At 45.1% G+C, this 144,179-nt stretch overlaps 2 long non-coding RNA genes across 2 annotated transcripts; both read left to right on the forward strand.

The window, feature by feature from the left end:
* The first annotated feature begins 25,784 nt into the window (after positions 1 to 25,784).
* On the forward strand, positions 25,785 to 77,740 carry LOC106005356. The gene is made up of 3 exons (XR_001178659.2): positions 25,785 to 25,964; positions 42,688 to 42,809; positions 77,232 to 77,740. It is a non-coding gene; the product is annotated as an uncharacterized LOC106005356 (long non-coding RNA).
* Positions 77,741 to 78,043: 303 nt separating this feature from the next.
* On the forward strand, positions 78,044 to 85,410 carry LOC123392480. The gene is made up of 2 exons (XR_006607205.1): positions 78,044 to 78,390; positions 85,147 to 85,410. It is a non-coding gene; the product is annotated as an uncharacterized LOC123392480 (long non-coding RNA).
* Positions 85,411 to 144,179: the final 58,769 nt, after the last annotated feature.

The raw sequence follows: 144,179 nt of genomic DNA on the forward strand, positions 1-144,179 counted from the left end.
GGCGGATCTGCACCAAAGTGTTGCTTTCCCCATTTTAATCTTTTGCTCAGAATCCCAGTTTGGAGCACCGACTAGGGGGTATGGCACGCAGCCACCATCTACTGTTTGTCACTCTCTGGTGGCAAATCCATCGTCTTGCTCACCCCTGCCCTGCTCCAGGCTGCCTCATGTTAGTCCTTGCTCTGCAGAGGCAGCAGTATGTTCAAGACGTCACAGCTGTGGGTGCTGATCGTGTGAAGTTGAGTTACCATTTTTACTGCCTGCTTCCGTGTTCTGGGTGTGTGGTTCATCTGGAAAACTGTTACTTGGGCTCAGGTAGTTTATTGGGGAGGAGATCTAAGACAGGGAGGGGAAGGAAATATCAAGCCAGGTAGCATTATGGGTGATGTGAGTCCAGTCTCACTGGGGAGCTCTGAGTGAGTACGGAACAGGATGGGAGACTGTCCCAGCCGAGGGGCTAGGAGTCTGGACCCTTTACGCACAGCACCCCACCATCATTGTCTGAGGACTGCTCCCAGGGGCATTGACTCTATGGCCCCATGTCTTGCCCTGCCCTTGGGCCAAGTATGTTCCAATGACCAGAAAAAAAGAAAGCTGCGTGTGTTCACATTACATTAAGCAGGTTTGGTGTGCAATTAGTACTGTGGATGTGGGCGTGGCTTCCGTAAAGACAATTCCAGGAGTAATATTCTCTAGTAATACTCAGACTTGTGAGAACAAATGGTGTAATACCTGGTGCATGGCATCATTGAGTAGTGTCCTCTTTATAAAAAACCAGTATTTTCCCCAAGGAAAGTTTTATGGGGGAATTTACAGAATGAGGCCTCAGAAGCCCAGACTACCTCTCAGAGGGTGGGGAGAAAGGAAGGGATGCAAAGGTTGCCCCTGCCCTCTAGGCCTTTATGTGCGGCCTCACTGCCACGTGCCCTGGGCTCCCTGGTCCTCTTCCAGGTCTGACTTTCCCCATAAAGTGAGGATAAGGCTATATCTCAGCGGCGTGGTCCGGCATCCACATTCTGTCCCTATGGGTGTAAGAGGCACACTGGCAGCTGGGAAGTAGGCAGCTGCACAGCCCCACGTGGTTGGAAGGATGCGGGCGTTGGAGGAAGATAGGTGTGATCCCAGCCTGTCCACCTGTGAGCCAGGTGACCTTAGTCCACTCTTCTCTGCCTCCATCTCCACATCTATAAGATGGGGATAAAAATATTGATCCCTGTGCTTATTTGAAGGGCTCCAGAAGATGACAAATATAGTTATCATTTTTCACGGTAGTTATCTTTCATTATGTCACTGAAAACACTTAATTAGCAAATACCAAGCTATTGCTCCTAGTGGGAAATACAGGGTTAGGCCCCCAGGAGCCTCTGGTCACATTTTCATGAGTTGATTGATACGTAACCTTGCGTGTGTATTGTTGTTTAGCTCTATCTGATTTAATACATATTGTTGATTCATCAACACTGAACTCATGGTAACAGCATTATAACTCATGCCCCAAAGAAACTCATCTGGTATGTCTATTTTCTCTGCAAGGCACATCCCAGCCTTCATGCTTAGGGATGTCAGATGAGACTTCAACACTATGCCTGGGGACCATTTCAAACAGCACAATTATCAACAAAATTCTCCCCAGTGTGAAAACCATGGCACTAAATAGACTGCAAAAAGTGTACTTGCATGAGATCTGAAGCAAAAAAGCAGAGCGTCCCCCTGTTCAACCTCAGCCAGGAACATGTGTGTGGGGGGTGACTCAGTGCATGTCTGTGAATAAGCATGAAAATGAGAAATGTGGCTCCAGTGTTGATTTGGGGGTGGGTGAATATGTAAACACAGAATCCAGGAGCCAGGAGGACTGACTGACTACTTCACCTTAGGCAGGGCACATAGTAGGTGCTCAGTTAAAAAAAAAATGACAGCTTATTATATTATAATCAGAAACAGCATAAGGTTGCAAAGATCTCTTAGGGGAAACAAGGAATCCAAACACCAGCTCATGCCAAGTGAGAGGGAGGAAATCTGTGAGTATGAAGCCTTTTCCATCAGTGCGGCAGGGAGGCCTCAGAGAAGGCCTCCCAGGGGAACCACAAGGTGAAAATTCCAGGGATGTGCCAGGGCTCCCTCATCTGAGACCGAGGTGGCCAGCCCTCTCTGCTGGATACCAGCCGTGCTCAGCCTGGCCCGAAGGCTAGCACACCATTGCTGGTAAGCACAGGCCTGTATCCTGCCATTGTTCTGGCCACTGTGGGCTGGACATAGGAGAACAGCACAGCAGATCGGGAGGATGTTTCCAAATTGCTGGGTCACAGAGGGGAAAGAGGCTGACCTGTTCCACACCACACCCCCCTTTCCTGCTCTCCACCCGAGTTCTCCCTCCGGTCAGGTGGCCAGAGGTGCCCCAGGGGGTCCTCACCCTCGCACTCGACACTTTCCCAGGGGGAGCAGGAAAAGAAAGGGAACTCCCATTCCTCGAGCCTTCCTCTGTGCCAAGCCCGCTGCTGGCCACTTCCCACCCACTCCCTCGTGGGATCCTCCCAGTCCCTCTGCAGTGTCCAGATGACACTGGGTTACAAATGAGGAAGGAGAGGCTCAGAGCAGTCCCTTGAGCCGAGCAGCTTCAACCCCAACCTGGATATTTGGCAGTATTAGCTTGATTTGGGCTGCAGTGTGGGGTTCTGTCAACAAGACTCTTCAAACAGCATGAAAAGAGTTGCATAAAAGTCAGAACCTCACAGGGGCCCGGTAACAATCCTTAAGACCAAATACTAATATTAAGGACAACCTCTGAGTGCTGAGTGAAGATACTTGATTCACACTCAAGACTTCACATAATTTCCTCATGCAGTGTAACCATCTCAGTGACACTTTGAGGCAAGGATTATCATCATACCCATTTTAGAGATGGGGGTCTGGGGCTCAGAGACTTGCTGGAGGTTATGGGGTCATACCTTAAGAAACAGGAGAGGAGCACCTGGGTGGCTCAGTTGGTTAAGTGTCTATCTTCAGCTCAGGTCATAATCTCAGGGTCCTGGGACTGAACCCTGTGTTGGGCTCCCTACTCAGGGGCAGGGGTGGGAGGGGGAACCTGCTTCTCTCTCTCCCTCTGCCTGTCTCCCCTACTCATGCATCCTCTCTCTCTCAAATAAGTAAATAATAATAAAAAAAAAAAAGCCCAGGAGAGGAGGGGCTGGAATGCAGGCTGACTCCTGAGCCTCCCTCTCACCTCTGTGGGCTGGGGCTGGAGTGAGGCCCCTTCTGTCACCTGGGTGACTCCTCCATCTCATTGAGCAGAGTGGGTAACAACCATCGCAGGTGCTAGAGGCACTTCTGGGGGAGGAGGCAGAAGTCTTCCCAGAGAGGTTGCTGGATCGGAGATGCAGAGCTCCTCCTTGATGTCGACGGTCATTTCCAGTGCTCCAGCCTCTTCCCCGTTCGTACCGTCCCCATGGCTACAGGGCTCACAGGCTCCAACGTGCCCATCCTTAGTGCTTCCTATAAGCTCACCACTTCTCTCCAGTTAGGCCCTGTGTCCACGGAGAAGAAGCTGCCATTTACAGAGCTCCTGCTGTCTGCTGAGTGCTGTGTTAAGCCTGCGGCACCCCATGGTACATATTATTAGCACGCTTTTACAGAAGATGTCGCCTGAGAAAGGTCAAGTCACTCCCCTAAGTTAACAGCAGGTGATTTCTGTGGTGCTGCAGCCGGAAACCTGGGGAAAAATTACTGAGGGATTTTTAGTTTTAAAAGAATATCCTCTGGTTTCTTTTTCCCTCTCTGTTCTCTTTCCGCCGGCTTGTTCGTCAGTTTGTTATTGCGATGGTTTTCTTCAAGGGGCTTTGAGTTGGGGGCTTTCCTCTTCTGGCCCCCACTGTTTTCAATGGCAGCAATGAACTCTTACACTCAGGACATGCCTGGATGGAATGCACTCAGGGTTCAAAAGTATCCCTCCCTCAGCTCTCCCTGCAGACCCAGCACAGAAGCGTGCACCAAGTTCTAGTATCTTCTCTCCTGCCCTCATCCTGGGGTTAATGAAGCTAAGAGTTGAATGATGGGAGGTGAGGCAAAGGGACAGGAGATGCTGGGCTCACAGCTTCCTTCTTATCCACTCCTTGGTGGGAGTAGGTTTCTTCCCACAGAAATTGCACCCATCACACAGCCTCACATCCATGGAGAGGCATGGAGCCCCATGGACAGGCTGAATCTCATAATCCTTCAGGGCCCTCCTGATGGAGCAAGACGCTGAGGAACGTCTCGCTTGGCATTGTGAATGGTAAGCTTGAGCTCTGGAGTTGGATGCATCAGGACGTAGTAAAGCACTCACAATCTGCCAGATTTCCTCTGCTCCAAGATGGAACCAGGAATGTGTTGACATCTACCTTTCCTTCCTCTGCTGAGTGTCTGGGAGCCCAGATGATGGAGCTGGGGACTAGGAGGACTGGGACATCAAGAGCTACCAGAATGCAAGGCCTGGCAAAGCTAGAAACTGTAGGGAGACAGTCAGGAAGGGGATGGCAAGTGTGAGGGGCGGCAGGGGACAGCAGTGAGTGGGCCAGGGGTTCAGAAAGAGAGGGAGCAGGTTGGGGTGCATGGAAGATGGGGGACACTTCATGAATGATAAATCTGCTCTGTTGGCAGCTCATTTTTGTAGACAGCATGAGTGTGCTGGGGGTGAGGTGCGGGGAGTCAGTCCAGCCAAGAATGGGACATGGGATGTAAAGGGAGACCCACGTTAAAATGTAGAACTACTTTTTCTGGAGGACATGTGCGATAAAACATTATACGACCCTCCCCAGGGCATTAAGATACACACTTCCATTACTTTCCTCATACTCTGCTTCCGTAGTCACTTTTCAGCAAGGATCGGTTTGAAGGAATTTCAGCTCCCTGCACTTTCAACTAAATGGAATCCATCTTAACCACTCACCCACCCAAGATGAAAAATGACAATTTTTTTTTCTAACTTCATAACAATCACTGTTAAAGGAAGTCTGTGATAAGAAATTAATCTTTCTTGGGGCTCCTGGGTGGCTCAGTTGGTTAAGCATCTGACTCTCGGTTTCAGCTCAGGTTATGATTTCAGGATCCTAGAACGGAGTCCCATGCCAGACTCTGTGCTCAGTGAGGAATCTGCTTGTCTCTCTCCACATCCTGCTCTGCTCCCCCTTCCCTCCCGCCCTTTCTCTCTTTCTCAAATAAATCTTTAAAAAAAAAAAAATTAGGGGACACCTGGGTGGCTCAGTGGGTTAAAGCCTCTGCCTTCAGCTCAGGTCATGATCCCAGGGTCCTGGGATTGAGTCCCACATCGGGCTCTCTGCTCAGCAGGGAACCTGCTTCCTCCTCCTCTCTCTCTCTCTGCCTGCCTCTCTGCCTACTTGTGATCTCTGTCAAATAAATAAATAAAATCTTTAAAAAATTTAATCTTTCCAGTTACTGTTTTTGGAGAGATAGGTGTGGTTTTCTCCTAAGGCTTTACAGTTTTCTTCTTCTAGGCTAGGGGTATATTCTTTTATACACATGGAGGAAATGTCACCTCACATTACCACAGAGGTGGTCAAGTCCAGCTTCTGCATGTTTGTTTCTCAAGGATAGGATTGCTGGTGGGGCTGGCAGGGATGTCCTTACCTCCTCCTCCTTAGATGGTGTAGTTAACAAAGCTAACAAAAGTAACAAAGGTAACAAAACCTAAACTACTTCTTTCTTACAAATAATTTTGTTTAACGTGGATGCAAAAGTCAGTCAGTGCCTCAGTAAATGGTCGTGGGTGGGGCGTCCATGTGAGGAAGTGGAGTCATGGTGGTGATTCTGGCAGAGTTGGTCCAGCCTCTTTGGCAGCCTGGAGCATCTTGACTGGAGGGAGGGCGCACTGGAGACACCAATCTAGCAGATGTGCGCAGGCTTCCAGCAACCTTGATGCTGCCCTGTCCGCTAGGGTGACAGTTGAGGGATCATGAAAGTGTTCCATCTAAAACCCATTTTACACTTAGGAAGACTAGGGCCCAGAGAGTTTCTGGAAACTTTTTCCATTTCCTGAATCCTGAATGTATAACATATTAAAAAAGGAAACAGTGAACTTGTCCATAAGGTTTCCACATATAAATCCAAATGGTCAGTGAACAAATCGAAAGGTGTTCAATTTCACTGATAATCAAAGAAATGCTAATTAAAACACTAGAGTGCCATTTCTTTCCTATTTTAAGGAATGTAATTTAAATACTCAGAATCAGGGGACATGTGAGAGAAGGGACATTCTCATTCATGCTGAGGTCACGTGAATTGATTGTTGCAATGTCTCTGATGGGCATTTTAGCAATACATGTCAGTATATGCCAAGAGCCTTAAAGATATATATATATATATATATATATATAGCTTTTGGCACAGCATTTAGAATTTTAGGTATTTATCTTCTTTTTTCATCATGGTATGTGTACCCTTTAATGCCCATGCTTGTTTCTCCCCATCTCACCCCTTTCCCGGTGACCATCAGTTTGTCCTGTATAGTTTGCCTCTCTCTTTCTCTCTCTCTCTCTTTTTTTTTTCCTGTGCTCATTTGTTTTGTTCCTTAAATTCCACATAGGAGTGAGATCACATGGTATTTGTCTTTCTCTCACTGACTTCTTTTGTTTAGTATTATATTCTTTAGTTCCATCCATGTTGTTGCAAATGGCACATTTCATTCTTTTTTTATGGTTGAATAATATTCCATTATATATACACACAAATACACACATACCACATCTTCTTTATCCATTCATCTATGGATGGACTCTTGGGCTGCTTTTATATCTTGGTTATTATAAATAATGCTGTAATAAACATAGGGGTGCATGTGTCCCTTTGGTTTAGTGGTTTTTTTTTTTTTTTGGTATTTTTTGGATAAATACCTAGTAGTGTGATTACTAGATAGTAGGATAGTTCTATTTTTAACTTCTTGTAGAACCTCCATACTGTTTCTACAGGGGCTGCACCAGTTTGCATTCCCATGAATAGTGCAAGAGGGTTCCTTCTCCATATCCTCACCAACACTACTTGTTTCTTGTGTTTTTTATTTTAGCCATTCTGACAGATGTGCGGTATCTTATTGTGGTTTTGATTTGCATTTCCCTGATGATGAGTGATGTTGAGCATCTTTTCTTGTGTCTGTTGGCCATCTGGATGACTTCTTTGGAGAAATGTCTGTTCATCCAATTTTTAATTGGATTGCTTTTTGGTTGAGTTGTAAAAATTCTTTATATATTTTGGATATTAATCCTTTATTGGATATGTCATTTGCAAACATCTTCTCCCATTCAGTACGGTGCCTTTTACTTTGTTGGTTATTTCCTTTGCTGTGTGGAAACTTTATTTTGATGTAGCCCCAATAGTTCATTTTTGCTTTTATTTCCCTTGCCTCGGGAGACAAATCTAGAAGAATATTGCCACAGCTGATGTCAGAGAGATTACTGCTTGTGTTCTCTTCGAGTATTTTTATTGTTTTGGGTCTCACATTTAGGTCTTTAATGCATTTTGAGTTTTTTTGTGTGTTTGTATAGTATAAGAAAGTGGGTCCTCTTTTGCATGTAGCTGTCCAGTGTTCCCAAAACCATTTGTTGAAAAGACTGTCTTTTTCTCATCCCTTTGTCGAAAATTAATTGACCATATAGCTGTGGGTTTATTTCTGGGTTTTCTGTTCTATTCCACTGATTCTGTGTCTATTTTTATGCCAGTACCATATTATTTTAATTACTATTGTTTTGTAATATAGCTTGAAATCTGGAATTGTGATACCTCCTGTTTTGTTTCTCTAGAAATCTATTGTATAAACATATTATAGATGTACACAAAAGCTAAGCCAGAAACGCTGTTCATCTGTTGGATATAAACTGTTCCAAAGTAGAAAGCTATTTATATAGTATATTCATAGAATGGGTTATTATAACCACAAAATATCTGTTCTTCTTCCTCGTTTCCTTATAAACCTTCTTTAGCATCATTTGTAGTTGAAAGAGCATGAACTTTGGTGGCAAAAGATCTGGATTTAAAGTCTTTATTCCAGGGGTGCCTAGGTGGTATAGTCGGCTGGGCGTCTGACTCTTGATTTCGGCTCACGTCATGGTCTTGAGGTCATGGAATCGAGCCCCCTGTATTGATCCCCACATCAAGCCCCGAGTTGGGCTCTGCACTCAGTGGGGAGTCTGCCTCTCTTCCTCTTCGTCTCCCCCTTCCTCCCCACCCTCTGCTCTCTCTCCCTGTCTAAACTAAATAAATCAATCTTAAAAAAAATAAAGTTCTCATTTCATCTCTTTCTAGAGGTGTGACTTTTCAGGTCATTTAGACTTCTGAGCCTGCTTCCTCACCTGTACAATGAAGTCAGGAAAAAATACCTAAATGAGAGGTGTGTGGTGAGAATTCCTGAAGTGCTGTGCATTCTGGTAAGTTGCAAGCTCTTGCACCATCCAGAACTCATGACTATGGCAGTTTCTTCTGAATACAGCTGCAACCACAGCCAGAGTCCTCCCCTGGCTCTAAGTAGGATTATTCACGGAAGAGGTGCCTGTTCTTCTGCCCGTGGCAGGACAAAATTCCCCAGCCATCTGGTCCTCCCTACCCCTGACCCAGAGTCAGCACCCAAGTAGCCAGAAGAATGGACCACAGTGAGAATATCCCATGACGGAGCCATTCACATGAGTGAGGGAAGTAACCTTAGATACCGGCTCCCAGAGCTCCCTAACTGGGGTGGCAGGGCTATGGTTGTTGCCATAGCTATGTGCTTCCTATAACATCTGCTACTCCCTTGAAATAATTTACTGTTTTTTAAAGATTTATTTATTTTAGAGAGAGAGAGGTTGGGGGGAGGGACAGAGAGAGAAGGAGACAGAATCGTAAGCAGACTCCCCACTGACCTGAGGCTCGATCTCACAACCCAGAGATCACCACCTGAGCCCAAACCAAGAGTCTGATGCCTAACCGGCTGCACCACCCAGGTGCCTCTAAGTAATTCCCTTTAAAAAAATATATATATATATATGTATATTTTAAAGATTTTATTTATTTGACAGACAAGATCACAAGCAGGCCGAGAGGCAGGCAGAGAGAGAGGAGGAAGCAGGCTCCCTGCTGAGCAGAGAGCCCGATGCTGGACTCGATCCCAGGACCCTGGTATCATGACCTGAGCAGAAGACAGAGGCTTTAACCCACTGAGCCACCCAGGCGCCCCAGTAATTCACTTTTTTTTTTTTTTTTTTTACTTTTTTGTGTGTGTTTTATTTTATTATTATTTTTTTTTCATTTATTTATTTTCAGCATAACAGTATCATTATTTTTTCACCACACCCAGTGCTCCATGCAATCCGTGCCCTCTATAATACCCACCACCTGGTACCCCGACCTCCCACCCCCCCGCCACGTCAAACCCCTCAGATTGTTTTTCAGAGTCCACAGTCTTCACTTTTTAAAAATAAAATGAATATATTTGTAAAGGAAATGTTCTATCACTGCAGTAAATAAAAATAAAGTTACTTGCTAAAGTAGAAGTTAACCAAGACACAGGCCCAAGGATGACAAAATAAGGAGATTAAATTATAGCTATTCCCGCCTGTTGAAGCCTAGTCCTGAGATCGGCGCTCAGTTGAGGAGTAAAGGAGCAAGTTCAGAGGCTCTTGTCATACAAGCACCAACAGGAGGCTTTCTCTTTGATGTGTAATCTTAAGGCGAAAAGGAGAATTGAAAAGCCATTACCTTTTTTATTCAGCTGTTTTCTTCCAGGCCTGTAACTCCTGAAGTCATTCCCCCAGGGATCATTGTTGTGCCTGCCCTTGGAAAACTATCCCTACAGCCATGGTCTCCATGGGTCTCCCACCCATTTCACGGGTGTGAAAACTGGGGCCCAAACAAGAGAAGAAACTTGTTAAGCTCACAGAGAATCAGTGTTCCTGCCGTGGTGGACTCAGTGCCTGGCTCCCGGCACCACAGGCCTTCTACCGAACACCCCAGGAGGCCTCAGAGGGAGGCTAGCTTTGGAAGATAAACAACTGAGCAAAGGCACACTCTGAATCACCAAGACTTTTGTCTTGAAGAAATCACAGCTGCTCTTTTGCATTTGCGTTTCCGCATTTAGAAAAAGGAGAGAAACACCATGTATCCCTCAAAGAATATATATTTTGATTTAAAGGCTTTCTTTGGAGTGGTCTCTGCTTAAGTGTGTAGTTCCGCATGCCACTGAGAGCTGCGTTCCTATTCTTCGTGTGTAAAGCTGAGGGTGTTTAGAGTCTGGAACAGGGAGGTCCTTCTCCCCACGTGGCCTACACACCAGGAAGCCGGGGAGAAGGATATTTGATTGTGGCTGCTGCAGTGACCAGCCCATTTCCAGGGTCTCTTGGGAAGTGCTGTTGGGGAGGGAACAGAACCTCAAGGACGGTGACTTGGCCAGCATGCCTGGGAAGGGCACTGGGCTCTGGCACCTGCCTCTGAGAAGGCAGCAGTGCTGGCCTGGGCCAGGGAGAAGCTTTGATTCCTGGAAATACGCATCAGCACATTCATTACTGTCTTATCAGCAAAGTGCAAAGGAGGCCAGAGAGCAAGGGACGGATCCTGTTACTCGTGACGAAATGCCCTTATGGTCAAGTATGAAAAATGTTTGAGGAATGAATTCCCAGTCATGGTGTGAAAACAGATGTTGGATTCTTTTTTGTTGTTGTTGTTTGGTTTCCTCCAGTGATAGAGTTCAGGAAGACAGGGCAGGAATCAAACATGGGAAGCCCAGCTGCTCATGTGTGGAAAGGACCCCGAAATGATGTCTGAAGGGATGCTTCCCTGTCAAGGCTGTGGGTACTGGGAGAGCCTCCATCCACTCCCCTGTTCTAATAGGGAGAAACTGAGGTCCACTTGAGAGGGCAAGGAGCCTCCCAAGATCATGTCGCTTGGCTAGGGTTCTTCGAACCTTTTTGCTCACGCCTAAAACAAGATTGGCAACAATCACAAAATTAGGGCTGATAACCTTGAATAGGAACATAAAAAAATGAACTTGAGAAAAATTAGTTTTTATGACACAAGTAAAAGCGTTACCTAATGATTTTACTTTTTTTAAGTGATTAAGCATAAAAATGGAAATGTTCTTTCCCTCAAAAATGATTGCTTCAGTTCCTTTATAAACATAAACACAGAGGCTTCTAACTACAATCTGCAGAGGTTGAAGGACGGACCAGGGAAAAGTGGTCAAGATTTGGCGTCTAGTACAACTAGGATCGAAAATCCTAGATCTGCCCATCCAACCACTGTGTAATCTCAGGCAAGTCTCTGAGCCTCAGTTTTTTCTTCACAAAAATGGGGATACTGATGCTTTTTTGAAAGAGTTGTGAAGAAAATAGAATTACTATGAACAGCTAACATTTTGAGTACTTCCTCTGTGCCAAGGACGGGGCTGTGTGCTTCCAAGGATGGTATGTCACTCAGTGACCTATGTCAGAAGTCTCCTTCTATAGATAAGAAATGAGGACTCTCAGAGGTCGAGTGCCCACTCACTTAGGACTCCGAGTCAGTCAGGAGCAGAGGTGGGATTTGAACCCATGTTACCTGACTGCGCAGCTCAAGTGAACCCACATAGTATGATACAGTAGGATAGTAGCTGCCTGGATAAGAGGAGCAGCATAAATGGCAGCCAGTGTTGGTATTATTGAAACAGTCCTATTTCATTTCACTTGGGTTACATAACATCACAAAAGCCCGTTTCCTTCTGATATCATTGTTAAAAAGAAGTTAGGAAAATAGCACCAAGAAATATCTGAAGACAAAACCCAGAGTCTCGTTGGTATGTGGGATAAGGAACTGATACAGTAGCCTTGACCTAGGGTGCCATCTTGAGAGGTTTGAAAAAAAGAAATAAGGGCTCCCAAATGCATTTCCGGATCATAAAATTAATAGCAGATATCCTACATTGAGCCCCTGCTGTGGATCTTCCTGGGCGGGGTGGGGGTGGGATGGACAACACGATCCTATTCCTCTGCTTTGAGTGGGAGTTTTCCAACCCACCGGAGGGAAACTGGTTACTGCATGCTGGTCACAAGGCCAGGTTGGCTACTGTATATAAATCTCTTGATTAAAACAAATGGATCTTGACAAATAATCTTTTTTTATTTAAAATGCATCTTTTTAAATGATTATTTATTTATTTATTTGACAGAGAGAGGGAGAGATCACAAGTAGGCACAGAGGCAGGCAGAGAAAGAGGGGGAAACAGACTCCCTGATGAGCAGAGGCCTCCGGTGCAGGGCTGTATCCCAGGACCCTGAGATCATGACCTGAGCCAAAGGCAGAGACTTAACCTACTGAGCCACCCAGGTACCCCTAAAAATTGCATCTTGTTCCATTATGTGGGGCTCATGGGAAAAAATGAGTGACAGTGTCCCTCCTTGATGAGAAGACTGGGTGCCACTCCTCTGAGAGTTGCAGCCGTTTCAGAGTTGTTTAATGACCAGATGTTTGGATTGACAAGGAAATTTGGAAAGCTGGATGACCCATTGACCTATAATTGTCTTAACCACTGGAAAAGAACTAGAAGCACATCTGCTCCACTGCCTCATTTTAAAGCAGTAGATGGGGCCAAGAGAGTGAGCAGGATATGTCCAGAATCTCTAGGAAAATGCAGGCAAGTGTTCAGTCCTGGGTTGCTCTGTCCTCAATGGGTCTTAGATATTGAGGTGGATTTTCAGAAGGGTTTTTTGAGCTCTTTGGACATGAAGCCCTTGTCGTTCAGTAGCCTGGGAAGTTTTCCTGGTGAAAGTGACTTAAAGTATGCCTTAAAGAGAAATGTATGTATCAAAAGTATACAGGTCAATGAATTTTTATGAGCCCATGCAACCAGTACCCACTTCATGAAACAGGATTTTTTTTTTTAATGATTTTATTTATCCATCTGGCAGAGAGAGAGATCACAAGTAGGCAGAGCAGTAGACAGGGTCGGGTGAGGGGGGAAGCAGGCCCCCTCCTGAGCAGAGAGCCCAATGTGGGGCTCAATCCCAGAACCCTGGGTTCATGACCTGAGCTGAATGCAGAGGCTTAACCCACTGAGCCACTTAGGTGCCCCATGAAACAGGATGTTACTACCAACACAGACAGACCCCATATCTTTGCTTCGTTGTAGTAACTACTACTCCCCTAAGTGGTAATTACTATCCTGAATTCTAACACCTAGATTGCTTTTGCTTACTTTTGAACTTTTTAATCAATGGAATCTCATGGAACATACTCTTTTGCATTAAGTTTCTTTCATTCAACATTGTATTTGTGATATAGTTACATATTTTTACATATAATTGTAGCTCACACATTCTCATTGCCCTATAGCATTCTGCTTTGTGGATATATTGTAATTCACTGACCGGTCTCTGTTGATGCACATGTGCTTACTGTGTGCTTACAGTGTTGTTGGGAGTGTTCTAGGGTGTGTCTTTTGGCGCATGTATGTTCACATTTCTGCTGGGTCTATTCAGGAGTGGAATTGCTTGGAGATGATGGGGCTGAGAGAACTCCCCAAAAAGGTTGAGGGAACCTCCTCTAGCAGGGGAAGGTTCTGTGCGCAAGCATGTGCAAAAAGACCAAGAGACATGGGGGAGTGCTGAGAGACCCAGGGGACCGAGCATATGATGCCCATGAAGGCTGAGTAGTGGGATGCGCCCTCTCCCGGGACAGCCCACCTCTCCCTCCTCACCTCTCTGGCTAACTTCTTTGTCATTTGTATCTCAGCTTTGAGATCACTCTCTCCTGGGAGGCTTTCTGACTGCCTCTGCCTGACTAGTTTTCTCCTCTGAGCCCCTGTAGCCTGCCAGGATGTGCATTAACACAGTACTGCCCCCACGCACTGCCACTGGCTGTTGATTTTGCCTTTCTCCTCACTAGACTGTCAGTTCCTTGAAGGCCAGCTGGGTTTGGCTCAGTGTTTCTATTTGTATCTCAGATCTACTCTGCATGTTCTCTGTCCGGGGAAGCTGATCTCTGTGGACTGCATCAGGAGGCCTCCTGGCCCTTTGCTTCTGGCTTTGGGCAGTGGAGGAGTCCCCCTGGAGGTTGGCGGTAGAGAGGAGAGAGAGGGCAGGTGATCTTCCCCCTTGCCCTGCAGGTTGTCATGGGCTGGCTGCATTCTCAGCAGAAGGTCATAGCATCTCTGAGCTGAGCAACATTCTCACTTCAAACCTAAATGTACTAGCCGTCCCGAAGCTTCTAGTCTCAAGGTAATGCACTATCCTTGTGGTTCTCCTAATATTCAAGCAATCCTGGTTTGTCCTGGTTTATGTATGCCATCTGCTGGGACCCTGTCTGATACATGCATTTCATTCATTTCTCAACCATCTAGCACACAGACTGGTTTATGCTAGCAAATCAGTGAAGGTCTGTGGACTATATAAATAGATGAAAAGCAGGGAAAGAATGAAGATGGAGGTATTGGCCAGAAGCCAATACCACAGGACCTTGAATGTCCTTTTCAGAAGTTTAGACTTTCATCCTCAAGGCCAAGTGTTGCAAATTCAAGTGTCTAGAGGGGCCAGTCAGGCTTGGGTGGGTCTGTGCAAAGCCAGAGGTGAATGCTGTCTACAGGATGCCTCTACTGTTCATCATCAGCCCGTTAATGCTCTGAAGGAATTTGGACCCAACATGGCCAGATCTTTAGATTTTTCAAGAGAGACCAGAATCCTGATTTCTGATTTTTTTTTTTTTCTGTGAAATGTCTGATGTTTTAATGTGAAATGCCAAGGTGTCAACATTTAAAATTTGAAAAGCACTTCGCACTAACAACTAAGACATAGCTGCTAGCTTGTAAGTTCTCTGTAAGCAGAGGGGAACCATTGGACAGTGTGAGGGCAGGAAGCGAGGTGCGCAGAAACTGCACAGCACTGTGAAAATGGTATCTCCCATCAGTGAGCTGCAGAGATAGTGGGCCCTTTGGTCTTGGTCCCTACAGCAGTGAAAATGTACTGAGTCTCTTAGACTAAGAACACTAATCTTTCTCCATGATGGTTGTTGTTGTTTTTTTTTTTTAAATCAGTTTTTAGTTCTAAAAATAGTGGTTGGTGGATTTATCCACTTAAGTCAGGTTCCCAGCCACTTTCTCTATTTCTGCTTCAAGCTGGGAGCTCAGAGTTCTTTTGGGTTTTATCAAATTATACACTGTGCAAAGGCATCCATTTCACCAACAGATGGACTTAATGTGCATGAAAATACATGCCTTTTAAAGAAACTAAATTAGTAGTTCCACTTCTTTCCCCTTTTATTAAAGACAGAGTCCTAGGAGAGCTCTCTGCTATAAAGTCAGACTTTACAGACATCAGCAAAATGAGATTTATTTGGATGGAAATCGGACGGAACATCAGACAAGCCCTTCGTAACACTGAACCTGCAGGTTTCACGTAGAAATTTAGAGGAATCTGGCCCCCATAAAAACCGAAAAGGGAGAGAAAAATTTTGAAAACTTGTTAGTTTGTAAGGGTCAGAGGTTCTCTTGAAAGAGTGGCTCAAGAGCTCCCTTTGATCCTGGGCAAGATGGCATGAAGATGTGGAAGCTGAATATCACAGGGCGTGTAATCCACTGAGCACTGGGACAGAGTTTAAAGACCTAGATTCTCATCCTGGCTTTGTCCCTAGCCCATCCTGCTACCTCAGACAATTTTCTTCTGCTCTCACACTGTCTGATTTCTCATTTAGAATGTTGGAGGAGTAATCCTACTCTCTGTACTCCATGAGGTTATTCTTAGAGAAAGCAAAAAGGAAATAGGGTGAATATTTGAATATTTGAATATTTATTTATTATAATTGCACAATAACGTGAATGCATTCTAACTGTGAAATCTCAATCAATAATTTATCAGAGCAAAAGTGCTAGCTTGCTTCCCTTTCCCTCGTGTATGTGGCCTTGATTTTATTAGTGAAGTTATATATGTATGTGGACAAAGAATGTAGTCATTCTGGTGCTTTTTGGGGGTGGGGGTCATAAACAGTTTGCTTGTTTTGCTGAACCAGCCACGTTCTTTTGGATGCTTCCAGAGATTCCGTAGCTTGGGTGCACCATGGTCTTTTCAACCATTCCCTAGTGATGGGGGATACGGTGCAACCAATATTTCATTGCAACCAGTAAATGCAGTGTTCACCTCTTTGTACTCCTGTGAAAGTATTTCCCTGGGGTCACAATCAAAAACGAAAACCACTTGATCAAAGAGAATACACATTTAACATTTTTATAGATACTGCCAAATTGCCTTCAAAAAGTCCACGGGTGTACATTCCCGCAAGCAGAATTTAAGAGTACACTTTTCCGTCTCCTTCACTGACACTAGGTATTATTCATCTTTTAATTTTTGCCAGTCTGTTGAGTGAAAAATGAAATCTTGCTGTCATTTTAATTAGTACTCCTAGATAACTAGGAAGGTGGAGTGACTTTCCATATATTTACTGGCTAAGTTTAAAGATGAGATTCTCGCTGTATATCAGAACAGCTAACATAAAAAGGGTCGTTGTAATAGAAAGAATGGCCCTTACTATTCCAGGCAGAGGAGGGCTCTGGGAACGCAGTGGGGGCTGATGGGGAAGGACCAGGGAGCTGATGCTTATCTTTGTGTCTGTCCTGCTGAAACAATCCAGTTGGGTGACAGGGGTAGCATTTGAGGTTCTCTGGGTGTCAGAGTAGGAGAGGATCGAGGTGAGGTGCAGAAAAATAAGGAACAATCCTTCCACATGACTTACCACTGTATCCTCTCTTCCCTTGGCCTAGTTCAGGTCCTCATGAGCCCCCTCTTGGGCCCTTGCCTCCTAAACCATCTCCAGCTTTATGCTTCAACCAAAGTATCACGTGTAACTACTACGGGATTTATTTTCCCTTGAACAGCTCAGATGATGAAACTGACAGCTCAAGAACTTTCCAGGCCTCCATGATCTGGCTCAGACATAGCTTTCCAAACTTAAAAATTTTGGTCCTTAAAGCAGTTTATGCTACAAATTAATCCATTCATCTATTCTTTCTACCATTTGTTGATGACCACCAATGAGGTGCCAACATTGTGTTGGTCACTTGGGATACAAAGTCAAACAAAACGTCCCTGTTCCTGTCGTGGACTGCATTGCGACCCTTTGGGCTTTTCCTGTTGATGCACCATTGGCACAGTGGAAAGTCCCTTTCAGAGACACAGCATACATGTATAACATCCTATCAGCTCCAGGTTCTGTCTCAGTTCTAGATACTCTTGACACTCTCTTGATGCTAGCTTGCTGACTTTCTCACTTGTCCTCTATCCTGAAATTTCCTCCAGGACTAGGAGGTTATCTTATTCAACTTGGCCATTCCTAAAGGGCCCAGTATCAGGCCTGTCAGTCAGGGCTCTGTGATGATTTGCCGAATCCTACTAATAGGGAGGCTGATGGTCTCATTGATTGGCTGTGTGGTTTTCTTCCTGTGAATTTAAACAGATAGGATCTTAGAGCTACTGCTCTAAGATCCTATCTGCAGAGCTGCACACAGACTCACCTCAGGGAAGCTTATGAGTCTTTCAATGCCCAGCACATACCCCAGACCAACTGAGTCAGAATGATGGGGAGTGAGACCTGGGCACCCCTCTTTTGCAAAGTGTCTCAGTCCCTTTTAACATGCTACCAGATTTGAAAGCTACTGCCATCCAGGTTACGTTTATTCTTCTCCAAACTGTGGGTTATCAGCCTGAGGGGATTTTTGCACACTGGCTATAATATATATAAAATGACTTTGCTATAATAACGTCTTTAAAAGAAAAACTTGGCAATTTTACAAAGAAGGATCAGCTCATAAGAGCAAGAGTAACTTTACTGCAGGTCAAAGTTCTAAAGTATCGGAAATGAGGGCCTAACCTAAAGGAGAGCAATATTTGGCAGAATGAGGCTGTAAAAATTTACCAGCAAGCATGTAAATAAAGAACCTAAGCACACTATGAAGCACATGGCAATAAATAAATATTAGCCTTGTTGCCTTTTCCCAACCACTAGCCCCCACGCCAACACTGCTATTAATCCCGCACTATTTGGAGAAGTTGGCCTCCTGATTAGATTGGTGAAAACGCCATCAGCCGGCTGTTGAGCCAGAAGGTAGTTGGAGAAAGGAGGGGAGGAGGAACACCTAGTAAAATCCTTCTCTGACTCTCTTGAAGTGACTGGATTCATTTAGAAGAAGGAGGCAAACTCCCAGGTGGAAACACAAGAATTATATTCTGTATTTGTGTCACACTGGAAATTTGTATTCTGTACTTTGTGCATGCATATACTTTTCATTTTCCTGGTTGTAAATGCTGCACAAAACAAACTCAACTTTTTAAAAATTCACTTCCTGATCTGTGTACATTCTACCAACATTCTCTACCCTTGGCTTACTGTTGGGTAAGGTGGACAAAGGGAACAGGAACTGAGTAGTTGACTAAAATACATGGTAGCAGCTGGTTGGTTGCAGGAAGCAAGCTGAGGTTCTAATAAGCACCTTATTACAGTCAGTGCACTGGTCCTCCCAGCTCACTTAGTAGAAGGAATACATTAAAAAAAAAAAAAAGATTTTATTTATTTATTTGACAGAGAGAGATCACGAGTAGGCAGAGAGGCAGGCAGTGGGGTGGGGGAAGCAGGCTCCCTGCTGAGCGGAGAGCCCAATGTGGGGCTCGATCACAGGACACTGGGATCATGACCTGAGCTGAAGGCAGAGGCTTTAACCCCCTGAGCCACCCAGGTGCCCCAGAAGGAACACATTTACCTTACATTTGCTTTGAGCATCACTGAACTCCAGACAGTGGGGATCCACGAGAATGCTATCCTTGTGAGGCATGGCCAACATTCTATGTGAACAGGAGACAAGGAATGGTGGACACACACATTATCCAGTTCTCTCTGCTCACCTGCCTGTTCCTGTGTTCCATCACACATACCTACAAATATATGTTAATAACTTCAAGATGATGCCGACAGAACATTCAACCAAACAGGGAGCCCTTCTGAGTGTGGGGTTCCAGGCATCTGCTCAGGTCGCTCCCAGGGAAGGTGGTTCTGGGCCCAGTGGAGGGAAATGCACTGTGATGAAGCAAGTGTGGCACCGCCTCTCAGAGACTGTGTTTGGCCGCTGATGTGCTGTTCACACCTAGATACAACCTAAATCTGTAGCAACAACAAAAAAGAATGATTAATTAATGGATAGTTCCTTGATGGAGTATTATGAACCCAGTAAAATCCACAGAGACTACTTCAGTGCATGTGAAAAATGTGTCTGCTTCAATGTTAAGTGGGAAAGCAAAATGCTATCATATTACATGGTACCTGCTGGGATTCCATATGCATCTCCAAGTAAATGTTACCCAAGTGCTTTGGCCTTTGGGTTGGTAAATTACGGGCACTTTATTCCACTTTCCATTTATTCCAAACTTTATTTGATGAACATTCATTCCTTATGTTTTGTAGCAGCCTGATTTTTCTAGAAGCCCACGTGACTTCAAGACCTCTAGTAATGATGCGACAATTACTGGGGAATTTTGCATGTTTTATATGGCTCATAGTGGATGGCATTCTCTGCCTTTTCCTCAAAAGAGCATGGTTTCTGTTAAATAACTTGGCAAGGGAGACTGCAAAAGAGCTTAACAGAGTTCTTTGAGAAGGGAAGGTGGTTGTTGTTGTTGCTGTCTTGGTCTGGATTTTCATTGGTCTCTGTTAGAGTAGAGTTAATTGAAAGTGATTAATGATGACGCCTCTGAAGTGAGAGAACTCTGAGTTTTACCCGAAATCCCTGGGATGGAGACTCAGAAAGACCTAGGTCTGAGTCCAGCTCTACTTCTTATGAGCTCTGTGACTCCTGATCCTCTGTTACTGCAGCTGCAGGGTGGGGATGTGCCCCCTCCTTCAGAGGCATATCTGATGCCATTAGGACATTGAACTAGAGGCTGTGTGCATAGGACCTGTCCTCGGGCAATTGCTCTGTGAAGCATTGGTTGTTGGTTGTACCACAAAGCCTCCTCTCCCATATTCCTCTATGGAATTAGAAGGCCAAGATTTGACTATTGGGATGGCTAATTCATTTCCAAATACATTGTTTCCAGGAAAATGATCTTTTCCAAAGTAGTTTATGGTGTTTCATGTCTTATAAACTGCAGAGCTCATAGCTTCCTGAGAAGTGTTCTTTTTTATGTTTGTAAAGTATTCCAAGAAAAATAAGTTTCTATCATGGTCCAAAAAAAAAGAAAGAAAGAAGAAAATAAAAGAAATGAAAAAGATCTTTGCCTTTGAATTCAAGAGGTGGTCAAATCTGACCAGAAAAGGACAAAAGCATATAGGAAACCTTTATTACATATTGTAGTCAGAGTTAAGTCATGATTCTGTTTTCTCTGTATTCATTCATTCATCCATTCATTCATTCACATGCTCAGTGAGTATCTGCTGAGTGCCTGGGACTGGGTACTTGGGTCCTCTGTTCGCCATCTCCTGCACCTTTATTTTCTGGGAGGGAGGCTTATAAACTAACGGTTATACCACTCTGTATACAAAGACTGTGGGAGCTGTGGTTGAGGCCACAAACTCTGGCTGAAGGAGTTGAGGGTGGCTTCCCTGAGGACAGAACTTCATTCTGTCAGAGCCCTTCAGAGCTCTGGAACATCCATGATGTGGTATAGATCTAGGCTGGCCCTACCCCTGGCTGCATGCGGTTGGCCAGAGAGGACAGGCCATCCAAAGATGATCCTCCTACCACTGTCAGCCAGCACTGGGGCTTCAGACTTGGTCAAGAGGCAAAATGAAATTGAGTCTTCCAGATTCCAACTCTGTACCTGCCCACTGTAACTGAGAATAGCCTGTGCAAATGTGTTCATGGGTTTGCCAGGCTGTAAAATCAGGCCTTGCTTGTAAGTGGGTATCTCTAAGAGACCCAGTGGGTGAGAGGAGTAGCCTTTTTTGGACCCCCAGATTCAGAATCTCCTGCACAATGGATCTCTGGTTATTCTTCCACACAGCCTACTATTATTCAGAATCACTGATGCCAGAGCAAGAACATAGAACTTGAAATCAAGTCGTGGTTCTATGGCACAGACAAGTCATTTCACCTCTTTCAGCTCTAGTTTCCACACCTGTAGCATGGAGCGTGAGAATAAACACTTCCCTTGCTCTGTGGTAGTGAGATTGAATAGAGTAATATGCACGGCCTCACCTTGTAATGATGAAATGCCTTATGGTGCTTAGTCTTCATCATTCCTTTTCAAGTTAGTGAATTCTCTTTTCAAAGAGTTCTTAACTGAATGAAAGCCTTCCATAAATTTGTTGGGGATGTATGGAGTAGTCTTTATACCTTCTAGTCCAAGTTCTAACTTTGGAGGTGCTGACCATGTAATCAGTTTGCATTGAATAAAATATGTTTTGGAAACAATGACAAAGGGTAGCTTAGATTTCTTTGTGAGTCCAGTCTCAGAAGAGACAGGTAAACAAATAATTTCAATGCAATTTGAAAATAATGTTGCTGGTCATAATAAAAGTATTAAAATTAATAATAATTATTATAATTAACATTTTTGGGGCATGACAGTGCACTGTGAACTTTGCTAAGTGTTTATTTTCTCACTTAAGCCTCATTATTTTCCCATAAGATGGGCATTATTAATTGCATTTTACGGATGATGAAACCATAGCCCAAAAAGATGAAATGACTTGTCCAAGACCATACGGTCAAGTGGGAGAGATTAAAATCCAAAGATTCAGTTCTTTAAGGTTCATACATCCAAACTTTCAAATCCAAAGCTGTCTGATTCTAAAGTTCTTCTTTTCTGTTGGTCTACAGAGTCTCCACGAAACTAGTGGTTTGCATTCACAAATTGTCAGACTTCACTCAGCCTGAAGTCCCTCATCTGAGAGATGCATTAAAGCACTAACTTGCAGACTGTTGATAACAACCCACAAGGGCGAATTGATATCACACCATGACCCAGTGCATTCACCCCCCCACACACCATATCCATATATGTTTGTGTGTGCGCCTGTGTATGCCTATGCCTCTTTATTGAAACAATTCATCTTTACTCTGATGTGTTTTTTTTTCTTTTCTTTCTTTTTCTTTCTTCTCCTCTCCTTGTAAATGTTTGTGGTGACCTGTTGATTTGATTACTTGCTCATGGGTCTGAGCTATGGTTTGAAAACCGCATCTTAAGGGACATGGAGAACAGCTTCTCTTCTATAATGGAAAGACTCGGTGGGAGAGAGAAAGCAATCTGAGAAAGATCTCATTGGTAAGCAACAAGAAAAGTGGCTGACACTCAGGCCATCCAACTGCTAGTGTGGATTTTTTTTTTCCCTTCTGTTATTAGGTCACTGTTCTAAATGCTTTATAAACACAGCAATCATTTTGGAATCCGACATCCCTAGATTCAAATCTGAACTCCACCTGGTCTAGCTATGTGACTTGAAATATGACTTCATCTCTAAGGGGCAGCCCCCTCTCTCGGAAAGGAGAGTAACAATACCTACCTTTCAGAGGGATTGAGAAGATGACTTGATACTAAGGGCTAGTACTGGGCATACATTATGTACTTAATTCAGGTGAGACACCCAGGTAACTGGGGGAGACCTCAGCTGGGGGCAGTGAAGGCTGAGAGGGTGGGCATTAATGTAACTTCATGCGTCCCCAGTATCCAGACCAACCTGAGGATCTTAGATGCAGACATAGTGTTAGTGGAGAACATGTTGGCCTTGGAGCCAAGCAGACATGGCTACAAACCCCAACTGTAGGGCCTTCTCATCTCAATGAGCCTCAATTTCCTTATCTGCAAACTGGGATATTAGAGGCTCATTCAGAGACATATTATGGGGATTCAGTGAGGAATTTTCCCCATAGTTTCTTCTTCCTCCCTGACCTTAGAAATGTTATATATCTTCAGATTTTATTTTACCTTCTTATGACAAAAAAATTCAAACACATATAAAAGTAAAAAGCTTAGTAAAATGAATCCTCATGTGTCCACCACCAAATTCCCAGCTTTCAGAGGATATCACACAGCCCCAGCCTGCTTCGCAGTGGCACCTTCCAAGGCCTTGGGTGGGTGTCAGTCCGCTAAGCCACGTCCACATTCCCGACCGGTGTAGAAGTCTAAAGGAGGGAGATCCTGATTCTGAACCCAGGGAAGAGTTTGCAGAAGAAATTGGGTTTTATGAAATAAGAATGTGAGACAGAGATTTGGGGTGCGAGTGTTCCTTGTAGGGGACACGGCACCAGCAAGGATCAGCGGGGTGAGCATGCTGTCTAAGGAATAGTAAGTATTGGCAATCTTGATGAAGTTTACTGGCAAAAGAGGAAATTGAAGCCAGATCACAAAGGACCTTGATTCACTAAAGTAGACCTTACATAAGTATCCCTCATTTTTCAAAAGTAAACGTTATTTGCTTTTCTGCAAGATCTGTCCATATTAGGACCCATTTTCATGAACCGAAATACATGTGAAGAGGATTTTTGCTTTTGCAAAAAAAAAAAAGGTGAAAAGCCAAAATAGTGTTCAGCATTTATATTGCAGTGGGCCTTATATAGTGCACACCCCCAGCAGCAGGACTGCTCCCGCCCCTGGGCCACGCTCCCCTCCCCAGGAAGGGCACTCAGTACACTACGCACCTCAGCATTAAGCCACTGGAGCTCTGAGCTGCATCTGTGAGGGTCTGTGCTTTATCTCCAATTATTCCGTGTGCTGGGAGCAAGATGTGTCCTAAGGTATCAGAAAAGCTGAAGAGGGGTTATTGTGGAGGTCTGGGACTGCTAAAAAAATTTCCGTATAAATTGATGGCAGTTGCTTCTTTGCTTTATTACTTCATTTTGGCTTAGGAAAGGTTTCAGAGGAATCTCCTTCTGGAGTGCGGGGAAATCTATATTGGACTCTCCTTTCATCTTAAGGATGCTAGAGGACACTGGAATCAAGTACTCGGAGCAGTAGAAAAGACTACGGAGATTAGGTCATTCTTTGCCCACTTCCACTCTTTTTCAGTCTTCAAGGAAAGGTTAATTTAGGTATTACGTAAGTCCATTTTCACTTACCTAATGGTTAAATAGACAAGGCAGGCAACTGAAGAGGTATCCTCAGGCCCAAGTCAAACAGCATGGAAGCATATACCTACCACATTTGCTAGCATTGCTTTTGTTATATAATAAAATCATGCTTCTTGAACAGCTGGCATTTCCTTTAATCTGACAGACACTATGAATCATACATCCTTGATAAGTGTTTCCCACTTTGCTTTTAGCCTTTGGAAAGCTCAGAACCTGGTTTGTATCCCTGCTATGCAGTGCTGGGAATCAGTCTTCTCCTGGTTTCTTTCAATGTTGCCAGCTAGTCTGCCATTCCCCTCATTTCTTTAACTGTTTCCTTTGTATTATCATGCAGATGTTTTTAAGGCACTTCAGGTTATTTGAGGGGAAGAGGAGTGGGTGGAGCTAATGTAAATGTATATAAAGGATCATATTAATTTCCAGGAAATAAAAACGAGGAAAATGAAGAATGAATCTCTACGTCCCCCCTTAATTCAGCAAATATTTAGTACTTGCTTAGAAAATACAAGAAGGAATAAGAAATTTTAGGAGAAGATGGCGGACTACTTTTGGGACAGGCGAATTCGGGGTCCTTCTGGAAATAAAGGTGTCCTACACTAAATTGGTTATGTAAGTGTGAAGCTGAAGAGCCAGGTGGATTCTGGAGAGAGAGACTTGGAAGTCCTCAATTTGTTGAAGCCTTGAGAGGGATGGTTCATCAAGAGTGGCGGTTGAGCCTCAAATAAAAGTAAAAGGAAAAGATATGTGGCCCTGGGACAATGCAGAAATTATCCCATGGTTGATGGCATACATATGCATGTTACCCATTCACCCTTGCAGCCCATGAGTGAATTATGTAACACGATATTGACTCCTAATATGGAATCATACTCGTGGATGTGGAATGTCAGTTCATACTTAGCACTAGAAAATATTTCCATGATACATACTTTTTAAGGATTTATTTTCTTTTCCTATTCAGTTTCTAAATTATTTATTTCCCCATGGTTTGAAAATAAAAGTATAATGTAGTTGGTCAAGGGATATTGTGCTATAAAAATTACATGCTCGATGTTGATGGGGAAATTTTGATTGCTTTGAGGTTGATTTTTTTCTGTGTTTGGCACATGCGAAATGAAGCAAATTCATATTATGAAATACTAAGTTTTCTTTTTTTATTTGAATGAAATGCTTTCAAATTTAAGATCAGAGCTGGCTTACCAGTATTTCCCAAGTAAAACGCCATCAAGTACAAATATTACAAAGGACCTGAGTTTTCTTGTGAAGTAGTCTACACATTTACATGAGAAAAGAATTTTTGAAAAGTTCCTACTCTCCTCATCCCTCTATGCAGTGCTGGTTAATTAATCAATCATAAATAAAAGATGAAAGTATGTGAACCTCAAATCCTTGTGTTCTGGAAAAAATAGAGTCACAGAATAATTAAAATAAATTTCAACTAATGAGAACCAGAAACAATGACCAATGGAAATAGTGAAAACAGCTGGGTCTAACAGGTCAGAACTTCACAGAGAATGAACAGTGGATTATTCCAGCTTGCTACTGTGGCTGCTTAGGGCCTTTGCACTGGTTGAATGACCATTGGTGAGAGCAATGAGGAGCTCTCTCTATTTTTTTTTTTTAAGAGTATACTATTTAAATGTTTTTTCAACTTCAACACCAACTTTTTTTTAGAGTATGCTATTTAAATGTTCTTTAAATTTCAGGCTTTTTAATGTGCTTTCTCATCTGGCTTCCGTCTCTCTGCAGATATATTGGAATTCCGGGCCCTTCTGCTGGATTCCATCATCTTGAAACTTGAGTCAGGTATAGACACTCCACCTGCCAACTGCTGTGGCAGAGCAGGTAACTGAGGTACAGAGTTTCTACATGACATGGTTCATCTGGAAGTAGGAGTGGTTCCATTTCATCTTACATGCTGCTTGGGGCTGTGTCTGTGGTGAGTAAAACCCACTTCCCCATCTAGGCATCAGGATAGAAACATTTTCCAAGCTTCCTCAGTTAGTTTGGGCCCGGGAATGAGTTCCTGATGAAGGAACTTGAGCACAAATGATGTCCGTGAGTGTTTTCATGTCATGTGCACACCCATCACCTGGCAAATCTTGTTAATGTGCAGGTTCAGTAGGTTTGGAGTCGGGGCTGTGATTCTGCATTTCAGTAAACCCTCAGGTGATGCCAGTGCTATAGGCTTCATAGACAATCCTTCAAGTATTAGAAATGGACACTAATTCCAGCCTGGCCATAAAGTGTCCTACAATGACTTCCACGATCTTAGAGCCCTGTCTGCACAGCTGGAAGCAAAACACTTGGGATGCAGAGATTATAAGGGATTAGAAATTATAAGGGAAGGAGATTAGATTCTTGCCTCAGTAGCTGGTGGAGTTCTGCCCTGGGGAGCTGCCTGACCTCAGAGGGACTGGGGGTAGAGTGAGAAGCCGTAGTAAGTCATGAGTGTCAGGGTTCACTTGTTACTGCAGCAGGGCTTAGTTGCATTCTCTCTATCAACTGTCTTCCCTGAGTCTTTCCTTGACTTAAAATTTTGGATTAACTTAGTAAACTTGCCAAATACCAACTTTGTATTAGTTATACCTCTAAGTGCTGGAAAATACGTTGATGAAGCAGGTGGAGTTCTTTCTCCACGGAGCTAGGAGGGGAGATTAAAAAATGGGGTCAAATAATGAGTCGATAAATACCAAAGGTGTCAGTCCCTAAGAAGTGTGCTGCCTGAGCTTAGAAGGCAGGAGTGGAGGTCCTAGTTGTGGGCGTCAGGACAGGATTTCTACAAGTGATTATATTGACATCAGCCTTGAAAGATGGGTATGGTTTGAACTTCTAACAATTAAGATAGGGAAGAGCATTTCAGGGACGTTGAAAGGATAGAGTAGCAGAAAGGCGCACAGGGAAATGTGAAACCTGCCATGGGGACCAAGTGTAGGATGAAGGAGTGGATGAAGGTATGTACGGTGGGAATGAAGGTCAGAGTGAGATCATGCAGCACTTGGAATGGCAGTCTGAAGAGCTTGGATTTTATCCTGAGGAGGCTGGAGAGCTCTAGGAGGGTTAAGTTGGAGAGCTCTCTCCCTGGGCACAGTGAGAGGGGAGCAGGAGCAGAAGGTCCTGAAACCACCCTCTTCCCTCTCCTGCTACACTTGAACTAGTGTACTGATGCTGAGCACGAAGATGAAAAAGACAGGGAAATATGCCAACATGAGAAGGAAGAGAGGATTGCAGCTTCCCCGCCCTCATCCCGTCTTCAGAAATGAGGAAGCCAGGACCTCCGGCTTCTTACTCCAATGTCCATATTTTCTGCATTTGAGTACCATGTTACTGTGGTGTCATGAGCACCCCCGGCGTTGTCCTTGGTGAGCCTGCATCAAACTCAGTACAGCATAGTTCATACCTTACAGTTTGGCCGCCTTTGCACATTTTAATTTAAATAGTTTTGAGTCACTTCAATTGGGAAATTTACCGAAATTCTATTTCACCATGATATGCCAACAGCAAGTTTAATTTTTTGAAAGATTTTATTTATTTATTTGACAGAGAGCACAAACAGGGAGAGCAACAGAGGGAGAGGAAGAAGCAGGCTCCTCACTGAGCAGGGCTCAGTCCCAGGACCCTTGATCATGACCTGAGCTGAAGGCAGACCCTTAACCCACTGAGCCACAACCAAGCACCCCTCAACAGCAAGTTTTAGACTCAGTTTAAACAACTACATTTCACTCCAAAGGGACTTCATCCAGACTTGCTGTTCCTCTTTTGGGGTCTGTGCCAGACCTAGGAGAGGGTTTAGGAAAGGTTTATCGGTCCCTCAAGGGCTGTCTTTGTCCCTTGGCTGGCCAGATTAGAGCAATGAGGAACCAGCTTCCACTCTTCTTCCCCGTCCGCATCTTCCCCAGGTCCTCATCTTCCCCAGATTCCAGGCAGGGACCTGTATGGGAGGAGCCCTATAAACCAATAAAGGAGCTCAGCTCATGCACTCTTGCCCAGGGCTGACTATAGAAAGATGTGCTTTCTTTAGGACCTCGGGATTGCACTGTCCAGAAGTGGCTAAAGAGAAGGCTTCTTACATGTGTGGTCAGACAGAAATTTGTTTGAACCCTAGCTGCCGCTTCTTGCCGTATGGTCTGGAACAAATGATTTACTATCCCAGAGCTGAGGTTTCTGTGGTGGCAGATGGGGCTGGCAATTAGCTGACAGAGTTGTATGAGGGTTCTGTGAGATCCCAGGGATGAAGTTCTGAGCGCCCTATGCTGCACACCATACCAAGGATCCAATCAGAATCTCGGTGGCTATCCCAGCCCTGGGGTGTACTCACAGTTCATGTTACTTGCTCTAGTAAACAAATCTGAAAGTTTCAGTGGCTTCAAAATAATAAAGCTTTATTCCTCACTCACCAAACTGTCTATGTGGGTGTTCCTGGTCGGCAGGAAGCCTTCCACGTGGTGAGTCAGCGACATAAGCTCCTTCCACCTGTGACTTCTTTCTCTCTGGGATGAAAAAAGGGAGGGCGGGGGAGGCATGCCTTGGCCCAGGAGGGAGACACACATCACTTCCGCTGGTTGGTCAGCAGCAGTCGCATGGCCCCCCCAAGAAGCCAGGGGTGCTTGGAAGTGGGATGGCTGACATGGCAGCCATGTCCCTGGGTAGTTCCATGCTATAGCGGGGGGGGGGGCGGGAACCTCTGGGGAACAGTTAAATTAGTTGTCACTGCCGCAGGAGGGGAGGACTGAGGCGGGATTGGGGTCTGGACAGGGAGGCCAGGTTTACAGAGGTGGAAACAACGTGTCAGATTCCCATTTCTTTCCTCTCCGTCTCTTGGAGAGCTCATTCTGGCAGATCCTGCCCCATTTGGAACCTGGCTGTGAGCAAGAAAACATCTGTGGTCGGAAAGCGGGGGCAGTGAATCAGGTCTGTTTGGGACTCGGAGAGAGGATGGCCTTGAGCCCTTTGCTTGGCAAACAGCTCCCTCCCACAGAGATGCGAGAGGCCATCTGTCTGTCCACTTTGACACTTTCACCCAGTGACCTTCAGGGCTTCATACACCTTCCCCATAAGTTGGAGCACGCTCAGCACAGACTGTCCTTGCATTTGACCAAAACTGACTCACTGAGGGTCTGAGTGAGAGGAGAAGGCAAAAGCAGACAAACAGGCGCTGAGGACTTTGCCATCCCAGACCTGTGTCGTGTAAACAGGCTGTCTGCTTCCCAGCCAAGGAATGAGTCCGGACTTGGGTCGAATTGGAGCCTTGACAGCTAATCCCCACAGCCTTTGACTGTGGAGCACTGTGTTCAGATGGGGCAGGCTGCCCACACTGGGGCACAGGGGAGAAGCAGGATGGTGGCGAAAGAATGCGGCTTTGGGGTCGGACACAACTGCTCCCTACCACTTACGCAGCTCTGTGACCTTGGATAAGAGTCACTGAATCTTTCTCAGGCTCATTTTCCCTATATGTGAAATTAGCACAACACAATGGACAACAAAGGCTTCGGGACCTCGCCAGCACATACATACAAGTAATAGTCTCCCCTGTTCCCTCTACGTACTGGAGAGAAATCTGTCACCTCCTCAGTGAATTAATTACGTAATAGTCAGTAGCCACCATTTCTTGAGCTCCTCTCCTGAGGTGTTTAGTCCTTGCAACAACTGTAGGATAAATTGTATTGTTCCCATTGTATGGGTTTGGCCAGGGAGACTCAGGGATTATGAGAGAGATAGTGATTTTGCTCTTTCTACTGCCCTGTCACTGAGGAGAGAAGGAAATAACAAAGGAAAAAGAGTCAAAGGAACATACCGGGGCTGGGGGTTAAATGTCAAGTCCAGAAGTCCAGAAGGTATGGACTTTAACCCCCGTCTGGCTGGAATAATAGACCTTCCATTATAATCTACTTCCCCCTGTGTTATTCACTTGTATGTTTAGTCATCAATGTATCTATTACTAATTAATTAGCAAACATTTACTATGAACTTCTTATGTCTTAGAGCCTTGCTATTCTCAAAACGTGGTGTCTGGGCAGGAAGCCTCAATGTTGCCTGGGATTTTGTTAAAAATACAGAATCTCAGGGGTCCCTCCAGGCCCCCTTTGTGGGGATCCGTAATTGTCAAGATCCCCAGGTGATTCATAGCGTACACTCAGGATTGAAAACCACTCTCCTGATGCTTCCACCTTGGCAGAAACATTTACAGAGGCAACCCCTCTTCTTAGGACCCCTGCCTTCCTTGCCCACACGAGAAATAGCAGGGATGTCCTAGAATAGGCTTTGCCCTGAGCTTAATGCTTCTGTGATTGTCCAGAGCCTGGGTGACCCCTCCACACCAGGGGTGGATACATGGGCTACGTCCTGGGTCTTGACAGATGGGAGGTGCCACAAAAAAAGGCTGCCACCTTAGTGTTTGGGACCTCTTATCTCCTCTTCCTCCCTAGCATCCACCCTTAGCCCCCCACTAACCTTAGCATCAAAGTCATTCACATAGATGCTTATTAGGCTGGAGCAGGAATGCCATGATCTTAGGATATAGCTCGGCCCCATCTATCCCATTGTGGCCAGGGATTGTTTGTGGGGATTCTCAAATATGGAAAATGGGAATCACTTCCTGCCCAATTTGAAAGAACCTGGCTATTTAATAGGCACCAACTGAAGACTAGGCCCAGCATGCGTTAAGTTTGTTCCCATGAACACTTTTGGGAAGCCCTGACAATATTTACCATCATGGAACGTCTGCCGCATGCCAAGCTCCAGGAGGAGTGAGAGCACATCCCTTGTTAAATTCTTGTGATGCCTTTGGGTAGGCAGCCTCATTCCCATTTTCAGAAGAGCATACTGAGGCTTGGAGAGCCTGGTTAGCTTGACCAGAGTCACAGAGGCAATGAATGGTAGTGCAGGACTCCATTCATGCATTTTCCAAAACTTGGAATGGGAATTTAAATAGGGGAAGCCATGCACTTTTCACAACTAGGAATGGGAATTGACATTCAAATAAAGGGAAGACTCATCAGTGGGCCTTTGGAATGTATTTCATAGGCTGCTATTGCCCTGCCCCATCTGAGGGGCGGGGGAGGTAGGAGAGGGAGGAGGAGGAGGATGGGCAGGTCAGTCAAACACGGGGGTTGTCTTGTTTCTAGTATATTAAGAGCCATCCCCACTCCTGAGCGTCTTCATTTCAGAGAAGGCTGGATGAGGTCACCGGGACCAAGAAAATGGCTGATCCTGGGTGAACTCCCCGTGTTAGTGTTTGCCCCACCCCCCACTCTCAGCCAGCAAGTGCTGATAGCAGAGCAAACCTCTCGAGTACCTGGCACGTGGCACAGGCAGCCCCACAGACCAGCACAGAGGCCTTACCACCTATTCCCGCCTGGACCGGTTCCCCCAGGAGCTCGTTTGGAAGCTTAGAGCCTTGTGTAGCACAAACAGGACTGTGCAGTGGGCCTTAGCTTCATGGCAAAGGACTGACAGCTTCTTAACTAAACAAGCACCAAAGATTTGCTGATTGTATGTAAGGAAGCTGTTGTATGTGCTCTTCCTTTGGGAGCATAGAGTGGAGTGAGTACCCTCTGATAAGTAGTTTAGGATCCCCCTCCTCCATCCATTAGCTCCATGATTTTTGTCCAAGTCAAGCAATCTCTCTTGGTCTTGGGTGGATTCGTTTGTTCATGGGACATTCCCATGAGATACACACTTCATTTCTTGGTACAGGTCCTGACTCCAAATGGGTGTTCAAGCAATAATTGCGATGATTATTCCATTTTGCCACATGGAAGTTACTTGAATATAAACATCTTATATTCACTTACATTGAGCACAGCACTTTCCGTTTTAGGTTGTAGAAATCCAACTTGACACTAGCCTAAGTATAAATGAACAAATGAAATTCTATGCATCTGGCAAGTCCATGGCTGATCTACCTCCAGGCTGGATTTAGGGGTTCCAGCTGTGACATCAGAGCTCAGCCTCTCCTCTCCCCTTAGCTCAGTGTCCTTCTGGGTATGGGTCTGATCCCGTGAACAGGCTTTGGTCACCAGGGCTCCAGAGTCACATGTTTTCGAGCTTATTGACTTCCAATGCCCATTTATCCATCCAGGCGAGACTTTGATGGGCCTTGCTCGGATGACAGGAGTGCACCTGGACCAATCACCATTGCTAAAGGCACAGAGCTCTGAGACAGGCTGATCTGGAGTCACATGACCGACCCTGTGATCAGGAAGGGGACGCTGGCAGATGTGGACACTATATAATGGGGAGACACTGAATGACGAGGAGAGCTCTGCCAAAGACAGGAATTATGGTGGGCAGATAAAAACAAAGGCTATCCACCGCACCGCAAGAGCACTAGCATAAGAAAGTACATGCACCTGCTTCTTCCTTAGGTCTCACTATGATCAGTGTTAGTCCAGAACCGTTGTTCCTGAAGTCATGGTCTAGAACTATATATAGCTTCCAAGTAAAAGAGAAGAACTGAGGGAGGCAAATCTGAACTGTAAGTGGGACCCCCAGACTGTGTCTGTCACTTTGGCTTAGAACAGATGGAACTCAGGGCAAAATTTCACTCAACCAGCTGGGCGTCACTCGGATGTCCTTTGCTCTCCTTGCGTTTAGATCACTGCTGGACACATCAGAATGGGTGGTATGTGGGAGGTTTTCTCTCTGTATGTTAAATGCCCTCTTTATTGTCTCTGCTAAAACTTTCCGAAACAGTGACAAGAGCCAAACACCCAAAGCTAAGCCAATGTCACATGAAGAGCTCTTTGGCCCTATGAGGCTGCTCTTTCCGGGCAAACACTTATGTGCTATGTTAGCATCGAGGTGAGCAGGTCAGGATTTGCTTTTGCAAACCAATAAGGAAAAGGCCTCTTAATTTCTCTTCCTAGCCTTGTCAGTCCTCTGTGGTGGTAGGAACCAAAGCCTTCCTTTGGAGCTTTTCCTCAGGACTTATTTCATTTGCTTGACAAATGCTTGTTGAACACCTGTTTTGTGTAACAGGCTTTGTTAGGAGATGAAGCCCCGCATGTGTAAGCCAGATGGGCGCCGTTTTTCATCTTACTCTGCTTCTCTATTCCTCTCACTGGTTTCTCCCTTGCCAATGTGAAGAAGGCTTCCAGCACCTCTTTACTCAGGATTACTAAGGGGAGACGCAGGAGGGAGATGGCTTTGCACATCTTGGAGCAAACAATTTACAACATTCTCCTGAAATATTTTCATTCCTCAAAATTGCTTCTGGGACATGGCCATATGCTAGGGTCCTGGGTTTTCTCTTTCCCTTTTCCCCAGCCTTGCTCATCCCAGTTTTCTCCATCTCAATACCCACTCCATTCCCCTACTTCCACATGTTCATCTCTCTCTCTTCCATGAAGCAGAACAGTCCTGCTCTGCCTCAGTTTTATCTCTAGTTTTTTTTTTTTTTTTAATGTAAATGGCATCATAATGCTTAGAAGACTGAAGGTCCCAGTTTCCAGGATGTCCATTCCTTAAAAAGCAATCTTAATCGGTGCTAATGGCAGCCCAGCTTGGAGCATAGATCCAGCCCTGAAATGGCATGGTCACCACCAGCACTCTCAGAAGGTGCTGGAGTGGAATGTGCGCCATGTCAGCTGAGGCCAATCCAGATAATGATTAGTTACGGTAGAGATGGGTCACTGATTGCCTTCTTCACCCTGATGCCTTTTTGCTTAACTAATAGCAGGAGAGTCTCTATTAAGGGCTGCTAACACTCCAAAATGTCATTTGTTGAGCCTACCAAAGTGATAAGTGATGCTCTTATTTACTCTCTTGTTCTCAAGACTGATGTTCAGAAGTTTAAAACAATTTTGAAGTGCTTAGTTTTTAGTGAAGAGACTAGTCAAGTCTACGAATAAGGCAATGGTTTGGGAATGTAATCACTAACACTAAAAGAAGTCCACAAATGTGTGTTCGCTTATAATGGATTTGCTTAATTATAACCACAAGGCACATACAAACACACACAATACCTACTCAGTTGAACACATTTCTTTGTATCAGCATACACTCTTAAGATCAGTGTTCTCTCATGCCCAGTTCCGGGTTTCAAGTGTTTCATTTCCCAGCCACGTGAGTGAATTACCCTGCCTATGTTCAATGAGGAGGGGAAACACCAGGATTGCAGGAGACATGAAATGCATGAGAGATTGCTTACTCCAAACACATACCCTCTTAACATGAGCAAATGCTGGCTTTCCTGGCTCTTTTCCACTCTGACTCCACTTGTGTATAGCCGTGGAATTTGCTAGTTATTGAGTCAAGGGAATCTCTCCCCTGGTGAAGTATAAAACCATTAAACAAATGTTTCTTCTATGTTTGTGAGCTTCTTGCCTGCCTCCCTAGTGGCTCCAACCGCATTCTCGTGCCTTGATAATGAAAAGTCATCTGTGACTCCTTGTGGGATTCGAAGACTCAACCAGTAGACTTCTGCATATTTTGAGAACCCCAGAGTCAAAACTGGAGGGATGACTTTAGGAGATGGTTTAAATACTCATATAATTTATTGTCCAAACCAGGACCTTTTAAGAGTGAAACAATATGTTATTGAAAATTATACCAAGACACTAGGTTTTTGGTGGGACACTTGGTCTTCTCAGTAAAAAAACAATTGCTTCTGTTTATTGAGCTCCTACTGTATGCTAGGGTTTTAACTCATTCTTTAATAATCCTTCTAATTAATCCTCAGGGTAACCTTATTTAATAGATATTGTTATTCCCATTTTACAGATGAAGAGATGAGGGCTCAAGGAGCAACTCCTGTAAAATGGCTCTTCATTCATGCTCTAGTGAAAGCAGACACGTGTAGGGATTTGGACTGAGGTGTGTCTCATTCCAAAGTGCACACACTTCGCACTGTACAGTATGGGTTCTCATCCTGTAGTTTGATATCTTCTTCTTCTTCTTCCTCTTTCTCCTTCTCTGCCTCCTCCTCCTCCTCCTCCTCCTCCTTCTCCTTCTAACAGGCTGGGCTCTAAGGATATCTGGGTTACTGGTTAGCTGCCATAGGCACTCCTGAAGGCAAAGAGGAGACCAGTGCAGAGAGCTCCAAAAACCCAGCTTCACCTTCATGGTTAATATGCTGGTCAATTGAATGAGTTTTCATTTGGGTGAGGGTTTCTACTCTTTGAAAGAAAGTAAAAATAAGAGAAAGAGAGAGAGAGAAGGAGAAGGAAAAGCAGAAGAGGAAGAGAAGGAAGGAAGGGAGGGAGGAAGAGAAGGAAGGAAGGAAGGAAGGAAAGTTTCTGAATTGAAACTCCTTGTTCTGAAATGGAAAAACTGAGCTCCAGAGAGAGAAAATTCCTTACCCAGTGTCCCATAGCAAATCATAGAGGAAACAATGATCTGGAAAATCTGGGTCTTTTGATTTTCACTTCATGTTCTTTTTGCTACGCTTGAGGAGACATGTTTTGAGAGGATATGTTGCTGGCTGATGCTGTTTCCATATTTTGCCTCATTTTGACATTGGCAGTGAAAGCTGCCCCCCCCCACCAAGATTTATTTATTTATTTTAAAGAGGAAGAGAGAGGGAGAGAGTGTGAATCCAAAGCAGACTCCGTGCTAAGCATGGATGCAGGGCTCCATCTCATGACCTTGAGATCATGACCTGCCCTGAAACCAAGAGTCAGACACTCAATTGACTGAGCCACCCAGGCGCCCCTGAAAGCTGATTTTAAATACTGCCCAAGCAAAGCTTTCACATATTTCAGATATGCTGTGGAAGAGGTTTTAAATAAAGACTGGTGTGTACATGTTTAATTTTGTTACATTTTTTAGTAAAAAGAAATGTAGATACTGATTTTCTTTTTTCACCATGGTTCTGGACTACTTAAGGAAAATTAAGTGATAATAGTTTCAGGTTGGAGAGTGGAGAAAGCTACATTCACTTTTTAGGAAAGTAGGATCAGGGGAATAGAGTTGAAAAGGAAGCCACCGGGCGCCTGGGTGGCTCAGTGGGTTAAGCCGCTGCCTTCTGCTCAGGTCATGATCTCAGGGTCCTGGGATCGAGTCCCGCATCGGGCTCTCTGCTCAGCAGGGATCCTGCTTCCTCCTCTCTCTCTGCCTGCCTCTCTGCCTACTTGTGTTCTCTCTCTGTCAAATAAATAAATAAAATCTTAAAAAAAAAAAAGGAAAGGAAGCCACTATCAACAGTAGGCCATCCCCACACCCTCTTACTGCTGCTGTGCGTGGTGGGCACTCAGTTACGTGCTCCTGAGCAATGAGAGGAGGCACTGAAGTAGCCATGGGCATGGCATTTCCGTCTCCTCCTTGAAATTATTTTTCTTGGTTCTTGCCCCTGAGCCTTGACCATGGTGTGTTGGGAAGTAGGATGAAAAGCAGCTGATAAGGGCTTTTGGAAGTCCATTCTGCAGCAGATTCCTCCAGATTCTTCCACTACTTTGGGGTTAGATGGTCAGATTCTGGTGTATCTGATCTCTGCTCTCCATTTGCTCTGAGCACTGAGAGGGATGCTTTGCTGGGGGCTGAATATGGGTAGAGGGTACAAACAGTGGCTTCCTACGTATATATCCAGGAATGTGATAACTTTAAAAATCCTCTGTTTTATTCTTTTATAACCATACATTCTAAGAAGTTCAGGAGCCAATAGGTAAAGAAAGGTATTTTAGAATGCGAACAGATGTTAATAGTGGGAAAGTGATGAATGAAGAAATGTGCAGTACAAAGGGAGAAAAAGACAATTACATACTCCTCCCAAAAGAGTATCTGTTACAGCTGTTTATTGAGTGAAGTGATAGACGTGTGCTTTCATGCGACTCTTCGGTACTCATCTATTGCTGAAAACCACGAAGTCAGAAGTGTGTGTGTATGTACTCTGAAGCCACAGCGGAACTTGGCTGGTTCTGTGGGCACTCCTCAAGAAAGTTTGCCCTTCGTGAGCGGTTCTGGCTGTGGGGATCTTTCTTGTAGTGGTTCCTTTACAAATGGAGAAAACAGAATCCATACTGATTCTTCAGATGGAGACTGAGCATTCTAAAGAAAGTTCAGTTCATTAAAACTACTTTAAATTTTCAGGAGTAGGGCAAAAGCGCTAGGCAGAAAAAGGGAGGGAATTCTGTTCTCTGCTTCCTCATGGCTAATCTGTGCTTCAGTTTCTCATTGTTGCCCGTGAAAGAATAGCAATCAGAGATCTCTTTACTATATATGTTCCTTGTGTGTGTGTGTGTGTGTGTGTGTGTGTGTTATATACATATGTAATTTCCAAGAGGGATCCAGGAAAATGTTGTAAGGCGGCTGTGGAGCAGATGAAAAATACTGGATTGGAAATTTAAGGATGAGGATTTGGGTCTTGATTTTACTACTTAGACAAAATTACTAAGTTTTGGTTTTTTCCCCTAGAAAAAGGATTATACCTGCCTCACAGGACTTTTGTAGACATTAAATGAGATTATGCATGTAATGATTTGTTATAAAATTATTTATTAGATATGAAACAATTTGATGTTTTTAAGACAGAAACTGATGCATGTGGTAAATGTTACATTCAGACAGTCCCGGTGCATACTTTGGGAACAGATCTAATATGTAAGTGTATAGGGACACAGTCTTACCAAGCAGTGGAGACTTGTGACAGCCTGGAAGGTCATTTTTCAAGGTCAAAACGTCTGAGCTCATGTCAAGGACCAGGGTGAACTCCGTTTCCTTCCCAAGGGTTGTATAGGCTGCATCTACTGGAAGGAAGGAGGTGTTCTTCCACCAAACTGTGCCTAGGGGCAAGCAATGAAAGTGCTCTGATACTTACACAGGGCTTTTTACAGAGAGAGGCTAGAAGTCAAGTTGATTGGCTTTCTACTCAAAGCTTTAAATCATCTTTTTACCTGTGAGGATTAATGCCTTTGTTTCCAATGAGGCTATTGGTCCACAGAATAAGGAAAAAGTGCCCTTTGGGAATGAAAACCTCAGTCTTGCAGAGAAAATTCACTGAAATGGTACATCCATATAAAAAAAATTATTTTTATTTATTTTTTTATCATGTTAGTAATAGGTGGATACTATTTCCAAGTGTGGACGATTCATCTGGCGTTTCTTTAATGCTGTCTGAGATTGGGGTCCTGTGTAAGGGCAGCCCAGCTTCTTGTACCATTGACCTTTGAGGCCCAGAATTGGATTCCATCTTTTTAAAGAACCTGGCACTCTCAGAAGCTAGAGAGATGGTTTGCTTTCATTCATGCGTGTAATCAAGAGGAGGGACCAAAGCTTCCTCCCTCCAGATATTAAAATTCCTAGATTTCTGGAACTGTGAGAGGACAGAAGAGGAAGAATTTGAGGGCTGCTTGCTCCTCCTAACCCCAGGTCTTATTGTCCCCCTTGGAATGTGGCTCAAGGGCAGAGTAGAGGGTGCTTCTGCCTGGGCAGCTGCAGACTATACACTGGCAAGGGTAAGGGTTGAATGATCACATTTGTCCCATAAACCCAATTTTCCTCAAAACCCAGCATCTGGCATAGGGGTAGGCACTCATTCAGTATTGAATGACTGAATAGTAAATGAGAGAAAGTATTTCTGTATAGTCCTTAAAGATGACACCCAGTGAAAGGGACAGGGAATAGAAGGCACCTATATTATTAGAAAAGACAAACTGTGTTTGCCTGCCTATTTCATTCCACTTTTACTCATCAAGAAGAGAGAGAAGGAGAGAAAGAGAGAGAGATGTGATTCCTATTAAATGGGTAAAGAAACTGAAGATTATAGTATTCAAGTTCCTTACTCAAGGTTATAGCTAGGTGGATCTCAGGTTCAAACCTACATCTATCTGTCTGAGAGGAAGGAAAGCCAGCACTCTCTCTACTCTGCTGTGCAGAGCAAGTCCCATGGTGTGGAAGTAAAGAGGTCCAGGGTGAGGTGGGAAGTGAGGTGGGGATGTAACTAGACCTCCAGTGGAAGGGCAGTCATGGCATTTTCTTGTTGCTCTGAAATCTGGGTTCACACATCTTGAGAAGTGGGGTTTATTTTGTTGTACCTGCAGATGGAATTTGAGTATCCGCAAGGTCTGGTGTTTTGGCAGATATGAAAACATTTCTTGGCCACTTAGTATATGTTTAGATGCTGCTAGAATATTCCATGTGTATTCTGTTGTATAATCTCATAAGAACTCAGTAGTATATTATGATCCCCTATATTATAGATGTGGAAACAGAGGTTTGAAAGAATGAGTTATTTCACTGAGGTCATAAACTGTAATTGGTAGAGCCCAGTGTATGTGAATCTAGAAATGCCTATCAGTTAAGGTTTTTTTGTTTTTTTGTTTTTTAATTTCTCAGTTTGATGACATTGCAATTGACTAGAAAAAAAAAGAAAAAAGAAAAGGAAAGAATAAGGATTCCCATGGAGTCTTTGAGAAGCAGACAACCTGTACCAGGAGTTATTCTATTTGACTTCTAGGAAAAACTGATAATCATCGACAGAATCAAAAACATCAACATTCTGTGGCTGATCAGTGTTTTTTTTTTTAGTTTTTAAGGTTGCTTCTCATATGTTCCTTCATTCAACAAATATTTACCAAATCCTCTGTGTTCGGTGCTTCTTTAGGCCCCAAGAACACACCTGAAAAGGGAACAAAGTCCAGCTTGCTTCCTAGAGGGGGAGAAAGAGACAGTAAATTATTTTCATACTGTTTGTTTACTGAGTAGCTGTATTGAGGCGTAGTTCACGTACTATAAAGTTCACTCTGGGTTTTTAGTACATCATGGTTTTGTGCAGCTATCGCAACTGTCTCATTTCCAGGCAGTTTCAAGTGGCTGTATAATTTGTCAGGAGTGTCAAGTGCTCCGAAGGCAAACAAGTGGAGTGAGGTCCGTGGGGGTGAATGTGCTGCTAGTCTACCCAGAGTGGTCAGGACAGGCCTGCCAGATAAAGGGCTATTTGAGCAGAAACCTGAACAAGGTGAGGGAATGAGTCATGGGTATCTGGGCAAAGAAGAGTCCAGGTAGAGGAAACAGGGCAAGACCCTGAGGTAGGAGTATAACCCGTGATCATGGGGGAGTAGACAAGGCAATGACTAAAGGCCAGAGGGCAGGAGAGAAGGTATTCTCATCCATGAGTTGTAAGGGACTGTGTATCAAAGTACTTCGTGCAGTGCTTGGTACACAGCAGGTGCTCAATAAATGAGAGCTGTGGTTATGGTGGTTATTATCCTTATTCTTATCATAAAGCTGCCAGTCACCTGCTTCTGAGCACAGGAGCGATGGCTCACCTTTGCATCTCGCTAGAAACATGACCACTACTTTGCACATAATACACAGTCATTAAGCATCCCCTTAGTGAAAAAATAGAATTTAATCTTTAAATTAATAATCTTTGTTTGTTACAAGAACAGGCAGGAATAAATGCCCGGATGGACTGATAAATCATAAAGACAAGTTAATATTAAACAAGACTGCTCAGTTTTTCTACTAAAAAGGCATGGTTTTCTCTAAGGCCTTCAAACTTCCTAAGAGGTTTCCTTAAGAAGTGGGATGAAGAGTTTTGTTTTGTTTTTTTCTTTCCCTAGCCCCTGGTTGAAGGCAGCTCTGTGGTGGGGTTTCTTTATAATTGGGTGAGGGGGTGCCTGGGTCAAAGTGACAGCCAACTTGCACTGCTATTACAACACATTACATAAATAACTCTATATAATTGCTACCATCCATCAATTTGGGGAGATCAGTGGTGAGAGACGCTGCCAGTTTCTTGGAATGAAAACTAAAGCTGCAAATAACCCATAAAGTCACACTCGCTAATCAATGCCAGTGTTTTTAAGGGAGGGCAAATTGGTCCAGTCACCAATTCAACCTTGAGAAGGATTCCCCTGTGTATCCTTCATACTGGTTTGTGAGACTTTGCCCAGTCCTTGCCTAGAGGTTTTTTTTTTTTCCCTCCTCTTTCACCAACTTTTTTTTTTTTTTTTTTTTTAATCATAGTATTATTCTTAGCCCTGCTTCCCCTATGTTGCAACCTGAAACCTTTTCTGAGCTGGCTAAGGACAGTTAGATTTCTGATGGGTTTAGGTTAATCTGAGCACTATATGCAGCTGAACAGAAAGAACATCCTGACTTCTGTGCAGATTTGGGGAGTTCTAAATGTCCATCTTCTCTGTCTACAGGGGTCACGTTAACCTGATTCATTCTCAGTTCTTCATGTCATTCTGGGTTGGCAGAAGACTAACCACGAGTTTCAAAAACAAACAAACAACAAACAAATAGGAGACTGCAGCGTTCAGGCAGTATGACATTTGCAAAGAGAAAGGATTCTTAATGATCACATCTTGCACTTGACCCACAATCAGTTTAATACCCTGGGTTGTAAGTAGCATGAGGCAGAGGCCACCTAACTCCAGGCCTAGGAAAATGAGTCTGGCACAAAGTGGCAGACTAATCTTATTGAACTGACATTGAAGTAATGAAGTCACACTTTTGTTGATTGAAAATGAAATTGAACAGGCAGTTCCCATAGCTAAAGTTCTTTCAAGCAGGGATAAGTAGTCAGTGGCTTGCTTTTCAGTAACCTGAGAAACTCTGGAAACTCCTAGAACGTAGGAACCTTATTTAGTGTGAATGGGCCACAGGGTCTTCTCAGGGGTGGGGATATGGTGGGTAGCGTATGTGCTCCACAGGTGTTTGTTACAGACACAGCCAAGAACTTTCCACCCCCAGCACAGGCTCTGGTTTTCTTTATCCATGAGAAATTTGCCTCTTTTGTAAAAAAAAAAAAAATCCCCTTTCCCTCAGAACGTCACTTTAGGTGGGAAGCCCTACATGAGGATGAGATGGGGGAGCCTGTGACTTCCCTTTTCCTTCACCTTCCCTGCTCTGTCTAGGTCCTAGAGTTTATCCAAATGAATGCTTGATGTACTTCAGAATGTTAGACTCTATTATATTAGTGAGAAGTACTTTTGTGGGTAAGTGGTAGGAAATTAAAGGATTCAAGGGTGATTTGGTGTTTCCAGAAATCTTTAGAAATTCTTTGAGGGGGAAAAAATAAGTAAGTCTTGCTAAAAACCCCTCAAGCCATGGGACATTGTTCTTTTTCATGGAAAATTGCTACTTAGAAACATACTGTAAAATGTGTCATGGTTTTGGGTCAAGACGCACTAAGCATTGAAATTTTCTTGGGCCAAATGAAAGGTGACCAGTGATGGTTTTACCTTCTCTAGGTGCTGGCGTAAAGGGCTGGTGCCAACACGAGGTCTCCCTTCCTGACCAGTGGCATTCACTAAGCAATAATGATGTCAGCAAGACTAGCTTCTCAGAGTAGCAGTCCATGCTTCTGGAACTTCATTCATTTGCATTATCCTTTGATCTTCATAACAAGCTTGCAAGGGTGGTGAAGGCATGTGCTACAGCAATGAAGGAAGCTGAGGACCACAGGCTAAGTGGGAAGTGATTTGAATTCCTCAGGGTCTCAGAGCTAAGGGTCTCTGAGGAGAGGAGGAACATGTCCTCTCAAATTTAATTTCTGTTCAGCAGTCAGTTACATCTTGAGAGAGAGTCCCTCTCAACAGTCTGTAGTAGCATTTGCCCAACCCAGACCAACTTTCAAGGATTATCACAAGTGCTGTCACCTTCAAGAAAGCTTCCAGTCACGACTTCTCTAGAAAGGGACTCTACCTCCACCATTTAGAGCTAAAACGAAGGCCTCTCTTATTTGCCATGTTTAATAATCTGTCTGCCCTCACCAGGCTGTGAAACTCAAGACTGCCCTGAAACTCAAGACTGGCCCTTAGTCACCTTTGTGTGCCCTCCATCTGATATAAAATAAACATGTAAAGAAAGGTTTTCCTTCCGTTGGATTTGGTACCAGGTGAGTTTGTATTTTGATGGCTCAATTATCTATACCCTCTTCTCCGTAACAGGGTTATCAGGAAATATTGAGATAGCCACAGTTGGCTGGTTGATATTTATTTGCCAGGGCTAGCAAGAAAATAAAGAAGAAAAATGGATCCTGGACTTGGGGCGCCTACCATTTGTGGACCCTTGACTTTTGAAGGCATCAAAACACTGGCTGGAGGAAAAGGGAGCTGATTTGAAGGAGCTTCAAGGATGGGGTGTGGCACGTGTGTTTGGGAGCATACCAAACACACGTACCATGGGTGGCATTCTTCTCAGAAGGCAAAGAGTTGGGGCCTTGGGATTAGAAACTATCTTCTAGTTCTGTGTTGTTCTTTGAGCAACACCTTGGACATGCTCCTTGGGGTTAATTATGGCTCTTTTATAGACTTGTTATGGGAGTGGTCCTTAAAAACTTGGACTGGGCCTTTAAGTCCAGGAAAAACACTGAAAATATTTAAAATGGGAAATTAGTTTGATAAGTTGGTAGTAGCAATATCAGACACCTTGAAAGAGTATTTACCTAAGAGAAGTAAGAACACACGTTCACAAAAGACATATAACAGAATGTTTTCAATAGCTTTATTCATAGAGGCACAGAACTGGAAACAACACAAATTTCCATCCATAAGAGAATGGACAAACTGTGGTACCTTCATATAGGGGAATACTACTCAGCAGTAACAAATGAACTACTGATGTATGAAACAACAAGGATTAATCTTGAAAACATGTTGAGTGAAAGACACTAGACAAAAAGAAAGAGAGATTGTTTTAAGATTCAGTTTATATGAAAATTGAGTCATAGGTTGAATCTTTGTTGAAAGATCTGGGACAATGATTATCTCTGGGGCTAGAGATGGGGATTGATTGGTAGAAATGAGGGAATATTCCACAATTCTTAATTGATGTGTTTATTTTGTGAGTGTCTGTATTTGTTAAAACTCATCTAATTATACACTTAAGATGTGTGCAGTTCAATTTATGTTTGTTAATTAAAAAAGAATCCTGAGAAGAATTGTAGAGATTCACTTTAGGACAGACTTGGAAGCCTATGGCATGGGGAATTCAGGTCCTGGACAGTCAGTGTGGCCCCAGAAGCAATTTCTCTGCAACCTAGTAATGTCAGGGAAGTTTCTAAGAAGAGGAGACATTTGGGATAAGTTATGAAAAATAGATAGAAATCTACTAGATGGACCAGGTATTAGAGTTTATTTCAGGGGAGAGGGAAAGGAAGAACCATGCTGTGGATCGAAAAGAGTTGGAAGTATCTGAACCTTGCAGGTGGAAGGATTTAGTAGGACAGCAGATCAGCGGCACAGGAGGTGGAAGATAAGGCCACAAAGGCAGCTTGGGTGACCCAAGAGATAGCAGTCTCAGCCACACAACAGGGAAGGGAAACACGCAGGACCATATCTCTGAAGAGAAGTCTATAGACAGAAACTGGGAAGAGTGCTCAGTGTAAAAGGATTCTTTAAAAGATTTGGGAATGAAAAAAAAAAAAAGGATTTGGGAATGGATGAGCTGATGCAGTTAGAAAAACACAGCATATGTGGTATGAAGACGCATTAGGCTTCTGCTCCGGTCAACAAGAATAAAGCAATGGCTTGACTGTCAGCTGGGCTAGTCTTTGGCCTTGACTCAGCCTCCGAGAAAGGACATGAAGTTGGCTTTGGGTGCAGACTGTTGGAAAGAGAGATCATTCTTTCTTCCATGAAATGTGTAGGGAAAACGAATGTAGTACCTTTCTTTCTGAGCTGTGTCATATGGCTTTGGTTCAGGGGCTCTCTTATGGTGGAACCTCGTATACTACATTATTCAGACCGCATGGACGGAGACCATGTCTCAGCTCATGAGAAAAGAAGTTCCAGGGAAAGAATAACATCCTAAGAGGACCAGACTTTATGCTGTCTGATCCCCTCCTGATGCCTGTTACCCAACCTCTCCACTCCTCAATTTTTTATCTGTAAGAAGAGACTACTACCACCACAGGGTTGTTACAAGGATCCGATGAGTTATATTTATAAAGAACCCAGAATGGTTCTTGGCACAGGATGAATGCTATATAAATGGCATTTTGCATATACATGTAAATTATTAAATAAAAAGCAGGATTTTCAATGAAAAGAGGTATAAAAAAGAACTTCCCCAGTGTTCTGGTGGTTAACTGGTAGAAGAAAATTTCCAAAGGAAGAACAAATTAAATTTTAAAATTAATTCATATTGTGGAATAATTTTAGATTTATATGAAAGTTGCAAAGTACAGAGAGTTCTTCATTAAAATAATGTTTTTAAATCCATGCCCAGGACTAACCAGGAAGAAAATGTGAGTCTGGGCGCTGGGGTGGGGGCGGAGTGGGGAAGGAAAGGAAACCATATAGTAACCACTCAGCTAATCCCTAATACCTATTAGAGAGAGAAGCTGAGTTTATGTTGCTGCATTCATTCATTCAGGAAGCGCTGAGAGCCTATTGGGTGGTCAGCACTGTGACAGGTGTTGAGGAGTTAGGGATAAAGTCCCTCATCCATCAAAAATTACGCAGCCCCTGCTAAGTTCCTGGAACTGTGCTAGGCACTAGGGATGCCAAGCTTAGACTCACTGTCTCTGTGGGTTGTTATTATAAGAAACAGAAAAGAAAGATGCAGGTCAGGCGCTTTGTGAGCTTCAAGGACAGAGAGTCAGGTCTAATTGGGAGGCGGCTTTATGGACAGGGTAGTCTTTGGAAGATTGAGATGGATAATTGAAAAGCCTCACCTCTCTCCAATAAGGGCTTCTGGAAATATATATGCAGCTTTTATTTATTTATTTTTTATAATAATTTTTTAATTTTATTTGACAGAAATCACAAGTAGGCAGGGAGGCAGAGAGAAAGGAGGAAGCAGGTTTCCGACAGAGCAGAGAGACCGATGCGGGGCTCGATCCCAGGACCCTGAGATTATGACCTGAGCCGAAGGCAGAGGCTTAAACCCACTGAGCCACCCAGGCGCCCCTTATGCAGCTTTTAAAAGGCTTGAGACCTTGTACCTGAACCTGGACTTTTGGTGATACTATGCTTTTGGAAGTAAAGGGATCAAATAAATCAGTCTATTTCTTAGCACCTGTGTTCCAGAAGGAAAGAGGTAGGGGTTGGGTGGGAGGGAGGTCGGGTGCAGGGGTGGTGAGAGAGAAGAGAAAGGGAGATGGGGGGAGAGAGAGAGAAAGAAAGGAAATGACGTTCTCTCTTTCCTTTAAGGAGAAGCAATGTCTGAAGGATTTCTGAAAGCCTGGTCCAGCCCTTAAACATATTGTAACTCAAATCACCTACGGCTGCTGATTTCCAAGTTCTCCCTGCAAGAACACAGGGACTTGTTCCTTAAAATGACCCAAAGAATGTCGCAATGTCCTCAAATCAGAAACCACTCTATTTTTAGTTACTTTCTCCCCTTCCTCCTGTGAGTGACTTCTTGTATCAGAGGAAGGCAGCTCATAAACCCTTTGGCCAGCTGACCTTGTGCCCCTGGAGAGTGGATGTCTACGGCCAGGAGAAGGGTGGGCTCCTCTCTGTGACGCTCCTGCCCCCTCTCTGCCCCTCCTCCCCGGCCACTGCTACCTGCTATGGCTCATTTCTCAGATGCTGTGAACTCTCACAGGGCAGAGACAATGTCTGAGCAGCCTCTGCCTCCCAGCACATGCCTGCCACAGGGCAGGTACTCAAATCCTCAGAAATAATTGACCGAAAAGACAGTGGAAGCTTCCCATTCTGCCAGAATTGTGACATGAGACTTGGGTTGTGTTGCTTCTATAAATACTTTCAAGGGCACACGTTATTCCAAGGCAGACTCCTAATGGAAAACAAAGACTCCATGGGCTTTCTGAGTCTCTCTAGTTTCACTGAGATTTCTCAACACCTTACCAGTGCCCACTATGGGACTAAATTTGTCATCTTCAATCCATTTTCCTAAAACTGCTTTTCTTTCTTTATTTTTTTTAATATGGCACTACCTTCCTCTCAGACACATTTAAAAACGGAGAGATTCTCAAATTTTCTTTTCTTTCACTTCTCAAGTGAATTGTTCCTGACTCTCTGAATTCTGTCACTTCAGTGTTTCTCTGAAGTGCCCAAGCCTTCATCATCTAGCTGGGAATGAGTCCCCATGCCCTTGTTGAGTGTCCTGACTCCAAAATCTTTCAGAGCAGTCCTGCCAACCTGCACAACAGACCATGCCTCACTCTGACTTAAGCCCCCGTGGGGGTAATCCCTCATCTTTCATTCAGGTCCAGGATTCAAAATCTGCACGCGCCTAAACACAACTCCCAACTTCTTCATACCACTTTGCCCCATTGTCCCCACGCCCCAAACTACTTGTCTCTCCTAAGGAGCTTCCTTTTGTTTCTTAAAAACACCAGACTCTTTCTTATTCTGTGCTGGTTGAATCGTCTCAAAACTCTGGGGAGTAGGATTTGACAAATCAGCTCGTTCTACTGGTCCCACCACTGTTGCTGCAGTTGACATGGAAGAACTCCAAACCAGGTAAACCCACTGCCGCTGAAATAAATATCATTGAGATCATTGTAGTGTAAACCATGGGAGCTCAGTACAGTCAGAGATTTTGCATCTCTTACCAAACAGGAAAAAAAAAAAAAAAAAAAAAGGAAAAGGAAGAGAGAAAGGAGAAAGGAAAGGGAAGGGGAAGTGGAAGAGCAAGGGAGGGGAGAGGAGGGACAGAAAGGAAAGGATAAAATAAAGTCAAAGTTAACTTCAGCCCCTAAAGAATTTAGAATAGCCCACTCAGTAGAAAGCCAATCAAAGCTGAAAGCCCAGAAGTGCATTGGAAGAACATCCGGTATGATCTAATGCCTGTTTCCAAGTCACAGTTAATTGGGGACACCATGGGCCTTACAACAGGATGTGCTTCCCTTTACTCAATATCATATGCCTAAATACTTCTTTCCTATAAACTGTCATTATATCCTTCAAGTAGAACCTGGTAAGGAGTGACATAAAGAACGAAGGTGATCCTGCTCCTGCCAGTCATCTTGGGCTTGACTGAAGGGGGGCCACACACCCCAAGGCAGTCAGGTGATTGGTGGGGTATGGAGCCCAGCTCGCTGAACCTAGAAAGAAAGGCAGCATGGTCAGGATCCTCGAAATGACCCAAAGGTGATTGTTCTTGGCCCTGTGAGACATTAACCAGGTTGGTATCCACTCTGGAGTCTTATTCTTAACATTTCTGAAATTCTCATTTGAACTGGTTTTAACAGCTTATTAATTAAGGAGTTGAATGAAATCTTTGACCTGTTTTATGTTTGCAGAAAAGTCATGCTTTTAGCTTTTCGAAAATTATATTTAACCGTGTTCTTGACACACATGCTCCTGGAAGGGGGAATGAGTTTACATGTCAGATTCATCTGGCCCACCCTTGCCCTGTGTCTTCCCTGTGGTAGAAACTCGTCCGCTTGTCATCACTGTCCCCTCTGCTCTCATCTCCCTCCAAATATAACCTCTATGAGAACATAGTTACTTTGCATTATGGGTATTTACCTGTGGGCCCTGCCCCCATACCCCCCCTTAACAAGAATACGAATCTTTCGAAGACAAGAACTGAGGTTTTTTTTTCATCAAATACCCCTTCAAGCTTCTATAGACCCAAACAGTCATTCAGATTTCAGGATGAATTAATGGATGAACTGAAAATGGGTGAATGAATGAGTAAGTGAAGTGGGGATGGAGCTTGGAATGAAGATAAATAAAATCACTTTCCTTGGTGGGAGAGAAGTTTGCATGTGGATTACCAATCCAAAACTCAGGTAGATACATTTATGTCTTAGTTTTAATTTCAGATCCACACATGCTTGCAGTTCCTTTAGCCTGGTGTCAGGAAAGCTGTTTGTCCCATTGTTGTATAGCTGTGTCTTTTCTCTTTTTGCGGGGATGGCTGTTTGATGATGATTGTTTGAATAATTCCAACTTATCAGTTCTGTACATGGGATTTGGAAATATTGGACTGTATTCTTTGGAAAGGGGTATATTATTATTTAAAATGCAGTGTAGGCCAAATAGCATTACTAACATATCTCATGAGAAACCAAATGTAGCCAAGGTTTGCTTCACTTCATTTAAGTAAGAGTCACCACAAAATTTTATTTTGTCTAATGTTTTTTGGGTAGAATGTTAGTATTTGTTGTAATGGGATTATCTTATTATATTCATTTTTATTCTCATGAAACTTTCTCCATGTTCCCACCTGGGACTAGGGACTCCTCACTTTGATACCATAGTTTCTCTTTGTGTTCTGCCTCTCCTTTTCACCTGACCTGGAGTCTCTGGGTGATGGGAACCATGTTTCACTCATCGCTGATCCCCAGCTCCCAACACAGGGCCTGGTACTAAGTAGGTATTCAGTTGACAGTTGGTTGTCTGAACAGGATGAGAGCAAAGAGCATGGGCTCTGGGTCAAAATCCATGTTGCCTAATGACCGTTTGAAACAAGGATGGTATCTTTCCCCTCATACAAGTAGAAACTAGACATGTGCTCCAAATTTCATTTCCCTCATCATCAGTGAGGGAACCAGGCAGGTGTTAAAACCGGGACAATCCAAAGAACTGGCACATGCCTCAGGGAGGAATATTGAAATGAATGTGCAAATAGAGGCAAAACCAGCTTCTTTCACTGAGGAGAAAAGTCAGTTGAACCTCTGTGGATAGGACAGGATTTACATGTCTATAAACAAGGGTTATTTTGCATTGCTATCAGCTAGCTACAATTTCCAGAGTTGTAAAATAGCTCCCATAGAATCAGAGTCAGATCACCAGGGAAAGGTGTCTTCGAGACAATCCGAGTTTCCCATTAAAGCACAAATTTTCCGCTGCAGTTCAGATCTTGCCCTCGCTGACAGGTTCCGAAGGAAGGGCATTCCAGTCAGAGATAAGAGCAGACGCAAACACCTGGAAACTGGAAGCCTTGTGCTTCCGTAATGGGAGGGAAGTCCCTAGAAGGAAGAGTGCAGAGGTAGGCAGTAGCCAGATAGAATTCATCTGGAAGGCCAAGGTAAAGAGTATACATTTAATCTAAAACTTTTAAAATTGTACAACCATGGCAAAAAAAATTTTTTTTCAAGCATTCTGCCCCAATTTGTACATCTTTATTTACTTATTTATAAATTAGGCATGTGTGTGATAGTATCTGAGTACTTCTACAAGCACAACATTGGTCACTTATTGGCTGTGTGACCACAGGCCAGTTATTGCATGTAGCTGGGCCTCCGTTTCCCTGCCTCTAAAATACGACGATCACCCAGGGCTGCTGTGATGAGGATATAGAGTAAATAGAGTGGGGCTCAGTGGAGTGAGAGCTCAGCAAGTGTTAGCTCAAAGTATAAAACACTAATAGAAATGAAAATGAATGATAGAGAACAGAAAGTGGCGACACTTATCTTCTGTCCTCAGTGGATTGGCTTGAGGACCCACCAGGGCATGTGCACCCCGTTCCAGAGCTGCTGCATAGGGGGTTGTTATGGTCTGGAGGTTTTGGATGTGGAGGGGGTGGCAGGGAGAAGGATCAGAGGAGGGAGGCCAAAGAAGGGGCAGTGCTACGGCACAGCAGGGAGATGATGTGGGCTTGCGCCTGGGTACCCGAGGGCGTGAAGAAGTGAGGATGGCTCACTGAGGACAATGGTGGAGGCCCTTGTCCCATAACCTTTGGACGTGAACTTGATAGGGATGCCAGAAGGAAGATAGGGAGAAGATTCTTGGTGGGGAAGGCAGATGGTGCCTTGAAGAAGCTTTGGGGTTGGGAAGGACAGCCAGGAGGTACAGGAAAAGGTCAGAGCAGGAGGTTTGAGGGGCCATGGGCTCATCTCCAGTCATCCCTACTGTTGGGAAGATACTAGCAGCTCCTGCCTCCCGCTTGCATTAGTACTTATGACTGAGGCCATAATGGAATAAAAAGGGAGCTGATTTTGCTACCCCAAAATATGCCTCTTTGACGTAAGTATTGTTTTGAGTTAAGGCAGTTAAAACCCAGCAGATTCAGGAGAAGTTGTTTTCCTCCAGTCACCTGCCTAAATTTGCATTGGAAAGCTGCCAGGAAGCAAGTTATTACCAGAGACACCTCTTTACCTGAGAAACTGATCTACACAACAGGGCTGCTTTGTTTTCCAAACATGTCTCCCTTCCCCTGAAGGGCCTCCCTCCCCTTGGACCCCAGACCCAGACTGGTACCCCTTTCCGTGGCTTAGGATGTTCTGTAAGCCTCCATTACCTGGCTGCTCTCTGGGCTCTCCTGTTTTTATGGGGCTATTGTACATGTGAAATTTGTTTCTCTCCTGTTAATCTCTCTTATGCCAATTTGATTATTGGACCAGCCAAAGAGTGCAGAAGGGCACACGGAAAAATGTTCTGCCCCTTCAGGGCCATGGTGTTAACTGTTATTTCTGGGCCTATTATTCTGCACGGATAGAAACCTTGCTGCTTTTTAGATAGTCGTTTCTTGGGTTAGTCTTCCCAGCACATCTTTTAGGGTTATTATTGTCATGCCCCTCTTACAGGTGAGGGGACAGAGGTTACACAGCTTGAGCTGAAAGGACAAACTTGTATAAGGACCTCAGTATAACCCCAAAGAGCCTGTGCTTTTTCTTCTGCACCCCCTCTTTCCTGCTAATGGTAAAGCTGGAGAAAATGGTGCACCCTCTTTATGTCCTGCTTTTCCCAGTTCTCAGTGTCCTTTCAGGGAAGAGCTTTTCCCCAAACCCTGTGGGACCTGTGTCTAAGGAATAGGACACCGCAGCATCTCCTTGCCCCACAGCCCCTCCTGTGCATTTCCACTTGCACCCAGGAAGCGGAGAGGAATGGGGAGAAGCACAGGTAACAAAAGGAAGTCTCTTATGGCCCAAGAGACCCTAAAAAGGCCCATGTATCGCCTAAAAAGGCCTGGCCTGCACACGTTGTGGTGGAATGAGTCAGGGTGGCAGGCTGGTAGCACCTGATCTTTTAAGAAAATTCAAGCCCAGAAAGACCAACTGAGACTGTCCATATGCCTCAGGCCATTGCAGAGGATGGGAGTCATAGGCCTCCAGGAACCCTCACTGGAAAAGGCCTGTGTCTTTGTTGGATGTCCTGCCCTCCACTCGATGTCCATTAATTGTAGAATCTTCCTGCTTCCAATGGACTGGAGAAAATCAACCTGGAAAGAGATATGTTACAGATGAAGGTAGGGCACACATTTAAAATATACTTGATCATTTAAAACTGCATCAGACGGTCCAACAAGGAATGAGGTGAATCTCTGGGGCCTACTTTAAGTTAGAAGTCCAAATGATTTCTAGAGAGAGAGGCTCACCTCTCTATGACCTTCGTAGGTTGCAGGGCAATTTCCTACCCATTTTTGGTAAATGAATATTTAACATGTGGGAAGCCTACATAAATTGTGCTTCTAAAATGCTTCTGTTCTAGGTGGCTCTGTGGCGCAATGGATAGCGCATTGGACTTCTAAAATGCTTCTGTTCTTCCTTATTGGCACCTACGTTCTTCCTTGTAAAAGGAACTCAGGGTTTGTTGAATGAATGAATGAGTGAATGAATGACAAAGTGAGTCTTTTTTTTCCGCCTTTTGTACCAAAGGTCAGTGTAAGCCAAGCCCTTGACTGAATCATCACAGACTCCTGCAATCACTCTGAAACATGCAGCCTTACCATAAAATCACACTCTTGCCGGAACCAGCGCCGAGGTCTTTGTGTGGAAACTGTTTCATGTAGGCGCGGCAGGTGTCTTTAAGTTCCTGCTTGTACGTTAAGTTATAGTCTAGATCATGACTGTGATGATGGCTTCAGGGATCACCCCATTCACTAGGTCAAGAGAAATTTAAAACCCTTTTACAAACTTCTTTCACTCACATGGGATAACTTAGCCCTTCAGCAGCCTTTCTGGGGCACATGGTGTGGATTCAGACATGGCGACACTGAGGTTCAGAGATGTTTCAAAGGCTCACCACCAGCCTTTGTCCTTGGACCTGAGAGCCAACGGTGGCCCCTACACCATAGCAGCAGCGGCTTCTCTTTAAAGGGGATATTGTTCTTTCTGTTCTCTAAAGAGACAGCACAAGCTCATTTGAGGTTACAGAGAAATCAGCTTCCTGATTTCGGGGAAAAGGGAGCGGAGAAGGTCTCCTATGAAATGCAAATTAATACTTGGATTTTTCATGGAGTTCTCCCCCTCCGCCTCTGAGCGAGGCACGTGGCATTCTAGCAAGTTCAAAATGTTTTATATTCAGACTAATTCATTTGAAACAGCACAAAAAAGAGAGAGAGAGAGAGAAAAGCACAACTAAATCCAAATGTTGCAAACTCCTTTAGCAAAAATTGTGAAATAGCATTGACTTTGCCAGTTCCTGTTTTCATTTTCCATAAATCTATTCTGGTATCATTTTATTCCCTTGAAGTAGATGTAGCAAGTTCTCAGTGATACCAAGTAAGACAACAAGGCGATCGTCAAAACCTCTGCCGTTTGTTAAATAATAACAGTGAAACTCTGACTCTGTGTTGAACTCAGGAAAATTACTTTTGGAGGGAAAATGCAAGGGGTTTTATGAAAAGCTACAAAGCTGCTTGAAAACGGCCCCCAGCCAGTGTCGGCTGGTCTGTAGGGAGTAGCGATGAGAAGCTGGAGCAGCTCAGGTGACACCGGATCCCAGGGACTTGGCGTTTGTGTGGCCCTTGCGGCGTCCAGGCAGCAGGTGCTGTGGATCCCTCTGCCACTGCCCCGAGGCGGGAACCCAGCTCAGTGACTTTGCTTCTCGGAGCCCCACAGCCTTGTCTGTGAGGGGAGATCATGACCCCGGTCTCAGGAGGGTGGCCAGGAAGTCCTCAGGGCAGGGAGGTAAGTAAGAGTCAGAAAATGGCTGCCGTCGGCCATTGTCCTCGAGGTGGAGGAGAGAAGGGATGAAGAAACAGAAATCAAAGCTTTGCTCTTGGGAGGCATGAAGTGGGGGAGTTTGAATGAACGGGAGGGAAATCCTATCAGAAGCAGATTGCTATGGAAGCAAAATACCAGGCTATCCAACTGAGGCTTTCGGGATAAAAATCTGACACCAAAATTCTTTCCGTGTGCTACTAATAGCACTGCTGAGTGGAACAAATGGAAGGCATTTACCTTTCACCAGCTCTCCCCTGTGCTGCCTTTTGATGGGGCAGTCAGTTCAGGCGTCAGGACGGGCTGCAGGCAGCCGGGCTGGGGGTGTCCAATTTGTAGTCCCGTCCTGGCCTGTGGCTTCCCTAGTGCAGGCTCACTTCACCAGGCCTTCCTGCTCCTCCTCGGGTCCCTTTCTAAGTGGAAAGGCACCTGGCGATGGCCCGTCTGAGTGGAGAGATGCTGCCGTCCACCTCTCAGCTCTTCCTTGTCGTGCTGGGTTTTTGTGCGCTATCAAAATTAAAAAGGAGATCAAAATGTCACTCTGGGGTCATGTGCCCTCATTCTTTTTTGCTGGCCTGGTAGGAGCTCCAAAAGTCCACTAAAGCCATGAGTGTAGGTCAGGCAAGAATCTGATGTCAAGAAAAGACAGCGTGGAACATCGTGTCTCAGAGCAGATTGCCTCTCCTGCAGAGCTCTGAGCAGTCCCAGAAAATTGTCTCAGCTGGCCAGGATCGCAAAATGAGAATCAGGCGGTTTTCTCTCTTCCTCTCAAAGCCGGGTCCCGTGGCTGTGCTGCTTGCTCCTGGCACCCCAGAGTCACACTCATCTCCCTGTTCCCTTGTAATTTCTGGTTCTGTGTTTGGGTCGGCTCACATCCCACCCACCCCTCACCCCCCGCCGACACACACCATGAGCTCCTCGAGGGACCTTGACTCGCTCGGATATCCACAGGTTCACATGGCATCTGGTACCAGTCGGTGCTCTGCATACATTCCTGGGATGAATGACTTGAAATGAATGCTGCATTCTGGTTTACAGCTTTTTATCCCAGCACTTCGGGTCCTCAGTAACCTTTGAAAAGACCCCATTAAGCTCTTTCTAGAGGACCATAAAAACTTGTCTCATAAAAGGTTGAGCTTTTGGCTTAGTCTGCTTGCGAAGACACAGCATACGGAGCAGGCCTGGAAAGCCCTCAGAAGTCTGATCTCTGTGTGTCACCTGACAAGCACATGGACACCCAGAGAGGGCAGGTGTGCATTTGTGCAGGGAGGTGGCAGGTTCAGCATGGAAACTTCAATAGCCTGTCCCGTTGACAAGGGCTGCCCGCACCCTGGGAAGCAGTGTGGCATAGTGCTCCAGAGGGCCAACTCTAGGAATCAGGCTGCTGAATTCAAATCTTGACTTTGCCGCTTGTCAGCTGAGCGATCTTGGGCAAGTCATTAAACCTGCCTGAGCCTCAGCTTTCTTGTCTGCCAAATGGGCAATGACCCTTGTCCCTACCTCCTAAAACACCCTGAAGAATTAAATGAGTTAATATCTCTAAAGCACTTAGCAGTTTTAGAAGCAGTACCTGACATATAAGAAGCCCTATTAGATGTTTATTAAAATTACTATTATGTTCTATAATAATCCCAATCCCATAGCCACTTCTGGGCCTTGTTCTGTGCCAGGAGCAGCATGTGGATGGGAGATTCCAGATGAACAAGTCATGGCTTTGGCTCCCAAGCTGCTTGCAAAATCCTTTAATGGGGACATCGTGAAGGAACAATGGACCTGACCCAGCCTGGGGCTTGCAGAGGAGAAGGCCAAGGGCAGACATCAAAGCTGTAGTTTTCCATAATATACAGATGGGAAGTGAAGGTACCACTGTTGCCGCCTGTGACAGAGCACATTTTTTAAGGATGGAAGTAGTATCACGTTCCATTCCTTTGCTTTTCTGGAACCTCACCACTTTCCCATCAAGATGTGGACTCTAATTCCCCTCTCCTTGAGTCTGGGCAGGCCCTCCAACTTGCTTAGAAAGAACAGAACGCTGCAGAAGTGACAGAGTAACTTCTGATGCCAGGTCATGAACTGTCAGGGCTGGAGAGTGAGATGGGCTTCCCTCTGGGAAGTTGGGACATCTGCCTTGGGAGTCCTTAGGTGACATTTGAGAGGCATGTGGCTGCCATGCTGTGGGGAAGCCCAGGCCACAAGGACCGGACACGTGCAGGCTCTCTGGCGGAAACCACCAACGGAGGACCTTGCCGACAGCCAGACACGTGAGTGACAATTCTTCCAGATGATTCCAGTTCCTCGCTGCTGAATCACCCCCGGTCTTTGAGTTTTCCCATTTGAGTCCTCAGGCACTTGGGAATAGCATAAAGCCTGTTTCCTTTTCAAATCCCCGACCCACAAAATGTGTGAGTGTGCTAACATGGCTGTTATAAGCCCCTGCGTGTTGGAGCGATTTGTTATGTGGCAACAATAAGCAGAGGTCTGCCCTCAGACCTTCTGCTAGACTCATCTTTTAAGACTCCCAGCAACAGACAGTTCTTTCTCCAGAGATCTTAGAGGAAGAAAGCATGCTTACAGCACAGTTAATAAGATTTGTTTCTTCCCGAGTCTAGAGAATTCCCCGTGATCAAAGATGCTACAGCTGGAAAAGTTTCTAGAGCTGTCATACTTGCCGGCATCTGGCTGTGACAGCTCCCGAGGGAGTCATCGCCAGCACCACCAGCACTGCCAGTGGAGAGGGCCTGGGATCGGACCTTCCTCCCCTTAGCTCTTCCGAGTGGGTGCGGATTGCCATGGTCTGGGCAGATGGAAATATGAGCTTAACATGGGGGCACTGGAAGGATGGACTTCCCCCTGAAGGAAGAGAGGAACTCTTCATTTCGCTAGCAAGGTGGTTCCCACATTTTCTCCATCAACTGGTATTCATCTTACTGTCTGCTGTTTGCCCCGAACTCTGTTTCATGGCTATGATTTTGATCAGTCCTCATGATCAGGGTGGGAAATAGTTCGTCAGCCTCATCACAGAACTCTAGAAACTGAGTCTGGGGACCAACCCAGGATGACATATACCTAGGCAACGGTGAGGACTCAAACACACCCATGTCTTCTGGTTCCACAGGGAGGTCTCTTGTTACTGTGTTCCAAAAACAATCCCGGCTCTGGAGGAAAAAAAAATAAAAAATGATGTCTGTTTGTTTCACAGTCATCAGGCAAGTGCTCACGAAAGGTGTGATGGTTTTTTCTGGGTTGCTTTTGGGGCCATTCCCACGTGCTGGAGTTCGGCACTGCATCTGCACCAGGAAGTCTGTTTTCTGCTCTGAGTGGTGGCTTTGTGTAGTTCTTCCCGAGAATGAGATGAGATCAGTGATTATTTGATGTATCGGCCACTATTTGTGGTGCAAATACTTCACAGCTGTCTCCGAGCCACCAAACTGACATCGCTGACCATGCGTTTGAGAAGGGAGGTGCGTATTCTGCTCTTGTGGGCTGGTAGCAGCCAACTCCAGCAATGGCGGAACCCAGTACAATTACAGGGTTTTTGTAATGCTTTGTTTTTCCCAAAACGATCAAATGCCCTCCATTTAGAATTTTCAAATTATCAAAGACAGCGAGTAAAAACAGTGCCGCCACTCCCCAGGTCAGAAGGGCAGGCCTGTTTCTAAGCATGACTTCTACAAAGCGGTACCAGTCTAGAGTGGTGGCCAGTCATCAGCCCCAGGGAAACCCTTGCATCTTTCAGCAGTAACCCAACCCCAGTGACACAGACACCAGATACCGAGGCCTCGGGGTGGCCTGATCATCCTGCTTGCATTGGGGTTAGGCTGGAGGACAGTAGTGCAAGGCTGGGTGGTTGCAGGAGATGAACCCTGGAAAAGATCCCCACAACCTTCAACCTTGCTGTGTAAGTCATTCATGGCAGGCCCGAAACTCCAGTGGTTCCCTCGATGCCCAGCCTTCTGGAACTACAAATAAAACCTTGAAGGGAACAAGGGGTCCTTGGAGTGTGACTCCCTTAAGAGGTGAGAATGGGCAGCCTTTCTTCTCTTATTGCCGGTCTCCCCAGCGCCTCCGTCTCTCTCTCCCCTAGAAGTGTGGTAGCAGCGTTCTCTTTCTACTCCTGTGGAAGGGAGATGGGGAGAGGGGGGTGGGAGGGACCTCAAGGGGGAGCTCTCGTTGGGGTGGAAATAGACATTGGAGGGGTATTGGTGCAGCCTGAGCAGGTGAGGCCCCCAGCGTAAGGGCGGACAGCCGGTGGACATTCACCCACACTCTAGGAGCCATCCGTTGGCATGGAGCAGGCAGGGGCAGCTAGGATGAATACAGGGTCTCTGATCAGGCTCCTACCTTTCTCCTTCCCAATCTCCACCTGCTTCCACAGACAAAGCAGACTTCCCGCAATCGCTTCAACACAGGGAAATTCCCACTTTACCTAAATTTACCATCCCTCCCTCTGCCCTGCCCTCGTAACTCCTGCTTCTGTTTGAGACCCAGCTGGGTTTCACCTCCCAGAAGACCCTTTCCAGCCACACGTCTCACCTCAGCATACATACCCCACCCCTGCACCACAGTGGGGTCCGTGAGGGAAATGCAGACCCTGATCCTGGCCATGGCCATGAAGGCCTTCACCAGCTCTACCCCCATTTCCTCATCTGCAAACGAGGGGCTGGTAAGCACTTCACTTATTCCAGAGGCCTGGGGAAGTCTTTGCCACCAGCGCGTCCTGCTGCAGTGCCCAGCAACCACCACTGCCTCGCCATTCTGTTCTAAACAGAAATGCCTCAGGTCAAAGCAATTTATTTGCGGGCACTTACAATGCAGTCTTGCCTACAGTGGCTCCAATTCAATGCTGACATTTTCCATAGAGCTGGCCTAATGGAGAAAAATGACTTTATTCCCTAAGCAAGACAGACATCGGTAGGGGTTGGTGTGGATAAGGGGGAAGCTTTTGTTTACATGTCACACTACTCTAATTCTGAGGAATTTAAGCATCCTTTTGGCTTTGCTTTCCATTTCTACCCATCCCGTTAATAAAGATTAATGAAAGGACTAAAATCTATTGAGAGAAACAAATCAAAATGACAATTTTCAGTCCTTTTGCTTAGAAACACAGCATGCCCAATTTGGGCATCTCATAAAATTCCATCCAGTTAAAACTGTGGTTATTAGGCAATTAATACTTAGTTTTGGTTCTGCTTACTCTCTGGAAAGGCTGTTTTCCAAAAACATAAATGTGACAGGAAATTTCTTCACTCCATTTATCCCTAAGTTTAAATATTATTTCATAACTGCATGGGCTTTTCCCTTCTTGTGCAGGCAGGCTATGGTTGGCCGCCTCAGCTGGGGTATGGGTATGACAATGTGTTTATTCCTAAAGTAATGGAGAGGAGCAAATGAGACCATGTTTCCAGCCTCCAAAACTCAAAAGTAAGGAGGCAACACGGCCACTGGCAGTCCTGGACAGGCTGTCAGCTCTAGAAGCCTGTGTCCTTTTGATCTCTGGAGAGAATGGGGTGATAGGGCTGTGGAGTGCAACTAGGTCCTGGGTACGGACCCCATTAGCACATTTGAAGAATCTGAGAAATGCTTACACAAGACCCAGGTTTCTCCACATTCTTATTTCCCCTTGCCTTTCACAACTCATTCTCACACATGCCCCTTTACCCTCAGCTAAAGGAGTGATATTTCTGTCAGGCCAGTTCCTCAACCTCAAAATTCGAGGAATTTGCAAATAGTCATCTCATGTGGCCCCTGTCTCAGTGTCTCCTTGTGAACTCTTCCATCCCACACAAAGGTCCCAGCAGATCTTTGGGTCCTTTTGTGCACTGGAAAATTCTAAGTGCCATTGTAGTCCTATTTATACTTATCATCAAATGTAAATGTTCCTCTGAAAAAAGGATTCCTCATATGTAAGAGATGGCTTCTTAAGAGATTTAAGACGTCAGAGGCCAGGTGGTGGATTTTCAGTAGAGGCTTCTAGATTTATTTCTTTTCAGTCTCAGCCTGATGCAGTCCTGGCTGATTGATCTGTTGAGGAGAAATTCATGCGTGTCTACATCTTTTCCCAGGGTATGGAGCTGTCTTGGTCTTATCCTACCACTTCTGTTGCCAAATGAAGTGTAGTTCCTCATGTGTTTCTTACCTGCACTAGAAAACCAGCACCATAGAAGGAACTCTGACCAAGTAAACCTTTCCTTTAGAAGATCGTGACGACAAAGTTATTGCAGAGAGGGCAGATCTCATTATTCAACTCATCAAAGAGGCAGAAGATTTGAAATGCCAATCTATTTGTGTATTTCAGCAACTACTTTAATCTGAATAGTATTGGGAATTCACTTTAATGAGAATAAGTATTTACTGATCAATTGCTTTCTACTAGGCATTAAAATAGGAGAGCATAGAGTTGCTTAGAGGTCCACACCGCCAGTAGAAATACAAAATCTTATGTCTGAATAGTGCTTTACAGATCATTCTGCTAATATGCCCATCATTTTTAAGTTCTCTTAGTCTTCCGGTGAGGTAGGCAAGTCTGTGCTTGTTTGTAGAAGCCAAAACACAAGGAGAAGCTGTGTCTTGCCTAAGGATACACAAATAGTTTGCTACCCAATCCAAGCTAACTCACCTTGGTTCTTGCTTCTCAGGATTTCCCTAAGGCCATGGGTTGTGTTCCTAGGAAGGAAGGTCCCAGATGACAAATGTTGAATTGAAATGGAGGAGGATGAGATCCAAGGGATCTCAGCACGAAACAGTTCAAAAAGTGCAAGGGCAGACAATGGTCAGGGAAGGGAATGTAATGCATCAAGTACAACAACACCATTGGGCATGGCTTGGGCAAGTCCACTCTTTCCTTTTTTTAAAAGATTTTATTTATTTATTTGACACAGAGAGAGATCACAAGCAGGCAGAGAGGCAGGCAGAGAGAGGGGGGGAAGCAGGCTCCCCCACTGAGCAGAGAGCCCGATGTGGGGCTCCATCCCAGGACCCTGGGATCATGACCACTGCCAAAGGCAGAGGCTTAACCCACTGAGCCACCCAGGTGCCCCAGGCAAGTTCACTCTTTTTTTTTTTTTTTTAAGATTTTATTTATTTATTTGACAGAGAGATAGAGAGCACAAGCAAGCAGAGAAGCAGGCAGAGGGAAAGAGAGAAGCAGGCTCTCCGCTAAGCAGGGAGCCCGATGTAGGGCTTGATTCCAGGACCCTGGAATCATGACCTGAGCCAAAAACAGCCACCTAACCAACTGAGCTACCCAGGTGCCCCAGCAAGTTCACTCTTGACAGACTTGTCCAAGGGTGGTCTTCTATATGGACCCCAGCCTTTGTATTATGTATGCACTAGATATTCTTAGGGCATCCAATGTCTTTCCAGAAATCAAGAGCCTTGGACTTCTCAGAAAGTCACCTGGGATACTGGAGGGTCAAGGGGTTTTATAACCACGGAGGCTTCCAGTCAGGGAACGTGGTTGCCAAGGAAATCCAAAGATTTACCATGGCTTTTTGTTTCCCTGACCAACCTTCACAGACACTGTGGTCATAATCTGACTGCTGAACACTTTAGAATCCGGTGTCAAGAGTCACGGCAGACCTGTGAGAATCTCTCCCTATACCTGAAACTCATGGAACATTGTATGTCACCTATCCTTGAATAAATAAAAATAAATAAAATTAGTGAATTAAAAAAAAAAAGAATTCATCCCTAAGATCTCAAGAAGAGTACCAGTAACAGATTGCAAGAGAATGGATTGTGGAGTAGAGCAAAAATAGAGCTAATGGGGCACCCGGGTGGCTTAGTCGATTAATCAGCTGCCTTGGGCTCGGGTCATGATCTGGGAGCCCGGGGATCAGGCCCCACATTGAGCTCCCTGCTCAGCAGGGATTCCGCATCTTCCTCTGCCCCTCCCTCTGCTCATACTGTCTCACACACTCTCTCTCAAATAAGTAAATAAAATCTTTAAAAAATATATAGCACTAACAGATAGTCCACCCAGCTTTCTATGCATTCTTCTTTCATTGACATGAGAGCACACAGCTGTTCGAACCAGTGCTGGTCTAGGGCCCTACAGCGTCCGATGTGTTTACACACCTGCTAGTGTGTGCAACGACATCTTGCTAATAACAATTGTTATTTTCTCTGTTTGAGACTCTGAGAAGTTGGGCACTGGGCCCAAGGGTGTGAGTTTTCTGAATCCAAAGCTGGTACATGCTGCTCACACTGGTGGTCATCCCATGGCATGGGATGCAGCTTGAGAGAATCCCCCAGTGCAAATTTGGGATGCTTTGGTAGAGAAGGCAGAGCCGGAGGGACACCATCCTAATCTTGGTTTAATTGTGGCAGTTTTAGTTTTGATTTATTTTATACACTGGATTTCATATACAATTTCATTTGACTCAGGTTCTGGACATTTAAGAAGTGCTAAAATTCGCGATTCCTTACCTTTTGACCCAACATTTCCAAGTGAATAGGCCCAAGGATTTCTCATGTATAGCTTCTCTGGGTGAATACAAATGGGGTGATTCTGTTCTCCCCAAGTTGCAGAATTTGCTATTTCCAGGCAAATTTTGGATGTTTAGATGCAGTTAGTGAATTCATGAATGGATACATTGATGAATCACGAAAAAGCAGGATATAGATTATTATTTGTATCCACTTGATCCATGAGTGCTTGGCGTTTTGGATCAACTCTTGTGGATATCCCGATGGTAATATGAGCCTCTGTCGTTTGTGGCAAACCATCCTGGGGCAGGGAGACTGGGTGTAGGTCCTGGTTGTACCACAGAATCTTTGTGTGACCTTGGGCAAGTCACTTCTTCTCTCTGACCTGTTTCCTTATCTATAAAATGAGGATGTTGGGCCAGATCAGCTTCTAGGCCTGACACTGTGGGAAAGGTTGAGGGAGGCATGGAGACTGTTGTAATCTTCTAAAATATAGTACCCATACTTCCCAGCTGGAGGCCTGGTGGTAGGGTTGCCAGATTTACTGTGTAAAAATATAGACCATCCAGTTAAATTTGAATTTCAGATATACAACAAATATTTTCTTAGTATATGTGTATTCCATATTCTGGACATGGTTATATTAAAAATTTAGATTTATCTGAATTTCCTACATTTTTGGCAACCCTACCTTGAAAGTCTATTGTACTTTCTATCCCTTTAGTAAAGGATTGAAAACAAAAACAAAAACAAAAACAAATGAACAAACAAAAAACTTGTTAATTTTGGGTCTTTTTATCTTGGTAAAATCTTCCTTTGTGACCTTTCAATTTGTGACATCATAGCACCCAAAATGGTAAATGCAAAAGTTAAAAAAAAGTATTTCCAGTTTTTCTTTTAATTTAACATTTATTTACTTATTTGGACTTAAGAAATAATTCTATGTCTGTATATCACATTTTGTGATTGCCTTGAGAATTTTTTTTTCTGTTATCTAGTGATCTAACAAATGATTCTTGACTTGAACAAGCCTATCTTCTCCTTGTCTCAAACATGTTCTTTTGGCCAAAATCCACACTGCCATTACAAGGAATTCTGCTGGCTGGTTGAGTTTCCTTCAGACCTTATTATTTGTGTTTTAATTCCCCTGCTGACACACACACACACACACACACACACACACACACACATACACACAATTGAAACGTGTACTTTTTGCCTTTTGGCCAGTGATTGCATGTGCCTGGTGGTTTGGCGATTGTGAAATAGCCCTGAAATATCAGTGAGGACAGTGCTCCCCCTGCACTGTGGTCCAACTCCCCACAGGAACCTCAGGTTTCTCTCTGCCTCCTTGGGCAGGAGGAAGCGCCAACTCGGGGTGGCCCTGGGCTAGGGAAGCAGAAGCCGGCAAGACAGAGCTCCTTGCTCTGTGCATGTGCTCCTGCCATTTTTCTAGGTGTCCTTAGCAAACATTATTAGTCCCACTGGGAAATTGCATGCATTCTTGATAGAACTGAGGGTACAGCTAGGCCCTCCCAAGCTCATAGATGGGAAGTCAGGGAGGAGCTAGCTGAGTCCTGGCTGGAGGTTGACGCCTCCACCTCGATCGTCTATGTGCTGGACATCTTTGCACAGCGGAGATGATGTGTGAAAGGAGGCACTGTGTCTGAGAATCTGGAGACTTGTATTTTGTTCTTGGGTTTCCTTGGGACTTACATTTTCTTCTTGACTCACTGGCAGACTCAGGTCTGGGTGTCAGGGTCTGTATGGTCCCGAGTGTTGGTTGAGCTGATCTCTGAACGGCATTCCAGTCCTGCCTTTTTGTGATTCATTCATGTATCCATTCATTAAGTCATTAACTGTGCATATAGACACAGGCCTGGAAATAGCAAATTCTGCAGCTTGGGGAGAACAGAGGCAGACTTTTCCCATTTGTATTCACCCAGAGAAACTATACATGAGAAATAAGGCAAGTATCAAAACACATGAGCATAACCAACTTTCTTTTTATTCTTTCCATGCAGAAAATACTTAAATGTACTAAGCACTGGGCTCTACTTAGGGGATAGAGATGAAGCTGGCAGGATCCCAGGATGGGCCAGATCGCCTGCGATACCAACAGTCCCCAGAAGCTGTAACTTTTGTAGTGGTGGAGGGAAGGGCAGAGCCCTGAGGAAGAACCAAGGAAGAAGTGGTTCATTTACCTCTTCTTATTTCTCTTATGGAAGTGATATGTGGTGGCTCAGACCATTGGGGCAGCAAATAGAGGAAGTGTACGCTATCAAAAATAGAGGAACGAGGAGGAAATAAAAGTTCTAATCTAACAGAAGCACAAGAGGGCCTGACAAGGACCAGGGATGAGTCACTTTCCTTGGCGCTTCTGAAGCTGGGCTATTTTTCCGACGTAGAACTGGGCTCAGGAAATGGACCCTGCCTCCTCAGTCCAGAAAGGCCACTTGCTAGATGTCAAAGGCAAAGCCCTGGGTGCTTCTGTATCCCTCAGGGAGGGATATTCGGGGCTTCCCATGGGAGGAGGGGGAGACTGCTCTCAGAGGTTTTGTGTTCCTCTTCAGGCCACCTGGTTTGGCTCCTGCCACTGATGGGACAGGCTGGGCCCATGAATGCCTTCTGTTCCCAGACTCCCCACTGGGTGTGAGAATGCCCATCACAAAGGGTACCTCTCACATCCATGGAGAGGAAAGGCTGAGTTGGAAACTAAAGTGCCATAGAGCCATTGGACACGGGGCAATTGTGGGTGCAGTGTCTGTAATCACCCCTCATTTCCATTCCACAGAGCTCTCCAGTTCCATGACCTCCAACTCTACCCACAAGCCCAAACTCTTCTCTGGCCTGAGAGCTCAGAGCATAATCCAACCACCCACTCATCCATCCACCCATTCATCCATCCATCCATCCATCCATCCATCCATCCATCCATCCACCAATCTATTTACCAATCCACCCACCTACTCATCTACCCACCTACCCATCCACCCATCCATCCACCCACCTACCATCCACCCATCCTCCCATCCATCCATCCATCCATCCATCCATCCATCTGTCCCTCATATATTACACACAGTCCCTGGCACATTTTCAGTAAATATTCAGCAGTGTGTCAGTTATATCTCAGTTAAAAAAAAGAAAAAAGGCAAGATGAAGTCCTACCAAATGAGTGTGACCTCTAACACATGACTGGTCTATTTATAGGAGAAGGAAGAGAGAGACTGAACATAGGCACAGAGAAATGGAGACATACAGAAAGGGGAGAAGACAAAGGCCCTGATGTCACAGGCATAGACTGGAGTGCCACAGTTTCAGGCCAAAGAAGGCCAAGCATTGCCTGCAGCCACCAAGCTAGGAAGAGGCAGGAAGTGTTCTTCCCTAGAGCTTTCAGGGGGTCCTGGCCAAATAAAACAACAAACAAATACCTAAATAATCCATGCAGACTGGATGCTGAATGAACTTAATAAATAAATGACAAAATCATAAAACAGAAAATGATCCCAGTCAGATGCAGTCGGGGGCTCCTCGTTTGGCATTTGAGTTGGAGTCTTCGAATCTCTGGGCTCCAAGGCTCCCTTCCCCTGGCATAGAAGCCAGAAAGTCAGCCCACTAGGAAGGAGCTCGTGTTCGGAGCGATGGATATGCCAAGTCATAAGGGCTGTGTAGGAGATAAACTAGCATCTAGGTCTGAGTAATATGAGCCTGGAGAGGCTGATAGAGGACAAATCAGAAGGGCATGCACTTATGTTTGCACCTGATCTTATCAGTGAAGGGTAACTACACAGATTATGGTGCAAGAACTTTCTTTCCATCAGAGCTCAAGAATCTCCTAGAAGTTTTGTAAGTCTTATCTAGAACATTTTGAATGGCCTCTCATATTTATTCAAGTCATGCACAAACAGTTCTGGATTTCTGATGAACATCTCTATGCTTTCCAGACCTGGGTATGGCCCCCACTCTTTAGCCTCTGTTGAGGGTAGGCCATCGTGTGATTGCCCTGCATTGTGGCCTCCAAAGTCGCCAAAGCTAAGGGTTACAGAAACCAGCCACTGTAGCCATAAATCTTAGGTGAATCCCATACTCATTTTATGTAAATGTTGCTGAAGCCAGAGCGTTAGGAGGGATTAAAGAGCACAACAGAACTCAATCACTCTCTTCCTCCCATGGAGTCAGAGAGCGCCTTTGAAAACCTTCCTTGAGGCCATTACTTAAGTCAATCATCAGATCTCCCCTCCAAGGCAATTCCAGCAAGAAGTGACTATGATTGGGGGCAACATGGTGACCCTTAAATTGTTACCATGAAATTTAATTTTTATTGCCCTACTTCCTACCTATCTCATATGAATGGGAGAATCAGGAGAATTACAGGAATAAGGCTCACAGACATCTGGGTTTCTTGGAGATCGGCAGGTTAGATTTGAAATTTGATGGGCTTAGTCACTGGTGAACTATGTCCCCGAAAGGTGTGCTGAAGTCTGTACTCCTAGTACTTTACAGAATGTGACCTCATTTGGAAATAGGGTCATTGTGGAGGCAATTAGTCAAGTTAAGATAGAGTCATACTGGATTAGGGTGGACCCTTAATCCAATATGGCTGCTGTCCTTACAAGAAGATGATGTAAAGACACAGAGAATGTGAATGTGATGACAAAGGATCAGGGTGAGAAAAATGCTAGTCAAGGCACACCAAGGATTAGCAGGCCACCATTAGAAGCTGGGAAGAGGCAAGGAAAGGTTCTTCCTAGTGTCCGGAGGGTCCTGATTCTGTTGACACCCAGATTTTAGCTATTGAGTCTCCAGAACTGTCAGAGAAGAAGTTTCCATTGGTAAAGCCACCCAGTTTATGGCACTGCATCCAGGTACCCCTAGGTAACTAATGCAGACATAGACTGCTGACAGAGACTCAGACTCTTCCCGTCCTATCTGCCTGCCCCAGGAGCAATGCTCTTGCCTATGTGAGAGGGGGGACTGCATCTGGGCTGGGAAGGCCAGTGGCCTTCTCAAAAGGGGCATTCTGAAGTCCCAGCTAGCATGTCACTCGGTGTCCCCGTGGATGCTCAAGAATGCCTTGTTTGAACCTGATTAAGTTATGGTGAAAACTTCATTAGATCAGGATGGAGGGGAATTCAAAATACGGAAAATATTCATTGCGCTCCTCCTTCATAAAACTTTCATTTGAAATGGCCCCTGCCAGCAGTCATCCATTTGTAATCATGGGTATGTGCTTGGCACCTCAGGCCCTTGGTCCTGCCCCCAGAGCTGCTGTTACATCATGTGATGATGCTGGCCTGATAGTTCCTCCAGGCCTTATACCACAGTCATTTCACCAGTTCACTCCTGTTGGTCGTTACTTTGAATCATATTTTCTTCTTTCCTATTTATTTAGATAACATTGCAAAGAACTTCTTTGTGTTTATAATGTCCTAGTTTCATGGGGAAGTAATTCACTGACATCACTATATCAGCTGAAGGTGTACAGTACAGTGGTTTGTTGTACAGGTGTCTTGTGGCGATCGCAGTAGGTGCAGCTGACCATCCCCTTCTCCTACAGATACAATGAAAAGAACTGTGTTTCTGAAATCTGATTCTTTTGGATTATCTCCGGAAAATTTCTAAGATCCGTGTACTAGCTCAAAGGGTACAGATGGCGTTAAGGACTTTGTTACCTATTATTATACTGTTTTCTAAAAGAACAGCATCAAATGCAGTGCTGTCAGAAAATAGGTACCAAAGGGTGCTTTGTTACATTTTTACTTTGTCTTGTGCTAACTGGTATTTTCCGGATACTGTCCTGAGTCCTAATTGTACCGGCTACCCATGCATAATAGATACTATCCTTAACTGTCTCAGCCATAGTTGTAGAAATAGCTTTCTATTTATGTTTTCTAAAAGTTAATTAATTAATTATTATTCTTTATTTGAAGTGTACTTGACACTTCAAGTGTAGTTGACACTATTATTCTTTATTGGAAGTGTAGTTGACATAATAGTATATTATATATGCTATTATATTAATAGCATATATTAATAATATTATATTATATATGCTATTATATTAGCATAATATTATTTTAGTTGCAGGTGTACAACATAGTGATTCAGCACTTCACCCCATTATGAAATGCTCACCATGATCCATGCAGTTCAGTTAGTCCAATTGTATTGGCTATATTCCCGCTACTGTACTTTTCATCCTTGTCTTGTTTATAACCTGAAGTTTGTGGCTCTTCCTCCCTTTCCTCCCTTTCCCTCATTCCTCCCCCTCCCCCCTCCTTTCTGGCAACTGCTAATTCATTCTCCATATTTATTAGTCTGTTTCTCTCTTTTCTGTTGTTGCTGTTTGTTTTTAGATTCCACATGTAAGAGAGATCGTATATTTTTCTTTTTCTGACTTATTTCACTTAGTACTTAAGTACTAAGTACACTTAGTACTTAGTACAGTGCCCTTTCAATCTGTCCATGTTGCTACAAATGGCAAGATTTCATTCTTTTTTATGGCTGAGTAATAGTCCACTGTATGTACACACATCACACCTTCTTTATCCTATTGATGGGCACCAACGTTGCTTCCTTCCATATTGTAAATTAGCTGCAGTAAACATAGGGGTGTGTCTATCTTTTCAAATCATGTGTTTGTTTTGTTTGAGCAAATACCCAGATGTAGAATGAGTGGATTGTATGGTACTTCTATGTTCAGTTCTTCAAGGCGTCTCCGGGCTGTTTTCTGGAGCGGCTGCTCATATTTACCTTCCCCCCGGACAGCGCACAGGGTTCCCTTTTCCCCATATCTTCGGCAGCACTTATACTTTCTTCTCTTTTTGATACTAGCCATTATGACAGGTATGAAGTGATATTGTGGTTTGGATTTGCATTTCCCTGCTGATGAGTAATATGGGGCAGCTTTTTGTGGGTCTTTTGGCCATCTCGATTACTCAGTCAGACAATGGGCAAAGGACCTGAATAGACATTTCTCCAAAGAAGACATTCCAGTAGGGTTTGTTTTATTGCAGAGTTACATTTCATTGATGAGTTGTTGTAGAATTGAAATTTTCTCTTTTTTGGGGGGGGGCAGATGTTACACTATTATCTGCTATTTATCAAATAATCAAATCCCAAATTATGGTAAAATACTATTTTTGTTAGTTCTATGTCTCATTTTAATAGCTTGCTATTTTATACACTTGGTGTTTATGCTTTTGTATCATGTAAGGTATAATTTAAATCATCTATACATTGTGATCTGATTAAATAAGTTTTGATGATTAGGTTTAATGGTTACTTGATTATGTACCAAATAATCTTACGTACTTTTTCCTGTTATAAAAATTCATGTTCTTTACTTTTTGAGTATTTTAATTTTTTGTTATCTCTGCTTTGTGATTTGGTTTAACTCCTAATAGGCCTGCTTTTTCTGTTATTGCTTCTTTTTCCAGCATTTTCTTTTATGTGTTCTCATGCAGTTTTATTTTCTATGAGCTTTAGATTTATTGCTGAGTTCTAAAAGAAGACAATTTGATATTTGGGTTAGTGTGTGCACTGAAGATACATATCCATTATTGGGTAGGTCAGGATGGGCTGAACTTGACTCATTTCTGATTAAGTAGGGTAGCTGGGTGGAAAGAGCTGGTTTTCCAGTTGGATCGTCCCTGAGTATGAGTCTCGTCCTGCCACCGGCTAGTTTGTCCTGGTTACTAACTACCCTGAGCCTCATCCCCCTCTTGCCCACACAGAGATAGTAAGGCCTAGCTCAGAAGAGCGTCATCCTAATTCAGCGAGAGAAGGGATGTGAAACACTCAGCACAGTACCTGCCACAGTATGGGCTCTTTGCTTTCATTTCCTTTTTATTCTCCCCAAGTCACAATTTGTAGCTTCATTTGACCTTCTCCAATTCGATTGCTGCCCTTTTATCCTGTACCCCATGCCTTTGTGCAGCTCTTGTAGTGCTGTGGATGGTTCTTTTCAGGTTCTTTTGGATTTTCCAGGTAGGCATGGGGCTGCCCTTTGGCTTCTAGCTTCTGAAAGCCCTAGCCGCGTCCCTAAAGAGATGCCAGAATGCTTCAGTTCCATGAGCCATGTCAAGGTGGCCTCTGCCAACAGTCAGGAGCTCCTTTTGCTTTGCTCCCTCAAGGACTTCATTTCCGGGTCTCCACTCTGACACTCTCACCCAAAGGAACTAAGTTCTTCCATAGGAAGATTCCAGATCTGAATTCCCCCTCTGCATCTCTCACTCCATGCTCAGCCAGAACTCAAGCATTTCAGACTGGGAGTCTCCCTTTGCCCTCCTGTAGACTTTCCATCTTTGGGAATGCGCGGTTGGTTCCAGGCCAACAGACCCTGGGAGCAGAGAAACCATGAGGTGGCACCTGGGACCTGAGCACTCATTCTGGCTGTGCTGCAACCTGACTGTTGCTTTGTCACTCACGTACACCTCCCTCTCTCTTTCCCAGGTAGGACTGGAGGTCGCTTTCTACTCTAGGAAACATGCAGAAATAAGTTCCAAGCAGAGGAGAAAGGGAGGGGGGAAGTCAGGGCTGGAGGGAAACAAGGAGTTGGGAAACCACAAGGGCAAATCCCTGCGTACTTGTATTTGGCCAAATTTAACATCAAGTTTCCTAGTCATCAAAAGAAACAGAAGTCTCTGGACGAGTCATTTCATCTCTGCATCTCAGCTTCATTGCTGGCCAAATGGCAATAAAACACCTACACTGCAGGACTGTTTTGAGGACGAAAGAGAATTAGGATGGGAGACCCATAGGTAAAATGTGTAACATACAGTGCAGACTCTGCAAATGTTAGCTGTTGCTCTTCTGATTATTTTTTTCCTAGGGTTTCCCCTTGGAAGTCAGAGACCAACCAACTTCAGCGCCACAGCTGCTTGCTTCCGGTGACTCAGCTCCAGAGTTCTATTATCCCTTTTCTGACATGGCAGAGGCTGGGAAATGATCTCTAGCTGACCCCATAACTGATCTGGCAGGGACACGGAGGAAGCTCTCTTCTTGCGGCAGGTGTGATAGACGGCAGCTACAAGTCATCATGTTCCTTTGTGCAAGATCTTTACTCTAACCTATTCCCCAACGTGCGGCGGCCTCACGAGCACGGGCTGCTAGAGCTCCCGGGAGCCACCATCGCTCACCAGGCACCCTCTCTTCTTAGGGTAGTGGGTGGGGTTGAATTTCCCAGCATTACCCAGTTAGACTTCGATGCTCTCATTTCTAGTTCTTTCTCTTAAAGGACCCATTCATGAGAAGGGCCAACATGGAAGACAAGTAAAGAAAAAAATAAGGCCCCTTTATTTATAGTTTGGGGAAGTGAGAGTCTGCCTGAGTTCGGACCGTTCAGTTCATTGTCATTACTTCCAGCAGCTGGTACCATGGCCCATCCCTCTCTGCTCTGCGGGCCCTGGAAAGTCAGGCCCGTGCTGCCCAAGAGGCTCATTGTTAGCACTCCTATCCTCTGTCAACGATGGCCTTGTGCAATTTCTCACTGGTGTGGAGAATGTAGATGTTTCTAGGGCTGTGCTTTCTTTCCTACATGGTTTCCTGCTTTACAGAGAATATCACTCAGGCCCATCCCGGGACTATTGGAAGTGTCAGAGGAGCACCTCCTGAGTGCGCACAAGTGGCCAGGGATCTCGGTGGAGCACTGGTGTATTTTGAGGGGCAGTCTTTGACACTGAGTCACAGGCTGAGTTCATCGTGCAGGAGATAGAAGCCACAAGATGTGATGAAAGAGGCTGAACCTCTCTCCTGACTGATCCTAGCAAGCCCAAGCCCACATGCAGGGGAGTAAGGAGCAGTCAGAATGCTTATGAAAGGTTGCACAAAGGGCATCCAGCTCCCAGCAAGCAGTCCCCGGTGGACTGGTGACCCTTCCATAGGCACCCCCATCTTTCTTTCCCATCAGCCCGGGCCTCACCTTAGTCACAAGGTCCCACAGAGAGGGGGGCTGGCATGCTCAAGATCACGGTCATAACCAGCTCAGGTTCCAGACTCCAAGTCTAGTGCTCTTGCCTCGATCACACAGCCAGCTACTCTTCTTGAAAAGATAGGAGGACAGAGGAACCCAAGCCCCAAATGAAATGTGATTTCCAAACAGGCTTCACTTTCTCCAGTCCTTGGCGTGGCCATTGGACAATTAATTTGGTGTCAAACTGTATGTCAGGGAGATGAATGCAGATAGCCTTTGGCACAATGGCCATGCTGCTTAATCTTGAATCATTTATTTTTGAGGCCCGCACCAGCGGAATTTGTTTATCTGGTGAGTTGTACTTCCTCCCTCTCCCTCTCCTGTTTCCCTTTCTGAATGGGTCACTTGGGATGCCCATGTCCATGCGCATCTGTGTGCACTTGAGATCTGAAACCCGAGCTGGAGCCACCACCAGCTGCAGGAGCACGCCACTCACCACCGTTTTTGGAAACCAAAAATGACTGGTCACATAACTGTGATTAGATAAAGCTTGTAATTTGTGTTTGCTGTAGTCAGCGACGTGGTATTTTGGGACAAACAGCCGCTCTTTGCTACATATAGCTTGGAATTTGCGGCTTTTGTGTACCCCGCCATTGTATGATCAAGGAGGTAGAGGAGAAAGAGGGGAAAGAGAAAGGATGAGCGGGGAGGGGTCAGGACTCCGCAGACAGGCAGAGAGCTAGGGAGGCTTGGGAGCTGAAGGGCCCAGAGGAAATGTGGAGGTGCCTTGCCCTCCAGCAGGACCCAGGCAGGTGCTGTCAGGCTCTGGATGTCTTTCCTACCTCACCGTGGAGTCACCTGACTCCCAGGCAGGGCTTCAGCCTGACCCCAGGCTCAAGGAGGAATCCTAATGGGAGCCAGAGTATGATGGAAGAGGCCCAATGCTACTTACTCCTGTAGAAGACTCTGCCTTTTAATCTGACTGATACAGATTCTTTGATTGAATGCTTCAGTTCTAAAAGGCCGGCCTCCTTCCTGGTCCCCAATTCTGGGAACAACGTCCTTGCCTTTTCCTCTGGCTCTCGTCTGGGTAAAACCTCATTCGTTCACTAAATGATGACCCAGGCCAGGCCAGGAAGCATGCTGGGCTACAGGAAGAAGTCGGCCTGAATCCCAGTCTTCCACACAAAGGCCCCATCCCATGGCCTACAGCCTCCTCTGTGTTGAATCTGCACACCAAATGTGTCTTTCTCTGAACAAAGGAGGTATAGCCCCAAATAATCACTCATTTTTCATCCCAAATAGGAAAGAGAAATGTTGACATAATTGGGCACCCCCATTTAATTCTGTTTTACCAGCAGATTGGGAGATACTGTTCCTTTACTGACTGGAAGACTAAGGCCCAGGGGGGTGAGGCACCTTGTCTAAAGAAAGGGAACTGGAGGTAGTAGATCTGGCATGGGACTTGGGTCAGCCTGACTCCAAATCCAGAGCTCTTTCCACCATTCCCTTGGTTTTAAGACATCCAGATTATGGTCCCAAGTCATAAACGGAAGTTTTCACAATCAGGCAATATTTCTAGTTGACTCTCGTTTTCTTTGGGGGACACAAATATATAGGAGATACAGACCATGCCCTTAAAGCACTTACCTACTTGGGGGAGGCAGGGACATATGCAGAGAAAGTCGTGCTACAATGTAGAAAATGCCAAGTGGCCCCCCAAAAGGGAGTGGAGAGTGTTAGGAAGACTTGTATCCGGATAACTTGAGATCACTTTCTGAAGGAGCAGGCACGTGAGCTGACTCTTGAAGGATTTGGACTGAGGGGATTGAGAGAAGATAGCAAAAGAACACTCTGACTCGGGGCACTGGGCCTGGGGTGAAAAGTCTGGGCAGGGTAAGGGCTGGGAGAAGAGGCATTTCAGACAATGGAGTGAGCATAAGTGCAGGCTAGAGGTTCACAGTGCTTGGTTCGAGAAAAGGCTGTGGTTGTCCAGAATGGCCAGGAAGGATTGGAGCAGGGAGGTGGGATCCTTCACACAACTGTATCTGACCAACAGAAGTGCACCGACCAGGGAACTCTCTGGAATGGCTGGGTTTTGATGACCTTGCTCATCTCAGATATACCTTCTGGATTCATCTCTGGGCCACATCTCATAGGGACCCTCTAGAGACCAGTGAGTAGGCCAAATTTCCTGCCCTTGGCTCTGTCTTTACTGAATTTTCAACTTTATCCATGCTCTGTTTCCATGATACCAAATATCTTAATAAAATATGACAAAGACACGGAGCTATTTGGGTTATATCGGGGAGAACATCTGTGTATTTGGAAACAATTGGACAGTTTTAAAAAAAAAAAAAACCAACAACCCACAAAACAAAAAACTCTGTATCTGAGTGTTTGGTATTATAGTACAGAGACAAGGTCTGAATCCTCAGTACCTCTTTCAGAGTTTGACAAATACATTCCTTTAAGAAGAGAAGGAATTGTCACCCAGAATTCCCACTCCTACATCTGGTCCACTTTTATCTTCATTATTTGTGGCAGACCTGACAAGCAAGTACACTTGGAATGTTCGGGAACTGGTTGGTTCACCTCCTAGACTTACATCTCTGTGGAGAAGAAGAAAAAGACATCTTCCCTGTTCATTTACAATCCCAGTCATTTATTAAATATGAAAAAGTGTTATGAAGAACCTTCTTCGTTTGAGGTCCTGTGCCCAACTTGAGGGAAGAGGGATGCCCAGGATGTAGACATGGCAGGAGACCACAGTCCCATTAACACGTAATCTCAACATGGGGATTGGTTGGAATTAACAAAAGTGCACGCAGAAGGCTTGGAGTGGAGTGCACAGATAATAATGTTCTAGGCAGGCGAGAAGGGAAGACGTAAGAGAAAAGGGAAGAGGTAAGGGAAGAGGGAAAAGAAAGATTCAGGGGTGGAGTCATCTTTGCCTGCTGTCTTCAGGGGTGGTAGGAGCTCTCCAGCAGAGACAGGAAGAAGCTGTCACCAGGGTCAGAGACAGCAGGAGCCTTGGGGCAGGCACCAGACAATGAAGAACATCAGGGGGAATGTGTGGTGTTCAGATAGCTTCTGGCCAATCTGTCAGAGGGCCGTGGTGAATGAGAGGTAGACAAGGGCATAGAATGGAAGGTGCCATGTATTCTAAAGCTCTGGCCTTATCCTGTAGGTCATGGGAAGCCCTCAAACCTTAACACACCCCTACAGCTGAACATAGGCCAACCTAGGACTTCTCAGCTATACCACCAAGAGGAAAAAGTGCATGTGCCCACCAAAGACAAATTCTAGAATGTTCATAGCACTTATCTTCATCACCAAGAGGAAAAAGTGCACGTGCCCACCAAAGACAAATTCTAGAATGTTCATAGCACTTTTCTTCATAAGAGCCTCAAACTAGAAGCAGTCAAATGTCTATCAATAAAAGAATGGCTACATAAATTGTAATTTTTCATGTAACAGAATACTTCACAGCAGTTAAAAAAGGTGAATAAAACAGTGATACCTACCAGCACATGGATGAATCTCACAGACATTGCACTGATCAAAAGAAACCATTTTTATGTAATTTCATTTCTATGAAGCCCAAGAACAAGAGGCTTAACTTGCATGACTGAAGTCTGAACAGTGGTTACAGGGTGGGGTACTGACCAGCAGAAAACATTCGTGAGGCCCTGGGAGTGTTCTATATCTTGATCTCATGGCAGTTAGGGGGGTGTATACATATGTAAAGATTCAACAGTTCCTACAGTAAGATTAGTATACTTCTCACATGGTCAAACTTAATTAAAAAGTAAAATAAAACAAAACTAATGAAATTTTTAAAAAATCACTCCAAGTAGAACTTCAGAAACCTGGTTGTCATATTTGCCATTGTGACCCCATCTGCTTCCAAGAAATCCCTGTCCCTGCAACAGACCCTTCTTTCCCTCGGTCTTGTGTACCTTCTATGGGAGTTTGTTAGAGTCAAAGTACTCCTCGGCCGGTGAGAACAAAATAGGCAGGAACAGCACAGCAAGGCAGCAAAGCCAAGCAACCTTGGGTAAATTCCCCCCCGCACCTGCTCCTCCTTGCCCCTCGCAGGACACCCCCAGGTGTGAGGAGCTCCCTCTCCTCTAGGTTCATCTCTTAGTCTGCACCCACCCTCTTGCACCCTGGGGGTATGACTTCACATCTTCAAGGACAAACAAACAAACAAACAAAATCCTTCTTGGGCCCTGCTTTCTTTCCAGAGTTCTCTCTTTCATTTCTCTCTTCCTCTCCTAAGCCAGACTTTCAAAAATATTTTCCAAACTCACGGTTTCCACTCCATCACGTGACATACCCTCTTCAGATCAGTGATGCTCTCCTCTCCTTGCCTGTGATCCTCGCCTAACGGGGGCCTCTCGGTTGCCTCTGGGCATTGGCGACAGTGTCCCCCAGCCTGAGAATGTCTCTGTCTTGATTTTGGTAAGAGCCAACTCTGCTGGTGAGCAGAATGGTTATCGTACCTACCTCCATGAATGCTTGTAATGGAAAGAATAACTTGGAAGCCGAAGTGGATGGAAGGGGAGGCCAGCTGGACCACCTCCAGGGGTACCAAGGCTTCGCAGGCCAAATTTCCTGGGAATGAATTGGAATATGGTGCCAGTTTATTTAGAAACTCTGTGTAACACTTTACATAATTGGCAAAATGTAAATTGGTCTCTCTCTCACCCAAGTACAAAACGCCTTTGAGTGGAAGTTTAAAAAAAAAAAAAAAAAAAAGCCTTGCCAGCAATTGCCCAGTTGGGCTGCATACTTCTATGGCCTGCTCAGGCAGGAGCTGTCAGCCGAGACTCTGGAACCCCAGCGTATGCTGGTGTGTGTGGTGTTCTTGGTTAGTGATTCATTTGCTATTGCAACTTAAACCTTTGTTAGTCCTCCCAAGAAGTTGGTCTGATTCAGAAAATCACAAAAGACAACTGAAGGGAGTTTCAGAACAACAGAAAAATGGGAAATGTCTTTTTTGGATGTCATTTGACCATGGGGGTAAATTATCAGGAGAACCCGGTTCTGAACACAACTTGTATTGAGAGAAAATAAATTTCTCGCCATCCCCCATTAAGTAAATGTTGCATAAGTATTTACATAATCTTATTTTAAACTGTTACAAACTACGATCCTGCCAGCTCCCACCCAGCACCCCGTGAAGACGGATGAAAGCCAAGAGGACTCTGTGATGACGTGGAAAAAATCATGCCAAGAGGACGTGGAGGAGAAAGGGGACCAGCTCATTTCGCACTGGAGGGGCAGCTGTGATTGGCAGAAGGGCCAAGGGAAATCAGGTTTGTGGAAAATCGGCTTGAGAGTACTGTTTCTTAACCTTGATTGCACCCTGGGATCACCTGAGCAGACTTAAAAAAAATACTTGTGGCCTGGGTCCCGTTGCCAGATCTGAATGTAATTGGTCCAGGGTGTGGGCTGAAGTGTGGGACCTTTTCCAAGCTCCCCGGCTGATTATATCGTGCAGCCAGATGGAGGGGTGCTGCGTGGGGGAACCATCCCGCTGCTGGGAGCAGGCCTCTTCCCAAAGAGGATCCCTGAATAGCACTTCTCAGAGTGTGTTCCCCAGACCAACCCCAGACCCAGAGTGTGCTCCCCAGACCAACATCAGTGTCCTCTGGGAACTCGCTAGAAAATGCAGATTCAGGGTGCCTGGGTGGCTCAGTGGGTTAAAGCCTCTGCCTTCGGATCAGGTCATGATCCCAGGGTCCTGGGATCAAGCCCCGAATCAGGCTCCCTGCTCAGTGGGGAGCCTGCTTCCTCTTCTCTCTCTCTCTCTCTGTCTGCCTCTCTGCCTACTTCTGATCTTTGTCTGTCAAATAAATAAAATATTAAAAAAAAAAAAAAAGAAAATGCAGTTTCTTGGGCTCTACTCCAGACCTACTGAATCGGAAGCTCTGGGGTGGGGAGGCCCAGCGATCTGTATCGTCAGCCCTTCCAGAGATTGTGATGTGCTGAAGTCTGAGAACCACAGATCCAAGGGGCCCTGAGGACACCAACCGTGTAATGGTGGCCAAGGGAATAAAGCCTGTTACCTTCAGAGCCGGGGGGAGGGGCAAAGGCAGCCACCAGGGTGGACCTTTGCTCAGGAGAGACTTCATGCCCAAGAGGAACATTTGAGGGAGACAGACGTGGGATCCAGAAAGGTCACACTGAGGCCCAGAGTGATGCCGAACTCCTCCTCTTCCCAATCCCGGAAGCTGCCTGTGCCTCTTGGCCCCGAGTTCCTCGCACTCAGAGCAGCGTCCTCAGCTAAAGGGCCCATGAGGGATGCTATGCACTAAGGTATGTCGTCTCTCCCAGCTGTGGGCACTCTGGGGCTTGCTGTAGGAGCTTGGGAAACAGGACTGGGGTTTCCCCTTCCTGCGGAAAGAGCAGAGTCCCTGTCCCTGTCCCACAGGATATGCCTTCTGCGCTGGTTCCATGCCAAGTACGAGCCAGGGAGGGCCTCTTTGCTTTCTGGCTTGCTTTCACTTCTGCTTTCCTCTCTGACTCATGCCCAGCACAGTGGCCCCGAGACAGTCGTCTCTGCCTGGGAGGACGCAGAGCCGGGGAAGGAAGGCCTTTATGGGGAGCCCCGGGAAGGCCGACACCGTGGCAGGGGACAGGCATTGTCTGGCTTGCTTGATTTCATTCTGCTTAGCAAAGATTTCCAGTGTGCCTGCTCTGAGCCGGACTCCAGGCCAGCCCCTGTGGACCCAGACCTGGCCCTTAGGAAGCTCTCAGTCAGGTGGAAAGGATTTACGTGTGGAGGAGAAAAAGCCACAGTTCCATGTCTTCTGCTGGAGAGGTGCTGTATTTCGGGGATTCTTCAGGCGTAGGTCCAGACTGGGACATGTTTGATAGTAAAATCATGAGCCAGAACACTGGGCATGCACTGGGACTCTGCTGGGCCTCCAGGAAGCGTGGCTGTGCTAGCCTGACTATGAGGAACTTGCAGCTCGGTGGGTAGCATCAGCTCTGTGCAGCCTGGGCTACCCCCCACCTGGCCACAGAGTCCCTCTGTGGCTCCCCTTTATGTTCTGGGCTGTACCCTATTCAGCATCTGGGAGCAGCAGCAAACCCACCCAGAGCACCATGGGACTCCTGTGCAGGCCCACGCGTGACTCTGATGCTCAGGTATAATGTCCAGGCTTCTGCTTCGGGCACCGTCTGGAGCTCTGTTTGGTCTTTCCACTCTGCAACATCGGTCAGGGTACAGACCATCTCTGATCTTTACCTGTCTCCTCCATTCCGGGGTATTCTGATTTTATAGAGGTTTGTTGGCTCTGCAGGAGCCACTTGGAACTGTTTGAGATGCACATCTGTTCTCCTCTTGAGGTCATAGTTTGGTGCCTCTGTTTCGTGACGATGTCCTCCTGAACGTGGATGCCCGTTCCCCGACTCAGTGTGCACAACCAGTGATGTGAGTGCCTACCGTGACTTCTCTAGCTCCCGTAAGCATTGCTCAGGTGCCGACTGTGTTCCCCGCACTGCATTAGGAGGCTCGTCTATCTTCAGCCTGCCACTCAATCACTTGTGGTGTAGGAGATGCTAGACGGTTCCATGTAGGCCTCAAGTCCCATGGCTCAGCAATGGCCAGATGGTTTCTCCCCCGAGGGCAGGTCACAGAGACTGGCCTCAGGAAGGAACCCTGGGTGTCCAGGGACAGGATTAGGGTGAGGTGAGCAAGGCTGCTGGGCAACGGGTGGGGTCCGATCCTAGTTTCATTGAAAATTTTGATATTTTGTTCATGGATTGATTGATTGATTGATTTTTGCCATGAACTGTTTTTTTTTTTTGTTTATTATGAGAGAGAGAGGGAAGAGCAGGGAGAGAGAGTGAGAATCCTAGGCAGGCTTCACGTTTAGCAAAGAGCCCAACTCGGGGCTTGATTTCATGACCCTGAGATTATGACCTGAGCTGAAAGCAGGAGTCCCATGCTTAACCGACTGAGCCACCCAGGCGCCCTCAGGTTGAAGTCCTCAGGTTGAAGAGTGACCTCAAGGCAAGGATGTGGTCTTCCTTAGCCTGTGCAGCCTTTTGGAGAAGAAAAACACGCACATGGCTGTGGGCTTGTAAAATGCTAATAAAAGACTCTGGACCTGATTTGTCCTTGGTAAAGCCCTACTTGACCTATTGCCTTGAACTGCCTAACACCTCCATCTCAGCCAGTGGCCAGAATGCGTGTCATAATTAATATGTGTTGAGCACTTATCAGGCACCAAGTGAGATCTTTACATACATTCACCCTGTGAACCTCCATGACAAGCCTTTCAGGTGGAGATTACTATTATCTATTCACAAATGAGAGAATGCAGGTGCGGAGAGAATACGTAATCTTGGCAAGGTCATGTAGCTAGGGAGTGGCAGAGGTGTGATCTGGATGGGACAGGCAGGCTAGAGCCCACCCTAAATCCTACCCGCGCCTGCTTCTGTCTGCTCCCATACGAGGTGAGCCTTTCTTGGAGCCATTGAGCAGAACCTGAGAGTTTGCCTTAGGGGGTGGGTTTGCACAACACCAAGCATGAGGGGGAAACTGTAAATTTCTCTCTCTGAATATGAGCTGAATTGTGTCCCCCTGCCCCCGTTTATATATTGAGGTCCTGACCCCCACTACTTCAGAATGTGACTGTATTTGGAGATCGTCTTTAAAGAGGCCATTAGCCTGGGTCCTAATCTTGTATGATGGGTGTGCTTGTAAGAAGAGGAAATTTGGAAACGGACAGGTAGAGAGAGAAGACCACGTGAAGACCATCCACAGAGGAGACAGCCATCTACAAGCCAAGGACAGAGACTTCAGAAGCGACATCCTGTTGATGCCGTGATCTGGGACTTCCAGCCTCTAAAACTGAGCCAATGCATTTCTGTTTACGCCGCCCAGACTGTGGTGCTTTGTTCCAGTGGCCCCAGCAATCTCCTCCATCCTCCCAAGTGGGCGTTCAGGGTGAGATGCACGGACACCACCCACCACTGCTTGGAAGGCAATACCTAGCTGAATCTTGGTAGCACATTTGAGCTGCTATTATGGCTCCTTTAGGGGGCAAAGGGAGGAAACAGTTATATGTAGTCACATTTCTACTTCTGGCTTGCAGATTCTCTGCCCCTGTCTACCACTATCACCGCCCCCAGCCCCCCACCTTTGCCTGGATTACTGTGCCGTTGCTTAGCTTGTCCCTCCTCCTCCCACACCCACTTCATCCAAAGCTTCTAGTCTAATCTTCTGATAACATAGCTCTGGTCATGTATGTCATGCTGCTGCTCTAAAACTTCCCATGGCTCTCTATTTCTTGAAGGAAAAACTTACCTCCTCCACTCGCCCTGATCTACTACTCATCAGCACTCAGCAGGACCACTTCTTCCTTTTCTATTCCCATCCCTGGAATCCAAAGGTAACTACCTGGTAGTCCCCACTTGTGCCTCCTGCATTCCTGCCCCACACCTTTGCTCACCCTCTACCTCAAGTGTCCTACTTTCCCTTTGCATATTTAAATCCTGTTGATTTCCCAAGCATAGCTCAAATCTCACCTCCTCCATGAGGCCTCTGTGTCTACCAGTCCCTGTCCACTCCTTTTCTCAAATCCCACCGCACTGTCTCTCCGTGAAGTTCTCTGTACCTTACAACACAACTAGTTATGCATGTGCTCCATCCTAGTCCCCTCCCACATATTTGTACACCTGGGAATTTTCTGGAAGGGAGGCAGCAGGGTGGCTTAGGAAGGGAAAGATACACAGAGCAGGCAAACCCCTGTGTTCACTCGGTTCCCAGTCACTTGTTAACCAAGATGGAAAAGGGACGCTGACCTCTATAGTCTGAGTGGCCAGCACAGAGGAGTTCAGGAAATAATTAGTGAGCAAATGGGCAACTCATCTCATCTCTTTGAGCCTTAGTTTCCTCATTGGTAAAATGGGGATGAAAATAAGGATGATGAGAATACAAGCTTATGGGGTCATATCCATGAGCCGCATTGTGTAGAGAAGAAATTTCTTTATAGTCTTTGAGTATTTTGCAGAAAACAGACGTGTCTCCGTCAAGCAAACCTTTCATTTCCTATAAAGCCCTAAAGCTCCTCTATGTTTTCTAGTTGTGCCAAAAACACGTACGTGAGGGTCTCACTCTGCTAGGTGCCGTCTGTCACCATTCCCCCATTCAATTCTCCCAACAGGCTGAGGAGGGAGATACAACTATTATCCTCCATCTAGAGAAAACCAGAGCTCTGGCCTGAGCTGTGTCCGAGCATCGCCCCGGGGCCAGGGAACTGGGCAGGACAGGAAGGAGGGGGAATGGGAAACGGAGCCTTGATGGGCTCGCTGGATGGACAGTATGTCCAGCTGCGGGATCAGATGGATCACCAGGATTTATGGGGGACCACGAATCCCCAGCTGGGCTGGACGCAGTCTTGCATCTTGGCCTTTGAGGGCCTGGCGGGTGACCGTCAGGATTTGGAATTTCTGGGCCTGAGCTGGCAGTGGTCTCCCTGAGCCAGGAGTGGGGTAGCTCTGATGAGTGGATAATTAGGATGCTTCTTTCAGCTGGAGATAAAGTCCAGAGCCGCACTCCAGCCATTATCCTGCCAACCCTAATAGAGCCAGATTGATGGATACAGCGCGGAGGGAATTTGGAACATTCTTGTGCACACTATATCACACTCAATAACCGCCCGTGCACAATGTGGGACTTTTATAAGCCATTACAAAATCCATTTTGAAACATCTCTGGGTGCGACAGCCAGCTGCAAAGCATCTGAGGTATCCCTGACATTTGGGCTTTGGTGGAGCCTGGGAGAGCGCGAGGACCGCCGAGCGAGCGTGCGCACGCGCAAGCCAAGAGAGCCTCGTCGTAAGGGAAACAGATGCGGGCAGTGCGGCCCGCTGTACGTCTTACACTGTATTTCGGCGAACGCACTAATCCTTCTTGTTAGACAAGAACAGAAACCCCCCAAATGCTTTCCATATGTCCCATTGTCTTCCTAGCTCTTTAATTCTATCTCAAAAGCCCCCAACTTAGCAACTTTCATATTAATGCTAAACATATTACATCAGTTCTAACATTGATATGTTTAATATGAATACAATTAAAGTTGCTTCAACATAATCCTGGTAAGATAAACAGCATTGCTATTATTATAAACATCTCTGCAAGGTCTCTTGTAAAATATTATCAATACTAATAGAAGCACCCCCCACCATACACACACACACACACACACACACACACCCTGAACCCAGATACTTGGGCTAAATAATGCCACTGCCTCCCTACTCATAACAAATACATCCAGTGATTTAAACATCGGTGCATCCAATGTAAACACCATTATAGTTAATGTAAAACAGTCACCCGGCCCGGCAGATCTTCAACCAGAAAGTTACTGAAGAGAAAGAACAGTTTCCTCGGCAAGAATGCATTACAGCCTCCTGGTGACATTTGCAATAGATTACTTAAGCCCATAAAGAAATGAAAATTGCAGGCCCATTTTGAGCCAGAAATGATGAAATTGGAGAGCACAGGCTAAGTACAGTATGGCACAGGCCGGCTTCTGCCCCAGCTCCGTGGGCCCTGCATGGCCTGGAACACGTACTCCTTGAGTCTTTGTGCATACGTGGCCCCAGGCACATCGCGTCTTCCCCATCCTGCTTCCGGGGCCATAGTCCCCACATGTGTTGCCATAAAGCTCAGAATTGGCCTTTTTAGAGCTCAAGTGCCCACGAGGGCTGGCGTTGGGAAGTATGAACGCACGTGTGCCTTATCCCCTGGAAAGGCCTTGCCTGGTCAGTGGCACAGCATGGCGGAGCCCTCATTTCTGTCTCAAACTGTAGAGCTAGCCTTTTTGAATTTCAGATGACTGGAAAAGCTGGGGTTTCAGGCAGGAGAACTAGATACTACCGCGGAGTCGAAGCAGGATTATACTGTGTTCATCGGCTTCTTATCTCATCTAGTACCCCTAAAAGCAGCAGCTGGAGCCCTCCAGGACAAAGTGTGGCCATGCTCACAACAAGCCCCTGTTCGTTTTTGCCTGTTTGCCATTTTCTGTGCAAGTCCATGATTTACTGGCTCCCGAGCTCTTCTCTGCCCCTTTGCTCCTGTTTCCCATTTCTGGAATCTTCCTGGGTGTGGTTCTGATGATTCCATATTTACTCCTCCCTCCTTTTTCTAATCTGTCAAGCTCACTCCTACTAAGTACCCCAACTCATCAAGCTCTGGCTTTGGGGACCTCTGGAGGGTGATTTCCCCAAAGAGGCAGTTCAGACCCTCACCTAGTCACAGAAGGTCACAATGCTACGCTCTGAGCCAGTGGTCTGGACTTGCCACTGGCTCTCAGGGATCTCCCTAGGAAATTTCCAAAGGGGTGTCCTGCCTCTGGGGCTGGGCTCTATGACTTCTACTATAATGTCGCCAGAATGATAAGGTTCCATCGTGATTCAAAGAAAGGAAAAGGAAGTAGCTCCATTAATTTTCCCCCAAATATTTCTATCACAATTAGTTAACCACCTCTCCCTGAAATCATTTTCATGAAAAATGTAGGCATTCTTTTCTACTGATGACGGAACTTGTCGGTTATCCAGGGATTCTCATTGTTTTGGTGTGACTGTGAGAACAAGCATCTGTGTGTGTCCTTCAGAACCATCAGGTGCTCAAGTAGTCATCTGGGCCTTACACTCAGTTCCAGGTTTCCAATCTCGGTTCTGTTGACATTTGGGGTCTGATTAAGTCTTCTTTGTTGGTGGCAGTGGGGCCATTCCGTGCATTGTAACATACTTACCCACATCTCATTAGATGCTATGAGCCCTTCCTGGTTGTGACATCCAAAAATGTCTCCAGACATGGGCAAATACCCCACAGGAGGCAAAGACAATCTCTTTCTCTCCCTCTGTCTCTGTCTCTCTCTCTCTCTCTCTCACACACACACACTTTGAGAACACTGAGTCAGTTGGATGAATCAAGCCTCTGACAAATGAATAAAGAAACTCAGATGCAAAATTGTATTCTCCTACTTACCGCCTTTGTAGTCTTAGGAAAGGAACTGAATCCACTAAGCCTCAGTTTCCTCATTTGTACAGTGGGATGGATGACATCCGTATACCAGCGATGTGGGAAGCCACCTCAGTCTTCTATGTGGAAATCCACGATGCCGTGATTCTTATTTGCATCCTAAATCAAGCATCTCCTCCTTGAAGAAGCCAGTGGAGGCCTGGAGCATGGACAGGGGATTCTCATTTCCCCAGAGTCTGGCGAGAGCGAGAGCCGGGATTCCATTCCAGCTAAAAACATCCTATTATTCATGCTGGGCAGCTCTTTCCTAATAAAACCCCAAACCATGTAAACACTAGTATAGTTTTCAATTTGTAGTCAGATTAGATGCCAGGAGTGTTTGGTTCCATTTTATTTTACTTTATTTTATTTTTTAAGTGAAATCTTTACAGTGGGTTTGAAAGAAAGCTGTTTTCTGCCTCTCCAGAGAAGTGTAAGTTTTGGAAAGTCATTTTCCCTGGAATGTTTCAGCTTCAATCAGGGTAGATGGGGAAAAAAAAAAAAAAAAAAAAAAAAAAAAAAAAAAAAAAGCTGGTTAAGTCACATGATAGAATTTCTGGACCCAGATTCATCAACTCATTTAGGAAGTGCCCTATGGAGTGAAATATGCACAAAGAGGAGGCTTTGTGTCATTCTAAAAGCTATTTTATGTCCTTGGAAAAGCAGGTGGGTGTTTATATTCCTCCTCTTTTGAGTGTTCTGTTTTAAGTTTCACACACTGCAAATGCTGTATCTCCAGCGTCACTCCAAGAAAAAATTCTTTCTGTTGGGGAGGGGGGGCCAGTTCTCAACCCCCCACATCCTCATGTCAGTGAAGTACAGAAGTCACGGCATTGCTGTTCCTCTTGGTGCCTGTAGCAAAGAGCCCACATGCACTGGACATCTCCCATTGGACTCTGGGCCTCCAAGAATGAGTGGCTAAGCTTCCTACCCTGACAGGCTCACGGCCTGGCAGGGCTGGTGACAGGCCAGACCCAGAGGGAGCTGGAGCCTGGTTTTCCTCTTTCCCAGGACAAGGAATTAGGTCACAGGAGGCTTCTTGGAATGGAGAAGTAGTTCATTCCTGAAGCTCTGGGGACAGCTGACCTCTGAGCTCTACTGAGCACCCAGGGACTAGGGCACATAGACCCCTGTCACAGGGGAACCTGAGACAAGTCTCCTTGAGTTTTGATAACACATTTATAAAATGGTGGAGAATCTGAAGGAAATGTTTTCACTGTCCAGGGAAAGGGGCTGACAGAGGAGAGAATAGGCCATTTCCTGCCCCAGGGCTGGTGTTCTGGAACAGGACCAAACACCCTGCTGGTGTTTGGTGAGTTCACACCCCATTGGTTCTCGGGCACTGGTAGTCCCTGGACATCTTGAGCACTATTCTGTGTTTGGACCAAAAGCCTCTTCTCATTCCGACTGGTTCCTGGGTCAGGTCCCAATCACCGTCACAACGCAGAGGGCTCCATCTTTGTCTCCAGTCAAGCCCTCGTGGTGAAGCAGCAGGCTAGTATATCCATCAGCCTCCTGGAAATGTCTGCTGGGAAGCCCCCTCAGGCGCCTTCACCTCCATGGGGAAGCCTCTTCTGCCTGACCAGCGGACATGGAGGCTCTTCCCCTTCTCATCATCCTGGGCATCCCCCCTTCAGCCCGTCTGTCCTTTGCTTCCCCTGCTCACCCGTCTCTCCACGTGATCGTGAGTCCCTGGAAGGCAGCTGCCACGTCTGACTTATTTCTGCCTCCTGGAGTCTTGGCCCAGCATATGCTCAGTGAGTTCTTCTGAGGCACAGCATCTCCACGGATGGGGGCCCCGGAACGAAAACCGTAAGGATCTTCCACTTACAAATGAGTACATGCCAGCATATGAACTTAGGGACATTTGTAAAATTAAAGTTGCCACCTGTGAACAGTGATAGCTTTCAGCTGCTTTTCTGTGACAAGGAGGCTCTCAAAACGTGGCCTGCGTTCCTTTATCGCACTCTTTTCCAGGGAAGCCCACAGTCGATGGCTTGCTACGGAGGCGGTGGGGCCAGAGCAAGACGACTTCTCTGAGGTCACGCTCATTACCACTTAACCAGCTCTGTGCTTTCTTCCAGGACCTAGCAGAACCATCAGATGAAGGGCGTTAGTGGCCATCGGGCCCGTTAGGGAAGACTGGCCCCCTGGCCTTGATATGGCAACTGGGAAAAAAATGTTAAAGCCAGCAAGGAAGGAATCATTCCTAAAGTGAAAACACATTGCCCTGAGCTGAGAGGAACAGCCTGTCTTTGTCCCACAGGAGGGCAGGGAAAGTTGATTGATTTGCCAAGTTCCCAGGAGAACCAGTTGTGATGTGATAGTAAGTGGGCGTAATGAGCCTGCACTTCCTGCCAGTTGTGCCAGACCCAGAGTCAGAACCCACTGGGTATGGGTGAGAGAAGAGGTCTTTTTTTTTTTTTTTAAAGATTTTATTTATTTATTTGACAGAGCAGGCAGAGAGGCAGGCAGAGAGCCCCATGCGGGACTGGATCCCAGGACCCTGAGATCATGACCTGAGCCGAAGGCAGCGGCTTAACCCACTGAGCCACCCAGGCGCCCGAGAGAAGAGGTCTTTCAAACCAGTCTCTGGCAGAACATCCAGAGAAATTATTTGGAGAGACTCAGTGGTTCCACTTAAGAATTTAACCCTGGGGTATCTGGGTGGCTCAGTTGGTTAAATGTCTGCCTTTGGCTTGGGTCATGATCCCAGAGCCTTCAGATTGAGCCCCGCATTGGGCTCCCTGCTCAGTGGGGAGTCTGCTTCTCTCTCTCCTCCCCGCTCATGCTCTCTCTCTCTGTCTCAAAAAAAGAACGAAAGAAAGAGAATTTAACTCTAACCAAGGGTCAGTCTTTTGCAAAGCCAAGTTTTGGAGGAGGAGCGGGGCTCTCCTGGGTTGGCTCACCCTCAACTCCATGCCCCTCCATGCAGTTGCCAGGACAGCAATACCAGTGACAGCAATTCTTAGATGTGGGTGTGGAGAGAGGGTCTCTTTTTAGAATTAGGAGATCAGCAGAAAAGTTTTACTAGGGAGGCTGAATTCACACCATGAAATAAAAACTAATTATGTTCCTCTATAACAAGTATCTGCAGAGCATCTGCTAGGGGCCAAGAACTCTTCGAAGTGCTTTACAAAGATGACTCCTTTAATTCTCAAAACATCTCTCTGAAAAACAATCTGAGGGGTTTGAAGTGGCGGGGGGGATGGGAGGTAGGGGTACCAGGTGGTGGGTATTATGGAGGCCACGGATTGCATGGAGCACTGGGTGTGGTGAAAAAATAATGAATACTGTTATGCTGAAAATAAATAAATTTAATTAAATAAAACAAACAAACAAACAAAAAAAAAAACATCTCCATGAAATACGTATTATTATTACCACCCTTACAGATGAGAAAACTGAGGGACAAGAACTTTGAGCTCACCCCACTTGTAAGTGTCAGAGACAAGATTTGAACCCAGGAAAACTGCCCCAGCTTGCATGCACTTAGCAACTATACCATGCTTCCTCCTATCCACGTAGTCATGTATCCATGTATCCATAATATAGTTGTTTTTTTGTTGTTATTGTTCCTTCTCAGTATACATACTTTATTTCCTTTCCTTTTATTTTATTAACATATGATATGTTATTTGCCTCAGGGGTACAGGTCCGTGAATCCTGTCTTAACACGCTTCACAGCACTCACTGTAGCACATACCCTCCCCAGTGTCCATCACCCAGCCACCCTATCTCTATCCCCCCACCACCCAGCAACCCTCAGTTTCTTTCCCAAGATTAAGAGTCTCTTGCGGTTTGTCTCTGTCCCTGGTCCTATCTTGTTTCATTTTTTTCCTTCCCTACCCACAATGAACCTCTTGCCTTGCCTCTCAAATTCCTCATATCAGAGAGATCATATAATAATTATCTTTCTCTGATTGACTTATTTTGCTCAGCATAATACCCTCTAGTTCCATCCATGTCCTTGCAAATGGCAAGACTTTGTTGTGTTTTTTGATGGCTGCATAGTATTCCATTGTCTATATATACCACATCTTCCTTTATCCATTTATCTGTTGATGGACACCTAGGCTCTTTCCATAGTTTGGCTATTGTGGGCATTGCTGCTATAAACATTTGGGTGCATGTGCCCCTTCAGATCACTACATTTGTATCTTTAGGGTAAATACCCAGTAGTGTGATCATTGGGTAGTAGTAGAAGTAGAGAGTAGGTAGAGGTAGAGAAGTAGAAGCTCTATTTTTGACTTTTTGAGGAACCTCCATGCTGTTTTCTAGTGTGACTGTACCAGCTTGCATTCCCTCCAACAGTGTAGGAGGGTTCCGCTTTCTCTGCATCCTCTCTAGCATCTGTCATTTCTTGACTTGTTAATTTTAGCCATTCTGACGGTTGTGAGGTGGTATCTCACTGTGGTTTTGATTGTATTTCCCTGATGCTGAGTGATGTTGAGCAGTTTTTCATATGTCTGTTGCCCATTTGGATGTTTTCTTTGCAGAAATGTCTATTCATGTCTTCTGCCCATTTCTTGATTGGATTCCTTCAGTGTTGAGTTTGATAAGTTCTTTATAGATTTTGGATACTAGCCCTTTATCTGATATTTCATTTAAAAATATCTTCTCCCCTTCTGTCAGTTGTCTTTTGGTGTTTTGTTGACTATTTCCTTTGCTGTGCAAAAGCTTTTAATCTTGATGAAGCCTCAAGAGTTCATTTTTGCCCTTGCTTCCCATGCCTTTGGCGATGTGTCTAGAAAGAAGGTGCTGCAGTTGAGGTCGAAGAAGTTACTGCCTGTGTTTTCCTCAAGGAATTTTGATGGATTCTGGTCCAACATTGAGGTCTTTCATCCATTTTGAGTCTGTTTTTGTGTGTGGTGTAAGGAAGTGGTCCAATTTCATTCTTCTGCATGTGGCTGTCCAATTTTCCCAGCACCATTTGTTGAAGAGACTGTCTTTTTTCCATTGAATATTCTTTCTTGATTTGTTGAAGATTACTTGACCACAGAGTTGAGGGTCTATTTCTACACTCTCTATTCTGTTCTATGTTTGGAACATAGATCTTGTTCCAAACAGATCTATGTGTCTGTTTTTGTGCCAGTGCCATACTGTCTTGATGATGACAGCTTTGTAATAGAGCTTGAAGTCTGAAATTGTGAAGCCACTAATTTTGGTTTTCTTTTTCAACATTCCTCTGGCTATTTGGGGTCTTTTCTGGTTCCATATAAACTGTAGGATTATTTGTTCCATTTCTTTGAAAAAAATTAATGGTATTTTAATAGAGATTGCTTTAAATGTGTAGATTGCCTTAGGGAGCATAGATATTTTTCATAATATTTGTTTTTCCAATCCATGAGCATGAAACTTTTCTCCATTTCTTTATGTCTTTCTCCACTTCTTTCATGAATACTTCATAGTTTTCTGAGTACAGATTCTTTGCCTCTTTGGTTAGGTTTATTCGTAGATATCTTATGGTTTTGGGTGCAATTGTAAATGGGGTCAACTCCTTAATTTCGCTTTCTTCCATCTTACTGTTGGTGTATAGAAATACAACTGACTTCTGTGCCTTGGTTTTATATCCTAACCCTTTACTGGATTCCTGTATGAGTTCTAGAAATTTTGGAGTGGAGTCTTTTGGATTTTCCACATAAGGTATCATATCATCTGCAAAGAGTGAGAGTTTGACTTCTTTGCTGATTCAGATGCCTTTTATTTCTTTTTGTTGTCTGATTTCTGAGGCTAGGACTTCTAGTACTCTGTTGAATAGCAGTGGTGATAATGGACATCCCTGCTGTGTTCCTGACCTTAGGGGAAAAGCTCTCAGTTTTTCCCCATTGAGAATGGTATTCACTGCGGGTTTTTCATAGATGGCTTTGATGATGCTGAGGTGTACACCCTCTATCCCTACACCGTGATGAGTTTCGATCAAGAAAGGAGGCTATTCTTTGTCAAATGCTTTTTCAGCATTTATCATATGATAGCTGTATCTTATGATAGAGATAGGTATGCTATCATATGATAGAGTATCATATGGTTCTTATTCTTTCTTTTATTAATGTATTGTATCACATCGATTTGCAGATGTTGAACCAAACTTGCAGCCCTGGAATAAATCCAACTTGGTCGTGGTGAATAATCCTCTTAATGTACTGTTGGATCCTATTGGTTAGTATTTTGATGAGAATTTTTGCATCTGTGTTCATCAAGGATATTGGTTTGTAATTCTTTTTGGTGGGGTCTTTGTCTGATTTGGGGTTTAAGGTAATGCTGACCTCATAAAATGAGTTTGGAAGTTTTCCTTCCATTTCTATTTTTTGGAACAGTTTCAGGAGAATAGCTATTAATTCTTCTCTAAATGTTTGGTAGAATTCCCCTGGGAATCCTCCTGGCTCTGGGCTCTTGTTTTTTGGGAGATTTCTGATGACTGCTTCAATCTCCTTATGGGTCCTTCAATCTCTTTATGGGTCTGTTCAGGTTTTCTCTTTCCTCCTGGTTCAGTTTTGGTAGTTTATATGTCTCTAGGAATGCATCCATTTCTTCCGGATTGTCAAATTTGCTGGTGCAGGGTGCCTGGGTGGCTCAGTGGGTTAAGCTGCTGCCTTTGGCTCAGGTCATGATCTCAGGGTCCTGGGATCGAGTCCCGCATCGGGCTCTCTGCTCAGCAGGGAGCCTGCTTCCCTCTCTCTCTCTCTGCCTGCCTCTCCATCTACTTGTGATTTCTCTCTGTCAAATAAATAAATAAAATAAAATAAAAAATTTGCTGGTGCATTGTTGCTCATAATATGTTCTTAGAATTGTTTGTATTTCTTTGGTGTTGGTTGTGATCTCTCCTCTTTTCATTCATGATTTTATTAATTTGGGTCCTTTCTCTTTTCTTTTAAGAAGTCTGGCCAGAGGTTTATCAAACTTATTAATTCTTTAAAGAACCAGCTCCTACTTCTGTTGATTTTTCTACTGTTCTTTTGGTTTCTGTTTCATTGATTTCTGCTCTGATCTTTATCATTTCTCTTGTCCTGCTGGGTTTAGGCTTTCTTTGCTGTTCTTTCTCCAGCTTCTTTAGGTGTAGGGTTAGGTTGTGTACTTGAGACCTTTCTTGTTTTTTGAGAAAGGCTTGTATTGCTATATACTTTTGTCTCAGGACTGCCTTTACTGTGGTTCAAAGATTTTGAACAGGTGTGTGTTCATTTTCATTTGTTTCCATGATTTTTTAAATTCTTCTTTAATTTCCTGGTTGACCCATTCATTCTTTAGTAGGATGCTCTGTAGCCTCCATGGATTTATTTCCAACTTTGCTCTTGTGATTGAGTTCTAGTTTCAGAGCATTGTGGTCTGAAAATATGCAGGGAATGATCCCAATCTTTTGGTACCAGTTGGGACCTGATTTTTGACCCAGGACATGATCTATTCTGGAGAATGTTCCATGTGCACTAGAGAAGAATGTGTACTCTGCTGCTCTGGGATGGAATTTTCTGAATATATCTGTGATGTCTAGTGTGTCATTTAAAGCCTTTATTTCCTTGTTGATCTTTTGCTTAGATGATCTGTCCATTTCAGTGAGGGGGATGTTAAAGTCCCCTACAATTATTGTATTATTTTCAATGTGTTTCTTTGATTTTGTTATTAATTGGTTTATATAATTGGCTTCTCCCATGTTATGGGCATAGGTATTTAAAATTGTTAGATCTTCTTGTTGGACAGACCCTTTAAGTATGCTACAGTGTCCTTCCTCATCTCTTATTACAGTCTTTGGCTTAAAATCTAATTTATGTAATATAAGGATTGCTGCCCTAGCTTTCTTTTGATGTCCATTAGCATGGTAAATTGTTTTCCACCCCCTCACTTTAAATGTGGAAGTGTCTTTCGGTCTAAAGTGAGTTTCTTGCAGACAGCATATCAGTCGGTCTTGTATTCTTTAACCATTCTGATACCCTGTGTCTTTTGATTGGGGCATTTAGCCCATTTATATTCAGGGTAACTATTGAAAGATATGAATTTAGTGCCACTGGATTGCCTATAAGGAGACTATTACTGTATATTGTCTCTAATCCTTTGTGGTCTGTTACTTTTAGGCTCTCTCTTTGCTTAGAGGACTCCTTTCAATATATCCTGTAGGGCTGGTTTGGTGTTTGAAAATTCTTTTAGTTTTTGTTTGTCCCAGAAGCTTTTTATCTCTCCTTCTATTTTCAATGACAGTCTAGCTGGATATAGTATTTTTGGCTGCACGTTTTTCTCATTTAGTGCTCTGAATATATCATGCCACTTCTTTCTGGCCTGCCAGGTCTCTGTGGATAGGTCTGCTATGAATCTAATATTTCTACCATTGTACAGACCTCTTGTCCTGAGCTGCTTTCAGGATTTTCTCTTTGTCACTGAGACTTGTAAGTTTTACTACTAGATGATGAGATGTGGACCTATTTTTTCTGATTTTGAGGGAGTTTCTCTGTGCCTCCTGGAATTTGATATTTGTTCCCTTCCCCAAATTAGGTAAATTCTACGCTATAATTTGCTTCAATACACCTTCTGCCTCTCTCTCTTTTTTCTTCTTCTCGGATCCCAATTATTCTAATATTATTTCATCTCATGGTATCACTTATCTCTTGAATTCTCCCCTTGTGGTCCAGTAGTTGTTTATCTCTTTTTCTCAGCCTCTTTATTCTCCATCATTTGGTCTTCTATATCAATAATTCTGTCTTCTGCTTCATTTATCCTAGCAGTAAGAGCCTTCATTTTTGGTTACACCTCATTAATAGCTTTTTAAATTTCAACTTGGTTAGATTTTAGTTCTTTATTTCTCCAGGAAGGGATTTTATTTCTCCCAAAAGTGATTCTGTAGTATCTCGCATGCTTTTTTCGAACCAGGTAGCACCTTGATAGTTGTCATTCTGAACTCTAGTTCTGACATATTACTAATGTCTGTGTTGATTGGGTCCCTAGCCATTGGTACTGCTGCTTATTCTTTTTTTCGAGGAGAATTTTTCTGCCTTGTCATTTTATCCAGATAAGAATAGATGAATGAGGGGCACCAGGGTGGCTCAGTTGGTTAAGTGGCTGCCTTCAGCTCAGGTCATGATTCCCAGGTCTTGGGATCGAGCCCTGCATCGGGCTCCCTGCTCAATGGAAAGCCTGCTTCTTTCTCTCCCTCTGCCTGCTGCTCTGCTTACTTGTGCTCTGTCAAAGAAATAAATAAAATTTAAAAAAAAAAGAAGAATAGATGAATGAGAGAACAAAATACTAAAAGGGTAGCAATGACTCCAGAAAAATATACACTAACCAAATTGGAAGAGACCTGAAATCAGCGGGGAGAAGAAAGGAGGGGGGGAAAAGCAAATACATATATATAGAAATATGGCTGGTGAATAGAACAGGGCCACACACTTTATTTTGGGTGTATTTATATATATATATATTTATATATATACAAAAATAAGGGTAAACACAATGAAGGGATGGAATAAGACTGTAAAGATGAAAATTTAAAAAGGTTCTAAAAAAGGAATTGATAAGTAGTTTGTTGAAAAAAGAAAAAAAAAATAGAGGACAGAATGTGATCAGGCTGGAGACTAGACCAAAGCCATGTGCTAGATTTAGGATATATTTTGATCTGTTAGAAGAAACCATATCCCAAAATTTTAAAGAAAGAAAAATCTATATGTATACAAAAAATCAGGTTAAATACAATGAAGGAATAGTCTATGATTGTAACAATGAAAATTTTAAAAGATTTTTTTTAAAGATAAGATAAAATAATTTTATTCTATTTTTTAAAAGATTTTATTTATTTATTTGACAGAGATTACAAGTAGGCAGAGACGCAGGCAGGTGGGGGGTGGGGAAGCAGGCTTCCTGCAGAGCAGAGAGCCCCATGTGGGGCTGGATCCCAGGACCCTGAGGCCATGACCTGAACCGAAGGCAGAGGCTTAACCCACTGAGCCACTCAGGCGCTCCCTAGATAAAATAATTTTGAAAGGTTGAAATAGGAAAGAGGAAAAATTAAAAAAAAAAAAAAGAATAAGAAAAAAATAAAATTGAAAAAATTTAACTTTGAAAGACTACAGCACCATGGGAAAAAAGCCATGTATTCTATGTGTTGCTTTCCTCTAGCCCTGGAATTCTGCAATTCTCGCTCATCAGTGAACTTGGTCTTGGCTGGATGTTCTTGCTGATCTTCTGGGGGAGGGGCCTGCTATAGTGATTCTCAAGTGCCTTTGCCCCAGGCGGTACTAAGTAATCTGCTTGAGTTCGCTCTTGGGAGCTTTTGTTCCCTGAACAAAAGGACAGGAGTGAAAATGGCAGCCTCCCAATCTCTCCCCCAAAGGAGCCGAGAGCTTGGGCTCCACTCCTCTGTGCGCTCTTGGAGAAAAGCAGTCAATCCCTCCCGTCTCTCTGGTCTCCAGCTGCTCTCTGAGCTCACCCGGCTTGTGACCGAGCGTTTCTATCTCTGGCGCATGCCTTGTTTGGAGTCTCCAAACCCAGGAGATCCCTGCTGCGCTGCTTCTCCCGGAGGAGGAAGTGGGCTGTCTCCCCGGATCTGTCACTCGTGGTGTTGCTGCTTGAAGAGTAGTGGCCCCAGTGTGCCTCGGATCATGTTTTAAGGTAAGCCCAAGCGAGAGCGCACTCCTCGGCTCTGTCTCTGCACCCGGCTTTCCTGCTCTGATACCTGGCAGCTCTGCCACACTCAGATACCCCCGGTCCTTCTGTGAACCTATGGGTCCTGAGACCACACTGTCCCCACTGAGAGCTCCACCGCTGCCCACCCGCCTCAGCTTAACCTCTGGAGCATTGTCCCAGACTTCTGAAAGTTCCGATTTTGTGCTCCATGGCTCTACCGCCTGCTGGGAGCTGGCCCCCACCGTCCCTCCGCCATGGTCCTTCTTCCCATATATTGTTTCGGATTCACTTCTCCGCACATCCTACCTCCTGGAAAGTGGTCGCTTTTCTGTTCCTAGAATTGCGCTCTTCTTCTCTTCTATCTCCTGCTGAGTTTGTAGGTGTTCAGAATGGTTTGATAACTACCTAGCTGAACTCCTGGGACCCCACGATATTTAAGTCTTCTACTCCTGTGCCATCTTGTTCCTCCCTTTTCCACAATATAGTTTTAAAATGGAGTTTAGATACTATCTTCCAAATTCCTCCATAGTAAGGGACCAATACAATCCCTAGCAAGGTAAGCCCAGGTGTTTAGCATTTATGCAGTCCCTGGTGCACTTTGCCTTCTTTGTTGTTTGAAGTCAGTTGGGCAACCCTTCTCAGGGCCTCATCATTCTTACTGCCTGGAGTCCACACTCCTTTTACATTAGGCTCTTTTTCTTATTAGATTTTGAAAATGGGAAGTCTGCTAATCTGCCCGCAGATTACTATAAATATTGGCTGTTATCGACAGTATTTCTAAAGTCGGTTTTCTCAAATTACTCTGAGAAATAACTCCTCTGTGCTACTAAGAAATGAGTTTGCTTTGTGTTTCCACAACCTTGGAACTTGACGTTTTTCTCCAGTCATGCCATTTCGTGCCTCTGCTGACTGTGGCCATCATCCACGTATAGCCATTACCTCTGCACAACCCCCACCTTCTTGGACCAAGCAGCTGTGGTGACCTTGGAGCCACAGTGTGCCCAGAACAGGTGCATGCAGAGCAGAGGGCCCTGGGGACCCAGGGGGCTCCTCCGTGGCGGTCTGTCAGCCTGTGCTCATGACTGGCTTCTGAAAACGAGAGCTGGTGCTTTGCCTTGGTCTTCCACATCCCATGTGAGTTCCTCTTTTGCCCAGTTTCTCCTGGAATCCCACAGTGAAGGAGATTCTGGGAAATCTAGTTCCACCCTACCTGAGTTGGCACAGTGGGTGAAACACCCTGCTGTGCCCTTGTGAGGTCTTTCTGCCAGCCACATGGGTGACTGCTGTCTGGGAAGGTGACGAATCAGTCAATAATCATAGGTCTTCTGGTTGGCAAGGGGGTTTGGATGGGTGATTTGAAGGTCACCTCTTCAGATAAAACAGCTCGATGCCCTCCCCCAACCCAGACTCCCATGGGGCTGGCCCCAAGAGGTGGGCCACAACCTTGGAAATTCCTGCAAAGTGCTGTAAGGGACACTGCCAGTGGCTGCTTCTGTGACTCAGAATGAATGAGAACTTCATTTTGAGCTTCTGAGTATTGAATCAATACTTTTATCAAATGATTCATCTTTCTATGAAGGTATATGCCAGTTCTGTTTTGGTCAGGAGCTCTCATTGAAATTAAACTGCATAAACAAAGATGGGCCCAGTGGATAGGGTGACAGTGTTAAGAGTTAGCAGTGTCATGTCCACAAAGCTGGAGCGTGGCCAGGACTGGTTGGGGCTTCGACAGAAGGGAAAGCAGGTCTCTTCCCTCTGTATGCTGGATACTTGGGTAAGCACCAAGGGCCGCTTGATCATAAAGCCAGGTGCTCTGAGGGACAAGCTGAGAAGGCTATGTGTGTGGCGCTTAGCATGGGAGGTTGTTCTTTGACTTCCACCCAGTGTAGAAATGATCCGACAGAAAGCCTTGTCGGGTGCCAGAATGACCCCTTTCCCACTATTGGCAGGGGCCTGACTGTAGGGAGAGGGGAGAGGTTTTAGCTAGGCTCAGCTGCAGTGTTATTATCTGGATGGGGTTTTTCTTAATTATTCAAATGAGAGCATTCTTGTGAATTAAAGTAACGGGAAGATTTATTATCCAGGAGTGCCTGGGAGGTTATGAGACCTGTCTGATTAACCCCCTCAGCCCTTGCCACTTCGGAAGGCAGGTAGAGGACTTCTCACTGAGGGCTTGTTAATGGCGAGTGGTGAGAAAGAATCATCGTTCGCTGCCGTATGCATCAGAATTTGCTCACAAGTAAAATAGCGTCCCTGTAGTGCTTTGTGCAGCTTATCGCGTGATGAGGGGCGGGGAACGCTCGTTTGGCTGACTATAAACCATCTGGGCACGTAATTTGAACTCTCTGAGCTTTAATTGCTCAGTGACGGCATGGATGATGATAGGGGAGTACTTCACAAGGAACTTCTGTGTGTTTCTGGGGGGACCGTGTCAGGCACTTAGTAGGTACTCAATAAAAATGAGGAACCTAAATAGAACCTCACCTCCTGCATGGGCAAGAGAGCTCCCCAGCTTAGACAAATGGCTTTACTAAGTTCAGGACAAAGCTCAATGACCAGCATTACTTGTCATGTGGACTAAACATCAGTAGATGGCCTAGGCACAAATTCCAAACTGCATTCCAAACCCAGTGCTCCTTTGTAATGCTTTCATCATCAGGGTCTAGGTTTAAATGGAGAAGTCACCCTTGCTACTCTGGCGGGTGCTCTCCAGGAGCTTGTGTGGAAAACAGTAAGATGAGAGCATGGCTCCTAATTGTGGAGGACCTGTCCACCCCTGCCTTCGTGGCAGGCCCCCCTGGTCCAAGCAGGGGGGGCTTGGCGTGCTGGGGCAGGGTGGCAGGCTGAGATACGGACCCCTCCCATGAGCTAGGGTTCCGGTGGGTTCCACTTCTTGGCAGACTGCTTGTGGGGCAGTATCAGGCAGTGGCAAAGTGTGTGCGCTTGGAATTACCTGGTTTGTGTCCCAGCTGGGCTGTGTGACTTTGAGCAAGGGCCTTAGCATCTCTATGCCTGGCTTTCTCTCCCCTGTGGGGCTGTTGTGAGGATGAAATGAGGTAGCTCTCTTTTTCTCCATCTTCTCTTCTTTGTCTTCCTCCTAAGATTTCTGCAGTGCTTCCACATCATCTTTTGGAGGCCTGGCCCCGCTCAAAGACCCTCCGCCCCCACTCTCCCCTATATCGGGCTCCCCTTACCTTCTCCACTCTCCATTCCCTGGCCTGTCCGGTCCACCAGCACCCCTCTTGTGGGGCTCCCTTTCTCCTCTCCTGCCCTCCCCGCCTCCCGCCACCTCTCAGGCTTTGCTTCCCTTGGTGCTTTCGCTCCCTCTGCACTTTTCTCCTTTCCCAGCGCCCCGTTCTGCATACATGCACACAGACACTTTCCTTCCATTCTCCCTGGCCATCTGCCTTCATTTCGTGGCTACCACCAGGCCAGCTGCCAGGGCAGAGGCAAGAACGAAGATAGGAAGGAGAGCCGGGCCAAGGGGCTGCCGGCTTTCCTGGGACGGAGTAACTGTCTTGGGGATTCCGTGCCTCCGTATCCCTCTGTGTCCATGGGAGCTGGTCCGTGACCTGTCTGTTGGGGAAGGCCTTGCTATCTCGGGCACCCAATCCATGAACTGATGCACACACACCTAAAATACTAATCTTAAAAATGAAAACAAAAACAGCTTCCACATCCTGAGGCTAGGAAAAACTATCCTCGCATTTTTGGCTTTTCCCTGCCCCCCTTCTTCTACCTGCTGGGTTCGACTGATGTTCTCCTAGAGGTGAGACTGGCCCTCTATAGAGCGTAAGTCAGGAGACAGGCTATTAGGAGAGCCGGAGGCCAGGACTGCTGTTTTCATTCCCAGTCCTCCTAGTCTGGCACTTGCCACCAAAACAGGTGTGGGAAATTTAGATGGCAATGCACCTGAATCTGTCTGTATGGAAATAGAGACATCTGGCAAGGTGAGAGAGAGGTGGCGTGAGGTTTCACTGTGAGGAGAGGTGAGGAAGCCCTGGTGAATTTGCTGGCACAGGTGAGAGCTTCAGAAATGCTAGCTTCCTGGGGCACATGGGGGGCTCAGTCAGTTAAGCATCCAACTCTTGATTTTGGCTCAGTGCATGACCTCAGGGTCGTGGGATTGAGCCTTCCATGGTGCCCTGGGCTCAGCATGGAATCTGCGTGGGATTCTCTCTCCCTTTCCCTCTGCCCCGCTGCGCTCGCTCGCTCTCTCAAATAAGTAAATAAAATCTTAACCAAAAAAAAAAAAAAAATGCTAGTTTCCTTTCCCTTTCACTGTAGACACAATGAGGAATCACGACTCATCAGCTCACGGCATTTTCAAGGTGGGAAGGGCCTCTCCCAGCTCATGCAGAAATCCACCACCGCGGGGGCCCCTGAGGGAGCAGGGCCTCATGGTCCTGCAGGACCTCATCGTCCCCCCGCCCCACTGACCTGACGCAGTGTGATGAGCTGTCGTAGCTGGAGGTACTTTTCGGTCCTGTTACTTCTGCTGGCCCCATCCTACCACCAAACCCCGTCAGTTTTCCAGAGCCACAGAGAAGAGCTCTGCTGGTTACTCCCTTGCAGCAGCCCTTCTGAAAGCTGGGGCCACTTTCTGTGACTTGTCGATGTCCTTTCCCCAGAGTGGACATCCTCAGTGTGCTGAGTCATGTCTTAAATGACTCAATTTCCTGACCCCTCACTTTCTTGGCATCTGAACGGTAACGTGATGGGATGGACATGTCAGCAGAGACAGAGCTGTGTGGGGAAGGCTGCGTGACTCTGGCCAAGCCACTTGTTTGCCTCTGTGGCTCAGTCTTTTCATCTGCACGGGGGGGACATCAATGAGCTAAGCACAGTGCTGAGCACAGGGCTTGGCTCGTAGGAGGTTAGTGATCAATTGCTTTCCTGATGATGCTATTCTGCACATAGCGGGTTGGTCCACATCACTCTTGAAGTGTGACTTAGAGGTGGAAGTCACCGCTTCCAGGAAGCCTACGTTGGAGCCCACAGTGGACACCATTACCTCCGCCATTTTGGACATATTACTCCAACCATAAGCAGCGGGAGGCGGCTTCGGTCTGCAGCATCACACATTCCCTAGCCCAGCCTCCAGCTGTAGGAGTGGGGGCATGTTGTGAGCTTTCAACCACTCTCTTCATAGAACCATTTCTAAGTAGAAATTTCCCTTTGTGAGACTCAGTTTTCTTCATCTTGGGACAGAATATTCCCAGTACAGTTTGTGTCCACCATTCCCTTCTCCCTTCCTGGAGTCTGTGGGCAGGGTGGGGACAGTCATGGGCATTTATGTGGCAACCAGGATTGCAGATGAGGTGTTGGATCATGCTCTCCTCTTGGGAAGGTGAGCGCTTCATTCTATCCATTCGGCAGAGAACAAGTTCCAGACGTGACGATACTAACAACAGGCAGCAGAAAAGTCAACCACAAGTTAAAAAAAGGAAAAAAAAACTGCTGAAGGCAACATGATCATTCTTGTCCAAGATTTCCATTCCTTGTTCTTTCTGTTTCTGTGTTAGTTTGGCAGCAATGAGTGTCTGCCAGGAGAGAGCAGGTGCCATGGGTTCAAGACGGAAAAGATGACAGAAGGACTTAGCATAGAGAAGACTCTCCACGTTGACTTCGTTGTTTCTGTCCATGGAGAAAAGGTGTCAGTGACTTGGTGGCAGCTCCTGAGCACCTTGGTCCCCTGAGCAGTGTCAGTTCTCTGCAAAGAGTGAGGACCTGCTGGTCACGGGAGATCGTGCAAGTTCTTCCGAGAAGTGTTGCTTAGACCCTTGAAGAAAGAAGTGTCCCTCTCCAAGTCTGAATTACTTCTATCTTTGCATATTCTCTTTTTGTTCTGGCCTTCATTTACATATATTTTTAATGTGAGAGGTCATAAAGAATTCATGTACCAGTCTTTGTTTTTATACTTACGTCATCCTGCAAAGAGTTCTCTCTGTTCCAACAAGATCTTTGCGATGATTGCTTTTATTTTTTTATTTGTTATTTTTTAAAAAAGATTTTATTTATTTATTTGACAGAGAGAGAGATCACAAATAGACAGAGAGTCAGGCAGAGAGAGAGGGGGAAGCAGGCTCCCCGCTGAGCAGAGAGCCCGATGGCGGGGCTCGATCCCAGGACCCTGAGATCATGACCTGAGCCGAAGGCAGTGGCTTAAGCCACTGAGCCACCCATGCGCCCCAATGATGATTGCTTTTAAAATATGAATGCAATATTATTTCATAAAGATGAACAGTATTGTATTAGGTTTCTATTGCTGCCACAAATATTACTGTAAATTTAACAGCTTAAAACAATATAAATGAACTATTTCACAGTTCTGTAGGTCATAATTCTGGGCCTCAAAGGCTAAAATCAAGTGCCAGTGGCTTGGACTCTTGTCTGGAAACCCTGGGGCAGAATTTGCTCACAAGTGTATCCTAAGATTATTGGCAGACTTCAGTTGCTTGTGCTTCTAGGGCCAAGGTCCCATGTCCTTGCTGATTGTTAGCTGGGATCAACCCTTAACCCGGAGAAGCTTCCTTCTGGCTCTTGCTTTCAGGCCCCTCTGTTCAGAGCTAGCAATGGTCCATCAAGTTTTGTACCTGGAATCTCTCTGATTTTCCTTCTGACACATTCATCTGCTCTAATTAGAGAAAGTTCTCTGCTTTTAAGGGCTCCTATAATGGCCCTGAACCCATCTAAATAATCCAGGTTAATCTCTGTTTTAAAGTCTGCAACCTCAATTATATCTGCAAAGTGAGTCCCTTTTTTCATGTCCTGTACTGTATTCATAGGCTCCAGGGATTAGGGCCTGGGCACTTTGGGGAGGCCATGCTTCTGTTTACCACAAGCACTTAAGCTAAGCATTAACTGGTGCTGGAGAGCAAGAGAAGGTTTGTAGGTGTTTTAGTATTTCTCTGTTTACTTTTGTGGATAGCACTGCAGTACATGCTTCTGCCACATAGATTTTTGCTTCACGAGGACTAGCTGCCTGGATAAATGACAGTGGGATTCCTGGTCAAACCTGTGGCCATCTTTACAACTTGGTATTTATCACACAGTTGCTTTCCCAAAGGGTTGCACTTGTGCATACTGCTATTGAGTTCAGATTTAATCTGTTCACCTCTAACTTTTCCATAGCTGGGCTCTAGCATAAGCTGTAAAAAGAGATTACAGGGTGTTCTATTAATTAGATGTTTTTATCTTCCAAATAAACTTAAACAAACAATGAGCAAACAAATTTGAAGACAGGAACTGTCATAGTCCCTTATCCCACAGTGCTGTGTTGGAAGACTGAGATCCCAGCTGAAGGGGGTGGTGTGCTGGGTGAAAGCTGGTGACATCTCCTCACTTTGCATTCAGTGATGTCGGGTTGGTCTCAAATCAGCTATAGTGGGAATGTTTACGCCATGGAAATTTGCGAGCGCTACAGAACAATCTTACTGGGTTTTTTTTGTTTTTGTTTTTGTTTTTTTTCTTGAAAGCTACTAGTTGTTGGGGAGTTACTGTGGGGTTTTGTTTTATTCTGGTTTGGTTTGGTTTTTAGTTCTCCTTAAGGTTGTGGAAATTCATTTTTGGTGTCAAATCGATTTTGGAGGACACAATGTGAAAAGGAATAAGAAAGTTGTAAAGGGGGGGATAAAACTTTCAGACAGCAGCCTGGTATAAAGGAGCCTGGTGCAGAGGTACAGATTTGGAAAGGAGACAGCTCTTGTTTCAAATGCTGGTCTCACAAAACGATTAGCTTCGGTAGTTGAGGCATGTTGTCAAACTTCTACAAATCTTAGTTTCTTTACCTGAATAGGGAGAAATTCATACCTACCTCCTAGAATGTTTGGGGAGATTAAATAACATATTGATCTAAGTAACACAGAAAATATACAAACAAAATATGTACGTTCTGATAAGGATAAATCCCTGAAGTGGTTGCCAGCTTACTCCTGTGTCATCTCAATAAAGGGCTCCTTCATGGTTCACCGCCCCAGAACACTGGTTATTGCCACCTTCCATTTGGACTGCATTTGCAACATCCAGAGAAGCAATATTTCATGCATTCCCTCAAAATAAGGCCTCTGATTCCCATTTTCTTGCTCCAGATTCTCAGGGAGATAGATTTATTTATTTATTTATTTATTTATTTATTTGACAGACAGAGATCACAAGTAGGCAGAGGCAGGCAGAGAGAGAGACAGAGAAGAGGAGAAATCAGGCTCCCTGCTGAGCAGAGAGCCCAATTCGGGGCTCGATCTCAGGACTCTGGGATCATGACCTGAGCCGAAGGCAGAGGCTTTTAACCCACTGAGTCACCCAGGTGCCCGTCTCAGGAAGGTTTGTAAAGCAAGAACCAGGACTACTACCTTTCTGGTGGTAAAAGAACCCTTTTAATTTCCATAGCACTTGCGAACTTACCAAGCAAGCTTATACCTATGAGTGTATTAAAACCTCAGAGCAATAAGACAAGATAGATACTGTGTTCCCCATTTTCAAGATGAGGAACCTGGGCTCAGAGAAGAGAAGCCACTTTGCCAAGGAAGCCTGGCTCTTCAAAAGATGTGATATCAATCGTTCTTCCCTAGTGAGTAAGAACAAGGGTGCTTGCCCACTACGTGAAAGCAAAGCCACTTGACTGGTCAGCCCAATTGTGCCAGTGACTCCGTAGCAACGCTTTAACCGCACAGTGTAATTGCTGTTCACAAAAAGAATTCACAAAATGCTTCTTCATGTATTATCTCAGCTGAACCTAACTAAAACCCATTAGGTACAAGAAGAAGGAAATAACACAGCTAAGAGGGAAGAAAGAGGACATTAACTGAGTACCTACTGTGTGCCAAGCACAGGTCGTAGCAATGAAACTTGGGTTTCCTAGAGTGTTGAGTCAGAGCCAAAGCTCGTATGGTGATGTTTCATTAAGAAGTATAATCCAGGGAAGCAGAAGTAAGGAAAAAAAGAGAAATGAGACAAAGAAGAACAAAATGTATATAAGAGGACAATTTATTGAGCTGGCTGCTGCTTAAGAAAGTCTAGTAGGTTCCTTGGTCACGTGGGAAATCTCAGAAAGGCTTATGGAATCATGATAGGTGGGTCCATTCTTTCCTGTGTCCTGACTATAGTGATGGACAGAATCCATCCTGAGGGTGCTGACTCTTCCACATTTCTGGGTTGTGCTACTTCTTTCTGCACTGTCACTGGGGGGAGGCCAGAGGCTTCCTGAGTCAGGCCAGCCTAGTCCTCCGTGCTGTAGCTGCAGTGGCTTGTACTGGGTAGGCACAATATAGGCCATGCTGATGCCTGGCCCTTGCTGTAGGAGGGGGAGACTGAGGCAGTATTAGGGGACAGTGGGACAGATGGTAGAGCTGGGGTGCTTCCTGACCATGGGCCTGATGTTAGCTTTTGCCGGGGGTAGGCAGGATGAGCAGACCTGGCTCGGGCCATGCCATACCTCTGATTCCTGCAAACTGTCTCCTGTCATCTGTACCATACTCCTGAAATAGGTGCTGCTCTTTCCAGTGTTTCCCAGGAGACTAGGATGAGAGGTGGGTGAGAGGGGGGTGGGGACTGAGAACAGGTCTACAGATCTGCAAAATCTGTGTTCTTTCCATCTTAACTTAGCAAAGTAGCACTGTCATACTTCTTTATTTTTATTAATTTTTTACAAAAAGAAAATATGAGAATTAGGCATATTTATTGCATCTGTATTTCAAGGTCACAGAGAAGTAGAGTGGTCACTACTCAGCTTCTCTAAGTAGAAAAGGTATCTCGGGATGCCAGCTTGCTCCGCACCCTTGTTGGGACTGGCGCGTAAGGTGGAATGGCCCTTGCTTGTGATTCTGTTAGGGACCTGTGAGTTATCTAGATGTACATAAATACATACATACATACATACTATGTGGTACATAATACACACTTTACTTTCTTTTTTTAATTTTTAAAAAAGATTTTATTTATTTATTTGACAGAGAGAGATCACAAGCAGGCAGAGAGGCAGGCAGAGAGAGAGAGAGGAGGAAGCCGGCTCCCTGCTGAGTAGAGAGTCTGATGCGGGGCTCGATCCCAGGACCCTGAGATCATGACCTGAGCCAAAGGCAGCGGCTTAACCCACTGAGCCACCCAGGCGTCCCATAATACAGCCTTTATTTGTGAATATCCCATGTGTACTTTGTGGAACGTAGCTAAAACAATACTTAAAAGAAAATTAGTAGACTTATATATTTATATTTTAAAAAGGTCCATAAGTTCGGTGACTGGTCCAAGATTTTTCCCACTTGCAAGCTAGCAAATGAGTTGCCAGAGTTTCTTAGATACCGGTGGGAGACACGATACTCTTGGGTCAGAAACAAAGCACTTCAATTGATATAGCAATAGTAGAAGCCAGAGTATAAGTACTTATGAAGATTCCCTGAGTCCCAGTTCTCACATGGTGATGATGAAGAAAGGACCAGATGACACCCAAACATGCAGCGAATGGCATTACAGAAGAATCCCAAGCTTAGGAAATCTAGATCCTTTATACTGGATAGAAGCCCATGGAACCTTGACCCAGAGAGAGACATTATATTTATTATATGGAATAGCAAACACACCTGCCTTCTGCTTTGGCAGGAGACATTATATTCTCTATAATCATTTGCCATACAAACATCCTGGAAAGGATGGTCCAGAACCAAGGCAGTTAGTGCTTTTACTTACAGGATGTGCAGAGGTACCCAAAGAGAATTGTCTTCAACAGGGTCTAAACCAATTGTCTAAATTATCTAAATGAAAAAGAAGAGCATACTCAAGCCAAAATAAGTGGGAGGAAGGAAATGATAAAGGTTAGAAGTAAATGAAACAGAAACAGATTTTTAAAAAGCAAAAAATAAAAGCTTATTCTTTGAAAGGGTCAGTAAAATTAATAAACTTCAAATTTAAGTGATCAAGATAACAGGAGAAAGACGGAAATTATCAATATTAGCAATAAAAGAGGGTCTTTCTGTGCAGATCCTATGAACTTGAAAATGCTGGTAAGTTTATATCATACATAAATTTATGGAAATAGATTTGGCATCTTAGATAAAACGGACAAATTAAGAGTATGCTATATTAGTTTTTAATTGGTGCTGTGACAAATTAATACAAACTTAATGGCTTAAAACAATACACAGATCTGTTATCTTGAAGTTCTGGAGGTAAGAAGTCTGAGTGTGTCTCACTGGGCTTACATCAGGTATCAGCAGGGTTGCATGCCTTCTGGAGGCTCTAGAGGAGAATCTGTATATTTGTCGTTTCCAGCTTCCAGAGACCACCTACTGCCTCAGCTCCCAGCCCAATTCTTCCATCTTCAGAGCCAGCAACTTTGAACCAAGTCTTTTCCAGGCTGCTGTCTCTCTGGTTCTCTCTTCTATGCCTCCCTCTTCCACTGACAAGGACTCTTGTGATTGTATTGCCCTCTCCTCCAAGGTAATTAACTCAAGGTTACTTTGTCATCTCAAGGTCGGTTTGTGAGCAACCCTAATTTCATCTGCAACTCTATTGTCCTTTGCTATGTAACATAACATGCTCAGAGGTACAGAATTTTGTTGTTATCATCTGTGGGAGGCCACCATTCTGCATACCATTCACACATGGAAGGAGGAAGAAATGGCTGGAGAGAGCAAGTTAGGAATGGTCCAAAGGAAGGTAGACATGGACACTTAAAGGCAGAACAGAATGGCTGTCTCCTGAGAGGAAGGAAGAACAGTCATCATGCTTTGTGGTGTGGTAATGGTCGAAGTTGCAACAGATGTCTGAACCAAGGCCCAGGAGCAGGCAAGAACAGCAGAGCATGAGGCATGGGAGAGGCTCATCGTAGGGCCTCCCAGATGGTTGGTTGGTGGGAACTTGAAGGGCTCTGAGAAGCTAGGAGCAGAGCCAGAGAAATACAGATAGCATGGTCTATTGTGACAAAATCTGGCTCCTAGAGAAGCATGTCTTTGCCAACCCCAAGATGGGGAGAAAAAAAAAAAAAAGATTTTTTAAGAACAGACAAACAGAAATAAAATCTTTAAAAAAAAAAAAAATAAAAGAACAGGCAAACAGGATTGAAGTTTTCAACACTTCAGAAACACCAGATGATAATTTAAATAATTGATGCCCTAATTTATTGTAGACCAACGAAGCAGTTCCTTTAGATTTATAGGGTCCCCCACAGTGCGGGCCACACCCACGGGGGCCAGTCCTGGCTTCCTTAAGTTCAGTGGCAGAGTAGGCATTAGAAATGTTGCTATCAGGGGTGCCTGGGTGGCTCAGTGGGTTAAGCGGCTGCCTTCGGCTCAGGTCATGATCTCAGGGTCCTGGGATCCAGTCCCGCATGGGGCTCTCTGCTCAGCGGGGAGCCTGCTTCCCTCTGTCTCTCTCTGCCTGCCTCTCCATCTACTTGTGATTTCTCTCTGTCAAACAAATAAATAAAATCTTTAAAAAAAAAAAAAAAAGAAATGTTGCTATCAGTTTTCAGTGGACTTGTATTTTGTAGCTTATTTGTTCTTCCTTTTTATGGCAGCCCATTTTGATATAAATTTACAGAAGTATCTAACTGGGAAAACTTGGAAATTAAAAAAAAAAAAAAAAAAGCCGGTCATTTACCAGATCGTTTAAGAAGCATTGCCATAGAGCAGAAGATAGGAAACTACAGCCCACAGTCCAAATCCAGCCCGGGAGTTTTCGACAGTCCATGAGCTAAGGATGGTTTTTACATTTTAAATGGTTTTTTAAAAATCAAAAGAACATTCCATGCCCTGAGAAAATTATACGAAAATTCACATTGCAGCGTCCAGACCTAAGATGTCATTGGGACGCACCTCATTCATCCATGCGTGGTGTATGGCCGCTCTCACCCTATATGACAGCAGAGTGGCCCAGTTGCCACAGAGACCACTGGGTCCACAAAGCCTCAAATATTTACTGTTTCACAGAAAAAGTTGGCCCATCCCAGCTCTAGAAATAGTCCCAAGCCCACATCTTGGTTGTGTAGCTGTTTGAAAATCATCAAAACTAAAGTCTCTCTTCAAGAACTGTCTTTAAAGCTCTGGGCTCCTGCGGTGGGTCTGCCCTCCAGGAAGTCTGCCTTACTGGGGTCCACTGGTGGCGCGCTCCCTGCTCTCCCTCCCAAGGCCCGGGAGTGCCAGCACGTGGCTCCGCTCGCAGTCTCCCAAGGGGAACCGCCCGCTGCCTTTGTTGTTCTGGGCATTCCCATTCACTTACCAGGCCTGACCCTGCCTGGCTTGTAAAATCTGATGGGCTCCCTGCCCAAGGAGGGATGTCTGCAGGGTGGAAGTGCCACTCAAAAGAGGTGGTAACATCCGAGCAGAGGGCACGCTGCACCGAGACGGGCGGCTCCTCGCGCCTGCACGCCTGGGCTGCGATGGCTCAGCTCGGCAGTTTCCTGCACATTAAACTCGCACACAGCTTAAAACAACTCATTAGCGTGCCCAAGAGAGTTGAACAGTTCAGGCCTCTCAAGAGTCCAGTGTTTCCCTAGGAAGGAATTTGCAGGGAAGGGGAGGGAGGGAGGAAGGGGTTAGAGACCCGTGTGGGAGCAGGAACATGGCACCAGCTTCCCTGGCAGGAGCCGAGCTAGGTAAATAGTTTCATTACGCAGAAGCCACATGAGGAGGAGTGAGCAGATGTCAGAGCCGGGCTTCTGACTCTGGGTGCTTGCCCAGTGCTCGGACCAGCAGGGAGGCGGCTGAGATACCGTGCCTGACGCCAGAAGGATATGCCACTCACCAGCTGCGTCATTTGGGGCAACCCACAGTGCCTCTGGGAGTTTTGTCTATGAAGTATCTAGTTCATGGGGCAGTTGAGAGCATCACAATTAATAAAGCAAGTGAAGAGTTGTGTCAGCTACAAAGCCCATGGCAAATGCGAGGGATTATTACAAGGCAATTTGGGAGAATCATTCCTTTTAGTGCCCTGTCTTAACTAGGGAGCAACTCCGTGCGTAGGGTTGAGCCAAAAGTCTTTTGACTTTTATGAAGATCATTTTAGGTCTTTCCTAAAGTTAGATGCTCAGATTGTAAGGGATCTTTCTTAAGTGGCCTTTAGCTATCGCATCCCACCCCTACCCCAGCTTCTTCTGCTACTTGACTTTCTGTCTAGAATATCCTTGTTAGATGTTTTGCAAGATGTTTGCTAGATGTTTCTGTTTATACCGTTTCAGGGATGGGGAGCTCACTCCTTGTCAAGGCTGTCCCTTTTGTCTTGGCATTGCTCCAGGCACTATAGAGTTCTTCTTGGGCTGAAATTCACTGTTGGCTTTTCCTTCTGGGTCCTATCTGTATCCCTTGAGGGCACTCAAAACAAATCCAAAAAATGCAGTCCCCAACTCCAAAAGGACTCGTCTAGTTTTCCTTACAGATTGCATGTACTTTCATAATTCTTCACCTGTTTTGTTTCCCCTAAGCCAATGCTTTAGTCTCCAAACAACTTTACACTCTTAAAAAATATGGAAGGCCCCAAATCACTTTCTTTTATGCAGATATATAACTACCAATAATTTACATATTAGAAATTAAAACCAAGAAATTTACAGTTCTTAATTCACTTAAGAACAAAAATAAGCCCACCGTATATGAATAAAAGCAAACATTTTTTTTAATGAAAAATAACTGTGGAGTCCTAAAAATGTTGAGTGGTAAGAATGGCTTTGTTTTGCTTCATTTTCGCAAATCTCTATAATACCTATCTTAGAAGACAGTGGTGTTCTCACGTCAGTGTCTTTATGCATTGTGTTGCCACCTATTGTTTTGGTTAAACTGTATAGAGAAAACCTGGCTTCATGTAGATATTTACTGCGAAATGTGGGAAGTATCTTAAAATTTAAAATTTTAAAAGCCTTTTTAGATAACTGTGGCGAATTCACAGAAGCTCTAGAAATCTCTAGTGATTTCTAGAGCACCTGTGAGAGAGCTTTAGAAGGTAGGTAACACCCAAGAATTATTCTGGAATTAATTTTGACCATATGGACTCCCTGAATGTGTCTCAGGGACTGTAGAGGTCTCTGGCTCACACTTGGGGAACCACTGCCTGAAATGACGATTCTTGCAACTTTAAGCTTATTCCGGAAGGGAGGCAAGCGCTATCCCCTTCCCTCCTCCACACACTTCATTTCTGTAAGTTCGTTTATTGTTGCAGGATAGGTTTTGTAGAAAATGTGGTCCCTAGCCTGATGATGTCTCTCAGGTAGAGCTTGCACAAACATACCTCAGAACATTATGCCATCCAGCCTTCTGGCTTCTGGTCACATGTAACCATAGATACCTGAGAATGAGAAATTAATGCCTATGGTTGACAACAACATGACCCTTCAGGGGATGGATCTGAGAAAATGGAATTCCGCTCCTCCACAACCTTACCTGGTGGGGTGCTTCCGGACACAGGTGGGCAGCCTTATTTGCCCTGGTGACTCGGGAGAGGTTCTGGTGCCAACTCATGCACGTCGCAACTTCACGGAATGAGCACATAGTCTCAGTGTCTCTCCGGGGCAGGAAGGCCGTGGCTCTCCTCCCTTCTGAAGCTCTGGTTCTTCTGCCACCTCCCCTCCACTTCTCAAGATGGGCGAGAACCACACTGTTCTGTGGGCTTTGCTGAGCAGAGTGTTTGGGGCACAGTCTGAGCCGGGCCCAACCCAAAATCTTTTCTTTTGGGAACAGATCTCAATCCCTGGGTCCATTGCTCCTTTCTGTAGAAGTAAAAGTCTCCAGAATCTACAGTTTTTCATTTCCCATTTTTGATCACCTTGTCACATCCACCTGCATTTCTGGGTTTTTTTTTTGTGGCATCAAGTGGCCTGCGAGTCTACTTTAAAGGCATGTTGATCACCTGTGGGTTAAGTTCACTTTGTTTAGTGCAGAAGTCACTCCTCTAGGCTCACATAGGGGCAGACCCTAATAGCTGTTGGTATAAGCCTTGACCTTCATTTCTAAACTACACATTCTGTTAAAGAATCCGGCATGGGTGGAGTTGCTGAACTGAAGGATCTCTGTTTTCTTTCCCAAATCTGGCTAATCTAGGTCCCAGAAAGCTAGGACAGAATCCATTTGTCCAATCCCTTTTACTATCTGGTGTCTGTCGCAAGGATATAGGAATATGGGGTCAGCTATTACTTATCAAGGACCTACTATATGCCAAAGCTTCCCACATCCTATCTAACTGAATCTTCATTATACAGTCAAGGAGGGTTTTTTTTTTTTAACCCCCCATTTTACAGATGAAGAAATGGGCTCAAAACAGTGAACAGAGTTGCCAGATAAACTAAAAGATGCCCAGTTGAACTCTTATTTCAGATAAACGATGAATCAGTTTCAGTGTAAGTATACTATATGAAATATTTGGGACATACCTATACTAAAAACCATTCATCGCTTACCTGAAATTCAAATTTAACTGGACACGATATATTATTTGTTGAATCTGGGAACCCTGGAAGTGAAGCGACCGGCCCAAGGCTAAATAGCTCCTAATTGCCAGGAACTAGAATGCCCTTTCTGCCCCGTCTGGATAGCTCCCATACTAACTTGTACTCTGATGCAGAATAGAAAAATGTTTTCCTAGATTCCTGCCAGCCCTCAGTATCAAAACACTCAAAAACTTAGAATCAAAACAGAATATGGTATGAATGTAAAGTGAGGGGATGAGAGACTTCTTCTGAGGCATTTATAGATTTCTGTTTTTACCAGATTTTAAGATCTTCACAGGTCTAGTTCATGGCTTGCACACAGAAGGCCCTCAACAGAAACTTGTTCAGTTGGACTGAAAAAGCCACCTTTGGACAGTCCCACTGAGGGTGCGGACTCTGGTGGCCAGGAGCCTCTAGGTCTTCTGTCTTCTCCTACCTTGGCTTTCATTATTCTTCTGTCCTCTCCTACCTTGGCTTTCATTATAATCTGATTTTGAGGGTGAGAAGGAAGAACCTTCAAGCAAATACTTTTGTTCTTCTAACATCATGAAATGGAAAATTGATAGGAGGTTTAGACATGTGCTTTGGTTTAAAATTTTGTTTCACTGCCCCCCTAAATCTGTATGCTGAAATCTTAACCCCCAATCTGATGCTGTATAGGAGATGGGCCTCTAGAGGTGCTTAAGTCATGAGAGTGGACCCCCCACAGTGCGGTTAGTACCCTTATGAAAGAGACCCCAGAGAGCTCCCTCACCCCTTCTGCCATGCAGAGATTCAAGGAAAAATCTGAAACCCCAAAGAAGGCCCTTAACCCAGCCATGTTGGCCCTCTCATCTTGAACTTCAGGCCTCCAGAACTGAGCAATATATTGCTGCTATTTCTAATCTACCTAGTCTAGGCTAGGACAACATGGCATCTGGTCCTTGCTCTGACCCTCACTGGCTGATAAATCTCATCTCCAGAGTTATCTCCTAGGAACTGATGGGGGAATGGACATTTGGCAGCAATGGCGGCTATGTGGGAATGCTCCTGTGGTAGCATTGCTATGAAGAGTTCTTTACAAGGCTGTGTTGTCATTTCTTCTTATGCAGAATAGGCATTAAACAAGCTGGAATAATTCTTATACCTAGGTACCTATCATGTAGATCTTATCAGAGACAATAACAAAAAATATTAAAATTATTTGTTTTACTATAAGCAATGACTAAGAAAATGCCCAGGTGGATGTGGAAATGGCTTCCATATTGGACAGTGAGCAGCCCTGGCCTCATCTACTCCCTGACTGAAAGCCCTCCATTTACTGACCTAGTTTTCTCTTTCCCCTCATCAAAGTCACTGAATCTCACTTGGATTACCCCACTGACGGGTGGTTGGGATTCTGGCCTAGAATTCCCAGTATTAAGTATTCTTTGTGTGGGTCTGCTGATCTGATCTACTCTTTCATATTGAGCAGTTCTCTTCTATGTTGCTTTTAAAGAATAAGATACTTGGATAAGCCACTGGGCAGGAAGTCATGCTCTTCAGCTGCTCTCAAATTTGTGCTCCTCCTAGGAATAGCTTATTATTATCTGAAGTAAGTCTTGGGGAAACCTCCCCACCCTTCAGAGCTACTTTCTCTTGCAGCATTCCTCTCCCACATGTAAAAGTGTGTCTCCTTTCAATCTGAAGCTGCGTTCTCTTCTTGGAGTATCATGAGGGTTAAACCTGGCAAGGTCCACTTTCCCCCAAGGTCTTGTGTCCTTGCTGCCGCTGACTGGCTCCCCCAGGTCCCCCAGCCATCCAGAAGGAGATACAGTGTTAGTTATCCTGTGAGTTCCCACTGTTCAACCAGGAAAGAAGTTAGGTTTTTGCTTTTGTTAAAACGAACATGTAGAAAGTGAAAACCTTTCTTAGACCTGAAGTGTTTTTTGCTTCTGATATGGATTCTTCCATTTTCTTAGTGATATTGCTTTGGTAAGTTACATTATTTTCCTTAGATATTTCAAATCATACTATGACACTGTTCCCTTTACAAAATATCTCTGAGAAAACTGACTACCGAGGAAAGGGAAATAAAAGGAAAACTAGCATTCAAGTGAATGCCTACTTTATGTCAGGGCCTGATAGAAGCACCCAACTTACATGATCTGGTTTAATTTTCATAACTATGTCTTGCAGATGGGAGAATGGATACTATGTACGCACACACATACACTTGTTTTAGGAAAACACACAGATACAATCAAACCATATATTAAGGAAAGTGAAAGAATGAAGAATACAGGATTTAGAGTGATGGTTCCTATGTGTGACAGAAGGCAGGAGAAGGGGTTAGTAGAAGGACCATGTAGTCAGAGGAAGGTTATTGTCAAGGTCTTACAGTTCAGAGAGATGGTTTCATGAATGTATACGTTCTTTAAAATAACTAACTAAATAGTAAATGAAAACATGGGCCATACATGCAAGGACCAATGATCAAGATGTGTCATGAACCATTAGGACTGACCCTTCTCTGTTTACCTATGGTCCAAAACTGTTTACCTATGGTCCAAAATCTCTAAAAGGCAGATGCCTGGGCCTTACATACTAGGGCTTTTATCTCATGTACATCAAATTTCATGAAGGACTAGAAGTTCTCCTCTCCTCCATCTTGTACTCACACCAACTGGATTATATGGCCTCCCAGGTGAACAGGTGAACAGGGTCAGAGAGGGTTGGAAGAAACCACTGGCCTTTAATTAGCTCAGCCTACAAATAACACATGTCACTTTTGCTCAGAGTTCATTGGCCAAAACTAGTCACATGCCCCGGGACTAATCTCAGGGGATGCTGGGAGATGTAGAGAAGGAAATGAATATTTAGTGACTACTATCTCTAGCACACTTCACTTTATCCCCCTGTTAAAGATGAATGGTTCTGGGTAAGGTTCTATTTTTATCTACCCTTCCTATGAACTTTAATAGACAAGATAGCCCCACGAAAAGAGCTTGGGTTCAGAGTCAGACATATCTGGATTTGGATCTTAGCTGTCCTCTAACCGACTTAGATGAACTTGGGCAAGTCATGTCCCTTTTGTGAGCCTATTTTCTTATCTGCAAATTGGGGATAATCATCTAAATGTTTCAGGATTAGTGTAAGGGTGAAATTGGCCAAGACTGTAAGGTGTCCACTAACGCACTGGAATCTCAGTAATTTACTAAATGATCATAATTATTACTACGTAAAGCTACTATGAGGTCATTGTGCAAGTTATCCAAATCTCAGTGTTGCTTTAAGGATTGTCAACAGTATTTTCCTTCATCATTGCTTCTAAATAAAGCCACAGAGCCCTGGTAATGCTGCTATCTTGGACAGAATCCTTCCTGTTTAGAACTAGGAAGGCATCTGTGTGTGCCAAAGGCCTGGAACAGATGGAGTGGTGATTTATTTCTCTGGCCATAAGGATGCTTAGGATCAGTATCCTCAGAGAATCAAGTAAATCTATTAAATCCAATGTGGCGTTCATAAGACTCATAGTATCTTTTGAGACTCATTGTGCTAGTCAGGATAAAGGAGGTTATGCTGCCATAACAAATATTCCTAAAATCTTGGTGGCTTAACACCAGGGGTTTATTTCCTTCTTATTAAAAGTTCACTTAAGAACTAGGAGACTTTCTGAGCCACTAACTCTCTATGTAACAATTCAGCCATTCATATATAAGTAGCCTCCATTGTTTTATAGACACACTATTTGGAAAATATAACCTTTTCAGTTGATATGGCAGGGGAAGAGATGCTTGACATTATTGCACTGACAATTGCTTTGGCCGGAAGTGACACTTACCACATCTACACATAACACACTGGCCAGAATTAGTCAGATGGCCCCACCTAACTACCACGGTGGTGGGGAAGTCAAATCCTCCCTGTGTTTGGGAGAGAAAGAAGGCTAAATAGGGGTGAGTGCCACTTAGACTGTGCCATACTCTGGTTCTCCTCCTAGTCTCCACCGTAAGTGCGCCGTCTTCTGAGAACAAGGCTGTAGCAAGAAGCTTGTTTGTGTATACAGTGTACTGCAGAGTCCACTCCCTACCCTGTAAGATCCTGTGAGTGCTCGGCTTCTGTGTCTTCATGTTGTCCCACCGGCCCGAGAATGCACTTCCTTTCCATGTCTACACTTCAAGGTTGCATCTTAAAGGCTGTCTCCCCTTTGCTCATCTTCTGTATTTTGTTCTTTCATTTGTTTTCCTACAGCACTTTATCCTTCTCTTAAGATCCTCCAGCCCATTTGTTTTCACTCTTCATTTTTTTCTTCAAACATTTGAATGAATCAAATGCAGAGTCCTAAAAGGAACATGTGGAACTTGGAATCACAATCAAAACCTTAAGTCCAGGGATCTGGAAGTAAAATTGTGTTCTCTTCCTGGATAAAATTCTGCCTGCCTTTTAAGGTCACAGTTTGTTTGGAAACTGACAAGAGGATGAGCGGAGAAGCAAGTATGGCTTCTCAGAAGAAGCACTTCCGTGGACTTAGAGATCGTATCACCTTCTTCAGTCACTAAGTTCATCTGGCTGGATGTCTAGTCCATATCTGGGAAAGACAACTATGGGAAGTTAGCTACTACTGGCCAGGTGGATTAGATAGTGAGACTCAGTTCTCCATCAAAGTAGCAATTCTTGGCAATCAGGAAATTTCCTTTGGACACTGCCATTGCTTAGCCATCCCAATGAAACTGGGTTAATAATCCTGGCAACATTTGCTATCCAAGCAAGCAGTTGCCTACAAATGGCAGTGCTCTTGGGTTTCTTCTCTTTTGGGGGTCAGATGAAGAATACCTACTGGTGATTATTCTCTAAATACCATTTTTTTTCAGCAGCCTTTTTTATTTTTTAAATTAACATATAATGCATCATTTGCTTCAGGGGTACAGGTGTGTGAATCATCAGGCTTACACATTTCACAGCACTCACCATAGCACATACCCTCCCCAATGTCCATCACCCAGCCACCCCTTCCCTCCCCCACTTCCCTCCAGCAACCCTCAGCTTGTTTCCTGAGATTAAGAGTCTCTTATGGTTTGTCTCCCTCCCTGGTCCCATCTTGTTTCTTGTTTTTCCTCCCTAAACCCCCACAGCCTCCTTGCCCCTGCCTCTCAAATTCCTCATGTCAGAGATCATATGATAATTGTCTTTCTCTGATTGACTTATTTTGCTTAGCATAATACCCTCTAGTTCCATCCACATCATTGCAAGTGATGAGATTTCAGGTTTTTGATGGCTGCATTCCATTGTATATACATACCACATCTTCTTTACCCATTCATCTGTTGATGGACATCTAGGCTCTTTCTATAGTTTGGCTATTGAGGACATTAGCAGAAATTCTGATAATAATTTCCCCACAGATCTACACATGGGCAGTAAAGCCCTTCTTGTTCTGCAAGCCTGTGAGCTCCTCCTTTGTGAACAGCAGTAGCATGATGTGTGTGGACCTATCCAGGTTTTCAAGATGAACACATGAAGGAGTAAACACCCACTGAAATTCCCCAACATCCTGGGCACCATGCCAATGTGTTCACATACTTTCTATTACTTTATCTTTACGACAGTCCTATAAGGTAAGGTAGCGACTACCAGCTAGATTTTAGAGAGAGACTGAGGTTCAAAGCGCTAGTGCTCTCATCATACAGCCAGAGGTACAGCGCAGGCAGAGAGATACATGAACTCTGTATCATAGTTTGTGGGTCATGATGGACCACCAAATTCCTGACTGCAACTTGCTCTGTATGAGGGCAGGTGGTTATGATCAGCCTGAACTTCAGTATCAAGAGCACACACTGGGCACTGTCCGAAGCTCTTCACTGGATGCTAGCACAACACCTGCTTCAAGCAGAAAATGACTAATCATCTGAGTGAGGAGCTCACAGTGTTCTCTGGGGCTTTAAGAACCATCTTCCTGGGCATGCAGCGCTTCACGAAGTATAGAGAATACACATGTATTCTCTCAGTGAAACCCACAAGCACGTTACACATGGGCGAAAGTTAAACTGGCCCAGACCCATGACGGGGAGGCCCCAGAGCACAGCAGTGTTGGGGGGGGGGCTGTGTGGACTAGTGCCATCCCCCTCCCATCTGGGGGCTCTCTCTGAGGAGCACGGTCAGAGTGACAAAAGTCACGAGTGATGCTGTAGACCCAGCAGCATGACCGTGGAAGGGCATCTGCGGAGAATATTGGTTTCTCCCCTGTCCCCACCCCCAACCCTGCTGTGAAATGGGAATAATCATTCTAACGTTTCAGCATGCTAGTGAAGATGGGACAGTGCTTTATAAAAGCCTGTGTCTCAGCTAGCCTGAATCAACATGGCCTGACATATGAGCTGGCTATCCTCAGATCACTTCTAGAAGGTTGGAAAGAGATGGCTCTAGGCTTTCCTCCCTGGAGCCCCATCCATCCTCACGTGTGCCTCACTGGTAGGGGCAACAGAGGCAAAAGGAAGGCGAGCAAGGATGGGGAATGAGCAGGTAAACCACTCAGGGAGGCCCCTCACCTCTCACTTATTCCTTCTGGGTACCGTGGTTTGCACGGCAGCCTGGGAGGGCGACGCTCCGGACCTCAGGAGAGTTTCACCTTGGTCTTGAGAGGGCTGGCAGGTGATGGAGCCTTGGGAAGCAGGGCCGCTGCGCTCTCTGGGTAATGGCTGTATTTAAGCCCTATCTGGCTTTTCACAGCCAGCTGACTGATAAAAAGGTTCTTGACAGGGAACCCACCCCAGCAGCGGGTAGTTAATGGCACTTTCGGCTGAGCTCATTGCTGGCACGAGAAGCAGAGGCTCATAAACCAGAGCTCTAACCTCAAGATGGTTCGATTTTCCAGATACGGATGGTGGTTTCTAAGCCTTGAGCAATGTCAAAGCCTCCTGTTTGCAGGAGAAGTTCTGTTCTGTATGGGGCTTCCCTGTTTGCAGGGCAGGCTCCTTCACACAGACATACGGACCCACCAGGCAGCTGGGCAAGGCAAAGAGGCTTGGAGAGATGATGGCCCTCTGGCCTCCAGGAGGGGCCTGGGGCTCAGAGAGGGTCAGGAGTGTGCCCGAGCTTCCACAGCTGGCCCTGACCCTCTGCTTTATGATCCCTTGACGAGAATTTCCTGTATGATTTCGTCTGTAGAGTAGGATTCCAGAAGGTTTTCTCACCTTTAATCAGGACGTTTGGGCCCAGTAATCTGAAATGAGGAAATGGAGGCTTTAGAGAGATTATGTTCCCTGCCCCCAAATCACACAGCTAGTAAACGGCAGAGCCAGGATTCAAATCGGACTCCTGCGTCCCTAACTGCCCTGCTCGTGTTTCTCAACCAAGGACTGGTCTGTGCTTCATCCTTGAGGAGCCCAGGCTTACACCATTCCGAACGTTTTGCGTTTTCTGCTTTGATGATGATCTTTAAAATCACCTCATTTCACCTATTTACATGAAAAACTGCTTTTACCCATCTTAGTGGTCATTTGAAATGGAAGCATTTCTTTTTAATATAGAAAATAAAACACTCATTGCTTAGTTTGTGGATCTCAAAATGAGACTGTGTCCCACGTCTGAGGGCATTTTCTTAGGGTTCTACAAGGAGGGTTCCCCTGCCAACTACAAAAGTTTATATGTTACCCAAGTTTCAGGAACTCTGCACTGTCAGTCCCAGTCTCCTTGTCCAGTTGCGAAAACACTTCCTCTTCTCTCCTTGAGGTATGTGAATGAGTGGTCATAACAATCATTTTTGCAGATCAGGACCCTGAAGAAGGTTTGGATTTGTATGCAAGGTCACAGACCTAGGAACCAACAGAGTTTCCCTCCAATCTGACAATAAGTCCATCCAGGCTACCTCCTAAGGAAATGAAAAAATTTTGGTTTTCTAGCCAGAGAATGACGAAAAGGATCCAGTTTCTCCCTAAAAGACTGAGAGGGGCACAGATTCAAAGCGGGTGAGATTGGACAAGAGGAGTGTTACAAACTTCCTGTTGGGCAGTCGTGGTTTTCTCCCAGTAGGAGATGAAAGGTGTTGACCCTCCTAGCTTTGGCCAGCCACCTGTCCCCAAGCACAACGACCTCCATCTCCAGGATCCCATGAGGCGATGATCCCCAAATTCCAGCACGGTGTTTACAGTTCTGCAGCCAAGTGCTCCACTTGACTTCAGCTTTGAGCAAATGTTTGCATCCACTTTCTTATCTGGACCGGTTCTCCCACGTCTCCTACATGTGGTTTTCATATGGCTTTTATGAATGCCTGAAGTCTGTTCCAGCTTGTTCTAATGTTGCAGTGTTTTAACTGCCATAACACAGTGGTATCAACAGATAAATCAACTAGATATGCTGAAAAAATTATGGGCAAGAATCCTGTTCTCTTCACCCAGCCTAATTCGTCCACGAGAAGAATCTGCCTTGGGAGTTGCAGGGAAAAGAGATACGTGGGGTATGGACGAGAAAAATAAGCCAGTGCGATGATCCTATTATTCCTAAACTTCTGGATTGTTTTCACTTACAATCAATGACAACTTTTTCTGGAGCTGCCCATTCTCAGAACCTCGCGATTCCTCCTTTTCGAGTGTTGGTTGCTTCTCAACCTTGGCCCTCTCTTCTTTCTCTCTCTGTGACTCTCTTTGCTTAATGGGGCTTGCTGCTGTGAATCATGGTAGTTCGGGTTGCCGACCCATAATATTTTTGTATCACTAAGGATGTCCTTGTCCAGATCTCAAGTTCACTCCTCTCACTTCCCGAAAGGAGAAAGTTTCTGAACCATCGTTAGAGCACAGGGCGCAAAGGCCTCCCTCCCTCCCCACTGCATTCCAGCATCCAGCGCTTTGCTCTGCTCACACGCGGCATCTTTTTTCCAGTGTGATGTGGAGAGGTGGGGAACATTTGCTTTGGGGAAATGGGCTCTGTAATCCTTGGTCCCTGAAGTGATTTTCAATAGGAAATCTGAATTCCTGCTTCATGTAAAATGAGTCTCAGATGCTGAGAAATGAGTATTTGAGAATAATTTATGATTTGCTTTCCATAAATCAGTGCTATTTTGCCTACAAATCATTTTGAGAACTGTATATGGCTTTATTAAAAAAAAAAAAAATGCGTCCGGGCAGAGAAGACTGATTGGGAAGTGAGCTTTCTATGTTGATTTCTGGTCCTGTCACCAATTAGTTATGTGACTTTGGCGAGTTGCCCCAAGCTTTTGAGTTTCATGGGGGTTGTAAAATTATTAAATTACATTCTTCAGCAATTAATCCATTAGTTCAGCAAACATTTATTGCCTGCCATCTCTCTGCCCGGCACCATGCTAGCCCCTTCCGTCTCCTGCATGTTAGCGATCAGAACCTGATTCTGAAACTGACTTGAGAGAAAGGAACTACCATTCAACGTTTATTAGGAGTCAGATAACTTTATTTGATCTTTGCACTAACTCTGCAAAGTGGTAGCTCCATTTTACAGATGAGAAGCTGAGGGCCAGAGAGGCTGAGCAGTGTATGCTAAAGGTTGTATTTCTTTTAAGTGGTAGTGTGGCTGGGACTCAGGGCTGGCTGGTCATTTCTTTAAGACTCCCTTACTCCTTAAGACAACTCAACCTTTATGTCCATTCTTAGTATTTTCAAGTGTTCCAAGAAACTTAGAACATAAGTGTGTTTTCAAGTAAAAACGTGGAGACTCGGTTGCTGACCATTGACTTTGCTGGTTTTGTCTTCCCCGGGGCAGACAGATTCCCTCCCATGCCCAAAAGCGGAGCTGCACTCAGTCCTGCACATGGGCAGAGGGGAGTAGCCGGTGGGCCCCCCGGGGACATCGGCCTAGACCCTCCATGGAAGGCACCTGGAGTTTGGAGTCCGTCCGTCACATTTCCTGCTCTGCCTTTGAGATCTAGATAGCCTACTGGAAGTATAGAGTTCACAGCTGGGGAATACAGGGAAGAGAATCATTTCACGAGTCAGGAGGGCTGCTCGCAGGGAAGAAAGATAGCCCTGGGCTGGGCTGGTACCCGCGGCTCCGTACTTCCTGGATTCTTTCTGTTTTTGTTTATGTCGGAGACAATGGCAAATTAATAGCTTAGAGTTCCCAAGAGAGGGCTTTAAAATGGTGGACCTCAGATGACAAAGTACGTATCAGTTTAAATACAGCAATCGGAAATCCCTCTAGTTATTTTAAGCAGGATAGGATTTAATATAAACAACTGAGTGCTTACAAAATAGCTGTGAAGGCTGAAGGAGCAGGTTCTAGGCTGGGCTTCTTGGATGACTTCCAAGCAATACAGAGCTGACCCAGTAGGGAAGCTACTGCTTCGGAAGGCGCCCCTGGTGCTAAACACACCTTGAGGGGGAGTCACCACCATAGCAGGGGACAGGAGGCTGTCCCAAAGCTGCAGTCCAAGAATCAGCAAGTCCTATCAAAAAGCTGGCACTACCACCACTGTTTGCTGGCATCTAGGATCCCGGAGAATAGATATTGAGACCCGCAGCAAGAAAATCCCAACTTTGCTAAGCTGCAGTGACCATCAGAAGCCAGAGAAATGACCTCTACTTTGCTTTTTTCTTTCAAATCATACGAACGCATCCCACTGGCTTTCCAACCTCTACAAGTATAAGAAGGGTAAAATGGAGGGTGAAAAGTCAATCCAAGTATCTCCCACAAAGGGGTGAGGAATTCTTCCTCTTAAGAGGTCCTTTTCCAGTACTACCTGACACTCCAAGGATCCAAGAACTTCCTTCCAAAAAAGCAAGCAAAGCAAAACAAAACTAAACCATTTAAACATTCAGTGTTTGTTCCTTTGAGAATAGAAGCCATCTCAACAGTGGAGACACTCCTGCTCCGTATTTATGTTCTTTCTGTCCCACTCAGGAGAGGCCAAGCCAGCTGTGCCCAACCCGGGGCCCAGGGCCTTTCCGTGCTGCCGCCCTGCCCCACTGGTGTTTCCTACCACGCCAGCCCAGTGGGAAGCTTTCTCATCAAAGAAAGCCGAGTCTAATGGGGAAAGTGGGGTCCCTGTCCCCTTGCTAGAACAATAGATGGCAAGTGTGAGTTTGGTTTCATTTACAGCAGACTCAGCACTAGCCTGTCCCAGGCCCTGAGATAGAGCCAAGGATGAGAGACCGAGCATTATGAACGCACGCATTAGAGGGGATGAGCCAGGTGGAGTGAAGGCGTACAGCTAATCCCGGAGACCACAGCATTTAACACTGGAGGAGGCCCACGTCATAACTCCTCTTCGTACAGCCGATCTGCTCTAGTTGCCCACACAGGTCAGGCCACACCTTGACACAGGAATACATTTTTCACAGCGGGAGTGGTTCTCAAGGTCAAGGTGCTCCGATAACTCCTCTGTGTAGTCAGTTTCTGAAAGGGCTCCTCAGCATCCCCGCCCACGGGTACCCGAGCCTGTATAAAGTCCTCCCCTAGACGTAGTGAGTTGCTTCTAACAAATAGACTATGGCAAACCTGAAGGGATGCGATATCTGAGATTAAGTTACAGTCCTAAATGTAAAAGATGCCAAGGTTGAGAAATCCTGGGCTAGAACTTGGTCTTCCTTCCGTCACTAGTTATTTTCGTTGGTTCTCCTGGAGGACCAGATTGTGCCTTTTCTACCTCCAGCCACTTCCGGTGGACCAACCCCGAGTATCACCCTCACCAGACAGTCTGGCTCCATGAGAACATTCTCTCCGACCAGTGATCTTGCATGTCACCTGTTACTGATGGCAGCACGTTCAGGCTCTTATCCTTCTCTGTTGTCTCCCAAACATCATCTCTCCAGGATGCTGAGGGGCACGAGGGGCACAAGGTGCCAGCGGAGTCAGCCACAGCCCGTGAGTCAGTCCACCAAAAGCCAATCCCTTTTGCAAAGCTGTTTTCATTTAGTCAGACGTAGGCTCAACTCAGAACTATTGAGAACAACCCTCAGCTCAGACCCATTGAAAACCCCGCTGACAGTTGTGGCAAGGACACATGCACTTTCCAGAAGAACACAGTGTAGCCGGCCAGACACCAAAAAACACATATTACAATGCAAGAAGAAAAACAAAAGGAAACATTGAAAACAACTTTTCCTGTTGGGGAGGAACAGAAATATAGAAACATCATTGTTACTCTGTCATTTCTTCTCAAAGTATCAACTCTGAGAAGGACTTCTGCAGACAACCTCAGCAGCTGGTCTGCACAGACAGCAGCTCCACAGGGAGTAGTCTGGGGCGGGGGGAGTTAAGGAGTCTGTGGGGTGGGCAGGGGTATGGGGGAGACCCTGTTGTTACCTGCAGCTAGGCTTTGTTACTGAGAAGCCTTCCAAAAGGCTTTTAGTGAACTGGAGTCTTTTTGTATTTTCCCTGCTTGTGAGCGAGACATGCACTATATCTGGGAAAGGTCTACTCTCTGCTTTGCAGTCACTTCATGTTCTTCCCCACGTGAGGTCTGCTTCTCCCCACAGGCGCCTTATCAGTCCCACTGCCCCAACTCAGGACACAGGAAGGGGACCTTAGAGGATGTCCCATGTGACAGCATACTTTGTACTGATACAGAACGTCAGTCCTGAATCCATGTTGCTTTCCCAGCCTTGGTAAGACAGGGAGGCTGGTGGAAGGTTCTTATCACCTCTGTTTACTTCATTCATTTGTCCACTTAACAAACATGAAAAGTCTGACATATTTTAGGCTCCATGTTAGACCACAGAGGTTTAGCGACGGCTCAGACACAACATATAACCCCTGAAAGCTCAAGATCTTTGCAATGGGGTGGGGGGGTGTGGATGGGGAGGGGTGGACTTGGGGCAGTGACAGTACATGGGAGAGAGTGGGGAGGTCAGGGATGGCCTCTGGGAGCAGGTGACAAATGAATGGAGACACGGGGCTCATTTCCCCTCTTTGCCTGTTTTTTTTTTTTTTTTAATTTAATTTTTTCAGCGTTCCAAGATTCATTGTTAATGCACCACACCCAGTGCTCCGTGCAGTACGTGCCCTCCTTAATACCCACCACCAGGCCCACCCCTCCCCCACCCCTCTCCCTTCCCAAACCCTCAGTTTGTTTCTCGGAGTCCACAGCCTCTCATGGTTTGTCTCCCTCTCTGATTTACTCCAATTCACTTTTCCTCTCCTCCTCCTAATGTCCTCCATGTTATTCCTTATGTTCCACAAGTAAGTGAAACCGTATGATAATTGACTCTCTCTGCTTGACTTATTTCATTCAGCATAATCTCTTCTAGTCCCATCCATGTTGATACAAAAGTAGGGTATTCATCCTTTCTGGGGGAGGCATAATACTCTGTTGTATATATGACCATATCTTCTTTATTCATTAGTCTGTTGAAAGGCATCTAGGCTCTTTCCACAGTTTTTTGATTGTGGCCATTGCTGCTGTGAACATTGGGGTACAGATGGCCCTTCTTTTCAGTACATCTGCATCTTGGGGGTAAATACCCAGTAGTGCAATTGCTGGGTCATAGGGTGGCTCTATTTTTAATTTCTTGTGGAATCTCCACACTGTTTTCCAAAGTGGCTGTACCAACTTGCATTCCCACTAACAGCGTAAGAGGGTTCCCCTTTCTCCACATCCTCTCCAACACTTGTTGTTTCCTGTCCTGTTAATTTTGGCCATTCTAACTGGTGTGAGATGGTATCTTAATGTGGTTTTGATTTGGATTTCCCTGATGGCTAATGATGATGAACATTTTTTCATATGTCTGTTAGCCATGTGTATGTCTTCTTTGGAGAAGAGTCTGCTCACGTCTTCTGCCTATTTTTTGACATGACTGTCTGTTTTTTGGGTGTTGAGTTTGCCTGTTCTTCTAAAGCACTTGGAAAACAGTTACGGCATAATTGCATTCTAACCACATCTATCACAAATATACATACTTACACAGACTCAAATGTACTCTTTTTAAAAAAAGATTGAATATTTTTTAGGATACTTATAGATTTACAGCAAAACTCAGAAGAAGGCAGAGGTTCTGGGATATACTCTTAAACCAAGCCATCTGTATCCTGGGAATTTACAGCATAAATAAACTGCTAATATGTAATGGCACAAATACATAGACTTTTTTGCAGCATGGCTTATACTAACAGCAACAACAAAACCAAGCCTGGAAAATAATAGAATTACTGAGGAACTGATCATACATCCTTTTTATAGGATATTTTGCACCTATTTAAACAGAAAAAAAAAAAAAAAGAATGAATGCAGCCCTACAAGATGACAGATGATTTGTCCATGAGCTATTATTGAATGAGAAAAGCAAGATAAGCAAAGCATATGCAATATGCCTTTTTTGTAAAGCAATGACAAAAATTCTCATGTATGATGTATATCAATATACAGATATCTAGAGAATTATATGTCTGCAGAGAAATCTTTGGAAGAGCGCACATCAGGCTGGGCCGGGTATTTTTGGCGTACCTCCCCAATCCGTTCCCCACCCTTCCCCCATCAGTGGTGCATCCCACAGCCTGACCTGTGTGGGCTGTGTCCATGGCCCAGTGCGCCCTTGGGCTTCTGGCTGATTTGGCAAATGCGAGGTACCAACCAAGAGTGAGAAGGAGGGAGTGATGTGAGGTCAGAGTAGAGTCCCCTGGCTCGGTTCCTGCCAGTGGTGGTGGCTGCAGGTAGCTGCTGTCCCTTCACGGAGGACCACAGCCCCTGGGGAGGGGGGGCTCCCTACCACCGTTCTCTTTGTCTTCTAGTCTTTATCTTTGACTCTTCAAGCCTAGAAGTCCAGCTGCTCTTGTGTCACCATCTGTTGCTAGTTTTTCTCAACATGCTCACACCTTTGAAACTGTCCCTTTATTAAAATCCCCTGGAATACTTGGTCTGGGGCACCAGCTGTTTCCTGCAAGGACCCTGACTCACATGGCTGTGGATGTGGCATCTTGAGGGGGACTGTGAAAGTGATGGAGGCAGAGGAGCGGGAGATAGGCAGCCAGGCTGGGAAGGAAAAGAGCAAAAACACACTTCTGGGGTCAAGTAAACTTATGCGGATGCATAAGCAGAGATACAATAAAATTAAGTAAAATAAAAAGAAGAAAATTAAAAAAAAAAAACCACTTCCTCTTTTTTTTTTTTTTTAAAGATTTTATTTATTTACTTGAGAGAGAGACCATGAGAGAGAGCATGAACGAGGAGAAGGTCAGAGAGAGAAGCAGACTCCCCGTGGAGCTGGGAGTCCGATGCGGGACTCGATCCCGGGACTCCAGGATCATGACCTGAGCCGAAGGCAGTCGTCCAACCAACTGAGCCACCCAGGCGTCCCATGCCCCCACTCCCTCTTGACGACAGAGATGCTCTGCGGTGCCTTGCTCTCTGCCCCATCCTTTCTGCCCCGTGTGTCTTTCCTTGAGCTCGGAGCAGGAAGCTCTACGGCCTCCTCTTCCTTGCTGTCAGTGCCAGCTGAGTGACAAGAGGGGCCCCTGTGTGCAGACACGGGACAGAGGCCAGAGACGCAGCCCGGGTGGTGGGGGACCCTCGTCGGATACTCCAGCCACGCAGGGCATTCTCCCTTATTTCACACGTTCAACGCGTTTCTCCCTACGGGCTCTATCCATGCTGGTGGTTCTGCTTGGCCCTTCAAAGGCCAGTGCATAGCCTCCCTCCCCCAGCAGTTGCCCCCAACCTCCTCCTCTGCAGACGGGTCATCACTCTTTCCCCCCATCTCCTCCCTTTCCTGTACATCTGTTGGCATCTTACTCAACAGTAGGTCACTGTTTGGTCTGTGTCAGGCACGAAACAGGAGCTCTTGGGAGGAGCTGTTGTGTGCAATGCCCTCCCATAACTCTAATCCTGCCCAGGGCCCAACACTCGGGAATGTTCGCTGACTGTGCATTGGGTTGAGCTGATTGATGGATGGATTGATTATAGAGATTTCCACATGGCCTGGATTGCTGAGCTGAATCCACTTTATTATCTTAAGAGCTCAAGACTTCTTAACACCGAGAGAAGGAACTGGCCTCAAGTCTTGGTCCGGCATCTGTTTTGAGGGCATGCATGGCCTCTCCCAGTCTGAAGCCTCTCTTCTTCTGATTCCTCTCTCGGCCTCAGGGGGTCCTGGCTGGAGATGTGCCTGGCTGGAAGGGCGTCTTTCTCCTGCCATGCCGAGCCCTACAGGGCTTCTCACGTGGCTCAGACTTGATCCTTTGTGCCTGACAATCTCCACTCTAGGATGGCTGCTTGTCACCAACCCTACGTGGAGAGGCGTATCTCCTGGGCCCCGGCATGTTATACTTTCCAGAAACCGAGAGCGAAGCATGTAAGGTTGACAGTCCTGTTTTATTTCAGGAGAGAGAGCTATGCAGTCTGTATGAATAACCAGAAAAGAAATGCTTATTCATCTTTTTCAGGGTTCCAGGAAATTTATATTCTCTCTAACCCAAGGCTTGTTGCAAACCTCTCCCTAAAGAGATGCTGGCCCTGGTGATTTATGGCCCAAAGCTGACTGCCATCCAAAAGGATTATTAGATACTCTGGGCCTGAAGTAAGCTTGTGTCACACACACACACATTCTCTCTCTCTCTCTTTCTCCCTCTAACTTTCTCTCTTTCTCTCTCGCTCTCTCTCATTCAGTAAAACCTAGATACAAGCTCCTATTAGGCTGCAGACTTCTTGGAGCCCAGGATGCCAGTGTGCCTTTACAATTCATCTCTGTCACTTAGGAAGACTGTTGTCATATTCTCCCCTCTGAACAAGAGTTATTTGGGGCTGTACTTGGAATATTGTAATGTACTGCACAGATAGGAGCTATAAAGGTAAGATGGTTGTCAAGGTAGTTCAGAATGGAAATTCTCTTGTCTCAGCTGATCTCAGCTGAGCAATCTGGGGGAAGACATTTTGACTTCAAACACCCAGATGATTATCTCAGCTCTCCAACTCCTGCGCTTAGTGCTGACACAACTTTTGAAATTTGGAAAGAATTCTGCCATGAGCATAACATTGGAAACTTCTTTTTTTTCATGTGACTTTTTGCAGTATCTTTTAGTATCCTTCAGACTTTCCAGACTGGCCTTTTCATGAGGAGAGTTTTCAGGTTGGCCAGAGGCGAAACCCACCTCCAATGTCTTGGCCACGTCTGTCGATCCAACTCTACGCCTCTTTACCTGAAGGGAGAGTGAGCATAGGTATGCAATATCTTTAAACACATAGGGTGGTGCCTACTTTTATATACTATCTGAAAAGACAGTTATCGGCTGGGCACTGTGACAAAATTGCATTGTGATTTCTCGTGCTCCAGAGCGGAAGGGGGAGTACGATTCCTCCGCAAGAACTCTTTGGTTTGGCAGTTGGGGTTGTTTGAGCTGAGATAAAGGCTAATATTTATCCAGCCGGCTTCCCAAATCTGACCTACTACTTGGAATCTGCTCCCTGGTGACCAAGTGTTAGTCATCTCAGAGCCCTGCTTGCTGTCACGGCCAAGACCCCAGGCTGGTATCAAATACCAGTATATTATTCCTCCAGAACTGGCTTATAAACATGTGTCAGGGCCTGTGAGTTTCCAGTTTAATTCATTCAAGTATGTAGAAAGACAATGCACAAAATAATGAAATCTAGATGTTGACTGGGAGTTTAAAGACCAACTCAAGGCCTGAAAATATTATAGATGAAGAATCAGAGGCCCAGAGAAGACGCACAATTTACCTGGATGACTTGGCTGGTTACGCGCCAAGTCATAACTAGAGTTGTCTTGGCTAGAGTTGCCATTTGTTGAGTTACAAGTATGTGCCAGGCGTTGGAGATAACCAGCAAATGTCCACATGTGCCGCTTGGGTGAGGCTCCGGCTTTTACGCAGATGATCCTACATGGGTAAGTGCCTGAGGAAATGGACCTGGAGATCAGGCATTTGGCCTCACACTTTGGCATTTGCTCTAGAGAAAGGCGTGTGTGAGAAGCTAGGTGAGTGCCAGGGTGATCGAGGACAGCATGGACTCAGCTGGCAGGACACGAATGCCTGGCTTCCCCTCTCCCCCCCATAGGCTGCCACTGCCCCTTGAGAAACTAAGGGTTTTATGACAGGATTTGGGGCATTTGGGAGAGACTGGGTTTGTTCTGGGGCAGCAAGAAGAGCACTGAGCATGGGGTCAGAGATCCTGGCTCCAGTTCTAGTCTCCTTCACTTACTGGTAGTGTGGTTGGAAAGTCAAGCGCAAGGTCAGAACGTGTTCCCTTTTTTCTAGAGTGAGGAAGGGAAAACCCATACTATCCTATTTAAGACATGAAAAATGGGTAATAGATAGGAAAGGAAAATTTTCAGTGCAGAAATACCGTATGCCTGTGAGAAATTACCAATTTTGTTGATAATCTATGAATTCTTACTCATTTGCTATTTTGAGCAATTTGGCTAAACTGGCAGGATTGAGAATTTAGGACACTAAAACAGGGAAAGGCTAGTTGCCCCAAACCAGGTCTACAACCTTGACCACCATGGTGAGTTCTGCTGACACTACAAACCTCCCGCCTTGTGGGGAGCCCTACTTCACTGCTCCAGCCTTCATTTCCAAGTTGGCCAGTGCAAAGAGCACAGCATTTAGAGTCAGAGAAACAGGATTTAAGGATTTTGAGTCCAAATCTACAGATATCTAATTTGGGGCAATTACCTAACTTGTTGGAGCATTAACTTGTGAGTCTGTAAAATGTATCAAATACAGCCTATTCATATGACGGCTATGAGGACTGTTCATGATCAGCCTCTCCAGCATGTGGCTGAACTTGAATCTCATATTTAGGTCCCATTCTGTGTGATGTTTTTGTGACAAAAATGACTCTTTTGTGTTAGGTCATCTTAGTATACCAGTGACCCCAGAGAAAGGAGGCCCATGAGGGAGTGCATCCGTGTCATTGTGAAGCTAATTAATTACAGCAATGAGAACTTTCGTAATTCTGAGGATGACACACTGGTGACTGTTGCAGGGATAATCACTAGCCTTTATAATCCCAGGTATTCCTGGACATGACATTTCCTGGTACTCTGGAATTCTCCCAAAGTGACAATGGTTGGGACATCTTTCGTACATTTGCATTTCATGGGATACTTTAATGTAGCAAAGTATTTCACAATGACATGTTGTCTCTTCCTCCCACACAAGAACCCTGGTAACATGTCCCTTTTCTTCATGGTTCCTGTATTTCCCTGACTGACTACTCAGGGGTACACATGAATAATTCTCAACATTGGGGACAGTATAGTTCTGTCCACAGTTGGTATGGTTCCATTAGTATGTGGTTCCGTCTGGTCTGTGGGGATGATTTCATTGAGTTAGATTGGCTTAGATTTTGCTGTAGAAGAAAGTGAAAATTGTATTCATAATAAAAACTAAGAATCATAAAGAAGAATTTCATTTTGCTAAGGCTCTTTGTTCTTCCCTTTATATGGAAGGAGAGAGAATCAGGAGCATGGAGCCATGGGATTCTCCAGTTATCCTGAATCAGCTTAGCATAGCCTATGTATAGTGGAAGAAATTCTTGGGGGCAGGGGTGGTCATTGCTGATCAAGAGGCAAGATGGGGGCACCTGGGTGGCTCAGTAGGTTAAAGCCTCTGCCTTCGGCTCAGGTCATGATCTCAGGGTCCTGGGATGGAGCCCCGCATCAGGCTCTCTGCTTGGTGGGGAACCTGCTTCCCCCCTCTCTTTGCCTGCCTCTCTGCCTACTTGTGATCTCTGTCTGTCAAAGAAATAAATAAAATCTTTAAAGAAAAAAAAAAAAAAAGAGGGAGGATGGTATGCCCCAAAGGGTGAAGGGGATGATGAAAGGTAAAAGGAGCACGGCACTGAGAGCTACACAGCTCTCTCAGGCAGGGATGCCCAGGTAGGGAATGAAGGGAAGACCATGAGAGAGATGAAGAAGAGGAAAGGATATCTAAAAGGGTTTTGTTCTCATTTGTTGGATTCTTCCTATTCCTTGCATTGATTTGAGAAAACCTAGAGTACAGGCCTGTATGAATTCTTAAGGCTGTTAGATTTCAAAGCTATTACTCTCTATATTCCATGTTGAAATTGGTCTGGGTACAACCTACAGGAGGGCAGCTCTGAAGGGGTAAGGGAAGAATCCGACCCTGCACCATGTGACAAGTGCAGGTTTCCTCGCAGCCTTCTTGGAGGCGGTGGGGGCCGTGTTGACTTGTCGCTCACTATTGCGATGAGGATGTGGACATCTGAGGGCCCAGTTTTGTGGATTTCTGTTAGAACCCTTACAACCTTAGACTTCTCTCCAGGGCTCTACCAGCATCTCTGAGATTCTGCTATTATTCAGTCCCTCATATGGATATTCTTTTATTTCTTAAAAGCTCATGGATTGGATGTTTTAGCCAGAGCAATTGGCAAGAAAAAGAAATAAATGGCATCCACATTGGAAAGGAAGAAGTAAAGTAATCCCTATTCCAAACAACAGAGGGAAAACAGACTGGAAAAAAAAAAATGAAGAAAAGCTCAGGGACTTGTGAGATTATAACAAAGGAACTAAAATTCATGTTATCAGAGTTCTGAGAGGAGAACTGTCAGCACAGAACCCTAAACCCTGATAAAATATCCCCCAACCAACGTGATGCAGTTGAATTTAGAGGACACTCAACCCAATGACGGCAGGATACACATTCCTCTCAAGAGCCCACAAAACATACAAAATATATCCTGAGTTATAAAACAAACTTCTAAAAAATGAGAAGAATAGAAATCATATGGAATATGTGCTCTTACCACAATGGAATCAAAGTAGAAATTAAAGACAGATAAGAGAAAAATCTCCAAATACTGGCAAACTAAACCACACGCTTCTAGATCCATGGGTCAAAGAAGAAAGGACTCTCAAGGGAAATTTGGAAAACACACACACACACACACACACACACAGACCAAAAAACCCAAACCAAATGAACAAAACACACATTGAACTGAATGGAAATGCAACTTATCAAAATTTGTGGGGCATAGCTAAAACAATGTGAAAGGGAAATTTATAGTATAAATTAGAAAAGAGGAAGAGGCTCAAATCAGTAATGTAAACTCCCACCTCAAGTACCTAAGGGTGGAGTAGGGGGGAAGCAAAATAAATCCAAAGCAAGCATAAGGAATTACATAACAAAGACAGTTGCATAAATCAGTGAAATTGAAAACAGAAAAATTATAGAGAAAATAAATGAAACAAAGAGCTAGTTCTTTTGAAAGATCAATAAAATTGACAAACTTTTAGCAAGACCTGCAAAACGGAAAAGAGAGACAATGGAGAAGATCCAAATTATCATATTAGGGAATAAAACAGGGGTAACATTACTGACCTTGAAAATAACCAAAAAAGACTAAGGGAAAACCATAAGCTATGCATATACATCTGACAAGTTGGATGAAACGAACCGATTACTTGAAAAATACTAAGTACACAATCCACTCAAAAGGACATAATTTTAGTATCTTTACAACCATTAAGGAAATTAAATTTGTCATTGAAAAACTAAAAAGAAAAAAAAATCTCCAGGCTCGAATGGCTTCATTAAAGAACTTTACCAAACATTTAAAGAATTAATAGCAGTTGTACATAATATCTTTCATAAAACAGAAGAGGAAGGAATACTTTCCAGTTTACTTTATAAAATACACATACTGGTAGAAGTTCTAGCCAGTACAATAGAGCAAAACCAAAACAAGACAAAATCCCCAAAACCAAAAAAGAAAGAGAGAGAGAGAGAGAGAGAGAGAGAGAAAAGGTAGTGATGGGGAAATGAAATACACACACACGGACTACATGGAGAGCTAATCACAATTACAGTGCTGGTAGGGATGTAAATGATACAGACACTATGAAAAATGATTTGACAGTTTCTTAAAAATCTAATATGCCAATACCATATAATCCAGCACTCCTGGGCATTTTTCCCAGAGACATGAAGACTTACATTCATTCGCACAAAAACCTGTAGATGAATGTTTATAGCAGCTTTATCCCTAATAGCTCCAAGCTGGAAACAACGTAGCTGTCCTTCAACAGGTGAGTGGTGAGGCACACTGGGGGTAGCTCTACCGTGGAACCCTACCCAGCAGTAAAAAGGAACGAGCTCTGCTATGTGACACTGTGTGCAGGAGTCTTCAGAGTACCTTGCTGGGTAGGAAAAGCCCATCCCCAAGGTTACATACTGTTTGATTGTGTTTATCTAAACATTTTGGAAAAGACACAACTATGGAAGTGGGGAGATGAGCAGTTGGCAGGCGGTGAGGCGTGTTGGGGGCAAGGAGGAGTGAGTAGGTCTCTACTGGGGGCCAGGAAGAATCCTTCTGGTGGTAGAAATGTTCCGTGTCTTCACTGTATCTGTGTCAGCCTCCCAGTTGTGACACTGCTCTGTAGTTCTTTCCAGACTTACCAGGGGGTAAAAGGGACACTGGGGATCTCTCTGTACTATTTCCTGTAACTCCTGTGAATTGACAGGCATTTCAAAAAGAAAAAACAAGCTCAAGATTGATTGGGATACTTCAGTTCGTGCCATAAAAAGGCTTGACAGCTGCCGCTTGACAACAAGTACACAGACTGATGAGTGCCAGCCGATGTCATTTGTGCAGGCTGTTTGGTAATTATACCTCACGGGTTCCACAGTAATTACAGTGGAACTCACACTATATTTCCCGTGCCGGAAATCACCACATTCCCTTAGTAATTACTCAGGGCCAAACACCTTTGGCAGTGGAGGGTTTGCAACTGATAGCTGACAAACTGTCCAGAAATAAAGAACTCAGCTTAATTTGGAGGAAGGATTGGGCAGCGGCCCATACCTCCTCAAGTCTCCCATGACCATTAGCAGGATATCTGGAAAAAGTGCGAAGAATGTTCTAACGATAAATGTGTAATTTGTTTTCAGTAATAATGGACATGAGATAGTGCTTAATTTACCTATTTATTGTAAAAAAAAAAAATTAACTCAAGAAGGACATGATGAAAATTCCTTGGCATATAGTCATTGTCAGACTCACTACTGTCCTGAAGGGGAACATGGCAGGGACCCTTAGCAGCGTTCTCCAGAAGAAAGGGACTGCCCACTTGTGTTGACTCTTCATGAAGTTCAGGAAACTCATGGACTTCAGTCTCCCGAAGGCTCACCACACTATGATGTCCATGTTCCAGAAGAGAGATGTGAGCTTCTGGGAGAGTAAAGCAACTTCCTTGAGGTTGTGAGAAGTGGATTTAACGAGAGCTGAAATTTGAACCTGAGTCACTTCAGCCACAAAATTCTGTCTGTCTCCTTTTTGCCCCATAGTAGCAGGTGTTGCTGCAACTTGTCCAAGACACTGATTCCAGGGCTAAGACGACCAGCAGGTCTAGGAGCAATTTCAGCAGGAAGTAGAGAGATAGAGCCCTGGATCTTGATCTCTCAACTCTAGATTCTCCCACTGCTTCCAGCTGGGAGGTTTTGCACAAAGCCTTGCACTGCTGGGAGCCTGGGATTCTTAGTGTGTGAAATAGTGACTGTAACAATCATGTAACAGAGGAAAAGTATGTAGCACAGGGCTTGTCCCTTCTCTCCATAAATGATGGATATTGTGGCTGTTTGGACTTCCTTGAGCTCCCCACCTGGCAGAGTAGACGCTCTGTCTCTAGTTAATCATTAACCCCTAGTTTACACCAGATCCCTGGAGGCCACTTGCTTCTTGGGACTCACTCCATGTACAGGAGGTGCAGGAACCTCCCCGTTGCTCTTTGCAGGTTGCAATTTCAGGGCCTAATTTAACACTCTTAAGTCTTGCCAACCCAGGTGCTTACTTACTCAAATGTTCTCCTCTCCAGAAGCCTTCCAGAGCTGGGGTCCACCAGCTGTGTGCTCCGGTCCCTCTCCAGCCAAGCTCACGTGGCCGTCATTGTCATTGCCATGTGCCCGTCTCCCTGTTGGAATGCCAGTGCCCCGAGAGCAGTGTTCTGCTTCAGTACTGTGTGCAGGACCTAGTTCAGAGCCAAGAAGAGAAAAGTCCTGCCATCTGTGTTTAAAAATATGTTCATCAATGGATAAGCGTATGCATGGCCTCCTGGAGGCCTTAGGATGCCCAACACTCAGTCCTCACCATCCAGGCAGTGTTCGATGTCAGAGGGAGATAGGGCTCTGTGTGTGTGTGTGTGTGTGTGTGTGTGTGTGAGAGAGAGAGAGAGAGAGAGAGAGAGAGAAAGAGAGAGAGACAGTCCCAACTGTAGGCATTTTGTATTGGGCATATAGGAAGTTTCCAGCAGAGCTGACGCTATCTTATCACACGTGTTCATTTCCATACTGGGCAGCAGGTGTATAAAGGACCTTGCACATGAGGGACCTGAAGCACTCTGGCTCCCCGGGCTTACCCCTAGTACTCTGGGGTTGATTAGCATCTCTTTTACTTCCGTTGCTAGAAGCAGAAGCACAGCATGGCTAGTGGCATGGGCCCCTAGAGACCATTGGCATGGACGGACAGCAGTGGCAAAGCACGTCTCATCAGGCACTTCCAGACTTCTCTGATATCGTAAAAGACAGAGGCTTTGCTGCTTGTGGTTGCTGGTGCGGAGCGTGGGACCGGGAGAGTCCAGGATGGGAGAGGCAGCCTCTATCTCCTCCTTTCCCTCTCTTCCTCCCTGACAAACACTGAGGTGCACAGAGGTCTGTGGGTTTCTGAAGCTTTCAAATGGGGGGAGTAATGGTCATTTTTACAGGGGTGGGGAGAAGCTTTATTCCTCAATTCTGCAAGTTTCCAGGGACCGCCTGCTACACGCCAGGCGCTGCTCCAAGGGACAGGAATACATCAGCGAACAATTCAATTCAATTCAATTCTGCTTTGGTAGCTGTTACGTCCTAGGAAAGGGAGACAGGCAGTGAATGAGGTGATGGGTCATGTTGGCAAAAATTACGTCAGCTGAGCGCTGGGAGGAGGGGTTGGTGGTGTTAAGTCAAGTGGCCAGTGATAGGAGGGCTCACTGAGATGCCACTGGAGCCACGCCTATGAGTTGTAAGGAGGCGAGCTGCTCGGACACCTGCAGGAAGGCAATCCAGGCAGAAGGAACAGCAAGTGCAAGAGCGTGGGTCTGGAGGGGCCCCTCATTTGTGAAGCTTCGAGGAGGCTTACAGTTGCCCACTGATGGACAATTATCTATCTGAAAATTTTTTTTTTGACAGTTCAATTTGAAAACTTCAGATCATTTTAGGGTATCCAACTTTATGCAATAAAAGGGGCAGAGTCAAGGCAGCCCGGGGAGAGAAGAGAAGTATGGAGTCGAGGAGGCAGGGGCAGAGTATGTAAGAGCACGGTGAGCAGAAGACAGAGCGGATCTGCCTTGAGTTTTAAGAAGGCTCCTCTGAGGGCAGCATGGAAGGAGGCTGTAGGGCCAGGAGGCCCCCCCAGCCAGGCGGGGTTGCAGACCACAATGGGGAGAACGATGAGGAGGCACACGATGGGATGTCAGTGCATGTTGGTATTTCTATTCTGCTGCTGTTAACAAGAGACCTCTGCTTGGTGCGCATGGCCCCAGGGATGGAGATCCCCAGCCACCGGTTCACCTGGGCCACGCAAGCCTGATGTGCTCTGTAGGGGCACAGTCTTCTGTGCAAGCAGGGGCCAAGGAGGTCATGCAAAGCCATGGTTTCTGAAGTGAGACAAGTCTATACTCAAGTCCTGGCTCCAAAACCTTCTCTGTGACCTTGGGAAAATTCTTCCTCCTCTCCCTTAGCAATATAGTCTCCTCTCTGGCCAACTGAATAATAACAGTCCCCTCCACGTAGGGTTATTGTGAGCACTTATTATAATGACATATATAAAATGTCTGGCAATAGTGTGCACTCAAAAATGCTAGTTCTATTTGCCATCTCTCATGCTCATTCATGCTGGACCTATTTATAGTCTATATTTCTCTAAGTGATGCTTATTTCTTTTAAGTATTTTCTGATTCAGAGTCCTTCTGAAATAAAAAGTCTTTAATGTTTACTAAACTTTCATGTTTAATAAAATAGTCTCTTTAATTTTAAAAGGGCAAATGTTGGAGGCATGTACTAATCATTCTTGGCCAAATGCCTGTGGGAAGCTTGTTTGTTCAGATTATAAGGCTGACCCAGCACCTAACTGAGTGCTGGGCACGTATTAGGTGCTCAATAAATGTTTGTTGAATGAATGTGTGAGGCTATAATCAAGGACCTACCGCTCACGTAGCTGATGGCATCTGACCCTAATGATAGACAAAAAGGAAGCTAAGGGATAATTATCATAATGATATTTTATCTTCCAGCAGTTTTCAATGCATTAACTAGATGGATTCTTACAAGTTTTAAAACTTTGGTCTTTTAAAATGCATTTCTACATTATACAATTGAACAGCTTCAGGAGAGCACTGTACTTGGGAGTCCAAAACTCCGGGCTGCCATTTAGGATTCTCTCTCAGTGCCTGCTGTGTGGCTTTAGACATGTGACCTATAGTGTCTAGAAAAATTGTAATTAAAATAGAATTGACTGTACACGACCGTGAAGCTGAGAATATCCCAGAAGCAGATGGTCCTGAAAGACGTTTATGGATCCCAGCCACGGTACAGTGCATGAGAAAGGGGGGAGCCTTCGGCGCACAGAACACTCTTTCCTTTTTTACTACTTAGCGCTGAGGTGAAGAGCATGTAACTTTGGGAAAATATTTATTATAAATCACTTCCTTCATTTGGTGGTTTCAAATTCTGAAAGCAGTACATGCTTGTGATAATAAGACTAGGGATGCGCCAAAAAGCTCTCTGTCCCTACCCCCGCCTCCTACCGCTACCCCTCCCAGACAGCCAAGACCAAAAGACAACTTGAATCCTTCCATCATTTTCTCCTTCATCGTACAGACATAATCAGTTATAAAGACACATACATAGGACTCTATTTTTTGCTTGAAATAGAAACATACTATGTAGTTTAGGGATGCCTGGGTTGCTCAGTAGGTTAAGCTGCTGCCTTCGGCTCAGGTCATGATCCCAGGATCCGGGATGGAGACCGACATAGGGCTCTTTGCTCACTGGGGAGCCTGCTTCTCTCTCCACCTCTGCCTGCCTCTCTGCCTGCTTGTGCGCTCACACTTGCGCTCTCTCTCTGTGACAAATAAATAAATAAATAAGAAACGTACTATGTTCATTACTCTGCAAGTATATACATAAATACATACCCATACATACAGCTAAGAGATTCGTTTCATCAGTCAGCAAAAATAGAATGATATTAAAGACACTGATCTGCACCTGGTTCTTCTCTCTCAGCATGACCTCTAGAAAAATCCCTTTCTAAGTCAATGGGTATAGTCTGAATTTATTATTTGTAATGACGATTTGTTCATGGCCACGATAAACCATAATTTATCCAACCACTTCCCTGCTGAGGCTTCTTAGCTTTCGTTGCAAGGCAAATTACTTCAATTCTCTAAGCCACGTCCTCAAAAAAGTGGGTTTTTGTTTTTTATTTTATTACTATTATTTTTTAAGATTTTATTTATTTGACAGAGAGAGATCACAAGTAGGCACAGAGAGAGAGAGAGAGAGAGAGTAGAGAGAGAGAGAGGAGGAAGCAGGCTCCCTGTCGAGCAGAGAGCCCAATGCAGGACTCGATCCCAGAACTCTGAGATCATGACCTGAGCCGAAGGCAGAGGCTTAACCCACTGAGTCACCCAGGCGTCCAAAAAAGTGTGGTTAGTAGAACCTGCATGATCAGGCTGTAAGAATTAAATAAGAATATGCATGTAAAATAGCAGAATTCCTGGCACATTCCAAGCGCCCAAGAAATACTTGCTAATATTATATCCCATGGTATGCTTTACTGTAGTGGACAGTGGACAGTCCCCCCTCCCTTTCTTTTTTTTTTTTTTTTAATTTTAGATTTAAACATTCAACAACCTTGCTCTTCCGGCTCTCTTAGACTGCTCATATCCAATTACGGGTTTCTTTCTTCTTATGTTCCCCCCATCCTTGTAATGAAAGTCCATCAAAGTCTTTCTCTGTGGCTAATTTAATCACCCCATTTCCCCATTATCTTGGCTTCTCCCTGGGGCATGGCAAATCTGTAGCTCAGAACTCTCTATTTGTCCTAATTGGGTAAAGCTTCTTGGGGTAGGAAGAGGCTTCTTGGGCAGACAGAGGAGAGGCCTGCCTTCCTAGTGGGAGGAAATACTGTAGGGAGGAGCTCACCAGTCCAATGAGGCAAGCTACTCTCCAAGGGAAGTCCAGTTCAGGACATGGGGCAGGAGGGCTAAGCTCACTCAGGTACGATGCTTCATGGAGGGCACAGTTGAAAGAGCACTTGGAACAGGCAATGACAATATCTGTTGGGAGGTTCCTGGTCCCTAACACGTGGCAGCCAGAAACCTAGTCACCACTGGGGCTCCCTGGAACAAATCTAGTTTGCAGGAAGAGTCTGGTGTGAGCTGGGTCAACTGGAAGGACCCACCCAGCGGGTTACACTCCAAGGTGACAGTGAAAATAGCAAGCTTAACAGGGAAACTGAGGCAGAAACCCAGAAACCCATACAGACTGAACTAATGCACAAGGGATGAGGTCAGGGAAGTACATGATCTTCCCTAGGGTTCTCCGAGGCTGGATCCAGGGCTCTCGTTGCTCTGGGCTGGGCTCAGAGACGGAGGGCACAGGTCACTCTAGCTGGGTGGGTCTGGAGAAAGAGGAAATGGTGCCACCATCTTAACCAAACATTCCACATGGCTCTCTGTCGCCAGGCTGCACCGTCCAGACAGGTAAACAAATAATGATACCCAGAGTGACACTTACTGTGCTAGATGTAAGTGCAGGGGATTATGGGAGCACAGTGCAGAGTTTATGCTAGACCTTCAGCAAGGGTTTGTGGATTGACTATTAAATAAAGCCACTGTGCTTTGAGAACAAATAGGAAAGAGCCTCTGCTTTTTCTTGGCAGAGTCAGGAAGTCTTCCAGAACTGGGGTTGAATGGGTCTTAGGGTAAAGAAGAAGGAAAGGGAATTTAGTGGAGAGGTAGCTGTGTCCATGGTTAAGGATACAAGAATGAGTGTGCATTTTTAGAAAAAGCCTAAAGTTTGATGTGGCTGGATCACAGCATGAATGAGACCAAGAGGGAGCAGGAGATAGAGAAGCCGGTAAGGTCCTAACATAAAAGGCTTTAACTGGCATGCTGAAGAGTAATTTTTTTTTTTTAAGATTTTATTTATTTGATATATATAGAGAGAGACAGCGAGAGAGGGGAAACAAACAGGGGGAGTGGGAGAGGGAGAAGCAGGCTTCCCACCAAGCAGGGAGCCCGATGCAGGACTGAATCCCAGGACCCTGGGATCATGACCTGAGCCAAAGGAAGATACTTAACGACTGAGCCACCCAGGTGCCCCTGAAGAGTGTGATTCTTAAAGCAAAGCAAATAGAGAGCCAAAAGAAGACAGTAAGAAAGTTGATGACATTATCAGATACATCAAGCATGTATTTCTGAGAAGTTCTGTAGAAGTCAGGTGGAGACCTACCAAATAATTTTTCCGTTCTGTTGCGCAATGTTTTTATCTTTATGGCTACTTGAATAATTTGGGCTACTAAAGCTTTAGCCTTTTATGTCTTGGTCCTTGCCATTATCAAATATTAACAAAATATCAGAGCGGCCATCATTTAACATAGGAAAGGCTTGCCAGTGAGGCCATCAGAAATGAAGAACGGGGGTGCCTGGGTGGCTCGGCTCGGGTCACGATCTCGGGGTCCTGGGATCGAGCCCCACATCGGGTTCTCTGCTCAGTGGGGAGCCTGCTTCTCTCTCTCTCTCTCTGCCTGCCTCTCTACCTACTTGTGATCTCTACCTGTCAAATAAATAAATAAATAAAAATCTTAAAAAAAAAAAAAAAAGAAATGAAGAACGTACTGAGCATTAGAAAGATACAGAATACGCAATCAGGAGAGTTGTATCACCAACACTGGGGGCCCCTGAAAGATCTAGCACACTGAGTGGTTATTTATACCAGATGGGAAGTGAGTTCCTTCCAGGAGTGGTGGCGGAGTGGGCAGGAGAATGCTAAAGATACCTGCTAGGGAATAAAACCCTACAAAACAGGTACTGCTGTTGACATTTTCCAGGGTGGCTCAGTGACAGTAAGTGTCTGATGGAAATCAAACGGCTGGTAAGGGGCAGGCCTGGGATTCAAACCCATCTTTGGTGGTCTCCAGCTCTGGCAGTCCTCTGTCCCCCGTTTATATACTATGTGCCTGCTTTTTACATCTAGAGTATTAAAAAAAAAAATCCTCTTGAGGGGGGGGCGCTGTTGAAACAATGAAGTTCTACTAAGTTTTATTTTGAAATTCATGTATCTATATATCTATATCTATTTATATCTCTATATCTTTGGTTTTTAGAGTTAATTTTAATATACTTTTTCCCCCTTGGGTGCTCATTTTTAAATTTTAATTCCAGTGTAGTTAACATACAGGTATTTTAGTGGATGTTTGGGGGCACCTGGGTGGCTCCGTGGGTTAAGCCTCTCTCTCCGCCTGCCTCTCTGTCTACTTGTGATCTCTCTCTGTCAAATAAATAAATAAAATCTTTAAAAAAAGAATAGTGGATGTTTGTTATATTTGTGGCTGCCCATCATATTTTTTAATAGACTGTTTTTAGAGTAGTTTTTAAGTTCACAGCAAAATTGAGTAGAAGGCACCGAGACTTCCTATGAACGACCCCCCACACACACACACAGCCTCCCCCATTATCCACATCCCCCACGGAGTGGTGGACTCACAGCAATGGATGAACCGATACTAACGCCATCATCACTCAAAGTCTGTAGTGTACGCTGGGGCTTACTCAGTGCTGCACATTCTGCAGGTTTGGACAGAAATGTAGTGACACACATCCATCACCGTGGTCTCCTCCAGTGTCATCTCGCCACCCTAATCATCCTCCGTGCTCTGCCTGTCCAGCCCTCTCTCCTCACTGTCTGCTGACTAGCCTCTCTGTAGGGCCATTCTCGTTCCCACCATAGTGATCAGAACTCGGGTTTGCAGCTGTATCACGCAGGGTCTTTCTCGCAGCTTCATCAGTTGGATATGTTCGTGCAGGGCTTCAAATTGGAAGCGAGCATTTTGAAGAAACGGAATCACCCTAGACCTCCCGAGGGCTCAAAGGAGTGAGGGCAGAGATGCACGGTGTTCGGGTGAGCCGGTGGTCGCTCAGCTGAGTCCCTGAGCCAGAGCAGGCATCAGGGATGTGGGCAGTAGAAGCTGATTAAAGCTAACTTCTTGACATTCTTGTTTGGCCATGTTGGCCTTTCTCTGGTATGTTATAGATACGGTGACATCTACATTTCAATTATTAATATACAGCTCTAGAATATATTATCTTCCTTTAAATCACATACAAAAATAATTTTTTAAAGGATGAGGCTTAGAAAATGGCTAAGAAGATGCTACACAGTTTTCTTCTCATAGCAGGGGATTGCCTATCAGCTGCCAAGACCTGCTCTTGTTGGCCGTCTCTGCTGATGCTGGAGCAGGGTCCACACTGCAGGGCTCACCGGGCCAGCTCTCTGCTCAAGCCTTCGGAGGTTCCTCAGTGAAATGGACTTCTCACCATCTACCTAACTACTTTCCTAGGTAGTAGGAACCTTAGCTGGTTTCTCCGAATAAGCCAAGACAGTGCGTTCTCCAGCACCGTGTTCCTGTTCCTGTTCCGTTCCTGTTCTCCCGCCGTACAGAGCCATCCCCACGGGGCCACACCTGAGCTCAGTGCATCCCGTCTCACTCACCTGGACACAAAACCCATATAACTTTGTGCCAGATGTCTGGAGAACTTTAAAAATATCTCTTGAATGTATTTATTGAAACTTCCAATAATCAAATGACTTTGACACGCATATTACATTGCTCAGACTATAAGTTGGTGAGTTGGTAGGCATCATCACCCTCCTTTCCAAAGGGAAAATTGAATTTCATCAAAGTTAAGGGACTTGCCCAAATCCACATAGCTATAGAAACCAGGCTGGATCTGGTATCCAGACCCGGCTGGTTCCAGGCGCATGTTGTTCCCACCATCCACTGTTCCTTTGGTAGAATTTAAAAAAACAAAACAAAACAAAAAGACTCTACAATTTAGTCCAGCCCTGGGGCCTCTCCCCCATCCTGTACTAGTTACCAGCCAGAGCCCCTTTTCCCCTTAA

The sequence above is a fragment of the Mustela putorius genome, unplaced genomic scaffold, assembly GCF_011764305.1.
Source record: "Mustela putorius furo isolate JIRA1106 unplaced genomic scaffold, ASM1176430v1.1 tig00000580_pilon_pilon_pilon, whole genome shotgun sequence".
Classification (NCBI taxonomy): domain Eukaryota; kingdom Metazoa; phylum Chordata; class Mammalia; order Carnivora; family Mustelidae; genus Mustela; species Mustela putorius.